At 41.6% G+C, this 122889-nt stretch overlaps 2 protein-coding genes across 2 annotated transcripts; both read left to right on the top strand.

The window, feature by feature from the left end:
* The first annotated feature begins 36279 nt into the window (after positions 1-36279).
* SERTM2 (serine rich and transmembrane domain containing 2) lies at positions 36280-36561 on the top strand. The gene has a single exon (XM_077825960.1). It carries the CDS (start codon positions 36280-36282, stop codon positions 36559-36561), a length of 282 nt encoding a protein of 93 aa, XP_077682086.1.
* A 24415-nt stretch (positions 36562-60976) lies between these two features.
* ALG13 (ALG13 UDP-N-acetylglucosaminyltransferase subunit) lies at positions 60977-116835 on the top strand. The gene is made up of 27 exons (XM_077825566.1): positions 60977-61142; positions 61473-61635; positions 63147-63285; positions 67810-67915; positions 78397-78465; positions 80582-80632; positions 81813-81859; positions 83096-83168; positions 84181-84262; positions 84516-84696; positions 85690-85765; positions 86620-86728; positions 88646-88710; positions 89458-89558; positions 90755-90882; positions 91758-91995; positions 92171-92284; positions 92489-92645; positions 95345-95480; positions 96857-96892; positions 97020-97075; positions 97963-98025; positions 98808-98979; positions 101157-101282; positions 110417-110457; positions 111612-111792; positions 115877-116835. The coding sequence occupies exons 1-27, from the start codon at positions 61062-61064 to the stop codon at positions 116149-116151; spliced, it is 3066 nt and encodes a 1021-aa protein (XP_077681692.1). The 5' UTR covers positions 60977-61061; the 3' UTR covers positions 116152-116835.
* Positions 116836-122889: the final 6054 nt, after the last annotated feature.

Raw genomic sequence — 122889 nt, 5'->3', positions numbered from 1 at the left:
GTCTGTCTTCCTATAATATAGAACTCACCCCTGCAGGAGATAAGAATGGCCATGGGCCTCTACAGATGGTCAAAAAGTTCAGATTTCGAAATTGTTTACTCTGCAGGGTATGCATTTCTCCTGAATGGCCCCCTGTTTTGATCCGCTCTATCATCCTCAGTGCATTCTGAATTTATTTCTCTGAACGTTTTCCCCATAGTAGATTTTTCATGGCCTCTTCAAATACAGAGACGGCTGAGGGCAAGAAAAAGAGGGGAAAGCCTGCTGCCTTCCTAACTACGTCTGCACGTGGGGAAAGGTGAGAGAGTTTTGTTTACTGTTGTTCGCTTTATGCACTTGGACAGGTCTCGGACCCTATGGTAATGAGGGTACAGAAGTAGGGTTGGTTGAAAATTTTTCAATGGAATGATGTTCACTCCGCAACAGTGAAATTTTCCATGAGAGCCTCCTGGCAGGCTCTTGTTACTCTGCTTTCCTGCCTCCCCTCCTCAGCTCTGCAGGACAGACAGGAAGAGAGCCTGGGCTGGGAAGGAAGCAGAGCATCCAAGCTGTCTGCCATGCAACCAGAGCTGCCAAGAGAGGCTGAGTAGCCAAGGCTCTCTGTCTCTCCCACAGCCACACTAGAAGGTGTTTGCGAATTTCAAATACAATTGACAAGAACCTTCCAGGAGGACAGCCAGGAAGCCAAAAAACTCCATTTAGGTTCTCCAGAAATGGAATTTTTCTTAAAACCCCTTTCTGGAGAAAAAAAAGAAAAGAAAAAGAAACCTTTTTGAAGTCTTGTCTCTAGTCAACATGATTCTTCCCCCCACCCCCAAAGGACACTAAATGCTGTAAGGGATGTTCATTTTCTGACCAGTTCTACATATAAGTACCTAGAAAAACAGAGCTGACAGCCCTTTGGAACAAATGAAATAAAGAGATTGGATTCCACTGAATTAATTTTGTGGTCAGATACAAAACCTCTTTTTATCCTTGGTGGACAGAGAGTAACAAACTCTCAGGAGTTTATCTTGAGTTTCATATTATGTTATAAGAAAAGGAGTACTTGTGGCACCTTAGAGACTAACAAATTTATTTATTAGTCTTTAAGGCGCCACAAGTCCTCCTTTTCTTTTTGTGGATACAGACTAACACAGCTGCTACTCTGAAACCTGATATTATGTTATGTTTTCCTTGAAGTGCCAGATCCAGGAGTCTTGTGATTACTTGAGACTCTCATCCTTCATTTTAAAAACACTACATTTCTAAATCCGCATGGAAAAAAGCTTCAAAAAATGAATCCCAAAGGCTTAAAAACCAAATTACAAGTTAAAAGAACCCCAATAAAATTAATCATTTTAAAGTCTTGTTATTTTTAAGTCAATCTCATGGTTTTTGGAGGGCTGACATACGATTTTTGAGGGCTTGGAGTTGGCAATACAGTAGTAAACTTTGCATTTATCCTTATTACTTAGCTCTTCTTAAGACAATGACAAGGAATAGACAGTTCCCAAGTGACAAAGGTTCAAGTGTAAAGCAAAGACAATCAGATAGGTGGTAGAGAATGAGTCATTACCGGACAGATTTCAGGGGGAGGGTGTTGTTTTTTTCCTTCAAGGTCTATCAAAAGCAGCATGGATGACAGTCACAGTCTGAGATTGTACTGACTTCTGTTTGGAGTGCTTCTGAGAAAAAACATGCAGACCACAGTAAGGACAGGAGAAAATTTAATTTAGTCATTGCAGCCTCTAAGCATTAGCCATAACGTGGATAATTCATTTTATTAATGTCAGACTAAATGAGGCTTCACTGTATCTAATAATTGTTTTGGTTTCATGTCGGGTGGCCTGGAGAGTGCTGGTGAAAGATTATTTCAAATTAAAATAGACAGAGAGAGCAAGCTCCTAGATTTAACAGTGTGCAGGACAATACACAATATCAGCCTTCTTTGCTGTAGTGCTCACATCACATCTCACAGTTCAACTGCAGTTTTTCTAATCAGTTAAAGGGCTTTGAAAGGACATTTATTTAAGAAAATCAGCTTTCAGGTACCCAAATTACTTCCAGATACTTTAAACATTTCATAGCCGTGTTGCTCTCACTGCTACCTTAGCAAACCTGCAGTAAAGTGCAGGGAATGCAGATCTAAATCAAACCAGCAGATGGCAAGGTAACCGAGTAGATGTTCAAGCTCATGCTCAAATAAATTGGTTAGTCTCTAAGGTGCCACAAGTACTCCTTTTCTTTTTGCGAGTAGATGTCTGCACTTGCAATTGCTGCTCCTGAGGAATGGGTGTCATGAGGAAAACAGACTCTGTGGTGTTTATTTTTAATGCTGAACTTCCTTGCATTAACAAAACAGCAAGCGGATCAGACAGGAGTGAAGCCAGAGGATTTCTGTTTAACTGCGGTTAGATCTTTAAAGAGAATCAAAGATTACTGTGTATATTCAGTTGATGATGGTGGGATTAAACAGTTCAAAATGCTGCATTTGTTTTTAAGGGACCAGCATATGCTATTCCAAATTTATAACCAAAGACATGCCTATAAGATATTTATGGCAATAACTGGTTTTGAATCTTCTCCCCCAAAAAGCCGATAAGAATTTTTGAATCAGTGGGAGTAAGAGTTAACTCTAAATTTGTATATAATAAATGCAAACCAAAAATTGGTGGTGTTAGCATTTTCTACCCCAAGATTGCAAAAAGGTTAAAAAATGAATCAAGCCTTCAGCTTGCCTTTGGTCCCTTTATGGTCTCTCCTGCTTCCCTCCCCTGTTTGGCAAGACATCCTCAATGAGAAATGTGTTGGGGCACAGGAAAATAAGTAATTACCCACTGAATCAACCATGCTGTTGGCTGATCCAGACAACAACAGGTGCCCAAGGGTTCCAGAGACCATTTCTGTCGAGAACATTCATTCTAGGAGCGGGCAAAGTTATCTATCTTAGGTACTTTTCTGGGTCCCATCACCTTAATACCTGAGACCTCACAATGTTTTAATATATCCATCCTCCTAACACGCCAGAGAGGTCAGGAAGTGCTATCATACTCATTTTACAGGTGGGGGACGAGCACAGAGATACTAAGGCCCAGATCCACAAAGGTACTAACTGAAATAAATGGAAGTTAGGAGCCTACATACTTTCGTGGATCTGGGCCTAAGTGACTTGCCCAAGGGAGTGGACCAACTGTATGCCCCTTAAATAGGGAACCCCCCACTTAACATAACTGGGCTCTCTGGAAAGAGTTGGCCTAAACACACTAGATAAGCTTGTGGTCCATCTAGGGAAGGAAAAAGTAAATATAACATCTGGCTAATTAGTAGGGGGCCAACAGGAGGCCCCTCTTGTAGAACTATATGTTAAAGCTGGCATACTTAGGCCTAGAATTGATGTGTTGTTGGAGTGTCGCTTCCTACCGTCTCTCATCTAGGCAAACATTAGGAATGGTTTTAAAGTAATTTGGGTTGGCTGAAATGCCAGCAATCTCAAGGGGCTTCTATTAGGTTTAAAAGAGGCACCTCTGGTTATTAAAATTCATCTTTGACTTTCCTAATTTCTATAAGTACTCTTTCTTTAATCCATTCCAGGACTGAATAAATCATTGATCAGTCATTCATAGAAGACATCAGTGCATACTTCTGGATGCACTAAAAAGATGAGGAGGTCAAGGAGACGCATTAGGCTGTGTGGGTGTTATTTAGCTACAGTAGGACTGCATCCATCCATTAGCATACAAACCTTCACATAAAAAGAACGGGCATTGAATTACCAAAGATCTGTGATGCACAAGGCTGAGTGTTTATATTTACAGGGCTTAGATACCACAGTGACAAGAGCCATACACAACTACAAACAGAGAAAGATGGTTATGTTATGGGCCAGATGATAGAGAGAGAAATCTGTCTAATCCATTATAATATCTCTTTCTCTATTTCCCTTCTTGTTGCATTTATATTGGTTTGCATTTTCCACTGGGCTATTTTGAATTCTGGCATCCCTGCAGCTTAGGATATGCAGATTTAGAAAGATCTAAAATGTAAATCATGTAGGGACAGATGGTGCCTTGCCTGTATAAGGGTGCACAATGGGAGAGGCAAAAAGAGCTGTTAGGTACTGCAATTCCCATACTCAAGGGCGCTTCCAGAGCCCCACCTAATCCCAACCAGCAGAGTGGACAGAGGCAGACTGAAGTCAAGGGCCTAGTGGCAAATGGGGAACAATAGAGCCATACATGGGGTTTATTGCAGAGAGCCAGAATGGCTAGAGAGGCAGGCGGGGGTGGGGTAATAATATTTACACAGCTCACAGGGGTGTTGTGAGGGTAAATTCATTAATGTTTGAGAGATGCTCAGAGGCTACAGTGATGGGTGTCATAACAAAATCGACAAGGAAATCAAACAAATAAAAGATCAGATGAACCCAAACCCGGATCCAAAGAAGCTGAATTTCCAGGGGGTTGAAATGGGAAGTGTGTGCCTGGAACATACAAAATACGGCATAAGAGGCAATGTTCAAACCAGCAATAGCAAACTACAGTCGTAGTCAGGAATAGGCAGAACTATTCTTTCGTACTGGCTATGGAACATGGAAAGCCCTTACTGTCTGATTTTTCTTCCCACCCTTCACTGTTATGTGGGAGAACAGCTGCTAGAAAACAGATCAAGGTGACTGTAGAACTTTTCTGGGATCAGTGATTCTAAGATTTTGATAGATTTTGCCATGCATTAACCTACCAACAAGATAAAGGAATGTTACCAAACCTCTGCTCTGCAACAGTCTGTTCCTTGTCTTGATCAGGAAATTTTGCAATGGATTCAAAGTGACTCAAATAAAATATGTATCCTCTGTGTGGGGGGAAAAAACCTTAAGAAAATGAGATGAGAATGAATTCATGCCTGGTGCAACTCCACTCACTGAAAACCAGGGAGTTACACCAGGGGTGAATTTAGCCCACTACTTCAACCATTGCTAGATATAGAAAACATAAAAAAAAAAATCTGAAGTTACATGTTAGCAATGGGCAGTCTGTCAGGTTAGCTGAAACAGAGTGGAGGTAACCTATCTGCAGTGAGGAGAGACATGCAGGTGGAGGGCTGAATGCAAGGGAAGAGATGTGAAAAGGGGATCCGGTGATAAAAGCTGAGCCATGGAAGGGAAAACTAAGGGTATTCACCAGAGCTGCTCCAAAAAAGTGAGGATTTGAAGTTTTGAAGAGAAACAGGAACATACATTTTCAGAAAATATAAGTGAATGTGGGGCTGGATTAGGAGCCTTGGTGACTAAAGTCCACCATTTAGCCACAGATACAGCAGGGACAGTAATACCATACGCTTTTACTGAATTCACCGCCCTCTGGTTCTCAACCAGGGGTACGTGTACCACCGGGGTATGCAGAGATCTTCCAGGGGGTACATCAACTCATCTACATCAGAGTTTCTCAACCTGGGGGTCGCAGGATGGGTTGGGAGGATGGGGGGTTTGCAAGTGCAGGGCTGGAGTTAGGAGGTGGTAAACATGGCAATTGCCCGGGGCCCTATGCTACAGGAGGCCCCATGAAGCTAATTTACATGCTTCAGCCCCTGGTGGCAGGGCTTGGGCTTCAGACTCCTGAAAGGGATACAGTAGTCGGGAAAGGCTGAGAACCACTGCTCTACCATACCAAGAGAGAAGGGGCGGAGGGCACTAAATGCTGTGGAGAAGCCATTATGGCTCAGTGTGCAAATCCTTCACTCTGCACCGATTACTGCTGCAGTAGTGTGCTGAATTTATCATGTGTGCTTCATGGCTTCGCCCATGCACTGACTCTGCAAGGTAAAAAAACACTTAGGCGATTACTGTGCAAGACATGATCCTCTGCCAGGCAAATAGGCAGCTGCTCATCTTGGTGAATGAATAGTGAGCTTTCCCCAGGCTCAGCCTGAAGGAACATTACTAAATTTGGCTCATCTCATGTCTAGATAGATACATTTTCTGTCTGTATCTCCTAGTGGGTGCTTCCTGGGCGAGTAAAAATAAACCATTTACCATGAACCTCTTAAAGGTCCAGACCCTGAGAAATGCTGACTTCAACGGGAGCTGAGGTTGCTCAGCATCTCTCAGGATCACATCAAGGCAGATAAGTTGCACCACTGGCAGTAACACCTCTAGTTTGCAGCAATCATCTATGCCAGCTGCTTCAGAGCAAGGTTCAGTCCCCCACCCATTTCCATACCTCCTAATGGATCTAATTGTGCCATGCCACGGGGGTGGCATGAGCTATCAGATTCAGGAGACTTAAGTGGGCATCTATGTTACCACTGAATAATTTGATGGCTTCAAAAAGGCTGGGGTTGTTTTCACTCTAAAATTTTAAAAGGCAGAGCTACTGTCTAGAATACGTTCCCCCCAAGGGCTCTCTGACGAAGGGCAATTCTACAGCTTAAGAAACAGTGCCTGTGAGAGTCATGCCTAGAAGAGAACCAAAGAAACGTTACTTGTGCTGCAGGGCCAGAGACACCCTTTCTATTTACTGGAACCAGAACAGAACAAGACTGTCTTGCTCTGAGGGATAAGTGATCTGTTCTTAAGGTGAAACTTGGCGGGGCGGGGGGGATTACTGCCCATTACCGAATTCAAATTTTAAAGCCTGGGTTAAATTTAGGGAAGCAATGCTACATCACTGCAGAATCAGGACAGGGGCTGAAATTTCCAGTGCTGGCTATTAGTCAACTGGCAAATAAACACAGGAAATGCCACACCAAATCAGACCAATGATCTATGTAATGCTGTTTTGTGTCCTGGACAGTAGCCAATGCAGCTGCTTCAGAGGATGGTGTAAGAAATCCTTTAGTGAACAGTTATGGAATCATCTACTCAGAGGGGGAGTTTTTTCCAAGTGGTTAGTGGTTGGCTTATGCCCTGTGAGATAAAGGTTTTTATCCATTATAATTTTTAAATAGTCTTATGTAGTGGTAAATGTTCTCTTTATCTAAAAAATTGTCTGAATTTTTTTTATACTAGTTCTCAGGCTCCTCAATATCCAGTGGCAATGAAATCCGCAAGTTAATTAAAAGGCCTTCAATTGCTCATTGAGCATCCACCATCACAAAGGAACTGATTGTATGTGAAAACTGTTGTTTAAAAATGAGTGTTAACCCTGAATGAAGCAACATGATGGAATATACACTGAAGATGCATGCACCCGATGATCCATATCCACTTGTTCAAGTTAGAAGTGCATTTGAATGTTTTGGTTTCTTTGGTATAATATCAAATTATCTTTATTTACATAAATTCCCAAAAGAACAATGACGTTGCTGCCACAACTTTAAATAATGGTCACCTTCTGCACTTGGCTACTGTTATGCAACTCTATCGTCTTCTAAAGGATTGCACTGGTGTACATGGAACATGGAAGCAGAAAGTGGCCCTAAACTTTTAACCTGAACTGTCCCCAAGACATGCATCCTACACAATAAATGGATGTAAAAAAAAAAAATCAACCTGAAAATCAAATGGCCTATTTATGGATAGAGATTATAGGGTAGGTAAAACCTGGGGAAGTTTTAGTTACAGCGATGGGAAACTGTCACTATGAAACATTAAACCACGTAGCACTCACCTGCCCTTTTTTTTTTTAAACAAACTCAAAATTCCCCCCAGGTTCAGTGAAAGGTTAACCTAAGACTCAGGAGCATTTCAAGCAAATCAGGGGTGGTTTGCACTGGGAGCCTGTCAAGCCTAACACTTTGAACCCCAGGTGAAGGGAGGTCAACCTAGGTAAGGTAAATCTGGGGATGTGGTCAAACTCAAAGCAAATCTCAGAGAGTGAAACCTAAGTGAACCAAAACCCCCAAGGAAACAGTTTGCACAAAGCTATGTGATTGCTCTTATCACTCTCATTTCAGGCGTGGTCATAACTGAACACATCCGCAGTCATTTCCCTCCTTTTACTGGGCCTTGTATACTCATGGGGGCTGCTGACATACTGTTTTGGGTTGGGGTCCGGGAATAACTAAAAGGCTAAACAAGGCATCAGGGCTCCTTTTATGTGAGCTAACAGTTTGTGCGTTCCTGTAGAGCAGACTCATTTTATATCTCTCTCTAAGTGGTCTCGGTGCCAGTAGATGGGACAGAACACCACACCAAGGAGGTGTGTGGGTTACAACTGTACTGTCAGCTAGGACTGTTAGATATTTCAGCTTCATCTCCTGTAAAGCACCCTCCCTTTGTATTGTGTTCATCACTCATTAGGCCACCCTCCTTTGCTTGCGTCACTGCTTTCTATAACTTCATTTTTTCACTCCTTACAGCACCATCATTATCCATTCCTTGTGAAGCCGTTCCATCACCCACATCAATCCTTAAACCATCAGGGTTGATGCTGTTGGAATATGCAGGGAGATAGGTATCGCATATACAGCACAGAAACAGCTGAGTGCGTGCACACATGCAGTGAATGCTTTATTATCTGCCCACAGTCCAGACTGGAGGTGGCAGCTGTTCCTAGAGTCAGATTACTAAAGAGAAGCATAACACAGTTAAGTCCTTTGTATCTGGATACCGTATTGCTAGGGATGCAAAATCTCTCTGAGGTTGCTACTCTAGCCTATGGTTTGCAAGAACAGCTACTGCCAACTGTGTGGGGAGTTAAGGCCACTGGATCTAGGTAATCCCATGGTTCCTCAGACTGTCCCCAATGGTGTTCTTTGTGCAGCTGGGGAGATACCTTAACCACAGGCTTACTGCCCCATTCTGTGGGCACTCTGTTGGCATCTTCACCCCTCCTGCTGGCACTGATTCCATGGCAGTTTGCTTTGGCATTATTGTGATAGAATCAAATCCAAAGGTCCGAACTCTAATTTTACTCAGGTAGATTCATAGATTTTAAGGCCAGGAGGAACCAATAAATCATCAAGTCTGATCTCCTGTAGAACACAGACTATAGAATTGCCCCAGTCATCCCTGCACTGAGCACAGGACTAAAGCATATCTTCCAGAAAGCAAGCTAGTCTTGATCTGTAGACATCAGGAGATGGAGAATCCACCATTCCCTTGGTAGTTGGTTCCAAGTAACACACTAGCTATGTATGTTGTGTCCCTTTCTGGTGCCTACTTCATACACAGGGACAAGAGTCTACTGCTACTCTGGAGTTACTTCTTCAGCTCAGTTGGCAGAAGCCTTTGCTTTTGGTGCTGAACATCCATCCCTGGGTGCTGTTCCTGATGGCTCCTTATGCTAAGATTGTACTCAGTTCTTTCAGGCAAACTCCCACTACAGCCAATGGGAGCTTGCCTAAGTAAGGGCTTATCTACATGGAGAACAACCAGTTCAACTAAAGGATGGAAATTAAACTGATTTAGTCAAACCGATGCAAACCTTGTTAAGAGTGGTTGATTTCAGTTTAGCCTAAATCAATTAGGATCAGGTTTAAGCAAAATCAAAATAACACATTCTTGTTCTGAAAGAGTGCTCACACAGCTTTTTGCGCTGGTGTAAATAGGTGCAAGTTTGTGTGTAGACAAGACCTAAGAAAGGAGTGAAAACGTGGAAACCCAATGTAAGGCCTCCATCGTTGTAACAGCTGAGTGCCACTTCTAATCTCTCTCTCTCATGATTTGATAGGTTTGAGAGAGAGAGCCCTGCTTGAGGAGGAATAGACTATAGTATATGACAAAGAAGATGCTGCCTCTTTGCATTTTCTTTCAGGGATACATTGGTTGCTGTGCTTTATGGAACACAGGAAATTCTCCTGTATCCTCTATGCGCAGAAGTGCCTTGTTTGTTTCCACAAGGTTACCCAAGACGGAGAGAAGGCCCCTGTGTTGCAGAGATTCTGGAATACTTTATTCCTTTCTAGTTATCCAGTTAGGAAAGGGGGATATCAACATTCTCAAAAGCAGGTGGTTCATGATCCAGTCTTTCATGAGCACAGTTTGTGCTTAATTAACAAATTAATTTTACAACAGATAGTTTGCCTGTGGAGTGATTAAATTAGCAACCATTTTCAAAACAAGAGGGGTGCAATATAGTAGAGATAAAACATTTCCAGAATGAAATGTCAGCCTTCGCTATCATTCCCATTTCCTAAAGAGATGATGAGTCAGGCTTGTTAGGCAAAGATTATGCATGGTAGTCATTTGGTCAGCAGTCATGGTTCATCTTGCCAGGCACCTAACTGGCCTGGCTTGTATGTTGCTACTTTAAAACAAATGTGTAGTTCATGCTTCTGAGAAGTGTCAGACTGAAAACACTGGACACTGAAGTCCTCTTTTATCCACAGAACAATGAGAATTATAGTGTTGTTTTTATTCTTTGTTTCACAGTAGTACATAAGGTATGTCTACACAGCATTCTGGAGTAAGCTTCCCAGCCTGGGTCAACACTCGGGCTAGCGAGGCTTGCTCCAAAATTCTGCGTAGACATACCCATAGAGGCCCTGATTGAGATGGATGCCCCCTTGTGCTAGATGATCTACAGTAGGAAAGTCCTTGCCTCAAATACCATTCTATTTAAATAAACAAGACAGATAACGAATGAGAGAAAGAAACTATTGTTCACATTTTACAGGTGGGGATTTGAGGAACAGAGAGGATAAGTGACTTGCCCAAGATCACAAAGGGAATCTGGGGCAGAGCTGAAAATTGTATCCAGATCTCCTGAGTGGAGCTGGCCAAAACAAAATTTCCAGTTCACTGAAAAATTCAACATTTCCAAATTTGGTTTCACTCCAATTCAGGACGCCCCTGGAGGGGCTGCTCCAGAGCTACAGACCCTGGAAGCCCAAGGTCCCCAACAGCCCACTAAGAAACCAGATCATTTGACAAAAGTTCATCTAACCTGAGATGTTTCCACAAAACACCTTTTTTGACAAATCAGCATTTTCCAACAAAACTTTATTTTTCAGGAAAATTCTTAACTAGCTCTACTCCTCAGTCCCAGACTGGTGTTTCATCCACAACACAACTCTTCCTCTCTCAGTGCACATGTCCCCCAGTCTGGGCATGTGATGTGTCACAAACCAGCCTTGCAAGATAGTTCAGAGTCCTTGCTTACTCTTCCTTTAGCCTCTCTGATTAGACTGCCAACACTGCTGCCAATCAGAGAGAGAGGCTCATTTTTTCTTCTTCATAATACAAATAGCTCCACACTAGGAACTGGACTGAGATCAGCAAATACTTTTTGCATAGACCACTGAAGGGCCATCAGACAGTAACAACCTGGACTGGATTTGCACCTATAAATTAGGCATAAGGGTATGTGACAGAATTGGAGGTGCTATGCAAACAAGTTATGACCGCTATAGAAGCTGCTATGAAGGAATCTAAGAATATATGGATTTAGAGGATATGTATAACTAACTGTTACTCCCACTTGGATTTGCCAGCTCCCGGAGCTCTGGACCGAGTCTCTAGGGGGCCCTATCAAGAGGACTACATTTAAGATGTCCCAAGGCCTCTGACCCTATTTCCTACCATGCTTGGAATCAGGGATGGGGACAGAAAGAATTAGAAATCTCCACTGGAGTCAACAGGGAAGCTTCTGCATGGGGTGATCTGGAGGAGCAGTCCATTGGACCAGTGACAAGGCAGGGCTGCATAACTCCCAAGGAAGGTACAGCCCGACTTTACACAAAGACAAGAGAGTTTAGTTTCAGTTGTTTGGAAGTTCGGACAGGGATAGCTTAGCTCAGGGAGTCCCAGCTAACTCCCACGCCCCTTGAAGGAAGTTCTTGTACTGCTCTGAGACTCTGGTACATGGATCAGGCAGTTCCAGCATGGCAGTGGCCAGCATCCAGAGAGAGAGAGAGAGATCCAACGCCACACTAGCTACCATGAGCCAGCTGAGACCCAAGAGGATTCCAGACCAGGAGAACCAGTGAGCCTGGCTGGAGTCAGGAGAGGACCCTGACCCACTTTGGGATCAAGAAGTAAGATAGCTTTTATTTAAGTTGGTCAATGCCACAGGACTGTAACACTTCATCTCAGGACATGCAACCTCAGCTGTACCATCCACCTTGGGAAGGTGCCAGGGTGGGAGCTGGGGTTTGTAAGTGTGAGTGTTAGGAGGTGGGGAATTGGCTTATTTATCATTGTTTATTAACTATTAATTAATCTTGACCCTTTCCTTCCCCGGATCGTATTTTCCTGTTTATAAGAAAGTCAGCCCCCTCTAGTATGCTGTTATTTTCGGTGCATCATTCCTTTGGTGGGGTTTTCTTTTATTACCTTATTGCCCCCCTGTGTACTGGACTTCATACTCATTGCCAGCTAGTAGTAGTAGGAGTAGTATTTGATTTTTCTCAAGAGACAGCATCCTCAGGTATATGGCACAGTGAGGTGTTACCTTGGATAGAGGCACATGGCACCAAGAAAAAAAACAGGACCTGACCTACATGAGGAGAGGGGCAAAGATCCTCCAAATAGTGGGCTAGAAGCAATTAAAAAGTGTCTTGAGTCCTCCAAAGGAGGGTCACTTGTCAGCAACAGCCTAGAGAGTCTAGATAGGCTCTGTAGAGCAGTCTGAAGACATTGGACATTTCCAGTTCCAGGGAATAGTAAGCCTTAGGGAAGAGCTAGATATGTGTAGAGTCGGTTTATTGTTTTTAAGATCTTTCCTCTCAAATGCTTTTATTCTAAATAAATACTTTTCATTAAGGAGGCTGTTTGGTCACTGATTACCACTATTATTGTCCTCGGGAGAAACCAATTGCAGGGTCTGGACATAAGTCAGCCCTGCTGAGGTGATCATAGTTGATACACAGGGGACTGCAACCCTGCAGCACATCTGAGAGGGAGAGAACCATGTTATTCCATCCTGAGAGAGGAGGTGATGGCCTGAGATCTACCGGGGGTCCGCTCAGAGAGACTAGGAGGGTCAGAGGTATAGTTCATCTGGTGACTGTGACAGGATCTTTTTCCAGTATCAGGGGGTAGCCGTGTTAATCTGTATCCACAAAAACAACAAGGAGTCCAGTGGCCCCTTAAAGACTAAGAGATTTATTTGGGCATAAGCTTTTGTGGGTAAAATACCACTTCTTCAGATGCATCTTTTTCCAGTTATTAGTCACAATGCTGTGACGAGGGAATGTCAAAGCTCAAATGGGTCAGAGTTTGAATAAGATCTATTTAGGTATACTGACAGCACTTATTACTATAGTATCTAAGGGCCTGATCTTACAAACACTTTCCACCAAGCCCAGGGACTATTCATGAGCAAAATCACAATGTTTGGTAATAAATGTTTGAAGGGTTGGGCTCAAGGAGACCAAACTGTCAGGTTAAACTATTCTAGGAGGAGGAGTGCTGAAGACCTTATTTTATCCAAAGCAGTTTGCTTCATCAGATCTCTAAAATAATAAACTGTGTGAAACCTGGGAGCATTCCATGGTTTTCTGGGATGGGTGGCAGTCCCAGCTAGGCAAAATAGTAGGTTGCAGCCTAGACAGTTACTTTTTGATGAACAAGTATTATATTTAACCCCCGTCTTATCTTCCCTCCCTTTGCAATACATATCCTTGTCCCAGCCTCCACTATCCTGGTATGCACAATTATCTCTTCATACTTCTCAGGAGTGTGAGCCCTGAGAATTTCATCCAGTCCTTTGGTATTTGAGCTGCCAGCTCTATAGTGCTTATTGGGACAGTCACATGCTCTTTCACTCATGCTCAAGGTTTCCTCTTGGCTCCCAGGACCAGCCTCTGTGTTTTTGTCTGCTGCACAGAGACCTAGTAACTCGCAGTTACAATTCCCTGGTCAACCAACAACTCAGCTCTTTGTATTTGAATTGTGTGTGTTACTTTTGACTTCCTGTTATATGGTGGTACTGCCAAAAAACACAGCATTCAAAAATTTAAAAGGTGCTGATCTGATTTCAGACGCAGGTATCAGCCAAATCAAATCACACTTCCACATAACTTCATATTAGGGTTGCCAATTTTCAGCACAGTAGCTTAAGTTATGCCCCTTTTTATACCCTGTTCAACCCACTGACTGTAGTGTTGTTCAAAGGTCTGAATAGGGCCATATTTGTCTTTTAGGACCACAATTTTAGAGATGCCTTGGCCTGGCCTTGCACAGCTTTGCACTTGCAAATAATTCTGGGTGCAATTTTGCAAGTATAACTGACTGCAAGCACAAATAATAGCACTATGTCGAACTATTTGATTTTGCGCATGGATAGGTATCAAGATGGTTAAATGGATAATCACATTTGCAAATTATTTACTGATGCAAAATGGAAGGTCAGTTTTCAAACTTTGGCCTTTACTGTCCTAAAACTTGAGGACGCCAGTCTGGGTAAACTGAAAAGTGCAACCTTCTGGACATTCTTCAGCCTTTATTCACGCTGCTCCTAATACACCTATGTTGCTGAACATCAGTCAATTGTTATGCAGTATTAATGAGCAATCTTCTCTTTCTCAGCAGGCTCTTCCAACGGAGGCACCAGTTTGGACTGTTTGTCTTCTGACACACCAATGTATTATGACATTGCAGCACAATACCATCAAATTGCAACACGTCAAAAAATAATAATGTTGCATTGACCATGAAAGATGCTTTAAGGCACTTCAGTGTACTGAGAGCCTAACATGTAAGACACAAGGTCATGCCATTGCTAAAGCAGGGATGATTGGCAGTGGAATTTTTCCCCACACGTTTCTGCATAGGTAGTTACTTTAATAACTTTGCTTTAGCTCTTTCAGGCAGGGTATTGTATTTCCTGGATATACAGCTTATCCTCTTTTTGTAATGAATTATAAAAAATACCTCTGACATTTTCACATTCCTTGTGTGGCTAGTGAAGTGAGTCACAGCTCAGACAGCACTGAACCTAATGTGCTGAACATACTGATTCTTGGACAAAAATGAAATAATCAAGAAAAAAAATGCTAGCAAATTATATTCTTCTATAGTTTTGAGCCATAACAATATATAACAGGACACAACCTTCCTGTACCTCTGTGCATTGTGTATTTGAGATAAGGGATGGGAAGGATATTACTAAGTGACCAAACAGTGAACTTCATGAAGAAAAAAAGTAAGTTCAATATACAAGAACCATGTGGCAAATTTTTATGTATAGAGCTTTTATTTACTAATATTAAAAAGCTGTCTTCATTCACGCAGTAGCTAAGCAAAAAGGAACTTTAGTTGGTAACATGCTATAAATAAAAACAGAGAGCCCAGTGTTCTGAGGATAAACATATTCCGTCCTTCTATAAGCTGTTTGTTCATTCACTTCATGGAATGCTGATTTCCCAGGCAGTTTGCTTCTGGGAACAAAAAGGAAATGTATTTTCTGTAGAGAAGGCGGGGTGGGGGAGTTGTGGGGGGAGACACGAAAGTTGGATATTAAAAGGCAAGCATGGTAGTTAAGCACACAGGACAGTGATAACTTATCCCTTGTTCCACCAAAAGAGAATGGTAATTAATTGGCACCACTGGCAAGCCAAGTGTCTTTTATGCTGTTGCTGATCCAAAGACTAGGGAGGAAGGACATATGACTCTCTGATATTAGACACAGGTTTGAACCAAAGCCAAGATCCAAGCACCCTTTGACTTCAGTAGAAGTGGGGTTCAGAATCTGAACACAGACGCAGATCTATCCTTTGTGAACGTCCATTATTTCTGATTCATTGGTCCCTTTAAGTCCTTGGAATCTTTGTGATCATCCAGTCTGACCTTCTGTATGACATAGGCCATAAAACTTCCCAAAAATAATTTCTAGAGCTTATTTTAGAAAAACATCCAGTCTTGATTTAAAAATTGGCAATGATGGAGAATCCAACATAACCCTTGGTTAACTGTTCCAATGGTTAATTACCTTCACTGTCAAAAAATGTACGCCTTATTTCTAGTCTGAATTTGTCTAACTTCAACTCTTAGCCATTGGATCATGTTATACCTTTCTCTGCTAGACTAAGAGCCCATTATCAAATATTTGTTCCACATATAGGTACTTCGACACTGATCAGATCACCCCTTAATCTTTGCGATACTCAAGGCGCTCAATTTATTTAGCTTGTCACTATACAGCATATTTTCTAGTCCTTTAATCATTCTCATGGCATTTCTCTGAACCCTCTCCAATTTATCAACACCCTTCTTGAATTGTGGGCACCAGAAATGCACACAGTATTCCCGCAGTGGTCACACCAATGTCAAATGAAAAGGTAAAATAACCTCCCTACTCCTAATCAACATTCCTCTGTTTATGTATCCAAGGATTGCATTAGCCCTTTTGATTGCAGGGTTGCACTGAGAGCTCATACTCAGTGGATTATCTGCTGTGACTTCCAAATGGTTTTCAGAGTCCGTGCTTCCCAGGATCGTATGCCCCATCCTTTGTTCCTAGATTATATGCTGACATTTAGCTGTATTAAAACACATTCTGTTTGCTTGCTCTCAATTTACCGAGCAATCCAGATTGCTCTTTACTGGTGACCTGTTCTCTTCACAATTTACCACTCCCCCTAGTTTGGGTGTCTTATGCAAAGTTTATCAGTGGTGATTTTCTGTTTTCTTCCAGGTCATTGATAAAGATGTTAAATAGCATAGGGTCAAGGGATCCCAAACCTGAGGGAATCCCCTAGAAACACAACTACTTGATGATGATTCCCCATTTATAGTTACATTAAGACCAATCAGTTAGCCAGCTTTTAATCTATTTAATATGTTCCATGTTAATTTTATATTGTTCTAGTTTTTTTAACCAAAATGTTGTGTCATACGCCTTACAGAAGTCTATGTACATTACCTCAACATTATTACCTTTATCAACCAAACTTGTGATCTCATAAAAAAGAGATATCAGGTTAGTTTGATAGGATTTTCTATAAACCCATGTTGATTGGCATTAATTATATTACTCTCCTTTAATTCTTTATTTAATCAAGTCCCCTAGCAGCTGCTCCATTATCTTGCCTGGGATTGATGTCCGACTGACAGGCCTATAATTGTCTGGGTCACCCCATTTACACTTTTTAAATATTGGCACATTAGCTTTCCGCCAGTCTTCTGGAACTTCTCCATGTTCCAAGACTTATTGAAATGAAATGAATCCCCCTTTCTGCAATTCTAAGTGCTCCCAGATTTGGGGGTGTTAAGTCTGGAAGTGAGGCCCAAAGCCCATCTCTAATTAACTCCTATTTGTGATGATCAATTCTTTCTATTGCACCTGAGCTGAGCGGTGATTTACATTCCCATAATGCCTTGCATTCAACAGATTAAAGTGCTTCACAGGCTCAGTTATATGGGGCAAATCCTCTCCCACCCTTTGTGGGCATGGAGAGCCCCAGCTGTAGACAAATAGGGTTCCATTACACAGGATATGGGTAGTGCACATGGCCAGCATAGTAGGGTGTAGCCCCACAGGGCTTCCTGACCCTAAATGGCAGAGGTGTAAGGGACCGGACAGTGGAGGTGGAGAAGGAGGAGCAAGAAGCAGGACTGATGAATTCATGACTAGAGAGGGTCTTTTCGCAATTGGGATGAAGCAGCCGCTTCTGGAGAGCAGGCAGAGAAAGAGAAAGAAGCAACGTCTCTTTTAGTTTCCCCTACAAAGAAGAAGGATTCTGAGGATGAAACTGGTGTTGTTTATCCATCTTGCTAAATTAACTCACCAAGTGGATTAATATAATCAAGGGTTTGCCATTAATACAATTCGTGGTGTTGGTACAAAACTGAGCTCACCCCAAGCAGGGTTCCACCCTGCATCAAAACTCCCATGCCAAAAAATAACGTTAGTCAGAAGTAGGATTTTCCCCTGGCCATATACGTCTATTCCACCTAGAAAAGGCTCATTGAGCAACAGCAAGCCCAGACTAATGGAACATAGGCTATGGTGTGACGAAGTGGGAATGTTCTTAAGGTTTTCTCTGAATATTGTGCGGGAGCCTCAGTTTCCAGCTATGCCTTTCTTAAGTATCTAGGTGTTGGGATAAGGGTGTGTGATTGTTGCAGAGCCCTAGGCAGGTGTGATGCTGTCTGCACAGAGAATGGCAAACACCCTGTCTCCTGGCAACTGATGGCCTGGGCCCCTCCCCTGCAAAGGTGACAACTGAAGGTGTTGGAGAACAAAGAGATAAGGTGGCCTCCTGCCCCGAGAAAGAAACAAAGGCCAGAGGAGGGGCTGGAGGGGGCTTCAGTTTGGAGCTGGCTGGGGAAAGAGAGGGAGGCCCAGAACCGGGGTCTGGCCTCTCTGGCCCCCAGGATGGACCTGACTGAGGGGTCCTGTTCTCTGTACCTACAAACTCTGTTTTAGACCGTGTTCCTGTTGTCTAATACACCTTCTGTTTTATTGGCTGGCTGAGAGTCATGTCTGACTGTGGAGCTGGGGTGCAGGGCCCTCTGGCTTCCCCAGGAGCCCTGCCCGTGCGGACTCACTGTGGGAAGCGCATGGTGTGAAAAGGGGATGCTGAATGCTCCAAGATCAGATCCAGGAAGGTCGAAGCTATGTAAGCTTCTTGCCCTGGAGACAGTATGCCCACAGAGAGGAGGCACGCTTCCCCAGAGTCCTGATTGGCTTTGTATGGAGTAGTTGCAGAGCATTGCCCGGTGACTCCATGACAACTGGACTAGATGGATAACAGGTCTGATCCATTCCTAAGTCAATTCCTGTCTCTGATAGTGGCCAGTATCAGATGCTGTTGAGGCCATTGCAAGAAACTCCACAGTACACAGATGTAGAATACTCTGCTCCATGAGGGTCTCATCCTAATTCCCACTAACCAGAAATTGGTTTAAGATGAAATACGGTGTTTTACATCCCTTCAAGCCTCAGCTCATCTGTGGGATGTAAGTATCATCATCCCCATTTTACATATAGGTAAACCGAGACACAAAGGGATTAAGTGATTTGCCCAAGATTATGAGACTAAGCAGTGGCAGGGCAATATTAGAACTCTTGAGTCTGTCATTGCTTTTATCCCTCCTGCTCTAATTACAACATGCTTCTTCCAGATGGGGTTAAATAGAGTTCGTCCACCCCTAGCTGAATGTGTTGGCGTCTGAAATGTGAACATATGGGTGGTGGTGAAGAGTTCTCTCCTGCTGCATGTTTTGCAAGTGAGGACAGGGGAAAGTTTTTTCTGCTTTAGAATAAAATAATCCTAAAGAAACAAATGTAACTTAAGTAGATATTTTTGTTTTAAAGTATTTTCCCCCTCAGTATATCTTCTTGTAATTACTATTTAATGATTGTAAAGGAGGAAACGGTTCCCTTTGATTATAGGCAGGAAGGGGTCCCCTCTGAATATAGGCAGCAAGGCCATCTGTTAAATCTGTCATGTTATTAACATGACGCAGTTTAAAAGAGGGATTTAACTACTTTACAACTAGCATTGCCCTTGGACCATATCTCTATTCACTATGCATTCAACTTTGACCTCCTTGCAATCACTTGTTTGGAAAATAAACTACTGAGCTACAAGATCTAGAAGTGTTTTAAGAGAGCCAAAAAACTAAACCCTAAAGGGTCCTTGCCAGGAAGAGAGTTAGTGAGCTCCTGCGTCTATTAACTTTGGGCTGGAAAAAAAAATCACCACATCTGGGAGCTGACCACACCCACACTTTAGGAAAGCTCTGATCTAGATTTAAACTCTGCAGATCAAGCCCACCTTTAATTAGCTTTACTGTTTCCATGATTTAATATTTCCTTACCATTTTACCCTGGGATCATTGAACATAAGGTACTAGGCAATGCCTTGCAATTTGGATTATGTTCTACGTACATGTCTGCATTTGAGACAACCGCTTCTCAGGGATTCGACCATGACGTATCCTATAAACTGTTCCTTGTGGACAGAAATCTGCATGGAGCCCCAGCAGATTAAATGGGGATCTGTGGAGGCTCAAGAGTCTGACTCCACAGGCCAGCAGGGACTTTGCAGAGGCAGCACAACCATTCTCAATGTGGGAAAGGCTGTATGGTGGACGGCTGAAGAGTGACTCATTGGTCTGTCTAAGGAGCAGCATTACCAGACACTAAAGAGAGCTCTAACCAGTATGCCACAGCCAGAAGATTGGCGGCCGTAATGTGGGGATACAAGGGGCTGGCTGAAGGAGTAGTTACTTAAAGCAAGGAACAAACTGGGGAATCTTGCAGACTCCACCCTGAATAGAGAGGATTTCCAGAGAAATGAGTAGACCCCAACAGCAGAAATCTACCCAGAGATTCACATTTAAATTGCTGATCCTGTTGCTGTGGCCTGAACTGAATCTCCTCTCAGATACAGCCCTGACGGGGAAGTGTAAATATTAGAAAATTCTATTAATCATCCAAACACCTCACTGCCAAACACTGCACTGTCCAGATGGATTATTTGTCTGTCACACAGGGAAACAACCTATTCTCTTCAAACCCAGTTCATTATCTTGTTGCTAAAAAAAAGGACTAGCAGTCAATAGTCAATGTACACTGTCAATCTTGTTAAGATCTTCTGGCAAGCAGAACAGTTAGACCATAAGACAAGCCTGAAAAATGATTTTTTTTAAATGAGTGCCCATTTCAAGTGACTCAAATGAAGAGGGCCATCGCCAAGCTAACACATATCAGGTGTGTTATCCTAGCAATAATCAAGCCCCAAACAGATCAGAGAAGCATCCAAAAGATGCTTTGGTCTAGGGCTCATGCTGAAGTCTAAGAACAGATGCTGTTGAGAGATTTGTCATACAGTACTTCAAAGGAAAAGGTCAAAGCTCAGAATTAAGAGTCAGGGAACCTGGAATCTATTCCTAGCTCAACCACTGACTCCCTATGTGATCCTGGAGAAGTAACCTATTTTTCAGAGGTGAAGACGTCAGTGGGAGCTCTGTGCACTCAGCACCTCTGAAAACAGGTCATTAGTCCCTCTGTTTCCTCATCTGTAAAGTGCAGGAAATAATATTAACCCACTTTACAGGATGTTGTAATGCAGGACTTTATGCATGGAGAGGCCAGAAGCGATATCTGACAGACATTAGCACTCTCGACCTGCCGCTATGCTTGGGAGAGCAAGTGCAGTGCCAGTGTGATTTGAATGCCCATGCATCGTGGGTAGCTTTTTGGTGTGCAGACATGTGGTGTGTTATGGTATCACAATGCTAAAATTCTCTAGTACAGACAGGGCCAAGTTCATTTAATTCACAAGCTGTAATGATGAATGCAGTCCATCTTCCTGCAAGAGGCTACAGTGAGGACTGTGAAACCCTGCAGATAAATCTAGGAAATCTGCCTCGCAATCCATGATCTGCTGGTTCATGTGTGGACCTGGAGAAGTTGACAGATAGCACTGATCATTTCAGCTCTCTCCCCTTGAGATCCAGAGGTAAGAGGTTAGCACCATGCTATGCAATCCCTGAATAAGGATGTTAACACCATCCCTGTAATTTAAAATATCACCTTTTCATGAGTTCATTTATCACAGTGAAACTTCCAGGATGCTCTGAATATAAAATTCTATGCATGACAATCTAATACTTAAAATATTAAAGCAAATTATAAATGGTCCCGACATTTAGCAGCATTGACTCCAACAGAATATCCAGTGTCTGTGGTAGACAGTAATCATTTATACATAAATAATTTGTGTGTGTGTGTGTGTGTGTGTTTTGGGGGACTGTGGGAGAGAGGGGGTAGGGAGCAAGTTCAGAACAAAGGCAAACATTCAAAACAGCCTGAAGCCTTTTAAAAATGTCAATTATTTGCATTCCTAACACATGAGCAAATGCAATCACAGTTTACTGGATAAAAGGAGATAGCTTTGGGAGATCACAAAAGGGGAATGGAATTCTGCCTTGGAGTAAAAAGTGGGCATAATTCCCCTGGCATATCTATTTAGTGCTTTACATCCATAACTGTCAAACTGTTTTACAAAGGTGGGTAAGTATCAATACCCCCATCCCATTTTAAATAGATGGAAACTGAGACAGAGAGGTCACCCAGTGGTCAACTGGCAGAGTCTGTAAGAGCTCAGATCAGTTCCCAGTCTAGAGCCTTATCCAGTGGTCAATGCTGCCTCTCCAATGAAATCAGTGTTCACAATGCCAGCTTCTACAGCATTGACTTTGAGGATGTAGAAAAAGCTAATGTACTCAATGCTTTTTTTGCCTCTGTTTTCACTAACAAGGTCAGCTCCCAGACTGCTGCGCTGGGCATCACAAAATGGGGAAGAGATGGCCAGCCCTCTGTGGAGATAGAGGTGGTTAGGGACTATTTAGAAAAGCTGGACGTGCACAAGTCCATGGGCCGGACGAGTTGCATCCGAGAGTGCTGAAGGAATTGGCGGCTGTGATTGCAGAGCCATTGGCCATTATCTTTGAAAACTCGTGGCGAACGGGGGAAGTCCTGGATGACTGGAAAAAGGCTAATGTAGTGCCAATCTTTAAAAAAGGGAAGAAGGAGGATCCTGGGAACTACAGGCCAGTCAGCCTCACCTCAGTCCCCGGAAAAATCATGGAGCAGGTCCTCAAAGAATCAATCCTGAAGCACTTGCATGAGAGGAAAGTGATCAGGAACAGCCAGCATGGATTCACCAAGGGAAGGTCATGCCTGACTAATCTAATCGCCTTCTATGATGAGATTACTGGTTCTGTGGATGAAGGGAAAGCAGTGGATGTATTGTTTCTTGACTTTAGCAAAACTTTTGACACGGTCTCCCACAGTATTCTTGTCAGCAAGTTAAGGAAGTACGGGCTGGATGAATGCACTATAAGGTGGGTAGAAAGCTGGCTAGATTGTCGGGCTCAACGGGTAGTGATCAATGGCTCCACGTCTAGTTGGCAGCCGGTATCAAGTGGAGTGCCCCAAGGGTCGGTCCTGGGGCCGGTTTTGTTCAATATCTTCATAAATGATCTGGAGGATGGTGTGGATTGCACTCTCAGCAAATTTGCGGATGATACTAAACTGGGAGGAGTGGTAGATATGCTGGAGGGGAGAGATAGGATACAGAAGGACCCAGACAAATTGGAGGATTGGGCCAAAAGAAATCTGATGAGGTTCAATAAGGATAAGTGCAGGGTCCTGCACTTAGGATGGAAGAATCCAATGCACCGCTACAGACTAGGGACTGAATGGCTAGGCAGCAGTTCTGCGGAAAAGGACCTAGGGGTGACAGTGGACGAGAAGCTGGATATGAGTCAGCAGTGTGCCCTTGTTGCCAAGAAGGCCAATGGCATTTTGGGATGTATAAGTAGGGGCATAGCGAGCAGATCGAGGGACGTGATCGTTCCCCTCTATTCGACATTGGTGAGGCCTCATCTGGAGTACTGTGTCCAGTTTTGGGCCCCACACTACAAGAAGGATGTGGATAAATTGGAGAGAGTCCAGCGAAGGGCAACAAAAATGATTGGGGTCTAGAACACATGACTTATGAGGAGAGGCTGAGGGAGCTGGGATTGTTTAGCCTGCAGAAGAGAAGAATGAGGGGGGATTTGATAGCTGCTTTCAACTACCTGAAAGGGGGTTCCAAAGAGGATGGCTCTAGACTGTTCTCAATGGTAGCAGATGACAGAACGAGGAGTAATGGTCTCAAGTTGCAGTGGGGGAGGTTTAGATTGGATATTAGGAAAAACTTTTTCACTAAGAGGGTGGTGAAACACTGGAATGCGTTACCTAGGGAGGTGGTAGAATCTCCTTCCTTAGAGGTTTTTAAGGTCAGGCTTGACAAAGCCCTGGCTGGGATGATTTAACTGGGAATTGGTCCTGCTTCGAGCAGGGGGTTGGACTAGATGACCTTTTGGGGTCCCTTCCAACCCTGATATTCTATGATTCTATGAACCTGAGAACCCAAACGACAAGTGAATACTCCGAAGTCCAAGAAGTATGGTCTCCAATCCTTCATTTTTTCATGGAAAGCAGGTAAGGCAGCTGCATGTCATTGTGTTCAGGAGTGCAAGATGTTTGATTAGTTTTATTTTAAAATGGACTTTCTCAGTACAGTGCTGAGAGAGTATCTCAAATAAAATAATGATGACCACACCTAGCATCTGGATGGAAATTTTGCCGAAGCACTCGCTACAAAATCTGTTGCAGCCAACTGGAGGGATGGAATGTATGTTATGTCATTTTAAATTCTCTCCCTACCTGCTCGTTACTTTAAAATAAAGAGTGTTCAGTTCTGAAATGTACCCACTACTGACCTGAACAGACACAAGCTGAGCCAAAGGCTGTTAATAGGAAACCAGGCAGCCCACACACCGCACCCCTGTGAAGTACCAGTGGGGAAATAGGAGGGTTAGGTGAATGTTTATAAGTGTTTTGAAGATGTAGAAGTGCTAGGTAGCATTAATTACATGTGGCAACAATAATAATAAAATAATAATAATAATATCAGTTCATTGGGCTAGCTGACAACAATCCGTCTGGCATAATTTTTTAAGAGTGCTCTGCTGGGAAAGATGGAGTTCTACAATGAACGCACCATAAACCTTTAACACATCCGCTTAAAACCAGTCAGCCAGACTTTCAAGAGATAGCCAACTAATTTCTACTCCTGAATCATATAATCATAGAATATCAGGGTTGGAAGGGACCTCAGGAGGTCATCTAGTCCAACCCCCTGCTCAAAGCAGGACCAATCCCCAATTAAATCATCCCAGCCAGAGTTTTGTCAAGCCTGACCTTAAAAACTTCTAAGGAAGGAGATTCTACCACCTCCCTAGGTTTACACATTCCAATGTTTCACCACCCTCCTAGCGAAACAGTTTTTCCTAATATCCAAACTAAACCTCCCCCACTGCAACTTGAGACCATTACTCCTTGTCCTGTCATCTTCTACCACTGAGAATAGTCTAGAACCATCCTCTTTGGAACCACCTCTCAGGTAGCTGAAAGCAGCTATCAAATCCTCCCTCATTCTTCTCTTCTGCAGACTAAACAATCCCAGTTCCCTCAGCCTCTCCTCATAAGTCATGTGTTCCAGACCCCTAATAATTTTTGTTGCCCTTCGCTGGACTCTCTCCAATTTGTCACATCCTGGGACCAAATCTTGTGGTCTTTACTCAGCAAAATTCCCACTGACTTGTAAGGACTGGCAGATTTGCTGCTTACGCATAGAAGGAAAGCTGTGAGGAGTGAGAGGAGCAATAGAGGTTACCAGATTACCAATACCTGGGAAAAGAAACAATGAGCTGGTACAGCCTGTGATCCTCCAAATAATGTGTGGCTGCACTGGACTAGCATCATCAATATGCCTAAACACAGAACAAGCTTCAGACATTTCTCCGACTCAGAAAAATCACAGGCCATCCAAAACACCCTCAGTTAGGACTTAATCTCAACCCCTATCCCCTAGTATTTCATATGGTTGCAACTGCAAGTATGTAAGTGCCCCAAATTCTGAAATTCTGTTGATTGCAAGAAACAATTGTTAGCAACAGAGATACACACAGTCACAATCCACCAGCCCACACTGTCCCCAGCACAGAAAACCCACAGATACTTAGTGATCACAGGAGGTCCCTTTAATTTGAGGGTTTCAATTGCTTTTTAACAAAACATCCTTGAAATACTTGTACAGCAGATGAGTATGAGAGGGAGGACCAGAAGGGCAAGTGCTCTTTCTTCATTAAGTGCAGCAGCATTGAAAGCAGTAGTTAAAGATCCAAAGTACAGCATGTTTCACCTTCTTCATGGGATATATTAGTTCAGATGGTGGAAGATCCCACACAGGAACATTCTGTACGCACCTACTAACCAGCATACTAAAACTTTGATTTAATAAAGAGCAAACAAAGATTACAAGACTGGAGTGGGACCATGGCGAATGCATGAAATGACTGGTTTGACGCAGGAAGCCGTTTAACTGCACATCAGTTTTTACAGTTAAGTATTGCCGTTGAAAGAAGTAAGAGCCTAACCAGACCCCCAAGCTTCTGCCCCAAAATTCAGAACAGCTGTTTGAAAAATGGCTGTAACTGGGCCCATCTCTAGTTGTCCAATAGGATTTGAACAGTCTTTTTTTTTTTTAAAATATACAATTTTATTATTGGTCAGCTCAACAAAAGTACAGAAGAAGGAAGCCTTACGTGCTCCGCAGAGATGAAGAGGTCATTCAGCCAGCTGAGCAATTTCCCAGCTGTGGCTAATAAATGCAGCATTGTCTAGAATTCATCTGTCTTTATGACACCCTGCCACAGAGGTAAATGACAAATATAGGATTGTCTGTCCGGCAAACACTGGTGCTGTCCTGCAAGGGGACAGATGATTTACTGCAACGTCAGCAAAGAGAAAATAAGCCAAGCGGGGAAGAGTAGATACACTGATGAGGAGAAAAGGCATTTCATTTCAGTGATGCTTACCAGCACTGTTAAAGTCAGGGTGTCTCAGCATTTCAGTTATACACTCTCATTTTCCCAGGGCTGTAAAAATTTCATTCCTGGCTAAAACTAGGCCCACACACTTTCTAAGGGTATGTCTGTTCAGGATTTTGAAAGTTTACAGATAGTTTATATATGAAGATTTTTAAAGAAAATAATACAAATCAGCTTAATAAATTACATATATTCTTACTCCCCCCAGATTCAGTTTCTTACACTCCTGACTGCAGGCTTATCAGGGAGCTCAGTGTCCATGATACTGGCTATGTGGATGCAACGCTGGACAGCCTGGATAATAATGCAATAAAGAAAATGGGAAACTAAATTAAAATAATAGTAATTTGATATGGCTTGCCTTTCAGAGGGTGTGGCCGGCAGAGAAAGTGTAGGAGAATTTTAGCTTTTCAGAGGGCTACGTTTTTCTTTGTCAGAGCTGGAGACTGAAACCCTCAGAAGAATGGGTATAACATGGGCAGCAAATACTTCCCCATACCACTCTGCCAGTGTGCCTCAGGGACCACTTGTAGGGTGTACTGCCTCTTCAGCCCTCAGCCACTCTGCTCAGATTACCAACATGGGTGCCAGTAGTGGGCACTTGCTTTTTCGAAGTGGGCAACCATCCACGAGGAACTAGTCTGAAGATGCAAAGCTAAATTTTCAAAACATTCTTAAAGGGAAATGGCTCACTGATGCCTGGGCATTGGGAATGTAAGAAAATCTCTCTCTCCCCAAATTAACATTGTTAGCACAAAACTTTCGTAGCCGTTGTTTGGAGAGTGAGGCAGATAGAGCTTCTATTTCCCCCTGCTTTATTCACTGTTTATGCCCTACCATACCTCTTCATCTTCTTGCTGAGGGGTAGCATGTGGCCCCTTCTCCTAGTCCTCCTATGATCCAAAGCAGCATAGGAGAGAAGTGCTGCTTTATCACAACCTTATCTTTTCCCACCATACTACCTCCCACCTGCATGGGCTTGTCCCAGTCTGATCCTTACCGGGATGTTGGAACAATTTGTATCGTGAGGATGCTGAGAATCAATGAACCAAACTGTAAACCCTGTATATAATGAAACCACTTCAAGCCGGGGGTGCAGCAGTCACCCCTAGTTCCAGCAACTATGATCCTTACCCCTCTGATAAGCAGAGGAAGCAGCCCCTCCCAGTACAGTCCTTCTTTCCGCAGTGTGGAGGAGTGAGATGGTTTTCCAGTGCAAGCGTTCACAACTTGTGTGTCACCATCCCCCTGGGGTCAGGAAAGTCAATGGTGGGGGAGGTTGCAAAGCACTGAAAATTTTATTTCAATCAAATCTCACTCCCCGCACACCCTTACCCTTCAAGCTCAAGTATGCTGTGTCAACCTTTTGAAACACACACACACACACACAAATTAGATAGGCTTATTGTTATCATGGATGCATTTTTACATGTACAGTAAATGAAAGGAGTTGAAAAGATTTGACTTTAAACAAGAGGTCACCAATCTGAAAAGGGTTTAGAAACACTGGCCTGCTGGCTAGAGCAGTGAATTGAGATTTCTAGTTCTTGTCCTGACTGTCACTGACTCACTGTGCAATCTTAGGTAAATCACTTAAAACTTTCGGTGCTTCCATTCCCACGTTTGTCAAGTAGTGAAAAGACTTACCTAACCTCACAGAGGGTCTGTGGAGCTTAATTTGTGTTTGTAAAATGCTTTGAGCTCCTCAGAGGAGAGGTGCTATATAAGTGCTAACTATAGCATTATACCATAGCTTTACCTCTGTTATCAGAGAAAAGAGCCAATAGAAAGTCACAAGATACCAAGCATAGAAATCACATTTCTCATTCCAATCCACAAGAAGGTGAAGCCATGCTTAGGTATGATTACAATGTTCTCATCTTGTAAATGACACTGATTCTAGAGACAGAAGGAATCATTAGATTCCTCCACAAGACAGTGGAGATTTTTTCTAGGAAAAAAAAACACCTTTGGGCATTAAATAAAAACTTGTGTACTCTCCTACGAAACACAGTTAACCAGTCTCTCCTCCAAGGTTCATATCTAGCAGCCTGGTCAAATAGCAGGACTGGTTTACAGCCCCTGGGCTCTAAAGAGTTAAAAAGGAGGCTTGCACAAACTTTGCTCACAGTGTAGCTTGCAGCCTCTTTGCTCTTGGTCTCTCCTCCCTCTCTCCTTATTGAGGAGAGGTAGCAGCAGTGCTGGAGAGCTACCTTTCCTTCTACAATCTAACAACTGCCTACAGCAGCTGAAGGAGGGAACTGTCTGGCTAAGGCTGTTTCCATTCAACCGTTCAGGCAGATGAACAGAAGACTCTCCCCACCCTCCCTTGCTGAATGAAGGAAGAATATCAGCATTTATGCGGTTAAATCAGTCTGTCGGCTGGCATCTCAAGAGCTGGAATAAGAGTCGCCCCTGCCTGTCACGCAGCAAAACATTTACTTCAAGAGCAGAGAAGGAGAAAGTGCACTCCGCATGCTTGTTCGAAAGAAGATATTCTAGCTCCAGCAGTAAGACAGCAAATATTTCTTCCGAAGACCCAGCTAGTGGGGGGAGATGTTCCTAGACAAATTCTCAGCAAGTCCAAGGTCTGAACCAGATGCTTCCCACCAATCCTGCTTGCTAGGAAAGGTAATTATGCTCTTTAAATTCTTGATTATTTTCCTACATGCTGGCATAGCTGAGGCTTAGACACATTAGTTTACGCTTTGGCGTCAAAACAAAAGTATACCATCTGCCAACGAAAGAAGAGACCCTTGCCCCCAAATTCCCACTGGGGAAAATGCAAGAAACTGATAGAAACGGCATTTCAATGCTTTTTTGTGCTTATTCAACATTTTTTTAAAGTGTAACTTATAAAGCACACTGTGCTCTGTACCAGGGTCTTTCTGCTTCTTCCAGCCAGGCAAAGGAGGACTGAACTACTAGCTTAGGAAAGCCCACGTTGGTGGTTTCAAACTGCGCCTCTTACTGTAATAATTGTCCTGTTCAATCCTGTTCTCATTTCTCTGTGATAGTTTTAGTACTGGATGGAACAGCAAAAACAGCTCACAATTGTTGTCCTCAGTTTCAAGGATCCTTTGCTACCTATTAAAACTTAAACTGATAGTGGAAAGAAAGCAAAGGAATGGAAGCATCTATCTAAGATAAGAGCATTTACTGCAGTTATCTAGCTATGCATTGGTTTTATCCTGGCCATACTTATTGTGTTGCAGGGTTTGAAAATCATTATTTCTCTTCCTTTGCTATAGAAGCAAGACATGGGGTGGGTCAGGTCTGGGTCATTAAAAACAGACTAAATCCTGAGTGTGCTGAGATCCCTCAGCAAATATTGGCTTCATTGGGAGGTGAATGACTTTAGCACCTTGGCCCTCTGTATGTCTGTTACGTATGGCGAGGGAAAGTGCTCTGACGTTAGTTTGTTTTAAGCCTCCATTTCCATTATTGATTTTTTTTATTAAACTACAGAACTTGCCTAATTTAAATAATTTCTCAAAAATAATTATAGAATTGTTATGACAGAACTATCTGTTTGGACTCAAAGGGCCTCATCCACTAACATCAGTGAGGAGCCGAGGGCGTGAGCAGCTCCCAGGATTGGACCATATCTTCCAAGTAGGCCAGATCCTGTTCTGAATTAACAAATATTGATCAACAACTTAGATCTTTTAGGGAATTTGGTTTCTACTTCTGATGCACTGCACTTTAATAAATGTCTGTTAGTCTGACGATTAATTTGGAGGCTCCCAAAGCAGGGCAGGGAGGTCTTCACCTACTCGGTTCTGAATCAGACAGTTCAGATCTTAACCTGCTTTGGAAATTGGCTTTGTGCAGCCTCTTTGCATATCAGATTTGCTTACCTGCTGTTAAACAACCCAGCTGCCACGGCTAGCTAGTGGGATGAAACGGCTACAGAAAATACATTGAAATTCTGTTCCTGAGCCTTTTCTGCTAATAACAGTCTTTGTAAAACTAAAGCAAGTATCCAAAAAGATCTGCACATTGAAATACCTGCTAGTCATTTCAAATTCTTATATTTTGCAGTGAAATGCTCTTTGGCTGATCTTGGTAACTGCTTCCTTTCTGGAAAAGATATAGGTAATTTCTCTACTTTCAACAGTCCAAATGAAGCTGAAGTCTCCAGATGTTACCTGCAATTCTATATCAATCAGACGACAAGTAATAAAAATCCATGCTAAATCTCCACTATTAATCTCTTACTTCTATTAATTCAAACTCTTGGCTTGGAATTAATTGTTGCACTTGAACTCCTAATGTGCTTAGCATTATACAGTCTAATTTTCAGAAGTATGTCAAGCCATTAGCCACTCTGGTCTTTAGGGAGAGACGCAGATTTCAGTTTTCTCTACCAGCTGAGACAGCTACAGACATGGGGTAAGGACAATGTTCTGCACTTTACTCATAGCATGTCAGACTACACATTGGTTGCACTTCGGCAGTGGTGGAGAAATCATATAGTATTAAAGTAGGTGTAATTAAACAAGCTCCCGCCATATCCTGTGTTTCCTACTAGCTACAAACAGTGAGTCTGTCCTTCACGGAGAAAGTTCATGCTTTATTCAGGCAAAGTGTGGGAATTATGGGAGTGAAATTTACTGCCCCCACCCACTCAGAGCCAAAGTCCAGGGCTGTAGCACAGCCTCATTCTTCAAGTCCTCTGCTGCAGCCTGTGTGCTGAAATAGCAGTGGCAGCCCCCACTATCACCACACCAATGCCACTTAGCGTGGTAAGATGCCAGCATCCTTGGGAACACGGATTCTTGGCCCCGCCCCTGCTCTCCATGCTGGCCTATGTGGGGACAGCACTGAGACCCTGTGACACACAGGGGAGTGTTTCCAGCATGGGGCTAACATAGTCCAGGGTGCTTCTGCTGGCAGTCTCCACCAATGTGAACTTCACCCCATACTGGATATGAATTCATTTGTACTATCACCTCCCAGAAGTCTCCTGTCTTTCTGTTTTTCATATGAAGGATAAATAGACACGCATCAGATTAAGAATGGAAAAGTACTGAGTTCTTTAATAACACGTGAGCTGTGTTACTAACCACTTTGTTTCAGAGAAAGGCACCCGTATTATGTTTTACATTTTTTATATATATATATATATATATGAGGCAGCCAAAATCATTAGAAATGTGGGCCTCACAAGCCTTTATATAGTATTTTATACATAGGCTTATGAAAACACATTTCCAAAGTCAGCAGTGATTTTGGCTGCTTCAAATTTTAGGTGTTCAATTTGAGACAACATAAAGCGATCTGATATTCAGAAAGTGCTGAGCACCTGCCCTCTGGAAGCCAGGCCCCTCTAGGGCATCATTTTGGGCTCCAAAACCAAGGTACCCAATATCACTAGCCACTTTTGAAATCTAGGCCTTGTTCTTTACATTCTGGTTTTCCAGGAGTGCTGAAGTATTTAAAGAACATGGAATGGGCCAGATTTATCTCTGGTGCAACTGCACTAATTCCAGGGGACTTGCATCAGCAAGAGCTTTGCCCCAGTCTGCCTGGACAGGTTAATAAGTAATAAGAATGGAAGAAACCTCAAGAGAGAAAAAATGCTGGGAATCCACCAAAATATCACAAGATCTCCTGCTTTCAAAAGGGATTTCAAAATTGGAGGTGTAGGGTATCATTTGCATAGGTGTAAACCTAAACAGAAGGCGTTACTCTGGATATACACTGGTGTAGCACATCTGGCCCATGGACTGCTGCTGAAGTTTAAATGTCATCCTTATGCCCTTAATTCAATTAAAATAATATGTGCCAAAGGCTACGTAAAACCAGACTCAAACGCAGGGCTCACAGGCTGCAGAAGTCTAAGGGGTTTGTTTGTTTTCAGTGGCGCTTTTTTTGCTGAAGCCGTCTGGGAAGTCTGGAGAGATCGATAGAAGATGGTTGGGGTAGAGAAAAAGGAATAATAAAGCCTGTTTGAAACTTTCAGAAATAGTATCTTTCTAAGCTGCGAAAGGACAATCCAAATACTTTGAAAAAACATACCGTTTTATTTTATCCTCTGCCCTCAGGAAGGCCTACAATTATGTGCTCATAAACCACCCTTGATTTAAAATTGCATTTATTATAACAGTGCTGTCTGTGCCAATGTAAGTGAGCATTTCTTAGCATTTCCTATAAACCTTTGATTTCTTGGAAAGTTTGTAACTTGGCCATGAGAAATTCATTTGGCATAAAAAGGGATAGTCTACAATGCAAATTAATTATTTTAGCTGCTTGGGCAAAACAAGCTTTTGCTATCCTGACAGCCCAATGGTTGCGTCATGAGAGAATTACAAGGGAGATTTTCAAGAGCACCTAGGAGACTTAGATGCTTAAGTTCATTGACTTTTAAAGGGACTTAAGTCTTTTAGGTGCTTTTTGAAAATCCCACCTTTCATTCCTAGTGCCGTTCCTTCACATGCCAGCCCCACAGAAATGCAACTTGCTGGGGATGTTGCATGCTTAGTCCCCAGGGATTTGCACTATTCTGCAGTAACCATCACGACGCTGCCCGTTGCAAATAGCCCTAGAACAATCAAACTCCCAGGTGTGCTGGAAAAATGGCTTTATTCGACTTTTCCTTCCCCCAGATCATGAGGCCCGATGGGGGCTGGTTTAGGTTAGGGGCTGGCTCAGGGCCTGACAGAACTCGTAGCAGCACACTCTAACCATGCCCCCTCCTGCCTCTACACCCCAGTGGGTGGAACACAGCCAGATAACCAACTCAGGAATTATTCTAGGGGAATCCCCAGCTGACTGTTTAAGCCAGCAGTACAGCCCATTTTGACCATTCTATCATCCAGCAGGATCTGGCCCATTTATTCCTTAAATTATCCTTTTATCTGTTTTTAAACTGTTTGAAACCAAGGGGGATCCTAGCAAACGCTGGGAGTGGTGTGGAGACACTGTGTTCAGCCCTTCAGTAACACCCAAGCCAGCTAAGTGGTAGTACTGATGGGATCCACACAGGGCCGGCTCTACCCTTTTTGCTGCCCCAAGCAGTGTGCCGAATTGCCGCCACAGCGAGTGGCTGAAGATAGAAGCTGCTGCCGAACTGCCGCCGTGGACGGCTGAACATAGAAGCTACCACCGATTTACTGCCGCGATCACACGGACTGCCGCCCCTTGTAGATTGCCGCCCCAAGTACCTGCTTGGAACGCTGGTGCCTGAAGCCGGTCCTGGACCCACAGCGAATTAGAGCTAGCCTTTTTCCCTCCAGAGAAGAATGTGGCACTGACTTGTGGGAAGAACTGGTTAAGAAAAAAAGACAGAACTGTTTTCCCTCTGAAAATGCATTTATATCAAAATTAAGATGTTTCACTTTGTTTTGTTTCAATAATGTTGAAATTAGGGCTGTCAAGCAATTAAAAAATTAATTGTGATTAATCGTGTGGTTAAAAAAATTAATCACGATTAATCGCACTGTTAAACAATAGTATACCATTTATTTAAATATATTTGGATGTTTTCTACATTTTCAAATATATTGATTTCAATTACAACACAGAATACAAAGTGTACAGTGTTCACTTTATATTTATTTTTGATTACAAGTATTTGCACTGTAAAAAAACAAATAGTATTTTTCAATTCACCTAATACAAGTACTGTAGTGCAATTTCTTTATCATGAAAGTTGAATTTACAAATGTAGAATTATGTACCAAAAATACCTACATTCAAAAATAAAACAATGTAAAATTTTAGAACCTGCAAATCCACTCAGTCCTACTTCTTGGTCAGCCAATCGCTCAGACAAACAAGTTTGTTTACATTTGCAGGAGATAATGCTGTCCTCTTCTTGTTTACAATGTCACCAGAAAGTGAGAACAGGCGTTCTCATGGCACCATTGTAGCTGGCGTCACAAGATATTTACGTGCCAGATGCTCTAAAGATTCATTTGTCCCTTCATGCTTCAACCACCATTCCAGGAAACATGAGTCCATGCTGATGATGGGTTCTGCTCGATAACAATCCAAAGCAGTGTGGACGAACATGTTCATTTTCATTATCTGAGTCAGATGCCACCAGCAGGTTGATTTTCTTTTTCGGTAGTTTGGGTTCTGTAGTTTCCATATCGGAGTGTTACTCTTCCATACCTCGTCCCGCTCAGATTTTGGAAGGCACTTCAGATTCTTAAACCTTGGGTCAAGTTCTGTAGCTATCTTCAGAAATCTCACATTGGTACCTTTTTTGCGTTTTGTAAATCTGCAGTGAAAGTGTTCTTAAAATGTACAAGATGTGCTGGGTCATCATCAGAGGCTGCTAGAACATGAAATATATGGCAGAATGAGGGTAAAACAGAGCAGGGGACATACAATTCTCCCCCAAGGAGTTCAGTCACAAATTTAATTAATGCCTTATTTTTTTAACTTGTGTCATCAGCATGGAAGCATGTCCTCTGGAACGGTGGCACTTTCACGACAAAGATTGCACTACATTACTTGTATGAGGTGAATTGAAAAATACTATTTCTTTTGTTTATCATTTTTACAGTGCAAATATTTATAATACAAAATAATATACACTTTGATTTCAATTACAACACAGAATACAATATATATATGAAAATGTAGAAAAACATCCAAAATATTTAACAAATTTCAATTGGTATTCTATTGGTTAACAGTGGGATTAAAACTGCTATTAATCATGATTAATTTTTGTAATCACAATTAATTTTTTAAGTTAATCATGTGAGTTAACATTTTAATATTTAATGTGTGCATATTAGATATTTTACATTATGTTTCAGCATTAACAAAATGTTTTTACCTTATCAGAACAAAACATGTTGAGGTTTCCTAAGAGAAATATTTTTGGACTTTCTGTTGCATGAGAAATTTTTCATTGTTACAATCTGGAATGAGATCAGTTTTTGAAATGTCAGAATTTCCCATGGGATGGGAATCCCTTTTCTGACCAGCTTTGCTTGTGGGAGGTAAGTGGGCACTTGTACACAGGACCCAGTCCACATTGGCAGAGCTTCAGCTGCTCATAGGACACTCTGTGCCAGCAGTATGCTTCTCAAGTTATAGCTGAGATGACACATGCAGAGCTTTATGTGTAGGAAGGCAGTGGGGTTCATATCTTTTCCTCCATTAGTTTTAATGGCCCACATCTGTATAATCAGTGGGTGTTTCCCTAACCCACAAACACAGAATACTAGAATAGGAAACAATAGTGAATTATGCAGAGTAACAGTACCCTTCCTCTAAAGGTATAAAGAACCTTTGTAAACACATAATGCTCTTCCGGATTACCAAATGGCTCACAGGACCATGTCCGCGAATTCAGTTCATACCCCTGGAAATGCAATGCTCTAATAGCGATCAGATCAGATACCAATTTCATATTATCCTTTATCTGTCAGGTTGGTATGGTGAGAGTACAGTACAAACTGGGTTTACTAATTCTTTTTGTTATCTCTTTCCCTTTTAGAAAGGAAGCGGTTTTGACTGACCCTAATTACAGAATCAGTTCAATGTGGAAAGTGGAAAAGACCCCATTTTTTCCAAACTCTCCTTCACCTAATCACTGACATCCATAACTTTGGAGAGTGGAGATCATCAACCATATTAGCAAGAGATAAAACAAGCTTGCCAGGTCACCCAGGAATAAACCATCTGCAACGTGATAGGTTGGCAGAAAGCCTGTATAGAGCTAAGCCCGGCAGCAACTCAGATCTGTTAGTTCCAGAAGAGGACTAAAGAGATTTGGGCAAATTAAAACTCTGACAGCATAAGAAGTTATAACAACAAAAATCGATCTCTAATGGGGCATGTGAGAAATGACTTCCAAAGGCTCCTGTAGAGCAGTTTGCTTAACCAAGTGGGGTGAAGATCTCACAACCAACACAATTGTGCTTTCACTACAGAACTCTGGTCAGCATCCACTTTCAGGTGTAAACCCCCTTTCTGGATTTTCTTCATGAAATGGGTGAAGGAAGGCAACATTTTAAGGGTGAATAGAGAAAATGGACAAAACCTGAGAGTGAGCAATGACTGAGATTTATTTTAAATACCGTGGAAATCTTACTGGCCGTGTCCACTTGCCAACCCTGGCTACAGAAGTAAACACGACAGCAGATAAATATGCCAACCTGTACATGTACGTTGGCTTGTTCCTAACGCTCCTGGCCATCCTTCTCATACTACTCTTCACCATGCTTTTACGCCTGAAGCACGTGATCTCCCCAATCACCACCTCTCCAGAAAGCACAGAGAATGCACACCAGTTTACAGATGTAGAAATGCACAGCAGGATTCCTAGCATTCAATAAGACAGAAGCAACAGGCGGAGGAAAGAGCTGCATGGCTCACAAAGCACCTTTTGTTTGGCAAAATATGCGTGTGCTTTGTGGGGAAGAGAACTCCCACCTGCCCACTCTGCTCTGCAATGTACTCCACATGTATCAAACAAACATTTTCAGCATCTAGGGCAGTATCATTTGACTCATTTGTGAACTGACAGTCATAAAATATCCAGTAGGCTTAGAACACTCCTGCCCCCTGAAGACTGCAAGCAACATGTGTTGAGAAGTTTGGTTTCTATCAGAATATGGAGCACATGTCCTAAATAAAATCTAGACCACAGAAGCCTAGTTGCTCTCAGGAGAGACTCGGCTCCTCCTGAAAAGACTTAATCCAAATGATAAAAGCTACTATAATGACAGCCAAAAAACCAAAAACATACAAGAATATTTTCTGAAAGATGTATTTGCTGAGTTATCTTCCCTTCTATTGTTAGAGGAGATTCTTCGCCTGATAAGAGACTTGAACTCAAAGTTAATTTGTGCTGCAGGCTCAAAGAACCCACAGGGCACATAAGGAAAATGAATAGTGGTGTGAAAATCCCCAGACATCCATCCCATTCAAGAAGGAAAATCTTAAATGGTGTTTTTTCCACTTGGAATAGCACATCTGCAAAATGCAATTTTGGAAATAGACAAGTGTTCCTGCTATAAGGCCAATGTGCATCATATACTGGGGCTATTACTTTCAGACATTAAGAATCAAACAAAGAGTGAATAGTGCATTCCAATTATCAGAAAGAGGCAGCTCATTCAGAATGAAAGAAAATAAGAGGTAAAGTTCTTTGCATGAATCAAGCAGCATGAGTCATATTCAGAAGACACACTGCCTCTGTGTCCCTGCCCTTCCTTTGCAGGAACTGCATTCCCTAAAACTAGGTTCATTTCTTTCAGCTTTCCTAAAGTCACTCAGTAATTAAAATCCTATTTAATGTTAGTGAATTAAGTGGACATTGCTAACAGTGATAAGGTTGTTCTGAACTTGGACCTCTCTGTCATCTCCATGTAGCTTTTCCCTCCAGAAACACGCTAAAACTCCCAATACTTTTCTCCCAAGGATACGGGGGCAGGGGAGAAGGGAAAGGGAAGAGAATGCCAAGGCCCCACACTGCAATAATAAATCAGCATGCACAGCTCTGTACTCTGGAGTTACCCTAAATGACCAATTAGTGTGCATACAAAATTAAAGGAAAATATGAGCACTGAAATAGGAGAGCAAGATTCCAAGAGATCAACTGGAACAGTAAGAAAAAAATATCTAAAATTATGAAACAATATGCTGGGAATGTCCTTTTAACGTCTCTCTATATAAACACACAATACTCTATGGAAAAAAATAAGGACTTTCTTCACGTGGATCAGAAAGATGGCAATCAAATATAGCATCTCAATTCTGTTGGGCCACTATCCCTTATAACAACACTTCTTAGATAGGGATCATTTAAACTCATGTTTACTGGGCAGGTGCTTCCCCATGGATTTTAACTAGCACATCTTACCTCCTTTGCTCCTGTCTAAATCTAGCCTTGTGATAAAACTCCCTTGTGCTTTCCACTTTATATACAATCATTTGCCAATTCTCCTCTCTCCAAGGGCCTGAAAGTGCAAACTCCCCACACACAAACAGTGCTAAAATTAGCAATGACACTGACTCTACAGACCTGTAACAACAACAAGAACTTGTTCTTCCAATGCTTCGGGAATTGTGATTTCTTTATCCTTATGGGTCAGTTGTTCGATGGGTTGTTTTTGACTAGGAGTCTGGCTTCTTTATCTCTCTATGGGGAAGAACAAGATGCTAAAACCACAGTGGTCATGAATGGTCCACAGCAAGGATTAGCATTATTGTCACTGCTGTTCTGACTGGAAGACTCTTTCTCCATGTAGAATAGCACCTTTTGTACTCAGCGTACTCCATGAGGTGCAGGCTCAATGGGGAAAACAGTTAGTGTAGTAACTATGTAAGGAAACACAACATCCAAAATACTTTCAGCAATATTTTCCACATAGCCTTGGACATTAGAATATATTTGCCTGGAAGAGAAATGTAGGCCAGGTCATAGGTTATCCTGTACTCTTGTGCCACGGGATCATCACTTGAGCACCTACTAGACAGGACCCTGGCTTAACAGTTCATCTGAGGGATGGTACAGCACTCTCCCTGTTGTTGTGCAGCTCTATCAGCACTGCTTAGGAGTCCAGATTCTACTTGTTGTAGGATTTAATCTAAATCCTCCTAAACCAGATTGCTACTAACTGAGCCATGCTGTCATGTATGTTTAACAATATAAAAAAAGGTTTACTTGATACAGTTTCATTCTTTCAGCAGCAAAAGCACAGAATACTGGCTAAAATATGTATTTACGCCATGCAATCTTAAGTCCACCGCCATCTTTTTCAGGACCCTTTTAAAAGTGTACAAGAACCGTAGGATTCTGACCATTCCTTAACCCATGTGGCAATTAACAGTCTCTGAGAAACAATAATCTTCTATCACAGCCACCCAGAGAAGGAAAAGTTTTACTCCCAAGAAACAGAGAGAGCTGCAGATATATCTATTTAATGAAGGCATTTTAGTACAAAGAATAATGACAGACAAATTGATTTTTGGCCCAATCCTAATAGCAATTAATTCAGTGGCAGGTTGGGGCCCTTAATTTTCTGTTAAAATATTTTAACTCATAAAAGTACTCTTATTCAAAAATTGATTTAATAAATATATTGTAAATGAAAGGTTGATCCATTTATATTTAATCATATATTATATTTGGGCAGATAATATATTTGTATACAATACTGCCAGGAAAGGCAGCCAGAGCTACCAACATACAGCATCACTTTTCCCTTCTAATGTTGTGTGTCTCCATTTCAGACAGCAAGTAGCTGTTCAGCTCAGTATGCCCTATGCCCGGTATGCTCCCTCGATAGGCTATTTACATAAGACCTATATATATTTTTGTTAGAAAAAACATATGCACATTGTATGCACTCCTTGTCTTTTTCAAGGCTAGCAGATTTTAAAGCCTGCATTTCTCAAAGAAACAAATAAAACACGTGTTCTCCATTTGTAGTCTTTTTGTTCCTATTTGTAATTTTCAAGAGCATGGGCCTTCCGGGGAAAGGGACTGCTGGCTGGAATTTGCCTTTGTGGGTCTATTCGAGTCATAAGGATTCAGTGGGCTTTGGTATTGGTTTGGTTATGTTGAATGACGACTGCAATTTAAGCACTGAGTTGCTGGATCTGTAATGTTGTGGTCTCATTTCACCACCTTTTCCCTCCACAAGCTTTATTTGTTTGCTTCCCACTTGTCCATCTGCTAAAAAATATTTTTATAAAACCTAAGAGAAACACTATACATCAATTCTGAAATAGCTGACTGCTTTATACTATTACCATAATGTGCACAGGGCCAGCAGCTCATAGTAGGGCTCACGTGGAGGAGTACTATACTCCTCCAGTGGTCCCACTGATTTCAACTGAATCATTAGGACTGCTGGAGAATCACAGAACTAAGGTACTACTATGCACCCATGCAGGAGAATAAGGGAACATAAGGAGCCCCCATACTCTGCATTGCCAGAGCCTTTGCAGTCAGATCACTTCCACTCTAGAGCAAAAGACCAGGCTTGACTGACTGAGTCCTGATTTGGTTCCGACCCTTCTCCTGGTAGGGTCTCTTTCTTAGGCTGGATTGTAAGGTTACAGTCCAGCCCTGTTCGAATCTGATAACCTTACTCAAACTCACAATCATCAGGAAACAGAAGCCATCACAACTGCCCTTAATAGTCCTCAAAAATTCTTCCATCATATTTAGCCAAAAGGTTGCCAAGAATCCTCTCCCCACCCCACACCCATCTACAGTCATGTTTCACCACATAATGAATGTATGTTAAAACACAGCAAAAGATTCAAATACAAACATACCTTAAGAGCTAAAAATCCTGATTCACAATCTGTCCAATCACTCTCTATTAACTTTCATGGTGCGGGTCTCTGATGGGAAAAAAATCCACAAGTGATGGTGGCTGTTTGATACTTCTAGCATGCTTGGAAAGGATTGTAAAAATGACACATAAAAAGCATTCAAGTGTATTCTTATACATATTGATAAATACACAAGAGATGCTGAGAAAGGATTTAGGACCTCTTCCTCTACAGGAATCAAGCAAAGCTAGGGGATCTCCCATATCAGTTTTCAGGTGCTATTTATCTAACTGTGGAGATCTGGATATGAATCTAATATTTTACAGCAGCATTCATTCATGACACAAACATTATACATGCACTGGTGCTGTTTTACAGTCATGTCTTCAAGGCATTGAGCATAAACTTTAGACTCTATGAGGGGCTTTGTGACCTTCATCACCCTCAGATCTGTAGAGACAATGAAGGTCCAAAAGGAAGATGAGAAGTTTATAGATACTAAAGTTCACCCTGGTGCTTTTTTTAAAAAAATTACCATTTGCCTAGGCTTCAAAATGAATATGCAAAAAGTGGAATGAAAAGTTAACTCCTAGATTACTAGGTTCTTCTCCCCTCTCCCTGGATTGCTTTATGTGCAGATTTCCCCTAGTGCTTTCGCAACAGAGGAAGATTAAGTCCATCTTCCAAGGCAGTTAACGTTCTGCATGAACAATAATGTTAAACTTGTTTTTGGCAGAGTGATTTTTATCAAAGGTGTTCTGGGATCTTCTTAGATATAGGCAGGAGGAACTCATTCAGCTGTAGATTATATTTAGCTAAGAGTGGAAGTGGGTTAGTGACAATCAGGAAGGGGTCTGTCCAATTCAGATACAATTTATAAATAATGCCTATATGGACATCAATGTGAATTTAGCTTTTATGTAAATTTATCAACTGGAGAGGGGGAAAAAAAGATTAATCACATGGACCTCAAGAATGGTCTTTGTTACTTTCTCCAATTATTTTATTGTTTGCAAACTGTAAGTGTCTTTCACTTATTTTAGAGCGGTCACTTTAAAATTATTTCTCCAATAAGGTCCAGAATGACTTTGTACTCCTAGCAGCCAACCAGTCGACACTCACTCTCATGGTTTTACAGACACAGGGATCTATTCAGATGACCCATTTAAGGGTTTGGTGCTATAGGACTTAAGGAGTATAACAACTTTTAATAGACTACAAACTTACTAACAGCCAAATTTTTAGAGTGTAAACTATTAATGGAAAATAAATAACTAGGGCATACCCTGGTTTCAATTTCTGGCCTCATTTTCTTAGTGTCTTCCCTAGCAACTGCAAGCACTAGAGAAGCAGTGAACCCAACGCAGGGAAATGTGGAGTGTCCCTCTGACTAACCTAGACAGAGGCACTGATGGCTCCTACAGGAAGCCCCATCCAGTTCTAAGCTAGAGGGAGGTGACACCTAACTTTAGGGATCAAGTAGAAGTTCAGGGATCTGGCTAGAATAAGGACTCATGAGAAATAAATTTTATATAAACTTCACGATTCCAGTCATTCTTTCAGTCAATTTTCTGCATAAGTGAGTCAAACCCACACAGGCACACAGCCTCTGCTCTCTCTCCACCCTGCACTGAGGCTCAGCATCTCGGGAGCACTACTGTGGCCACATATGGTTCAAGAAAGGTTACCTCCCTCACAGCCACATTAGGCCCTATGCATTTGATCTAAATCATTGGCCCATTCACTACAAAATATTTTAAACTTGGCATTTGTATGAAAAAATGATACCTGAAGTCCTTGAACTAACTCAAGTCCCACCTTGAGTCCCTCTTCACTGCAGAGTTAACCTGGGCTCTTCTTCAGGTGTTGCCCCTCATTCCCCCGCCGCCAACCACACATACAAAAGCCACATCCCGGATTTTGGTGATGCTTTGAACCCAAGTTGGCTTGTCTATGGCCATAGGCTAAAGCCTGAGACTGACACCACATCCGCTTGGCAGCGAGGACACAGGCTAGATTAATTGAGAGCCAAAAGTCCTCCAATGCCTTCCCATAATTCACCCTGGGTGCCCAGAGAGACAGGCAAGTTCTTCCACAATTCACTAGGAAAGAGTCATAGGGCTGCTTAGCTTACTGCAGCACTGAGAACCATGGGATATGCCCCCAGAAGTCTTAGCAAGACACAGGTGAGTGGAGCACCAGCGAGGACACAGTAACTGTAGTGCCACTTTGCAGTGTGGCTGCCTAGACCCAGGCTAGGCAAACACGGGTGCCAATCAAGCAAATTAAGACATACCTATATTTAGGACATACTATAGTTTCTCATCCCTTAGCAACTTTAATTCAAACGAATTCAAGGTGATTGCAAAACAAAACAAAAAACAAAACATTGTTCTGTCAACATACCTCCGGCTTGTCTGATGCTGAAGCACGTTTAAATGCACAAAAGGCTCCCATTTGGGTCATTGATGGACTGCTGCTGTACAGAGACTGGCACCCAGGGGAATCCTCCCCCCATTCCCATCTGGCAACAAGAGTGAAACTAATGTGAGTTTCACTGTTGCTCACAGATTTTTTTCACCCTACTATAAAAGTTCTGAGCAGCCCTAGATGCACTGAATCTGCCAGTCTGTGAATTCATGAAGACAACACTACATTGGGTTTCACTTGGCTCATGTTGGAAAGGTTATTTCCATAACTGTGCAAAAAAAAAAAATAAACTTTTTTTTTTTGCTGTTAAATACATAGACATGAAACGGAGGAAAATGAGAGTTCTAAACATGCCTTGTTTTCGTTGATGTACTATTGTAGCATGTACTGAATTTCAGAGCTCTTTGCAGTTCTACTGTAGAAGCAACACTGAAATGACAGCTGGCAGATAAGCACAGCAGAGACAGACTCTCTACACAGATTTGCAACTAGAAGAGCCATAATTGGAGAAAGAGGCTGGCCAGGATCAGAATGCCAAGACTGCTTTGCCTTTGTTTGACTTCTGCTGGTAACTGACCATCAAGTTAGAGCCTGATTCAACATTTCCCCACCTTACCACCTGCCTCTGGATCCAGAATGAAGTTATTTGCAACAAAACAATAAGACAACTGTGTGTACATAATGTACTGGCTAAGTGTGTGGTTACTATGGCTAGGCGATTGTTAAAAATAAATTTACAAGGTGGGATTTTTCCTCCCTGGTGACTTTTGTCTGGTTTAGAGTTCCTGAACCAACCCCTAAATATAAACCACTTCTGAAAATTCAGTTTTCATTGAAAATTTTGAACAAAAAAATAGATTCACTCTTGTGGTGTTTGAAAAGTCTCTTTCACTCAATTCTGAAACAAGCTACCTAAGGGAGAGTTCATGAGTTAGGCCGAGGGCATGGAGACAAATACTTGAGCTCTATTACCACTCTGGCTACTGAGGAGCCTTAATAGTTCAACATCGTTGCCCCTTTTTTCCCAGTTGGGGAAACTGAAGCACTCAGATGTGACTTGCCCAAGATCATCCACCAAGGAGCAGCCGGCATTGCGGTATGCACACATTTACAACCAAACCTTCTAGGTCAGAGTATGGATTCTACACCTGTGTAGAAGAAACACCAGGTAAAAGAGAGACTAGTAATATGTACAGTGATGGCTGCACAAAAAAAGGTGCATCTCTGTGGACATTTGTATTCAAAGATGTGCAACACCTAGCTTCCTCCTGCAGGCTATATGCTTTACTAACAGAACCATTCATAGCAAAATGCAGACTGCTGGCAAGATATGCATGGCAGGTCATAGGAATGATTCATCACAGATCACAAGATACACACGTGTAACTTAAGAAGACAAAGCTAGAGTCCAGGTGTGTTTTTCCTCTGTCACAAACAAAGAAAGCCAGAAACAAAACAGGGACCAAACCAAAGCTTTTTTAGTATGTGTATTTGTGCTGAATATAAGAAAGATATGAAACTCACATAGCATAGTAAGTGCCCTATAAAAGGGGAAAATGCAGTGGGAGTGAATTCAATTAATAAGGCTCAAAACTCAGAATTTCAATGAGAATTCATTGTATGCCTAAATGTGCTACTGTTTTTTTTTTGCCCTAGTGCTTAGCTTTGTGATTTATTTATGTCATCATAAACTGCACTGTATATCCCTCCCCAGAAATGGTCCACTAAGTAGAAGATGAGGATAAATACTTGATGAGAAATTATAATAGGTTTCCTTTTTTAACACTGGCTGGCCTAACAGACCAGTGAAATATGGAACTAATCTTGGACTAGACAGCACTATTCATGGACGGTCCTTTTTCCATCACAAAAGGAAACCACCATCATAAGTGGCAGTCACAACAAAGAGCCCAAGGACTGAATAGGCATGACACTAAGTTACCCTCTTACTGCAAGAGATGGTTTTTCCGGGTCAGGGTTTGAACATAGGAGTGGGCCAACCTTGGGGTAGCTTGCACGCTGGCTGCCTAGATCATACTTATTCTGTCTCCCCATTTAACCTCATGGACCTTAATAGATCTACTCTGGAAGGATGAAGCATGGAGTCAGCCCAGCTGGGAATGGAACGTGTGGTTCCAGAGACTGTAGGCATTTCTCACTTGTTACTTAGATTTATGTTACCTCTCTGGCAGTGGAATCTGAGAAACAAGCAATATCCAAACCAAATTACAGCAGAAGGCAAATGAGAAACTAGACCCTATTGGCAGGCAAAGTCTTCTGAATGCAGAGAGCCTGAGACATATTTTCTCCCAGGAGCAACCAATTTTTAACAAGTCCCCTTTAGCAAGCTGTCCCTTGGGCTAGGATCAACTACAGCATGTGCCTGGTTTATCCATATCCCCTTTATACAAACATATTCATGTATGTGTGTATGTAGGTAGAGAGAGACTGTCTCAAATACACCTCCCCTTGCATTTACATTGACATATCGGTGCTCTGGCAACTATAACAATCACTTACATAGAAAAATTAATACCAGGAAGATAATTAATATAATTTTGGCTTCTTTGAATGTGATTTAAAGGTGAAAGGAGGAGGAGCCAAGCTCATGTGATCAGCCAGCACTCCATGGGCCGTCATCACATGCTCACGGACCAATCTGAGAGTCACTTTCATAGGGGGACTTTTCAGTTACTGGGTTTATCTTTTTTTTTTTTTTTTTTTGGAAGAGAAGATGAATAGGCAAAAAAAAAAAGGGCAAAAAAAAATGGCTTACTTTTTGTAGCCTCATGCATAGGTGTGTACTGGTTCTTTTACATTCTCCTCCCCCACCCACTAAGAAAAGATAAACCCAGCAAACAACATCCCCATCTACTTGGAGCATTGGGAGCTACTGTCTGACTCCCAGGAGATTCCATACATTGTCACTGTGGTGATTATCATTTGTATTATCATAGTGGGCAAATGCCCCCTTCTGTGGAAATCAGGGTGGCTTGCTAATCTAAAATGAGCTGTGTGTTTATTTACACTGGCCTGTTCCTGGAGTAAGTCAGGTGGCATTTCAGATAGTAATTATCTTTTCTTTAAAAAAAAAAAATCTGTAAATAAATACAACATGCAGTACCCCTTCTGGGAAGGCTGTTTATTCTCTCTTTTTAGTAAGTCTGGAAGATCCTTCACTCAGTGTTTGTGAGTAAGCGAGGCCTTTCTCAGGAGTGAAGAGTTATAATTAGCTTTCACCAGAGAGGTGGATATGGGAATACAGATTTCAGGCAATTTTCATATTAACAGTGTCTCTTTAATAGGTGTTGCTAGTTTACAAACGCAGAAGAGAACACTGTATTGACTACACTGGTGTCTAGCAATATGTTTAAGTACAGTGATCTCATTCTTACGTGATTTTTACCCTGTTCTTAAGAATGATTAGAGTACTCCTAATCTAGAACTACCCTCTGCTGAGTTGAGTTTGGAAAGACTTGCAGCTATATTCCCTACTGGTTTATTTTCTTTTCAGTCACTGCACTCTTTTGACTAATCCACAGCAGAGGTTTGGAACTTAACTGTCATTTTCAATCTCCTCAATAGCACCAATCAAGTCTGTGCTGGATATTGGAGAGAAGAAGAGGTCTGAAGCACAGGACTGACAGTCAGAAAATCTGGGTTCTCTTCCAATTTGGTCACAGACTTACTATGTCATCTCTCTCCCCATCTGTAAAAGGGGGAGATACTACCTCCCAGCGGTGGTTTGAGGCTTGACTCTTTTTTTTTTTTATATCCTCTGTTGGAAGACATATTATAGATGTGGAGAGAAAAAAGTTAAATGTAAACAGTCTGCAATGCAGACGTGCTCCAGGGAATGGAGAAAGAAAAGAGACAAGCAAACAAAACCTCACAGACCCTGCAGAGACTGTTGATTTCAGAAGGGGAAGAACTGATTTCATTCTAAGCTTTGTTTCCCCTAGCCTGACTTCACCAAACCAGACTTAAGCATGCCTGCTTTTCAGGTCCAAGAACATAAATTCTTCCCTCCGGTGGCTCTCGATGACATCACAGTGTGCCCTCTATGAGCCCCAGAGCAAAGAATGTGGCCTGTGGAGTTGTGGCTAAGAATACTTTCAGCGTATGTCCTTGTTTGCCTTCATAGTTGTCTGTCTAAAGTTAACAGCCAGTAGATTTTTATTTTGCTGTTTGCCAGATCTGCATACTAAGTGCATTTAATGTTGCTGAAAGCTGCTAAATTGGCCGCAATGGGAACTGAAGTCCTTTCTACACAGAACAAGTTACTGCCGCACCCCAATGAGGAGACACTTCCGTGGTCAGCGCAATTCAGGGCCCAGGAACATCCTGTCTGCCTCTCAGTTGAGACTGGCAACAAATGTGCTAAGTAGTGCTGTGATGTGGTTTTATGATGTGAATATATTGACAGCAGTACAGCTATTCCCTACAGAATGGGGAATAACTATTCTAGTCTAAATCAGCTTTATACCAGCATAACTGCAGCCATATTAGGGCTTTTATCTGTGTTTTTTTACCAAAAGCTATATAAAGTTATACCTCTAGCCAAAACAGTTATGTCAGTTAAATTTTTAAATGTAAAGTTATACTAGTATAACTGCATCTACGCTAGAGCTTTCACCAACACAGCTATGTCAGGGGAAAAAAATGAAATCATATCCTAGCTGCCATAGCTATGCTGATAAAACTCCTAAGTGTAGACCAGGCCTTAAACTTAATAAAAGCCCATAGTGAGGCTGAGAGGAGGTCAAATAAGTTATTTGATATTCTCTTTTGTCTCCTATGACTGCAGTTTCTCCCTCTCATGCCTAGAGCATTTTAATGTAGTGAGTAGATGGCATATACTTTATCTGGCTAATGTATTAAGAAATGCATTATAATTGGAGTTGTTTAAGATTTTTAGGATTTCTATTCAGAATTAGTTCTTTACAGAATGACGGATTTTACCATTCATACCATAATTAGACAAAATGATGGACTAGCCCCAATGGAAAGAATACACTGTAATTGGTGTTCATTTGTGCTAGACAAACCCACAGAGACAACTCTCTGGTTCTTTTTATCATAGCTTCTTTTGAAGTGCAGTATTCAGCTTGAAATCAGTATATTATTGTTACTTAAGTATCTACAAGTCTCCTTAAGACTTGATCCCTTTAACTATGTTTTTAGGCTAATAGCCTAACAGGAAGTAAGCAAACTTGTCTTCCACCAAGAAAAATAAGATGTCCTGAAGACAATACAGTCCTGTCAATGGCTATCCTCAGAAGCACCACACTGGACTGGGACCACCATTGGTCTGTTCCAATATTCCTGTGTTCCTCTGTGTCCTAGAGCTAATGTCCCTGGGGAAATATTTGACATGCTCCAAATCCTATTTATCTGTGTGATCTAATCAAAGCAGACTACGCAGGAGAATTTGCTCCAATATACACAATATAGAATCAAGCCAGCTGAGTATGGCTGTTGGCAAAGAGCACCCCTGTTTAAGCAAATGCTATGTGTGGTCATGTTCTACTGAAAGCAGATAACATACCAATATTGAAACTTATGTACTGCATCTGGCATATCATCAAGAACTACTGTTATTGAGGAATTAACCTTCAGTACCTATAGTCCAAGCCTAAATAAAGTAGAACTTAGTTTAAGATGAAAAACTTGTCTCAGAAATCTTTGCAATCACGCTGTTAGTGTCCTAGATATCTGGGAACAAGTAACCCAGTAACATTCACCTTGACCACAAATGTATTGGTATAGAAAAAACACAACAATATTGTTTGTATATGCAGTTCTTGCAGCTAATTAGCACCTGAGGGCAGGTTGTGTATAAACAGAAAACAATAAGGGATCTGAAATATATCCCCAGCCGAACTCTGCACACTACCAGCCGCAGCACCAGGCAGGGCTTTTATATGCATCTTCATCAACCTGCCATCTTTTAAATAAAAGAAAGATTTAGATAAAGAGAATCGAACTGGAACAATTTTATGCACCGTGACAGAGCCATTCATGAGGACGTAGTGCCCTTGAGAAATAAAGAAATGTAACACCGTCTGCTCTGAGATGAGGTTAGGCAGTTTTCTTGTAATTTTACATACAAATAATTTCTTTGACATCAAAAAAGTCACCATTAAAAAAAAAATGAACTTACTAGTAACTGTGCCAACAGTGTCTTCATCAGAACTCCTCTTCAGCAGGCACTTACAGATGTATCCTCTGTATGATGCCTCTACCTTACCACATACAGCACTTATAGGGAATCAGCACCTGACCCAGGGACTAGTAATTGGACATGGATCATTTCACAGAGGCGGCTGCATCAATTTTAGATCTGGCTGATAGTGATCTAAAGTTGTTAGAATCTGATCGTTGTTCAGTGGTCTGTGTGATGCTGATCTCAGACCAGTTCCTAGTGGACAAATGTCTATTTCCCAAAGCCAAATGTAGTGCCATTGTCTCTGCAAAGTAGCCAAGGACTGATAACACCATAGGGAATGGAGAATCTGGTCACTCCTAGTGGTAGTCCCTCTGGAGTACAGCTGAGGCACACTCCGATTTCTACTCCTACTGCCCAGGCTGTGTACCTTTGCACAGATTAAACACCTAAGTCCATCCACATCTGTCAATCCGTTTGTTTTCACAGACGGACTGCAACTCACTTAACACAAAATCAAATAAACCAATACCTAAGCTTCAGTTGGTGGCAATTTCCCTTTACTTGGCACGACTGTACAATTTTTCCACAGTTGATCAGTATTTTAAATATGGTACTGTGACAAGAACAATGGTTTCCACACTGAAAGAGAGAAGTGAAGTTACTGTAGTTGGAAGTGTAGATAAATAGGCAGCCATGCTTGTTTTAGGCTGAGACAAACAGGACAACTGTGAGTTCAGCAACGTTAACTCTAGGGAAAGAGTAATGCAAAACAGTCTTGTTTTGACATTAGCACTTCTAGCAGTAATCACTCTCCCAAACATAACAAACTTCTGTTTTAGATCTAAGCTGGTTAAGCTACACCCAATATGAATTTGACCCTATATGTTTGAGTGGATTCTAGCAAGACTGATTATTAGACAGATGACTGTCTGGAATTGCAACACATTTGCTGATATCTAATTGAGAGAGAACACCGTATTTGTAAAGTACACACAGAGCTTTCCAAATTCATTACACGTATAAAAGGACTTCTCTAGATTATTTCTCCTTCCCGCTCAAAAAAACACTGCCTACAGCTCAAAACTTCATAATTCCCTACTTGTGTGAAATGTATGTTGCACTCTCCACCATCTGGTTTGCCTCCACATAACTGATATTTTTGACATTGCTGGTGATAAAAATTATTAAAATTTAATGAAATACAAGAAGTGAGTAGAAATATTTTTTAGCACAGATTCTGTTTGGGTCAGAATCTCCAAACATATTAAAAAAAGAGCGCTGGCAGAGACTGGATAATTCGAGGATCCTCAATTTGAGATGCCTGAATGAGGCTCATACAGCAATACCACAAATCACCACCTTCTATTGCTGTTAGATTGCCTTTGTGTTAGCGGTGACAGGGCAGACCCCACCTGGACAGCTAACACATCACAAAGCTGTCATTGCTATTGGCACCCTAGGTGGCAACTTCATAGGCCCAGGAATGAATGGACGGGCCCACCAACCTGTCCTCTCATCTCAGCGAGGAAAAGGCAGTGATGGGGGAGCTGGTGCCACCAATACCTGTGCTGTACTTGTTCTGTAGATAAAATAAACTTAACTTCCTCAGTGTCAGGAGACTGGGACTTTTCATAAGAATTATATTTACTAAAAGAAAACACAATATCAGGTTCAAGCCCAATTTAAAAATTAAAAGAAGAGGACAAGCAGAGTTCAAAATAATGAATGTCCACCTGAGATGTCACGTAGAAGAGGAGGTGTACATCCCTCAGGCACTTTTTTCTGTCACCAGACAAGCTCTCAGTCTGAACACAGTACAATTCTCAAAGCCTCATGCAGATCCCAGATCCCTATATCAGTCTGTAACTTTATTGAGCACCTCCTAGTGGCTGGATGTGGCATGGCAGTCCTTTTCTCATCCCCTGGTACCTCCTGCAGCAGCAGGCTGTTGAACTTGGTTGGCAGGTCGGTGGCTCAGTCCTCTAGCCTGGTCACAGTCAAAATGAACGCCTTCCATGATAGTAAAGAGTCCAACAAAAACTGTCTATCTGTCCTCACCATGGTCTTCAGCCCTGACTCTGGACCTTTTAAATTCAGCCCTTTGCTTGGGCTTCTAAAGGAGTCTTGTCCCCTGCTCAGAGATTATACCACTTCGCTGGTGGGGGAACCCAGCCCCACCCACTATTCCTGGTTCCACCACCCGCCATATATCACTCATTTCAATTAGTTGCTGCTGTTCCCTTGGACCTCTTCTCACCTGGCCCCTTTATCTTCACCCCTAACCTTAGGGTTAAAGTTCTCAGGTCCTCTCTCCCCCAGCTTAAGCAAATGCAGCCAGTCAAACTTCTGTGGCCAGAGAGAAGCCCCTTTCCTTGCCCCTCTGGTCCCAGCCCGGAACTGTCCTGCTAAGAGCATGCAACTCCTTTTATCTGAGCCTGCTAGGCTGCTGATTGGCTGCTTCCATGAGACCTCTCTAGCTGGCCTGGAGGCCCCACCTTTGCTACTCCTTTGCTGGGGCAGGATGTAGTAGGACCACAGGGCCTCCTGTAGGGAGCCACAGCAGCCAGGTACAACCCATTACACTGTCCCTCCACTGTGAAATGAATCTAATACACATTCAGATTCTCTCTACATTTTGTTTTGACAATGAGCTTGGCAATAACAAATGGATGACAGCAGTAACAGTAAGAAGGATTTTGTAAGTGTGGGGATGCTAATGAAAGGGACTGGAAAGAGTAAAAATTAGTCTGTTTGATGTCTTTTGAGCCTGGCGTAATGTCTGTCTGGATGTGCAGCACTGCCCTCTAGTGGCTACTCGTTCAGTACTTGGCTGCTTTTTCAGTTTCCTCTTCAGGCCTTTAGTGGCGCTTTTAGTTAACTAGATGCTTAAGCTATTCCCACACGGCATGTACATTGTATAGCCAACAGTGGTGATGTCTATACATCTCTATAGGTAGGGTTATACTGAAAGGAGGAACAGAATATTTTAGATGTACAGCAGGTCTTTGTGCCTGTGAAAATGCACATATACCATCTAAGGATCTGATTACACTTATACTAACACAGCTGCCTTTAGAGAATAAAGCTCAGAGATTTCAGAGAACGTGATTTACCTGGATGAAAATTAATTTAAAATAAAACAGGTATATCCAAGGGATTGTGTGAACATCTGAAATGGTATTGGACTCACATAGTGGATTGCTGCTGATGTATTTTCTGGTAGCTGGGATACAGGAATATCATTTCACAGAGAGCAAGAAACAGTGCCAAACTGTCACCAGCTGAGGTTCCCTAGAGGATATCCAAGAGACTGGTTGCCAGGAAACGCCAGCCATACTGAACCTTCACAGCCACGATAGCTCTCCTTATGATATGTTACAGACTCCCTTTCAGCCCTTTGCAAAGGCCTGTATTTTGACCACTATACAAACTATTTTGTTTCCTTTTCAATTTTCTGCATGTCTCTTACACTGACTGTAAATTAGTGTTTTCTCGTGGTTTTTTGAGGCCCATTTTCCATTTCTGTAATACAGCATTTTTATCTACATTTGAGAGGAAACTAAGCATCATGTGTATGCAGCAAACCAGATCCTCAGCTGGTATAAATCAGCATAGCTCCATCACAGTCAGCGGAGTTACGCCAATATACATTAGCTGAGGATCTGATGAAGTACAGGCTAAATACCAACTTCTGTTCCCATAAGTCAAGTCAGAATTAAGGGGAATACCCCAATCCACTGGCAGGGCACGGAGCACCAGCACAGCTGTGCCATACTATGGATTACACTTCAGCCCATGGACTCAGCCCCAGGCATTCAAGAATCATGAGACAGGCCTCAGAAAAATCACTAAACTAATTTAAAAAAAATATGATTTTTAAATCAATGTTATTGTTTTTATTTGCTTGCTGGTCTCGGAGCTTTCAGGGGCACTCAGTCACATTTTCAAGCTTTTCTCTGCAGCCATAAGGGCTAGAAACCAACTTAAAAAAAAATTAAGCTGAGATTCTCACATGAATCTAGGAGCTGGGGATATAAGATAGACACCAAATATTGCAAGACTCACAGTAAAAGTCATGAGTTGGCAACACTGTGGACTATAGTAGTGGTCACACTATCTAAATCCCCTCCTTATGTGGAGGATTAATCCAATGAATGCACTATCCCTCTGTCATTCCCCCATTCCCCCACGTACCTTATCCCATCCTCCCCCCGCCCTGCACAGCATTCGCACTCCTTTTGGGGCCCTGTATAAGAAGGAAAGGATTTGTACCTGTTTTCTGATGTAAGGCTCTCCATAGAAATGTACCCACCCATTTTCATTTATTTATAATACTTTTAATTTGTAATATGTTTACAGTGAGATAAGTATGCAGATTCCCCCCCATTTCAATTTCCTTCCTGCATACAATATTTCAGACATAGACTATTAAAAGCACTCCCAGAGTAGTCAGGGCTCCCTGGTGATAGGCCATCAATCTTGGGTGGTTTAGATTAAATAAATTGAGGACAGATTATCTTTGACAGGCTGGTGATGTAAGGTCAGGTCTTGCAAGGTGCTGAGCACACTCAACACATGTAGAAAATGAAGGTGATTAGCACCAGAAAAGAATCAGGCCCATTTTATGTAGGAAGAACTCCACTGTGTTTTCCTAACTTTGAAACATGTTTTGATAAACAGAGCTTTGATTAATAACTGCATTGGAATAAAAGTTATGCACATTTGGGACCAAAGTTAGTTCAAAACTCATAACCCATATGGGGCTTACCAAGAGGTCAACCTACTAGTTTTTTCTTTAGCAATGTGTAATATTTATTGTTACTTAACATGGCACACTCCTGAGAAGCCCTAGGGGAGTCACAATTCAAGCCAAATATAGAACACTGACAGGTATCATTCAGTAGGTTTTAGAATACAGCATAAAATGGAGGAGCATACTCTAGCTTTTTGGGACACAGACACACAAATGGCCAAAGCAATCTTTGATAATAAGGAAGGAGGCCTGTATTCATTCCCACAACACTATCAGCATGTACGCCAAACCTCAGCACTACCACCCATCTGAATAACAGACAGACTGAGACTAGTGAAAACCTCTCAATTTTTCTGAATATGCATTTTAATCTGCTGATATGAAGTTTGAGGAGGCTTCTGCTTACTAATGTATTGGAGTGGCTTCATGTCTGTACCTTTATTTTAGAAAAGGCTTTTCCCCCACCTAACTTTACATGGTATTTCACAACTATTAGAATATTATATTGAAAGCTTGTTTTTGTTTTGTTTTTTAAAAATATCACTTACGTATTCTCAAAAAGATTTAGAGACTTACTGACTCCAATGCAGAATCTGATCTCAATCACACCTGTGTAAATCCAGAATATTAACATTCAACCTAAACTCTGGCTTCCACACATCCATGCCAATATTGTATCACATCATAATATCTACTAAATTCAAACATAATATCTTTCTAAATATCCATTAATCAGTACAGTCTGCTTTATTTAACTTAAACAATTTGCAGTTTGGCTTGTGCTAAATTAAAGCAATGGGGCATTAATTATCATTGTTAATGAACTATCAACATGACAAACAGCTGTATAATTAGATTCGCTAAATCTTTTGTGCATCTTCCTAAAAAACACTAGTTGTTGTGTGTAACCTTGTCATATTAACTAACTCAGGAAATAAATATGATTAGTGCTTATTTTTGGTAGTTCTTTCTCGCATGTACTACTGTATATTGCATTAGGCTTAAGACAGTGTATTTGTGGTTCAGTTTCTGTGGCCAGTAAAGGATTATTCTGTGCTACAATGGTGGACACTTGTATTTATGTATCAGATGTAGGGTTTTTGTTTGAACCAAAAATTAAAAAACACCCACTACCCAAGAAGAGTTTTGTCCCCCCAACAATGGAGAGATGCCAAAGACTCCATGAAGTCCATTAGGGACTTCACTGATTTTATGTGGAAAGCACTCTGATACTACAACGATGGGCGGCAGTATAAAACCCTAAGGTAGATAGAATTCCTCCTGACCTGCAGGAAGTAAGAGTCATAGCTACAGGAATTTCAAGGAAGTCATCCTACAGGCAGGAAATTTCCTAACAGGAGCAATTTTAAAGGGCCAGGCAGGGTTCTCATCCTACAAAAGCTTATGCATATGACTAGCCCCACTGTACTCAGTTTTCAGTTAATATTGCTCCTCTCAGCAGTAGACTTGCCATGTAAATAGGATAAACAGAATTTTCACCATAGTTTTAAAATGATTATTTATATAGTTTTCTCCATAAACACTCTTGCTTAATACACTAAAAGACCTGAGCCCAATCCTGCTATCCTTGCTCATGTAAGTAGTCCCATTGACTTCAATGGTATTTGACACATGAATAAATGTTACAAGCTCAATCTCTATAAAAATAAGATATTGAAAACCTCACAGATCCACTTAATGTTGAGAAAACAAAAATCTTACCACATTCTCAGATGTGAGCTGTATTCTGTTCGCACTCCATGTGCTAACTCATGCTTACTACAGTGACTGACGCATCATCAGGACAGCTCATATTGGAACAGGGTGCATAGAGTGGGATGTTTGCGTCATGGGCGCTGTTCTTCAGAGCCCTACAAAACAAAATTAAGATACTCTAAAACTTTTTGAAAACATTCACGTGTTCTGCTCATATGACAATATTGCTGCTTTTCAGCAAGGTTTTAATTAGGAGACTGCTAGCACATATGGAAATCTAATGCTCTGTACAGTATTGTATAAACAGTAAAGAGATGTGGTTATCTTGAAAATCTCATTTAAATCTGATCATTTGGACATTGCTACAAGTTAACTCCTAAAAGGACTATAATTTGAAAGATGGAGGGGAAAAATATTTTTCTTCTGTTTATCAGTGTTTCCTTTGTGCTTTGACAGCACTTTGTGTATGTCCCATTGCACTTCCTCCACTAACACAATGACCTCACTCTTGCCATAGGAAAACAGTATCAGATTTGCACTGTCCCATATATAGGGCTTCTGATTTTCAATTTTTATAACCATAATTGGTTTTATAACCAATAAAACACCCCCACTTAAAAAAATAATAAACTGGAGTTTATCCAATAAACACCAGCAATGGTTACTTGTACCGAAGGCTTGTCTACACAGAGCAGTAATGCAGACTACAAGGGAGTGATTTCTAAAGCATATACTATAGTGGAAGCAGATATAATAGAAGCCCTACCCATATACCATATGTGTAAGATAGTCCTTTCAGAGCACCCCCTTGTGGTACAACATGGCCCTTCAGGTACTGGCTTTAACTGTCTCTGGGGCCCTTGTAAGAAGTCACTCACAGACCAGAATGCTGTAAACTAAATTTCTGCTTTGTAAGATTTTATTTATTAAGTCTCTAACAGCAAATCAAACTGCTCCTTCACTCCTCCAGTCCAGTCCTTGTTCCCAGGATCCCACAACCCTCCTCCTAGGATCTGCACTGTTAACTTGCAAAGGTTTTTCCCTTCTTAGGTCAGAAATGCCACAGCTCTCCTTCTGGGCTCTGTACTGATCATTCAGGCCAGCTGCAGCCTTTACTCAGTTCCATCCCAGCTAGACCCTTTCAACTGTATCCCATCTAGCCTAGACTAGAAGAGCAAAACAGGCCTCATCTCCCTTTTTAGAAGTTTCCCTTTTATTACCAGGCCTGGACTAATTTACCCATATGACCTCCCTGTCATAGAGCTACTCTAATTTCCCCAACCTGGGGAGGCAGACGAGTCACAGGTGGGAAAAGGGCCAGTCAGGCTGTCACCTTGTGACAATGTAAAGCACAGTGGCACACAAGTTTACCTGCTGTTTTGTACTGTGGGTCACTTTGTAGGAAAAAATGTGTCACGTGGACTGATCTCCCATCCCAACAGGACCTCTCTAATCCCCTGTCTCTTGGTTCTCATAGGACTGTATTCTTCAGGCCATCAGGAGACATGCTTTTCCACAGGCCTTGCAAGAGGACAGTAAAAGGGAGGAGGCAAAGCTGAAACTGAAGGCAGGAGAGTGCTCAGAGAGAAAAGCAGATGGGTAGCTCTGACCATGTCTGGTGATAATAATCACAAACCTTTCAAGAGGCCCTTCTAAACATGTGGGGGGAGAGAGACAGAAAAACCCTTTTACAATTATTCTTCCTTTTAAAATTACAATTTGCAACTTAAAGAGAATGTTTGTTTTAAAATTATTCAATTTCCCTTTGATTTGTTAATCCTCACACCTCCCCCCTGGCAAGCATACATAGGTAAATAGAAGTAATCCCATTTTACAGGTGAAGACACAGAAAGGGTAAATGGTTTGCCCAAGGTGCAATAGCCTGTTAGTGATAGAGGCAAGATTAAAACTCAGGAGCACAATGGATCCTAGCCTGGTGCTCAGTCTACTAGGCAATGCTTGCTGTCTCATTGCTGTTCATTTTTAAGCTCTTTGCAGAGTTACATGTCAAGGTAATGTGCATTCTTGGCTCTCCTGAAAGGTTCACCTTCTGTAACCTGAAGCATTTAAAATCTTTTATGTCTCCTTTGTGCACAGGATTTTTTGGAGGTCAACAAAGGGTCACCAGACACTGGTTTCCAGGAGAACATGCATAATTTCTGGGATTTATTTTTAGTTAATGCTCTCTATCTGCAAGACCATATACAGAGCCAGAGTTATTTATGCTTATAGGATTCTAAATAAAATATAAAACTAAGAATTGAAACCACATTTGTCTCTTTTCCTTCTGTCTCCCATACCATGATAGTTTTAAGTGTGTGCTGTTTTGGTACTGGTGAAAGGCTTTACTTTATTTGACCTTCAGGGTAGTGAGTGAAACCCCAGAGGAACGATAATTTCCTGTTGCAAAAAAATAATTTTTTTTCTGTTGCAAAAAAAAAAAAAAAAAGAGAAGGGGCTAGAAAGACTCAGAGGTCAACTAAAGGCACTGTTGCCAACTCTTGTGGTTTTAGTGCAAGCCTCACAACATTTGGTATTTCTCTTAAAGCCCTAACTACTGGAATAAGACATTGCAAAAGAATCTCAGTTTTCATTTTAAAAAAATTTTTTTTTCAGAGAAGAGCTTGAAAAAGTGGCCCAATAACACTTTGAAGGGTCAAAAATCATTATACAAAGAAAACAAAAATGTATTAGTTTTTTAAAAAAAAAACCTTATGATTTTTAAGACACTATCATGATTTTGGGGGGCCTGACTCATGATTTTTAACAGGGTTGGCCATATGATAAATGCCTTAGGACAAATATAAAGGGCTAAAGTTGCAGATTCACTCAAAGGGTACCAGAAGAGGACAGCTAGCAGAGACCTCTAGACAAGACCCCCTGCTCTGAGTAGGTGTCAAGGAAGACAGTGAATGCTGCTCAAGGGAAACTATAGTCCTTCTTATTTTCCTATCTGTACTTAACTTCCTTATCTCTGCTAAAACTACACTTCTAAGTACCCTGGATTTTCTTCATACACAACAAGTCTCAGAAACTGCTCCACTAACAGCCTTTTATTGTGTTGGTTTGTTCCCATGGGCTCTTACAACTGTCACTGCACCAAACTCTTTAATCCACTGACAGAGAAGGGAGGAATTCACCTGGTTTTGAGGAGCCTGAGAAAACAATGCTCACCAGAATGTATCTATTAAAATCTCATCCTTTCATACATGTACATGCAAATATAATATTACTATTATTTTAGTATACAGTTCCACCAGCAAGTTTCTGATTGGATGGTGGAGGAGAATGACATCTGAACAAACCATGTGTGTGGTTCACATTTTCCTTTAGAAACACTGTAATAGTGAAAAGAAAAGGAGTACTTGTGGCACCTTAGAGACTAACCAATTTATTTGAGAGTAAGCTTTCGTGAGCTACAGCTCACTTCATCGGATGCATCGATGAAGTGAGCTGTAGCTCACAGAAGCTTACGCTCAAATAAATTGGTTAGTCTCTAAGGTGCCACAAGTACTCCTTTTCTTTTTGTGAATACAGACTAACACAGCTGCTATTCTGAAATTGTAATAGGGAGGTAGTGTAGCTCCTCCCCAGAGAACAGGTGGTTTGCTCTGAAGAGAGACAACGGGAGACAGGTGTCAGATGGGACCTCAGGAGGAAAAAAACAGGGAAGGAAATTAAAAGAAACAAAGTAATCAAGAAGTATATAGTAGCAAGTTCCAGGTGGGAACAGGAGGAATAGAATTAAAGGGTGTCTATATTTCGAGCTAGAGGTGTGATTTCCAGCTTGAGGAGACATATTCGTGTTAGCACTGATCGAGCTAATGCACTAAAGAGTGTAGTTATGGCAGCATGAAGGCTAACCACCCAGAGTACATGCCTGTCAGAGAAACCAGGTATGTACTTATGGTGGCTAGCCCATCCTGCTGCTCATGCTCCTATGGCTACGTTCTGTTCTTAGCACACTAGTTCACTGAGAGCTAGCACAAGTACATCTCCTTAAGCTAGGAATCACACCCCCAGCGCAACATGCAGATATACTCAAATGTGAGCAGCCACACAGTGAAGTCATACATACCTGAGCTAATGTGTCCTCACTGGTGCTGCACTCACCAATGGGTCATCAGGAGTTTGGGGGACATATCCCATAGTTCTTGGTACTGCAGTAAGCTGAGTTGCTCTTTCCAGTAAATTGTGAGAGAATTTGTCTGTCCTTCTAGGCAATGGGAAGGAGGGGTGGGGGGAGAGTATTGTGGGAAGGCATTGGAGGTCTATTAGCACTTGGTGATGTAGGCTACTTCTGCATCATAAACTGGGAGGGTTACCAGCCTGAGTAAAAGTGGCACCTGAGCTCTAACACCCAGCTAAACTGGGTTTAAAGCATCACTAAACTCAGGTCAGAGGGTTCTGCATGGATGGAGCAGTGGCAGGGAGGGCTTGAGGGTGAGATTATGGGCAACAGCTGATTAAGAGCCTGAGTTAACTCTGCAGGGACAAAAAAAGTTGCAAAAATGAACTGTGTTTTAATCATGGCAAAGGAGTAGGTTTTACAGTTATTGTGCCAGATGTCACAGCGGTCGGTGCTGCAGTAACACCTACAAATAAACCATGATTATCTGAAGGCTAATTATCCAAATTTGAGTTGTCTGGACTTTGTTTCTGTCTCCCATTTCTGCACAGTGAAATGAATCAGAAACACTAATTTTGTGAAATTTTTGGATGTTTGCTAAAATCTTTGAAAAATTAAAATTAAACCATGTATAAGAGTGTAGTTGGGCTCTTAAAGCACACAGGAAGAGATAAGTCTTTGCCAGGTCTCCATTAACCACAGTTTTGTTTGGGAATGAGTGGGTATTCCCCATTTCTGGTCTTTCCAAGGTGGTTTGTTTCATTGACATTGAGGGCACTGGAGCATGGCATAGAGGAAAATCTCTGCTCTTTATCGAAGCTATGTAAGCCACAGTTGGTCAGGAATTCTTGTGATAAAAATAAGTAACAAAAATGAAAATAGCAGACTAGGTGTAAACTTAGATCGTTGCATGCTAGCTCCTTGTCCGTTCTCCAGGCCCCAGCCTAGCTCCTGTCTCTGGGGGAAAGCATCTCCCCACTGCTGGGTAAAAACAACACCAAATAGCAACTTTGTGCTTAGCAGTAAAGGAACACCTGGCTCTGAGGGCAGGCTGAGGATTGCTTTGGTTACCTTTATTTCGGGGTTCACAGGGGATGGGCAGGGGTCACTCTGGGGGCCATGTGGGTGCGTCTGTGTGTGGGTAACCTTTGTGTGATAGACCCGCCCGACCATATGTCACTGGGGTGACGCTGCCCCCTGGGCCGCTCGCCCAGCGTGGGGCTCGCCGCTCGGGACAGGCCCGGCTTCGCTGAACCGAGCGCGCCCCCTGGCGGCCGCTCGCATCCCGCCTGTCCGGGAGAGACGCCGCTTGGCCGCCCCCGGCCCGGCCCAGGCGAAGCGGCTGGCCATGAAATCGGCCTTTGTCACCGTGGGGACGACCAGCTTCGAGGAGCTGATCGCCGCGGTGACCACCCCGGAGACGCTCCAGGTGAGGCCGCGGCGCCCTTCCTACAGGCGGCGGGGCCTAGTGCAACCCAGGGCCTGCCGCGGCTCCCGGCTTCCTGCCTGCCCCGCCCCGGCCCCAGCTCGCGCCGCAGGCCCCCAGCCGCCCCGGCTGCTCCCTGCCCGCGGGGTGGGAGCGTCTGCTGGGCCGCGGGGCTGGCTCCCGCGCGGGGCGGTCGGTTCCCCTCAGCCGGCGCCGCGCCCGTCAGGAGCCGGCTCGTGCGCGCGAGGGGAGAAGCGGGGCTGGCCCCGCGGGGCGGCCCAACCCAGCCCTCTCGTCGCCGCGGTAACATGCCCCCCACCCGACCCGCTGTAGGTCTTGCGGAGCCTCGGCTACGGCAGACTCGTCCTGCAGGTTGGCAGAGGCGCGGCGGCCCCGGCCCCGTTCCGCACGGCGGCGTTTACACTGGACGTGTTCCGGTTCAAGGAGTCGCTGGCTGAGGACCTTGAGAAAGCGGATCTGGTGATCAGCCACGCAGGTAAGGCGGCGGCGTCTGGCGCAGGCAGCTGCCCCGGGGCCAGGGAGGTGAGCTCCGCGGGCGGCTGCCGAGAGCTTGCCTCCTGTGAGCCGGGGCAGGGCAGCCCCGGTGATCTGAAGCGCTGTCGTTGCTCTAGGGCGGGGGCCAGGCAAACAGGCATAGCCTGCGGGGCCACTGGCACGTTTTAGAGCTTGTAGCGTTGTCCCTGCGCTGAAGTGGGGATTTTCTGTCCTCGTTTCATGACTCCGGTGCGTGCCTGGGTTTCCCCTGTATGCTGCCTTGTTACCCAAGGGGTGGAAAAGGACTGTTTGCTCTCAGGGCAGGCTAAGGGGCATCCGTATGAATGTCACCTCGCTGTCTGAGCCTCAATGGGGTATTGGAAAAGGACTGGCAGAGGCTGACCTCATGTCAGTGGAGGATTTGAGACGATAGTGGCAAATCCAATCACCAGGATAGCGACAACTAGCAGCCAGTGACCCAGAAGGAGAGAGATTTCCGCACCTCTCAGCAACATACCAGCTCAAGGACAAAGGATGGCAAAGCTGTGAGGTGGGGGATAAGAACTGGCGGCTGAAAGGAGACCTCTCTCACCTGGGAACTGACTGGGGGCTTGTCTACGCTGGCAATTTACAGTGCTGCATCTTTCTCGCTCAGGGGTGTGAAAAAACACCCCACGGAGCACAGCAAGTTTCAGCGCTGTAAAGCGCCAGTGTAGACAGTGCACCAACACTGCGAGCCGGGCCCGTTGTGGAGGTGGGTTTTTTAGAGCACTGGGAGAGCTCTCTCCCAGTGCTGTGCCGTGACCGCACAAGCCATGTTAAAGCGCGGCCACGGCAGCACTTTAGCGTTGCCAGGTAGGGTAGCTCTAAGGAGGTCAGAGAGCGAGAGCTTGAACCCTGTGGGTCACTACAGCTGGTCTGGACTCTGGGAGTTAGCCAGAATTGTCTATCGTTTAACCTTCAGTTCCCTATGCTGCCCTAAAAACTTCCTATGCTGTGTTCCAGTTGACTAATAAACCTTAATGTTTTGACAATGCAGTTTGAGTGTGTCTGCAAATGCTTGGTGAGGTGCATTAATTCCCAAAGAGCGGACAAGTCCCTAGCAGGAATCTAGCTCATTTGGACTCACTGAACAGAGCTCACCGCGTGAAACGGGAGAGCTGGAGCCCAGAGGTCGAGTCGAAGGAGGTGGTGAGGCCACAAGGCCGACGCTGTGCAGGAAGAGTGAGACCCAAGGGGGCACCGGCCCACTGATGGTGTTCCTCCTAGAGAGTTTTCCAAAGCTGGAGGCACAGCACCAATCCTATGGCACCGTGACAGTCGCCAGTTTAAATTTTGTAACCTTTTTGTCAAAACTCCCATTCAAACCAAATGTCCGCGGAATCATTCAGTATAACAGGAGTTTGGCGTGAGTAAATACTTCAGGGTTAATTGGTTTTTACTGCAAGAGTGTAAGGTGAAACTTGGATGCACATGTGCAAATACTGTTCATAGTACTGGCTTCTTCTGTAGGTGCAGGCACTTGTTTGGAGACACTGGAGAAAGGAAAACCACTCTTGGTGGTTGTAAATGAAAAGCTGATGAACAATCATCAGCTAGAATTAGCCAGGCAACTATACAAAGATGGACACCTCTTCTACTGCACTTGTAGGTATGGAACATATTTTCATATCCTTTGTGCCTCTTTCTAGGGGTACAGCCAACTGTTCTCACTTTGTTCCCTTCGAAGAAATTGATAGCAGCCATCCTGACTGAACAAGTATTATCATTATGAGTGTTAAGGTAGTGCATAGGAGCCCTAGTCATGGCCTAGGAGCCCATTGTGCTATGCATAGTTTTTACAGTTTTATTTTACAGTATTACTTACAACACACAGATTTATGGGAGGGGAGAATCTCTTCTCTGCAACTGTACATCAAAGGCAAAAGTCAGTAACTCTTCCGCAAACAGACAGTGACTTGATCCCTCCAGAGCTAGTCTACCACTGCTACATATTTTTGCCAGGGTAGATTACTACTAGAGTTATGCTTGGTGCTACTTTCACCAAATCCTTGAAAATCTGGTTCCAAGGTTATCATTTTATAGGGCACTACTGATTCCAATTAAATGACGAACACTCTAAACAGAGCAAAAGTGAGGGCATTTGAGTTGCAGTTATTCAGACTGTTCAGGGGGAAAAAAAAACACCCATACAAATCCAAACCTCTGAAGTTGGTAGAAAGCAGCACTGGCCAATAGATCTAAGTAACATACTTTGTAAGTGTCAAGGTTCCTCCCCCACTCTGAACTCTAGGGTACAGATGTGGGGACCTGCATGAAAAACCTCCTAAGCTTATCTTTACCAGCTTAGGTCAAAACTTCCCTAATGTACAAAATATTCCACCCTTTGTCCTTGGATTGGCCGCTACCACCACCAAACTAATACTGGTTACTGGGGAAGAGCTGTTTGGACGCGTCTTTCCCCCCAAAATACTTCCCAAAACCTTGCACCCCACTTCCTAGACAAGGTTTGGTAAAAAGCCTGACCAATTTGCCTAGGTGACTACAGACCCAGACCCTTGGATCTTAAGAACAATGAATAATCCTCCCAACACTTGCACCCCCCTTTCCTGGGAAATGTTGGATAAAAAGCCTCACCAAATTGCATAGGTGACCACAGACCCAAACCCTTGGATCTGAGAACAATGAAAAAGCATTCAGTTTTCTTACAAGAAGACTTTTAATAAAAATAGAAGTAAATAGAAATAAAGAAATCCCCCCTGTAAAATCAGGATGGTAGATACCTTACAGGGTAATTAGATTAAAAAACATAGAGACCCCTCTAGGCAAAACCTTAAGTTACAAAAAAGATAGACAGAAATAGTTATTCTATTCAGCACAGTTCTTTTCTCAGCCATTTAAAGAAATCATAATCTAACCCGTACCTAGCTAGATTATTTACTAAAAGTTCTAAGACTCCATTCCTGGTCTATCCCCAGCAAAGACAGAATATAGACAGACACACAGACCCTTTGTCTCTCTCCCTCCTCCCAGCTTTTGAAAGTATCTTGTCTCCTCATTGGTCATTTTGGTCAGGTGCCAGCGAGGTTACCTTTAGCTTCTTAACCCTTTACAGGTGAGAGGAGCTTTCCCCTGGCCAGGAGGGATTTCAAAGGGGTTTACCCTTCCCTTTATATTTATGACAGTAAGGTAAATTAATAAAAGGCCCTGTCTCTTCAGAAGCTACTGTTTGAAATGATTTAGGTCTTCATGTTTAATACAACCTTAAAACAACATCAGAAATTTGGGTTGATCAACCACTATCCTACCCAGAGGCAGAGTTGTGGAATAACCATTTAGATCTGACACAAGCTCTCTTGTCTTGCACACTGATTGCTCCTGCTGTCAACTTAATTCTAACACCTGGTCAAGACTCTGTGTGGATGTCTGTAGTCAGGAGATCTTAGGAAGGTAAAAACAGGATACAGATTGGATAATGTGAAATGCATTCACAAGTGTCTTAAATGTAAGTAATCTTATTACTTATATGTGCACGGTACTATTAATGAATAAAATAAGATGAAGTTCCCTCTCAAGAATCTTAAACTTAATATAAACACAGATAATACAATGAATATTATTGTCCTTCATAAGTGAAAAATCATTCAGGAAAAATTAAGAAGGGACAGTGGGAAAGCTTTAGGGTACATGTTATGTGTTTTATGATTCATGTTTGGGAACATTGGGTTATCATGGTAATTTCTTATGTTTTGCTAAATTTAAAACTGCTGTCATGAGACACAAAAATAACCAAGTGAAAATGTTTAGTGGAAGAAGAATTTTGAGAAGGGATCTGAAGGACAGCACCTAACCCACTCTGAATCTGGCTCCACATTGAAAGGAAAAACCATTAGTCATGTTACTCCTGGGGGAATTCTGTAACAAAAAATCCAAAATTCTGGATATTTTATTTGTCAAAATAATGCAATATAATCACACCAGTTTCATTTATTTTGGTACTTTATTTATACCATAGAAAAAAAATCAAAATAATTGTTCAGCATTTTCTAAACACATGAAATTTATGTTATGAATTCTTGGTAACCAAGACCCTGCATTCCAGTTATAATCCTGGATTTAAATTTAGATTACATTACTTTTATTTTGGTGTTTGGTGTACTGTAAAGTAGACTGCCGCTTTAAATTGCTCAGAGTTTCACACATGAAAGTCATACAGTTTTGTTAGTCATTGTCCTGCATTTATTTTAAATGGATAATTAAAATAGATCCTGAGCTGTAATCTGACCCCATTGTGCCTCTCTGGCACAGAAGAAAAAGCGAGAAAGCCCATACAGACCTTCCTAGCTGAGGATTCCCTTACTGTCATTTACAATAAGGCTCCTTTTATACCACTATGGCAAGGTAAAGGAGCCTTAATTGAGGAAAATGGGAACAATTAACTAACAATGGGAACATTAGCAGCCTGCCTGTTTAGTTAAAAGAAAAGGAGGACTTGTGGTACCTTAGTCTAACAAATTTATTTGAGCATAAGCTTTCGTGAGCTACAGCTCACTTCATCAGATGCATTCAGTGGAAAATACAGTGGGGAGATTTATATACACAGAGAACATGAAACAATGGGTGTTACCATACACACTGTAACCAGAGTGATCACTTAAGGTGAGCTATTACCAGCGGGGGTGGGGGGGACACCTTTTGTAGTGATAATCAAGGTGGGCCATTTCCAGCAGTTGACAAGAACGTCTGAGGAAGGGGAAGGGGGATAAACATGGGGAAATAGTTTTACTTCGTGTAATGACCCATCCACTCCCAGTCTCTATTCAAGCCTAAGTTAATTCTATCCAGTTTGCAAATTAATTCCAATTCAGCAGTCTCTCATTGGAGTCTGTTTTTGAAGTTTTTTTGTTGAAGACTTTTAGGTCTGTAATCGAGTGACCAGAGAGATTGAAGTGTTCTCCAACTGGTTTTTGAATGTTATAATTCGTGACATCTGATTTGTGTCCATTTATTGTTTTACGTAGAGACTGTCCAGTTTGACCAATGTATATGGCAGAAGGGCATTGCTGGCACATGAGGGCATATATCACATTGGTAGATGTGCAGGTGAACGAGCCTCTGATAGTGTGGCTGATGTGATTAGGCCCTATGATGATGTCCCCTGAATAGATATGTGGACACAGTTGGCAAGGGGCTTTGTCCCCCACCCCCCACTGTTCCTCAGACGTTCTTGTCAACTGCTGGAAATGGCCCACCTTGATTATCACTACAAAAGGCTCCTTCCCTCCTCCCCACCCCCCCCCCCCGCTCTCCTGCTGGTAATAGCTCACCTTAAGTGATCACTCTAGTTACAGTGTGTATGGTAACACCCATTGTTTCATGTTCTCTATGTATATAAATCTCCCCACCGTATTTTCCACTGAATGCATCCAATGAAGTGAGCTGTAGCTCACGAAAGCTTATGCTCAAATAAATTTTTAGTCTCTAAGGTGCCACAAGTACTCCTTTTCTTTTTGCGAATACAGACTAACAAGGCTGCTACTCTGAAACCTGTTTAGTTGTTACATTTCTGCTCTGCCTCAGGCACAGAGCCAGCTTCACACAGTCCTATGCCCAGGATGCAGCAATAGCGAGGAGAGGGACAGTGAGTCTCTCTCACTCATTTGCATGCAGGCAGGCGGCCAGCCCCACCACCTTACTGTCTCTCTACAGACACGTCCAGCCTTCCTTCCCTTCCCTTCCTTCCCCCCTCCACCCCCCCGCCTCGGTGATCTGCTCTCTGCTGTCCACTGCTCCCAGCAGATGTTCTCCGGGCTGCCAAGGAAGGGAAATGTGTTCCCCACAGATTTCTTTGCTTCCCTCATTTTTCTGCGTGGGAGCCAAGAAATCTGCGGAAGGTATGAATTGTGTGCCCGCCCCCCCGACCCCACATGCAGTGTGCAAAATTCCCCCAGGAGTAGTCGTGCTGAAATAGTATCAGTTTCATGAGGCTAATTCTCTTTCTACCTGTGGTGTCTCTTTTCCCTCTAATGTGTGTTCTTGTTGCTAATCTAATGCCAAAGGGAATCATGTGCATGCATGCTTCAAGGCTAGATTAGAAAAACAGTGAAAGACAAAATACCCCCATGTGTAGTATTTAATCGTTCATGTTGCCTTTGTTTTTGCTTTGTTTTTATAGCACCCTTTTGGAGTCATTGAAGTCAATCGATTTGTCAACACTGAAACCCTTTCCTCCTGGACAGCCAGAAAAGTTTGCTGCATTCTTGGATAGAGTTATTGGATTTGAATAACTAATCCAGAAAAATGAAAATGTTAGTATGTGGTCAAATTCTTCTAATGTCACTTCCTTAATAGGAAAATCTACTTATTGGGACCAACACTTTTTGTATCAACTGAACGTAAATATGCCTGTTCAATTTCAGCTGACATTAAATATTTTCCCATTTAATGCCAATTTAAAATCTACTGGCTTCATGCTTCAGTTAACACAGTGTCAGTAGAGGTATAGGGTTATTTTTTGTTTGACAACTATATCTAAAGGACTTATCTAGAAAGAGTCAAGGAGAGCCAGAAACTAAAGACCCACAACTTGACTCTTGCAGACAAGTCCAGCTGATAAAGCAGATGGCAAATCCAGCTAACAGACAAAAAGATGTTTCCTTGCCGTTTTCAGTCTCAACTGTGAGTAAGATCTTAAAGAAAAAGAGAGAGATCCTAAACGAGTAGCACAGTGGTTCAAACTACAATCAAACATGGCAACAGGTGGAGAAAAAGAAGGGGGTAGAGGAGGCACTTCTGCACTGGTTTGTTCATATACATCATCAGAACATATCAATTACAGGTGAGTTACTGATCAGGAAAGCACAAAACATTGCAACAGAAATGGGACTTGAAAATTTTGAACCAGTCAACAGGTGGCTTTGCTGGCAGAAAGCATGAACTACCATTGCATTTAAATGGAGCCATGTTGAGAGAGATACTGGTATCTCAACTCAAGCACTGGACAACAGATGTCTTTCCCTCAATCTTGGCCAAATTCTGGCCTTTAAAAAGTCATCATTAGCAGCCAAATAGCAAAGGAAAGAGTCACTGTTCTTGTGTGTCCAAGCCAAACTGGCAAAGATAAAATGAAAATTCTTCTGATTGAAAACCGGAAAATGCCATGTTGTTTTCCTGGTGTCCCCTCCCTGTCTATGATCTATAAAACAAACAGGAATGCATGAATGATTGCCGTCAGATTCACTGAATGGCTTATGAACATTGACAAAGAGATGGGGAAAAAGAAAAGGAAAATTGCACTGATTCTCAATTGTTCAGCCCACCCTACTCCAGAATTTACAAATGTGAAACTGAATTTTCTGCTGCCCAGTACAATTTCTCTACACCAGACTATGGCTGAAGGGGTCATTCACAATTTAAAGCTCCATTATAGAAAGATCATGGTGCATAAATTCTTCATGCAAACTGATGGTGGCACAGCAAATGTGAGAAAGTTCACTAGAGATCTTGATGTTTTGGATGCTGTTTATGTTGCGCAGTACCAGGCTGGAGGTAACAACTTTGTCCGTTGTAACCAAAAAACTGGTTTTGCAGTTGCCATCAAGGAAATCACAGACTTATCTTGGAGGACTTTTCAGCTGAACTTGGAGAGACTTATGTCCTTGGCTGATTTCCATTAATACTCTAATACAGATGCTGACCTTGAATGCTTAAGTCAGATGACATAATTAAGATCTATGTAATCAGTTTTGGAGCCTACTGAAGTGAACAAAACTGGGGAGGAAGATGCAGTCCTAAAACCAACCAAAGAAGCTATTTTTAGAACAAGCTTTTGGTTGTAGTGAAGTGAATAAAACTATTACTAAATCCATTCTACAGTTTGGTAAAGCCCCAATCTCTGTCAGGTACTAACAGCATTGTCTGATCCCATCTATAAGGCCACATAGTGTTTTAACCATATTGGAAATTAATGTGAAACCAGGTCCTCCACCACAGCAGCTTCTTTCGTAATATAGCCTGGTCCACACTTGGAACAGACCTGTACTAGTTACACTTATGTTGATACATAGCTGTTATCGAAGTTCTGACTGCTTCTCCCAGATCACTGCAGTGTGGTTGAGTTTTGTTTTATGCAAACAGTCAAACATAGTGGTACACTGCTAAAAAGTTAGTCTTCAACAAAATTTGCTAGCACAATTTTCAGGAGGAAAAAAATCCCTGTCCACACTGACTCACACCCTTCTAGTTAAACCCATATCAACAACCATGTTTTAGTGTGGTTCTGATCCCTGTAAGTACGATACAAGCTAAGTCTAAATTAAAGTGCTCTTCCTCTAAATGTTCTTTAAATGTTTGTATTTGAAAGCTGACAGTGATGCAGTTCCAAATGTCACAGTACATGTGACCATAAACGATGGAAACAAATTAATTTTATTTCATGAATGCTTATTGAGCTAGGCAGCATACATACTTAATAAAAAGACAGCCCCTGCCTCCTAAAAGTTTATAATTTGTTTTGATATTTTTTCCCAAATTTAGCTGTGTGATTTTGGACATGCAACAAATATGTGAAAGGGACAGAGCGGAACAGAAACTTTGTTTGGCATCTTAAGAGCTGAAAAGAGGAAAATTGGCTCAACTTTATAATTTCCTAAAAAAAGTATGAACACACTCTCTGCAACAGATTTCAGATTTCTTTATTTCAGTTATGTGCCTTCTGCTAATATCTTTATTTCAACAGAGAGGTTTTTTTTACATGTCATAGCATCAGAAAAGCAAGGCAAGGAGTCTGTGATGTAAATTTTTGTGAATAAATACAGTAAAGTAAGGTTTGTATTAGGGCTGTCAAGCGATTAAAAAAAATTAATCACGCTGTTAAACAATAATAGAATACCATTTGTTTTAAATATTTTTGGATGTTTACTAAATTTTCATATATATTAATTTCAGTTACAACACAGAATACAAAGTGTATAGTGCTCACTTTATATTTTTTATTATAAATATTTGCACTGTAAAAAACAAAAATTGTATTTTTCAATTCACCTCATACAAGTACTGTAGTGCAATCTCTTTATCATGAAAGTTGAATTTACAAATGTAGAATTATGTACAAAAAACCTGCACTCAAACGTAGAACTTTAGAGCCTACAAGTCCACTCAGTCCTACTTCTTGGTCAGCCAATCACTCAGACAAACAAGATTGGTTACAATTTGCAGAAGATAATGCTGCCTGCTTCTTGTTTACAGTGTCATCTGAAAGTGAGAACAGGCGTTCACATGGCACTGTAGTAGCTGGAGTTGCAAGATATTTACATGCCAGATGCGCTAAAGAGTCATATATCCCTTTATGCTTCAACCACCATTCCAGAGGACATGCTTCGATGCTGATGATGGGTTCTGCTTGATAACGATCCAAAGCAGTGCGGACTGACACATGTTCATTTTCATCATCTGAGTCATGCCACCAGCAGAAGATTGATTTTCTTTTTTGGTGATTTGGGTTCTATATTTTCCGCATCAGAGTGTTGCTCTTTTAAGACTTCTAAAAGCATGCTCCACACCTCGTGCCTCTCAGATTTTGGACAGCACTCCAGATTCTAAACATTGGGTCGACAGCTGTAGCTATTTTTAGAAATCTCACATCGGTACCTTCTTTGCGTTTTGTCAGATCTGCTCTGAAAGTGTTCTTATAACGAACATGTGCTAGGTCATCATCCCTGACTGCTATAACATGAAATATATGCAGAATGCAGGTAAAACAGAGCAGGAGACATTCAATTCTCCCCCGAAAGAGTACAGTCACAAATTTAATTGATGCATTATTTTTTTAGCGAGCATCATCGGCATGGAAGCATGTCCTCTGCAAGGGTGGCTGAAACATGAAGGGGCATACGAATGTTTAGCATATCTGACATGTAAATACGTTGCAACGCCAGCTACAAAAGTGCCATGCGAACGCCTATTCTCACTTGCAGGTGACACTGTAAATAAGAAGCAGGCAGCAGTATTTCCTATCAAGGTAAACAAACTTGTTTGTCTTAGCGATTGGTGGAATAAGTAGGACTGAGTGGACTTGTAGGTTCTAAAGTTTTACACTGTTTTGTTTTTGAGTACAGTTATGTAACCAAAAAAATCTGCATTTGCAAGTTACAGTTTCACGATAGATTGCACTACAGTACTTGTATGAGGTGAACTGAAAAATACTATTTCTTTTGCTTATCATTTTTACAGTGCATATATTTGTAATCAAAAATAATAATATAAAGTGAGCACTGTGCATTTTGTATTCTGTGTTGTAATTGAAATCAATATAGAAAATGTAGAAAAGCATCCAAAATATTTAATAAATTTCAATTGGTATTTTATTGTTATAAGTATGATTAATCACGATTAATCCTTTTGAGTTAATCACGTGAGTTAACTGATTAATTGACTGCCCTAGTTTGTATGTATTATGTTTGCGGTGTGGGTATTAATAAACATTCACACAACAAACAGAACTTATTATTGGTTAAATACGCTTTTGTTTGGCAGAATTTTGGAAAATATAGACTATTCAATCGGAGGTTCTTACAACATTGTAGACCTGTCCAGGCAAGGTGAATAGGTTGTGTTTTAAATCATGTTCACAAACACATTTTTAAAAATGCAATATTATACAGGAGTTTTCACCTAGTGTAGACAAGGCAAGGTCTGCTTATATGTGTTAGGTGGTCATGGTCAATCCTAAACTCCTGTTTTTCTACTCCAGACATAGGCTAAATATTTTTTGGACTCCAGGTTTGATTTATTTATATAGCTGCAAGTCCGTGTCAGAGTTCATGCAGGTTGAAATGTAAAAGTGCCAATAATTTCACCTAACTGAGAACAGAAAGGACACCTATATCAAATAAAGAAAACATTGTTTTGGGAGGCTCAGTATATATGTATACATATGCACACATAGCACCAATGAAATGCAGCATCCTCGAAGGTGGGAGTGTGATAACCAACTAGTATACCACACAGTGCACAACAACTGTGGATGGAAATTTTAGTCCAAGCACACCAGGAAAAATCACTATTATTTCAAGTAGTGTGATTGGTTCTTTAATGTCTATGGAGAGAGAACAGCACTTTGTTTTTTTTTTTAAAAAAAGGTTTAATTTAAAATAAGCTCTATTTTAAAATAATTTTAACCAGGGCTAAACAGTTGTGTTAAACTCTTGGTCACATATCCAGACACCAAAATTGTTAGATGTGATCAAACCCAGCACTAAAAGAATCTATCACTTGTACTAAGGCAGGCTGCCTTTAGTCTAGGGACTTGGCTTCACTGCAGAGTTAACCTGCGTTATAACTTGAGTGTTGCCCCCAGATCAAATCCCATCCATACACAAAAACTATGAACTCAAGCATGGTAGTTCTTTAACTTGATTTGGCTGGCCTGTCAAGGGTTATAATCTAGAGTTCAAGTGAACACAACTCAGCGGGCAATCCAATCACTACAATCTGAATGTTATTTCATAGTTTGACTGCTCTCATCTGAGTTAGACTAATTTGATTTGTTAACTGCAGTGAAAACCTGGGTTAGAAGTTAACAGACTGTACAGTCACTGTGGCCAGCTGGTAGGGGTAGACACATGAAGTAGGCTATCTTATTTTTAGAGCTAGGTGGAAAATGGTTTTCCTATCCCATGAAAGTTTTAATGATTTTGAAATTTATCCTACCACAAATAGTGACAAATTATAAATCTCATATTTTTATGAACTGAACCTGAATTGGGTTTTTTTGGATTAGGTAAAATTAAATGTTTCCTTTTGATAATTCCAAAACGTTGTATTTTTATTTCAACCTTTTTTAACCTTTCTTTTTGGAGATTATAAATTAACAGAAATTTTCAAAACAAAAAGTTGTTTCAAACCAAAAATGAAACTTTTTGTTTTGAAAATCTTGAAACAACATTTTGACCATTTCAACACATTTTTTAAAATAAAAAATTCAAATTGGGAAATTTGTCAATACCAACCCTTTCCCACAGAGTTTCGTGAAAAATATTCAGTTGGAAAACTCCAGACTAGCTCTAGTTATTACTTAATTGTTCAAATGTCATGAAAAAGAAAAATACTGTTTGTATATCATTCTAATATCTCAGATATTATCCTCCTTGCTCTGACCTGAGCTTTAGGTTGGGATGGAGACGGAAAAGATTTCAGATTATTAACACTTTATAGAAAATGAAATTATGTGCTTTACAATGTTTTCAGTACCTATTCCCCAAAAATTGTTCAGGTCTTTGACTGCTCGGACACTGTTCATATTTCATCCTGGATCAAATAAACACCTGTAACCTTCTGATTTCCTATTATATGAATCTCTGTACGAGTCGCCATTTCTCTTTTATTAATCAGACACTCTAGCCATTTCTAAGCACTAGTATTTCCATTCCAGGACATAGCATTTTCATCATTTTTAGTTAAAGGAACAGTCTTTGATAAGTTTTTACAGTAATATTAATGTTTTTCATTTTTTTAGGTAAAAGGACTGGTTTGTTTTCTCGTTGTAGTATTCTGGTCATCTTTTTGTCCTGTTTTCTAGTAAACCATCAGAGGCCTCTACATTTAGGGGGAATCATATGACTTGTGGGCTCTGGAAGTGCATTTACTTTGCCAGTTCAAATCCAGCCCAAATCAATAGTAAACAAAAGTTTCAAAGAGGGTTATTTGAAATTATTTACTTTAATTTAAAGAAAAACAAAACCAGCAAAATAAAAGCGTGCCCATCCAGGCTCCAGGTGACCGTGACAACAATTAAAAGCACAATACAAAAATAATTACAAAGAAAATAACCAAACCAAGATTCCATCCTGCAAGCTGCTTCCAGGGGGCTAGCTCCATATGCCTCTGTGGAATAGCTGGCAAAATCAGCCCATCTAACAGTCATCAGTCAGCAAAACTATTACAGTTCCTACTCTACCCTTTCTCTTCAAATAAGAACATAAGAATAAGAATGACCATACTGTGTCAGATCGAAGGTTCATCCAGCCCAGTATCCTATCTGCCAACAGTGGCCAATGCCAGGCGTCCCAGAGGGAGTGAACCTAACAGGTAAAGATCAAGTGATCTCTCTCCTGCCATCCATCTCCATCCTCTGACAAACAGAGGCTAGGGACACCATTCCTTACCCATCCTGGCTAATGGCCATTAATGGACTTAACCTCCATGAATTTATCTAGTTCTCTTTTAAACCCTGTTATAGTCCTGGCCTTCACAACCTCCTCAGGCAAGGAGTTCCACAAGTTGACTGCACTGTGTGAAGAAGAACTGAATGAATCTCACTCTTCCTGAGATGTCTCCATTGCAAAGGGGTTTTTTAGTCCACAACAGGAAGAGGGGCCCTCATAGAACATATTAAAAATCTCATTCAAATTGGTAGTATCAACAGGGAGACCAAGGATAGAATAGGTATGCAGATTAACGTTGTTCCACCTGGTGAAGGTACATTGTTAGTGTGGTGTGAGGTTTGCACTTTCACTGCCCCTGCAGTATTTGTTCTGCAAATAAATAGAAGTCGTCAGCACTCTCACCATAGGCACTTACAGGAGCATGGAAAAAGAGAGTAAGAAAGACAAAAATGCCAGCGAGAGGGCTTTGAGAGGGTTTTTCCCCAAAGGTAGGGGAGAGGGATTGGTAATACCACCCATCAATTACACGATACTACTCTACCAGTATTTTGTCCTGTAAATGTCAAGCAGATACTTAAAAAATGGGGCAGGTTTAATTGGAAGAGTTGTGAGCCTTGACAATATTCACATAGAATATTTTGTTTCTACTACTAAATAATCACGTAATTGTGCAATTGGTATTAAATGTCACTCCTTTAAATAGTGTTTTGCCTAAAATAAGTTTTTTTTTAAAGTTCTGCATGTACATGTTTGATGTCTAATTACACCCCTTAGTAACACCTGAGAAACACAAATGACAGCTGTCTTCATAAACAGTTTATCTGCTGTCCAATAGCACAAGTTAATTTTTCTAATCCCCCAAATTTTCCTCACTGAGATTTTCACTTTCTAAGTTGGCAAAGACAACACGGCTTGGTTAATATTTACCACTTTGTGAACTAGGTATTGCAGGAGTTGGGCCTAGAGTCCCTATGAAACTACTTAGCAGTTTTGGCTGCAGTAGGGACCAAAGGAATTAACCCCTAATTTGCAACATGGTATTTATAGTCATATATAAGCACAGCAGAAAAAAAGCTCTAAATAATCAATATGAACTCAGCCTAACAAGAAATCCCTTCTCTTCCTAGGGTGGGATGAAGAACTAGAGAGCATCTGTTGTCAGTATTTTATTGATCTTTTAATCAAAGAACAATCAATTTTACAGGGGGAAAAAAACAGATACACACATGGACTCTGAACCTGCATATGAGTAATTTTACACGGGAACAGTCCCACTGAGCTCAATGATTTGCAGGATTGGGGCTTACAAATAGAAAACAAGAAAGACAAATGTTTATTACTAACTTACACTACATCTAAAGGAGTCTAGTAAAACACATAAATGTTCATGTTCTCCTCTCTGATGCCTCATTGGTTCATTAGAACTTAATTGTCACCAGCTCTGTGTATTAGGCACCTGTTTTTGAAAAAGAGTAGAAAAGCCTTTACACCTGCTAAGAAACCACCCAAATCTGAATATAAAAGGGGGGGGGGGAGAAGGACACACAAAGGGTAATATAACCAGTGAAAAGCAAACTAGAGCAACTAATAGTGGCATTCTAAGGAAATAAAGTTTTTAACTTTCTCTGTATTTTAAACTATTACATTTTGATGCATTACAACAGACAAGCTAGACCACATAAGCAAATCAGTCCAAAATTATCTTCTATGAGAGGCATATAAAATAATACTTCACTCGCTGCTAATAACAACCCTTGGAGCAGAAACAGCTATATGGAAACACATTTAAGGCGACCCAGGACCACCAGCCAGAATCAACAGCGAGTCTTTGTAGGGCTGTGGATTCTAAGCCTGCCCTGGGGGGCTAGTTCGCTTGTTAAACACTTGTGATTGCTCTCCCTCCCTTGGGATGTTGTGTCTGTCATAGCCCCACGGGGAAGAGGAGAAGGGAGCAGTCCCCAGGCCCGGACACTTCGGGACGCCTGTTCTGTAACTTTTACACTTTGCTCCTTGGGGCTTCAGGCACCGATTGATTCCCCAGGGCCGGCTCGCTTGGCTATATGAGGCACGAGACCAGGGCCGATCACCAGAAGAGGCGCGGAAGCATGGGCAGCCCGGGCTCATTGCCTGCAGCTGGGCTCCCAGCGAGCGACGCCACGCGCAGCCCCGTGCGCCCGGGAGGCGGCTGCGCTCAGCGGCGCTCCCCCTCCCTACTCAGCGCATCCCCGCCCCACCGCCGTCTCCCCTGCAGCCTCCCCAGCGAGCCCCTCCTCCCCTCCCCCCAGCCCCACGGCTCCAAAGCCCCCGGGGCCACAATGCAGCTGTCCTCCCACCAGCCTGGTGCCTGCTCCTAGTCCTCAGGCTGGACCCGGGGGCTCTTGCCTCGCAGAAGTAGGAGTTACCCCTCCCTCCTTTCCACCCCCACCCCCCCCGAACCCGCCCCCGGTCGGAAGATGCAGAAAGGCTGGAAGAAATACTTCGGCCAGAAATCCCTCAGCGAGGTCACCATGGATGAGTATCTGGCCAGCCTGGGGCTGTACCGCAAGCTCACTGCTAAAGACGCCTCTTGTCTCTTTCGGGCTATTTCCGAGCAGGTAAAAGGAGTTTCCTTCCCACCCAGGGTGGCTGCCCCTCAAGGCTTGTTCCCCTCATAGGCCAGACCTGGGTGGTCCTTTCCCCACCACCTCCTAGCTCTGCTAGCTGGAGTTCAATACAGTTCATGCCTTTGGGGAGAGAACTTCTCTTCTCCCTTCCCCCAGATTCTAGCCCCTTCTCTCCTAAAAAGAGCCAGCTGCGCTTGTAAGTGGGGTTTGACTTCTTTTCTTTTGGGGTTCTCGTTTGGACTAATATTCTACCAGTGGTTACCTAATCAACAATCATTTATTTTCCTTTAGCATCTTCAAATTCTTCCGCTTAAAAATGCGGGGGCAAATAACGTAAGGCACAGATGTGCAACCAAAAAAGATCATGCTCTATATTGAGGTTCTCTTTATGAGTAACTTATAAAGGGTTTTATTAAACGATTAATCGCTTTCTATAGACTGTTAGTCCAATGGGTCTATAGGTTGATTACAACTGTCTATCACCTAATGGTGTGCTTATAATTACCTATAGTATATGTTGTTCAGGTCTGTAACATGCTTATAATATATTCACCTTGTAATGTAAATCGGGGTTCTCAACCTTTTAATTTCAGAGGCTCCCCCCGTCCCCAACATGATATAAAAACTCCACTGCCCACCTGTGCAGGACACTTACCTGGGGCTCCCTGCTGTAGAGCCCCCGCAAAGCTAAGTTGCTCAGGCTTTGGCTTCAGCCCCAGGTGGCAGAGCTCAGGGCCCTGGGCTTCAGTCCCAGGCAGTGGGGCTTCAGCTTTCTGCCCGGGCCCCAGCGAATCTAATGCTGGCTCTGCTTGGAGGACCCCCCTGAAACCTTCTCACGGTCCCCCAGGGACCCCTGGACCCCTGTTTGAGAACCACTGGTGTAAACTATATGTAAAGGGAGCCTTAGTGCAAAGTGTAATTTAAAATTAGCTGCAAACCTTTCATTTCAGTGCCTTTTAAAACACCTTTTTTATTTTCTAGCTGTTTTCTTGTCAGATTCATCATATGGAAGTCAGGAAGGCTTGTGTTTCGTTTATGAGGGAAAACCAACATAACTTTGAGTCTGTAAGTAGACTAGTGTATTTATGATATGCAAAGTTTTGTGTGTGTGGAAATAATGGGGGTGTTTATACATAAACAGTTATGTAGATCTCTGCACTGAAAACCTACATCTCCCTGTATTCTGTTTTGTTAAGTTTTGACCAAGCACGGGTTTAAACTAGTACTAAGCGAGATGAGAAGTCGAGGGTAAAAGGATTGCTCGTTTGCCTTACTCTGTATGCTGTCCATTAGTTTCTAGTCAACCTTAGATTTTGTTTCTAAACCTTGGAAATATATTTATATGGCACAACATTTTTATTTGTAAAAGATAATATACATTTATTCTAAACATCTGATCTCTCATTTTAAGTAACTGATTATAGTACTGTATAGACATTTTAATAAGCTATCTTTGTGAAACTGAAACTTCTTGTGTGTGAGGAAACTACACTTTGAAGTAAAACATGCACCTCTAAGGACAGTGGAATACAGCATAGCTCTTTAACCATGGTGTTATATGTGCTTTAATGTCACTGTACGCTTTCAGTGGATGACTTCAACAACTGTAGAAGCCTGCTATTTTCACCCAGTGAAGACTCTGCTTTAACTGAAGTGGTAGAGGTCTGTGGTTTTCATTCAGAAGATCACAAATTAAATCCCTGCCGACAACTGTGGTGTCTTTATATACCTAGCCTCGGTTTGTTACAATACTGCTGAATATTAGGAAATGTACTTGTTGCTGCTGATGGATCAGTGGCTGTCAGCAACAGGTAAACTTACCAGTATAGACAGGTCCTGTGACTGCTTTGAAACAACCTGGTTCTGAAGAGCATTCTGAATACTCTACTGGCTATTTGAACTCTAATTCACAAATGGCTTTCCCTGCATCTTAAGGGAACAATTCTAAATGTTTTATCCACAAAATAGATATTGAAAGCAATAAACTAACTTTTTAGTATTATAATACTGTAAGTTTTCTACAGTCTTTTTCACATCAAGTGTTATTAAAGTGCTTTGTACACTGTGTACATACTCCCACTTAAATGCAGCTACCATTGCGGTGGAGGGAGACATCCAGTTGGCTCAGAACATGCTGCATAATAGTGAGATAAGACATTTTGGTGACAGGCACTTGCACAAGTTCCTACTCACAATTATTGCTGTGGTATTTTAACTTCCATACAGAGCAGCCAAGATCTTTGCCTTATCCAATAAAAGAAGGACACAGTAAACTACGTGGCATTTAAGATATTGGCCTCTGGAGGAAGGGCTGGGGTGAGCAATGCTAGTATTTGCACTTGTGTATTTTAGGGTATCTACCTTTCCCAACCTTAAGCTATCCCTTTTCAACTAGAGGAGTAGATATAATAGCTAAAATTGTTACCCTGCAATTTAAAAACAAATGTGCTTGAAAAGTCACTTCTGCAATGCACTGAATGCGAGCAGGTGGGGCAAATTGTTAAACTTTTCAGACCGAAGTATTAGACCCAGATATAACCAAATTGTACATTTAGTTTTGCATGTGCACGAGATATCTGGACCTTCCAGACCTCATGTTTGACACGAGACATTCCCATGTGCTACATTAATATGTTTGAGGAAACACTGCTATAATTCTGACTTTGTGATTTTTTTTTTCTGTTCAATCTAGTGCATATAGATAAAATAGCTTTTCAGCAAGAAGTTACCTCCTTTACTAAGCACATACATATGCAATTGTTCCTAAATGTGGGGGAGAGGGAGAAATCATTCATGATCAGGAAGGCTACTTACTTGCCTTATGAACTCAAAGGCTGTTGGCCTAAAACCACTGCTTGTATGCTGACCAATATCATCTCACTGTTTCCTTGTACTCCTCCCTCCCCCAATTGTCTCTATCCATCTGTTGTCTTATACTTAGATTGTAAGCTCCTTGGAGCAGGGATCAGCTGTTTGTATATCGCCTAGCACAATGGGGTCCTGATCCATGACTTGGTTCCTAGGCACTAGAGTAATACAAATAAGAAAAATATTTTCAGTTTTCCTCTAAATGTTTTAAATACAAAGTGCAAATTCTGACTCTAAATGTTTCCAGCAGATTTAGTAATGATATGCAGCTGATTAAATCAATTATATCTCTTTTTTTTTTTCCTTTTGAAAGTATGTGGAAGGATCATTTGAAAAATATCTGGAACGGCTGGGAGATCCAAAGGTAAGGCCAGATTCATATTCCTGAGGCTGAGCCCAAAAAGCTCATGAAGTTTGCTGGAATGTAAGTTTGAATGTTTTTTGTTCTCCCTGCTAACTTGTATCTCAGTCCTGCTCTCAGATCAACATAGGTGGACCCTTGCACCTGAACAGAGCACTGTTGATTTCAATAGGACTTTGTGTGGGTGCAGTAGGACTCTGTGGATCTGATGGCAGGATCAGGGCCTTGGTTCTTGCTTGGGGGCAAAAAAGGGGCATTGTCAAACCACAACAATGTAATTTAAGCTGAGGGAACCAAACTTTGGTCCTGTCAGCCTGGATCTTTAACAGGCTGTTACAAAACTGGGTGCATAATTCATAGCAAATGTTTGACAAATTTCTTATTTTTTTCTAGATTTGGAAAAAGAAAACCCCTACTTTCTTACTTTAACTTATTGTTTCTTTGAAGATTTTTAACTAGTGAACATGAGCAGGATACAAGAGTATCTAAAACAAATGTAGTATGTTTATCAAAGACATACTTAAAAATATATTCGAGACTGGCACAGGTCTAGCTAGTAGAGCTTAGCTACAACTTTGCCTCTGATTACTGGGCCAAAAATTGAATACTTACTTGTCCTATGTCAGTGATCTTCTCTTCAGGAATCCTCATATTTTACAAATTTCCAGATGCAGAAGGAATCAGAATTTTGCAAAAGATGGAACTTAAGTATTTGAGGAGTACATCATCACTTCACATTGATTCTCTCTTCCTCTCTCTCAGTGGGTTTTCTTCAGTGCCCACATAAATATTTTTAAGGTAGTCTGAGGGGTTTTACACTTACCACTAACTTTTAAGGATTGAGGAGTAGACCCTTTTTCTCCTTGTCCCTATGAAGCACAGTTATTGCAGAGGGCAGTATATTCAGATGTACTCCTTTATAGAGCTTGGTTTAGTCTTTCAGGGCTTTGAAGATAGGGGCTCAGAATTTTATCCAGTAGTTAGAGCTGGGTAGAAAATGCTTATTTAAAAAAAAAAAAATCACAAAAAATGTTGACTAGCTCTTTTAATGGTATAGTGAGAGCCAGTATACAGTTCCAAGTACTGCATGGCAGGCTCAGTGGTCAGCTCCACTACACATTTGACGAAGAACATTTATTTTTGTACCTTCTAACATGATCTCAAAATAATTTTATACACCTAGGAAAGTGCTGGCCAATTGGAAATAAGTGCACTCTCATTGATCTATAAGTAAGTCTCTTCCTTTTTTAAAAATTTTTATTTTAAAATAAAATTAATTTTGTAATGGGCTGTGAATGGTTAAGGGTACTAGCTGTGGGGCCCAGGATTTCTTGATTAATAGATTTTTAAGGCTAGAAGGGACCATTATGATCATCTAGTTCTGATGTCAGCTTGGCTTAGGAGTGACTGCCGTTCAATGTTTATTATGTGAATGGGTGGCTGCAGACCAATTCCAGGTAAAGAGGATCCCACATCCTGAAATGTACTGAATTGGCATCCTAATTAAGTCTCACAAGAGGACAAAGACCTGGTGGCCATGGAGATGGAGCTAAGCCTGACTACTGGAGGTTTCATTGCTGCTGCCCAGGTAGTACTGGCTCTGTGAATTATCAGAGGGCTTCAGACCCTAGTGATGTCTGTTTGGCACTTTTCATAACTATTATACTTTTTTTAAGAATTTACAGTGAAAGAGTTACTGACAGGGAAGTGTATGAAATGATGTAGAATTGTGTGCACTAATGCTAGCTATAAAAGTTAATTGCCAACACACAAATAAAACTCTGTGCTTGCTATATGAGGGGTCCTTAAAAATTCAGGAAGTGAGAAGTGCTGCTCGGTGTGTATGCCTGGAAATGCATTTAAAATAAATTATAATTTCAATTAACATTTGAATCCACTGTAGGCACTGTGTGTCTTGCTTAAAAAAAAAAAAAATACTACCACTTCTGAACAAACAGTTTAGGAGCCTAATGGCAGAGACACTAAAACACTTTGCATCCTGTTTCAGTCCAAAATGAACAATTAGATTTCTACAAGGTTCTAATGGCATCCTGTATTGAGATTCTAACCCTTTTGGGAACTACTTCGTTTAGGGTTAATTGCCTCACTATCAGAGCAATCTGTCTTGAGATCAGAATTACCTGACATAATTAGATGCATCTTTTTATTATCTGAAACCAGACATCATAGATTTTACCAAATATTTCTTCTTTCAAGTAGATGGTTCCACTTTGTGAATTTAGTTATTGCTTAAATTTTATGTTGGCATTCACCTGTTAGGAAAAATATTCTGCTCTCATTCTCTATATTAACCAACAGTGGATTCTCCAAACTATTCTCTTCAAATGTCTTCATAACAAGCACTTGCATTAAACGCATGCTCTTTCAATTCTCGATTTTTTTTTCTCTCTTCCCTCTCCGCCTATCCCCTCCCCACCCCACCCCCCCCCCCGCCGCCTTGCCTAGTCGAGACTTTATTCTGTACCGGTACCCTGGAAAGCCACCTGCCTATGCTACAAACAATGGCTTTGAGGACAAGGTAAGGAGATGTGAGCCAATTTTCTACCCTCCAACTCCTAGATAGCTCTAATTTCACTCTGTTCTAATGAGCTTTTCACTTCAATTTTGCTCTTGTATCTCCAGTGAAGTCTCTGCGCATTTTGCACACTTAAAAAACAAAACCAAAGCTAACTTCAACAAGGCTAATGCTCCACAAATGAATTTTTTCACAGTTGAAACAGTTCCTGTTGGCTGCAGGAGTTAGGATATTACAGTTGAGGAATCTTCCCATTTGATCAACTTTAGCTTTTCTGGGGTGATGTGCTTGAATATTTTTTTTTAATCTTACTAGCTAGAATGAGACGCTTGGATTGAGTTGCTAATGATCAAAGTGAAAGTGGCAAGATTAGACAAATATATGGGTGAAGAAAGGGCACTCTTCTCCCTCCCCCAAAAGAGAACAGACAAGTTTTGGGAGTCTTTTGGGGTGTATTTTTCCCCTCCTGGATAGAAATTAATTAGCTTGATTTTTGTGGGTTGTGCATTGTCATGTAAAGCAGTAGATAGTCTAAACCCACTTGAAGTTTTTACACAATTGAAGGGTGTAGGGAAAGTTCTATATTTAGCTTTTTCTTGTGAAATAGCTTTTCCTCTAGTTTGATACTAGTGGGCCAATAAGATTTTGAAGTTTGGGGATTCTAATGTAAGAGTGGCATTTAACTTCTAGACTGTTTGTTCATAAGGTAGTTGACTCATAGTAAAGTCCCTCATATTTGACCTTTAACAGTTCATGAAATGACAAAACAGTGTCCATGTGGGTAATAGGCAAACTTATTTGTACACTTGCTACAGTCTCTTTTATAGGGATCAACTCTGTTTCTAACACTCTGTTTGTTTGTATTTATACTAAGCATACCCATTGTTTGGACAGCGTGTTAAAGCACTGGCCTTAGAATAAGTAAAGGATTTGTAGTCTCAAGTGAGAACATCAAATAGAAAATGTTTGGTTTTCTTTCATTTCTTCCTCAAAGCTTTTTGTTGTTTTTTTCAAGATCTTGCTGTGTTGTTCCAGTAACGGCCATTACGACTCTGTGTATACGAAACAATTTCAGGCAGATGCTGCTGTTTGCCAGGGTAAATTAACTCTCTTACACTATTTTTAATGGGAAGAGTGTTAAGTTCTTCAAATGTTCTCTTTCTTGGGAGGAGAGGGGTACTGAAGGGAGAAGAAAGTGGAAAGCTCATTAACTATTTTTAATGTAGTTGGTGTGTTATGAAAGTCCACAATAAGCACATCCACTACTCTAAGGTCACCTATCAGACTCCAGGTGTTCTTTGTCTGGCACGAAGTCAAAACCATTGGGTTCTCTGTGCTTTGTTTGCCCAGCTGTCTTGTACGAGATCCTGTACAAAGATGTGTTTGACATGGATGAGGAGGAATTGAGAACTGCAGTTGAGATGTTTCGAAGTGGGGCCAAAAAGAACAGAAACAGTGCCTCTGTTGGAAGTGAGGATGCAAACTTTGATTGCCTTCCCGAGAAAGTGTCCAAAACTTCATCTGAAAGGAGGTACGGGATTAAAAACAAAATATCCTGTGAACGGTAACTGATAACTTAAAAAAGGTGTTGGTGGGACTAGTCTACTAGGTGTGTTCTGAGCTTCCATGTGGAACATCTGTGGCCATCCTCCAATGTCCTGGTACTGAGCCAGAGTCTGAGCATATTGTGGAAAAAGCAGCGTGCTTTTCCTGGGACTGGGAAGTGACATGTGTTTGAGCAGCAACCTCTCCCACTGGCTGTAGTCAACTAGCACTGTCAGATGGCACCTTCTTACTGAACAAATCATGAGTAATCAGAATCATTGGCTTGAATTCCTATTAGTATGGCAGCAGCAAGACTGCTATGAGAAAGTGAGCTGATTCTGTTGTAGCTTGTACATCGTTAACTATGCCTTAAGTTTAGGACCAAACCCTGCCCTCATTTGCAGTGCCACTGTGTAGCCCTTTTGTTTCTGATGGGGTAGTAACCAATGGCATTGTACAGATGAGAGGACAGCATTTGACCTTATTAATGGTGATGAAGTGCAAGCCAGAAAGGACCCAATTTAAGTTGCTGGCTCTGGCAGTTCTTAAACACTTCTAAATTAGACACACTTGTTAAGGAGTCCTTGAGATTTAAAAAAAAAAAAAAAAAGGAACTCCATAGTGCCCATGAGTGGAATAACTGAAGGAGTGTTTAAGTTTACAGAATGGAACTGGGCTGACCCTTTCTTAAACATAAAGCAATGTTGGCTGCTACTGCGTGGAAGACCTGAATTGAAGGGGCTAGGGGAGAGATCATTTTATTTACAATCAGAAGAGAGTTTACTCTGTGTGAGTGCTGCATGTGCAAAACTTCATATTTGTACTACATTATAATAGTGTTAGGTTCTGGCTTGCATCTTATCACTTGATGGCGCCATGGTTCTTCTATTAGGTCATTCAGTCAGTTTGATCTTGTTGATTTCAGGGCTGGCAAGAAATCTTGCATTGTATTTTGTAATCCTATTTTTAAATTGCTTAGAGTGGAAGACTGGGAAGGCAATGATACTGACAACCCACCTGAAGATAAACTCAAACAAGGCACTGAAGAGGCAAAGGTTTGGCAATTAAGGGAGAATCCTTTAATTCTTTCCCATTAGTATTCATGATACTGTGATTAAGGTTGAATCAGCCCTTCCTATTCTAAATGCTGCTGTTGGAGATTTACACCCTTTTTTTATTTCCTCAATCTTGCATGTGCATGTTTAGTTTTTAGCCCTGGTATTCTTTATCCCTTCTTTTAAATTAATCGTTGAGCCTTTTATCATATTAAAAAGCTTATTTCTGAGACTCTTGTTCTCTAGGTAGCTTTAAAAAAAACGCTACAGGTTTTAAAAACAAAATTTGGCAAACAATCCCTGATCTGGACTCTTACCTAGAAACCATCTAATTTATCTTATTTTATTTTAGTCACATGAACAGTGTTGTTCCATTTTACCAGGCCTGGCTCAAAACACTGCTCTAGCTAACATTCAAGGAGCCTGTGTATGTGTGTAATGTAATTAATTATACAAACACACGCACACACTCGTTGACTTTGGTTTGGAGTTGTGTGGTCAGCAGCTTCTGAAAGTCAGTGTCTAGTTAGTTTTTCCTTCCCTGTTTTTACTTAGTGACTAAAAATGTTCTATTCTGAAATCAAGCAGATCAGTATAGAGTCTGTGATGAACTTCTTCAACATGATTTTTATTTATCTACTTTGTCCTCAAGCCTCAGAATCCATAATACCTAAAGACTTGTTCATATTCGTCTTAGATTCTGTACTTGAAGCAAACTAATTACATGTCATAGCGGAAGTGAAAGAGGCAGGGAAGACAAATTGTATATGCTTATTTGAAATAATTAGAACCTCTGCAAGGGTTGTGAATATATGGCATGCTTTTAATTGTAGTCCATTTTAACTCTGTTTTAGCCTCCAGAAAATCCATCAAAGATGCCTTTTCCCTATAAAGTGCTAAAAGCCCTGGACCCTGAGATCTATCGAAATGTAGAATTTGATGTTTGGTTGGACAGCAGAAAAGGTACCTAAAAAAAACCCTTTGAATAGTCTATAAATTCCTGGCTAACTGTAAAAGTTTTATTGAGGCTCCATGAGATTATTTTATAGACCTATTTACAAGTATTTTGGACCTGCACAGGGGGCTTGAGCAATAGACACGTACCTGAAACGTGAAGGGCATTATCTAACCAGCAAACATATCTGTGGAGCATACATCCTGTTACCGGCCAGAGACGACTTCTTTTTTCATCTCTAAGCAACCAGTAGAGTACTTCCAATTTTATGTGATGTCCACCATGTTCCTGAAATCTGATCTGTTGAGAAAAATATACTGGTTCTGGACTAGGAAATGTGGGGGTTCAGGAAAGCTTAGTGCAATAGCAGAGTATTGTCTTGTAATGCTATTTTCAGATCACTTCAAATGTAAAATGGGGACTTTTATGGTAGCAGTGTCTGCACAAAGGCTCATGTGTTCCATAAATGCATTTGGGTTCAGAGTAACAGGAAAGGATGGGGGTCACTTAGCAGTTAGTGTGCACTTTGAACTGCTAAATGAGACAAGTGCTCCCTTCCTCCCCAGCTCTCCAGGGGCTTGAGCACTAGGGAAATGTTACACTCTCTCCCCACATCTCTCTTGCATGCCAAAGAATCCCAGATGTGAATGCAACAATAGGTTCACTTTACTCATCACTGAAATTTAGTCCAGTCCTTTCTGGGACTAAACAGAGCAGCCAGTTCCCAGTGTGCAACAGCACTATACAGAAATTTAGGAGTGATAAAGGAAGAATAACTTTTCAGAATTTCCCTGTCAGATTTAAGTAGATTACAATTGTCCAGATACATCCCGCTTTACAAAATGATCACAATTGGTCAGCATTTGGTGTTTTCAGATCTTCCATCAGCACAGCAGCCCCTAATGCCAGGCTGGGCTTTTGACTCTCAATACAGCTATGCTGCTCCCTCCTTTTGGGGAGGTGTAGAGTATATACACTGCACACGCCTCTAGCATGGGTATTAATAGTAGTGTAGACAGGAGAGGCACTGCTTAGGCAAGTAGAGTGAAGACATGGCTGAGCCCTGTGTGTATGTACCCTACATGGCTCTCTACTTGCACAAGCAGTGCCTCTCCTGTCTACAGTGGTGCCCTCCCCCCAACTGCTGGAGTCTTTCCCCACTGCAGGGAAAGGCTCCAGCAGTTGGTAAAGGCTCCGGGAGCCTTTCTCTGCTGCAAGGGCCTGCCAGAGCCTTTCCTCACACCAAGGAAAGGCTCTGGCAGTAGGGAGGTAGTGGAGAGAGATTCTGGAGGTTCCCTGCTGCCGAGCCTTTCCCCACTGCCTCCCCCGTGCCAGAGCCTTTCACTGATGCCTGTAGCTACACACCAGTGTGGATGCAGCCTGCTTTTCATTGTAATGTGTAGCTACCCATACCCTACGCACCACCGCAAGTGGTATGCAGTGTGGACATAACCTCAGTGCTGACTCGGAGGAAAGGGACGTTTTTTGTTTCTGGCCCAAAATTTCTATATAGTATTGCTGCACACTGGTCCCAGGAAGGACTGAATTTCAGTGATGAGCAAAGTGATCCTGTTGTGTATGTATTTTGTAAAGTGCTTTGGGATTCTTTGGCATGCAAGAAAATCTGGGAGGCACAATCTTCCTCCAGAACCCAACTGCCATCATTCACATTGGAGTTGTCACTGTGCTTTGTGGCATCCCAAGATGTGGGGAGAGTGCAACATTTCCCTAGTGCTCAAGCCTTGGAAGGGATTACTTGTCTCATTTGGTAGTTCAGAGTGCTCACATAATGATGTCCAGGAAAACACAGGAGATAATTCACTCATTTCAGCCTATAATACATACCCAGAATTGCACTCAAGGGAACTAATAGGTAAAAATGAAGAATAGTACCTACCTTAAACTTTCACTTTGATCTCTTGTAGAACTTCAAAAAACTGATTACATGGTGTTTGCTGGGAGACAGTACTATTTAGGAGACAAATGTCAGGTAGGTACTCGAAGCAGATTCAGTAATGATGAATTATTAAAGTTGCTTTAAGTAAAGTATAGTTATAAAATTATCTGAACTCATAGGGTCTTACAGAGATTTCTTCTCTCATTATAGCTATTAAATACAATGGGGTCATCTGAATGATTTTTCTTTTTATTATTATTATTATTATTATAACTTTCTGTAAATTCAAAACTAGCACAAGATAGTATATGGGAAGGGCCACTTGAAAGCGGACCATGAACTAGTGCTATGAATCCTGAAAGTCGAGGAGTTTAAGACTGAACTCTTGAAATACACAGACGCCCCACTGACTGGCACTGTACATGAACCTCAGCAGAATGGCAATGAAAGATGGACAATAAGAGGGTTTTTTTGGTTCTGTGTTTTGCAGTGCCTAGTGCAATGGGTCCTGTTTAGTTGTTGAATCGTACAAGGCAGTTTTGGTTCTGACCTGTCCTCTCCCTGCCTTTCTTCCATCCATTAAGTCCTCTCTTATTCTTTTTCTTGTTGTTTGTATCTGTTCCTGCAGTGTCTCTCCCTCTGCTGCCCACTCATCTACTGTCTCTATGTTGGGTAGGGCGGGGAGTGCTGGACTGAGGTATTCCAAGACTCTCAAGCTAACTCAGTGGGATGTGAGCAGCATGAAAACAGCTCCTATGTTACCAGCCATTGGGGGGAACCAAGCACCATTAACGTGTCACCGTTTGGGTTTACCTACTCCCCCTTTGTTTCCCTCTCCAGGTACGTCTGGAGCCTGTGGGTAAGTACTACAATGCTCATATCCAGGAGGTTGGACATGATGGCAACATGGTGACTGTGTTCATTGAAGAGCTGGCAGAGAAGTAAGCAATCTGAAGACAGTCTTAGAGCTGTGTGTCTTATTTGCTGAAATCCTTTTTCTTTGTTGAGTCTGCACATACACACCTCTCTCCCAACAGACGTTTAAATTGTGGCTGTCAGATGGTTTTGAAACTCTGGGTGCAGTTTCTTTTCAGAATATAAAATAAAAACCAGACCCAGTTCCTTACCAGTTTAACAGGTTGGCAGTAGCTACCATTCCACCGGAGCAGATGGCAGGAGTAACACCTCTTGGGTTTTCATTGAAAACATTCTGGGTATAATCTAATTACCATGTGGACAGAAAGCAGAAGAGTCTCCTGCCGGTTGGGCTGAGTTCATGGTAAACAATGAGTCTACACAACTAGCTTCTAGAACTTCTTAAGAGTGGGACTTGCATCACAGCTAAATAATGGGTTGCTTTTAGTCCTTAAAATTTGTTCTGACAACTCTCATTCAAATTCTCTCCTTGCCCCTCCCCCTTAATTTTGGGAGTTTTGTAAATGCCTTAAGATAAGTCGTACATCTAGCAAAAATGCCACTTGTTGGCACATCCCAAATTTACCTTTGATAATCTGTATTGTTATCTGTAAGATTAAAAAGCACAACTCTGGTGCTATGTGCATGTTATAAGTAACAGGTATTGCAGCGTGCCCTTGAGTGAAAGAATGTGCAAAAGTTAGACTGGATTAAAGATAAATTTAAAACAATCCTGAGAGTAGCTAGCTAGTCTCTGAAAACCAAGACAATGCTGGGATCCAAATTAAAAAAAAAAAAAAAAAAAGGCGGGGTGGGTGGGAACTGACTACTGTACACATTTTACATTAATATGAGTCTTACTAGTGCTGTTACGGGGATGATTCTGCCTCTGACACTGGATCTGTCTCTAAAGGATAGTTGCCATTGATGCAAGTTACATGCCTATAGCAGGAGAGTCTTTTGTTTTGCCCTCATCTATCTCTGAGAAATCTCAAAGTAGGATTACTATACACGTGGGTTGGAATGATAAAAAGCTGTATTTAAACTGTCCCCTGGGTTTGGCTAACACAGATGTACATACATTTCTAAACTGTGTCTTTGTTTTTATGTGCTGCTTATTTAAAGAAAAATCTGTTCAGTAAGATCTGCTTGCACTTGATGGCAGCATGGCAGTCATTTTTGTCTAATGTGGCACTGACTTACACTAGTATTTTTCATGTAGACATATTGTTCCATTGGCAAACTTAAAACCAGTGACACAAGTGACACCTGTCCCTGCGTGGAATGTGGTTCCCAGTCGAAAAGGAGGAAACTATCAGAAAATAACAGGCGGCTATGTTTCAGAAATAGGTTTGTACATGGTTTCAATAAGAATCTTATTTGATATTTTTTTTTTTAGGGGAATGAACGAGGTTTGTAGCAGCAGTCTTCAAATATTGGATCTGATTGAATTCAATTTGGTAATATAAAACATTTTAAGGGGGAATGATTGAGGGAAACCCTTCTTTGGAGAGGGGACGAATGGAGGTGAACTTCTGATGGGTATTTTGCTGGGGTACTTACAAATAGCAAATCCATTGAGAACGTGTGTTTAAAGTTTAGAATTTAAAACCTTTTAAGAGGCTGTAAAGCACTTCACAGACAATATAGAAAGGTCAGGTCCCTTTATCAAAGAGATTATCTAATTTTGTTATAAGAATGATGGTAACAGCAGAGGGAATGAAGTGAGGAAGGGGTCGTGCTACAGCAATACAGTTCCATAGTAAAGCAGTGTAGACTTGTGTGCCTCTTGATGATTCAGTGAAGGGTTTTGTAATTGACTCATTCCCTATGGGAATCACAAAGTAATGTCTTCAGGGAGGGGTTTGAATGATGAGTACGGGCTTGGCCTAGCCAAAACTGGGAGGCTATTCTGTGCATAGGAAGCTTATTAAACATTCTGCTTATCTACCTGTAAAGGATTAAATTAGTATTTTAATAAGATCACACATTTGATTGCACTTTTCTGGGTGGATGACTTTTTTGCCATACTACATATCCAAATATTAACTTACAGAATTTCTCATATGAAATTGTTAGCATTACTTTATAATCTGAATGTACCTCTGGAGTTTTTCTCCATTTAAGGCAGTCAAGTAGATCCGTACAGATGTTTAACTGATCTAACTTCTCTTTTCCACTCTTGCCCCCATTATTTTTTTTCTTGTGCTTCTTTGAAATTGCAGAAATGGATATGAAATCACGGAAGAGACTGTTTAAGAAAGTCCGTGGGAAGGAAGTTTACATGACCATGGCTTATAGTAGGGGTCAGCCAGTTCTTCCACCCCGGCTACAGCACAATGTACCTTCAGGTCGCTCTTCTCCAATTAATTGCTCTCAAAGTTGTGGGAATATGGCATCCTATGATCACTACCGTCCTCAGAATTCTCCTCAGAGGCATGGCAGGGGATATGGAATGCCCAGGTATGAAGCCTTGGAACCCTAACAAAGACCAGTATTCATTTCCCTGTTAGTTCTCCCACAGTTTTGGCCCTAGCTAATATTCATCTATTTAATAGATGACACTACAGGTGAGTTTCATCTGAGAGAATCAGTAGGCACTTCTTGGTAACTGGATTTTTTTGCCCTTTAAATTTAGGGGATCTGCCCGATTTATAAACAGGAACAACATGGTTGGCCCTCAAATAGCATTCTACCCTGGACCAGGGAAGAGATGTTATCAGAGCTATGACAATTTCTCCTATAGGTCCCGGTAAGCGAGTATAAATTTCTTTACAAAACATTGTACTACAAATAAGGGGAAAATAAGCTTTTAAAATGGCATGATACTGAACAATGGGTAAATAGCACTTCTGCAAACATTTATGTAAGGGCATTTCCAAAAGAAGTATAATTAAAACTTAATAATGGAAATCTGCTTAAACCCCCGTGTGTATGTCTTGATTTTTCTCTAAAGTTCATATAGCCGTAGTCGCCGGCAGATGCAGTGTGTCAATAAGGAATGTCAGTATGGATTTGTACCAGAGACTGGGGAGGAGCCTCAAGGTTTGGAAGAAACCATAACTTTCTATGAAATTGAAGAAGGAGATGAGGCTGCTTTTCCTGCTTTACCAGTAAGTCATGAGCTAGCAGTTCATTTAGAAATGTTTGCCAAAATGAGAAGGAAAGCCTGTACAAACATGCAATGTTGGGGTAGGTTGTTAAAACACACAGCTCATATTTCTTGCAATAGGCTTTTCAGACTTGGATGTGCAGCTTTGAAAGATGTGGAAGGGAGTTCTCCTCTTGTTTGCCATGCTCTAGTTAGAATCTCTCAGTTAAATAACTATGAAAGCTGTTGAGATATAGTAGAGATTCAACTCTTACGAATTTACTACAGCTTTTCTACAGAGTCTTGCCACTCACCTGTTGCATCAACATCTGCATTTATGTGTGATATTAAGTGACAAATGGTTGTGATGTTAGAGAACAACACACTAACCACTCAGAAGCTACTTTCTTCTGCAAAAGAAAATAGCAACAATCTCCAGACTGACTTTTTCCTGAACTCCTCTTTGCGCAGCAAGTTTCTATAAAATGAAACATATTACAGTATGTGAATCCCTTTGTAAGCATAGTTATTCCCCAAACTAAGACCAATCCAAAATGAAGTTTTCAATTCTGCAAGTAAAATGGCAGAATTGAGCCTCCGGTCTAAGTTGTGAACCCTAGCCCCTTTGGTGTCCGCTCTTTAAAAATCATTCTCTTATCAGTCTACTTGCTTTTCCAAATTCTGTTGTAGGTTTAGACTAAACCACCCTGTGTGTGCTAAAAATGGTCAGTCAATATTTAGCTGTCTGGACTGGAGTTCAGGCATAAAATTGCTTAAACGCTGACCATTGTGAATTCAGCCGTCCTGTCTTCCAGAATTTTTTTGCCACTGCCATTTTGATATAATGAATTTCAGAAAAATAGATTTGTTGTATAAATTGGTATCTTCCTTTTTTCCTTCTCTTCTGGCATTTAAACATTGATTATGTTTCAGCAGCCATACTGTAGTCCCTTCTTCTGTTCTGGGCTTAACCTATGACCTTTGCTTAGCATTCTTGGAAGAAAACATTGGTTAGCAACTTAGACGCGCTATTTTGCAACTTCCTTTTCAGACTCAGAATCAGTAGCGTTCAGCAGGAATGTGTGCACCCCATTTTCCCCCCTATCCCCCCGTATGTTTGCCTGTAGCTGCTATTGGATTATTTCTCATGTTCAGGCAGCTATTTTGTATCTTTTTTTTCTTTCTTCACTTGCAGTACTTAATGGCAGTGCTGCAGCACTTCAATGTAGACACTACCTACACCAACTGTCAGTGTAGGTAGTCTGTCTCCCCGAGAGGTGGTAGCTTAGTCAATGGAAGAATTCTTCCATTGACATAGTACTGTTTACGGTGGGGGTAAATCATCTTAACTATGCTGTTCAGAGGGTGTGGATTTTTCACACCCCAGCATGAAGCAGTTAAGCCGACTTAATTTTCTAGTGTATACCAGGCCTCATTCCCCAGCCCAAAGTTACACAGCTGTCTGCTAAGGCAGGGAGCTTAAAGATCAGAGGGACATACTCTTCTCTGGACAGAGAGGAAGAGGAAGGCCCTAACTTCAGACATTCCCACCAGACCCGTTTCTCTCACCAGAAACGCCACACTCACAACTCCCCCTCCAGAGTCCTTTTAGTCACTTAGTGTCCCTTGGATCTCTAGGCTCCAAACCTTGGCAAAATAGTGGTACACTTGGGCTGGAACCTGGAAGTGTGCTGTTGTCTTGGAATTGCTCCCCAAGTGTGTGTTTGGAAGGTTGTTTTATCTAGAGCCGTGGTGTTGCTTTTCTGCTTTTTTTTCCCAACCGCCCCCTATTGAGTTTTGACAGTACATTCATACGTGAAAGTCTAATTACCTTATATGTGGTAACTTTACCTCACTGACCATGTCACATACAGTATTCTATAAAATTATTACATTGCAGCTCCATATCTGCCACAAGAAGCTAAAGCCTAATTGCCATCGGAAGGCTTCTGACTCTCTTGTTTACTATGCAGTAGCACTGTTTGCAGATTCAGTGTAATGAAGAACTGCTTCTGCCCAAGGCAGGGTTAGTTTAGTTTGTAAATCTGGAATTCAGCAAAACTTTTTCTGTGAGCAGTGTGGCCTGGTTCCAGGCCTCTTGTTCTGAGTCCCAGTCTAGTGTCCTAACCACTGACCATCATTCCTCTCATCACTAACCAGGCGGTATGGAACAGGATGTGTCATTACATTTGTGAGCTCCGAGTCACGAAGTCAATGAAGGCAGCATTGGCTTTGGGTCCTGCTACAGTTCAGTTGGGAAAAGGGGGAGCAGGTTCTATAACCACCAGGAAGATTTCAGGGTGGAATATCTCGGATCTCGTCAATGGCAAGTGACACAAAAACTCAGTTGAAACTAGTGTATAACACTGAGTTGAGGTTCATGTGAATTTAAACTCTGCTATTCCAGCTTATGTTCATCTAATGTAGCTCTGAGATGAGTGAAACAATTTATATTATGGTCCAGCCTGGAGACCCCAATTAGGGATCAGGACCATGATACTAGGCGTAGACACACAGAGGGAAAAATTGGTCTACGTATATTAGGGGAGACACCTGGTGGATACAACATGGAGGGAGCACAAGGTACCAGTGAGATCATTGTATGTGTAATAAGTAGTGTTTTACAGCAAAATTGTTTTGCCAAATCCTGGTTTCAGGGTGGTGAGAACCCCTGGCGAGTTCACTTTGTTCTAATAAAACACATTTTATCTTGTTTCCTAGAGTCAGGGTAGTCCTGCCCCAATAGTCCCTGCCCCTGCAGGATTCTGGGTAGCTAGAAGAGGCCCAAGCCCCATTCCACCCAGCAAACAGACTCTGAATTCCTCAGAGGAGGAAGTCGATGAACCGAGTGATAATGGTAAGTTCTAAATCAAACACACACTTGTGTTCGGATTAATCCAGAATCTCCATTTTTGTGTATTCCCGTGCAATGTGTGTGCAGGCTACAAAAGCAGATCCCTTTCGCTCTGCTGCTGAGCCATATTGCCTTACAGTGTTCTTCACTAGGTACAGAGATGCCTTCCATTTTTCTCTTGGGAAGCTCAGCTTTAGGGCAGGCATCTGTTTCAAGTAGTTAGAAGCATGCACATGTGCAACACCTCAGCTTTTATTGCATGGCAAACGTGTTAATCCATTTCATTTAATAGTTTGCCAGACTAGTGCTGATATGACTCTGCGGGTTTGTAGCAAGACAACTCATTGCTTGAAACATACAACATAGATTCTATTTGGTGACAGTTACTATGGCCTTTGGTGGAATGGAATAAACTAGTATTGTCTTCTTCTGACTTTCCTCACAAAGTAATAAACTTAGTTACTAATGTTCTACAAACTAAATCAAAGTGCATCCTTTTAGTAGTAGCCTTGGGTATTAGCAACTGCCTTTTTGACAAAAAGGAGCATTGTCCAAGACACCTTAGTAATCTTTCTAAAAGTGCCAATGGCTCTTTTTTCATCTCTCACGGAAGCCAGGAAGGGCACTCAGTTTAATATCTCTTGATTAAAAATGAGCAGTATTGGAGAGTGTACCAGTATAGTTCTTTTCTCATTTCCCTATGCCTTAATCCTCTTTCAAATGCATTGCCTATTAATTACAGTGTATAAGGAGTAAAAGGTGCATTTTTCAGATAATTTCATTGTAGATCTATTTATACATAAAACACTTTATAAATAGTGACTAGAGAAGGGTAGAAATGTAGTGTTACAGATTGTGTAAAGGATTTTGCATTTAAAATTATTATAGAAATGTAACTCCTTTTGGGGGGTGGGAACAGTCCTGTACAGACTTGAAATACTTGTGGCTTTTTTCTCCATGTGTTCTTTACTTAACTATCTTAACCTTAATTCCTGTTACACAGAGAGGTGTATTAAGTCAAGTTATAAATTTAGCACAACTTTTCAAATAAATGTAAACTAGGGCCAAATTCTTAGATACATCTAGCTACACTTCGTTCTGCACATCTAGACTCAAATTCGGGTTTTTGGGGACTATAAATGATGATGTGTTTTGCCTTTGGACTACTTTGTTAATGTCACTTGAGCTGTGAAAGAACTGACCACGTAATGATAGATGTTTGTAGGAAAAGCGGAAATGGTGCAATGTTGGTGTATCCCATTCTAGTAATCCTTTTTCTTAAGACGGCTCAATTCACCTTTGTTGGTGACTGAAATGTAATTCTGATCTTTTCTGTGTTTAACTTTCTGAAATGAAGCTATCCGTTTCCTCTTTCCTAGGGGAATTTCATGAAGAATATATGTACACCCCTTCAGGTCAGTAAGAATTGGACTCTCCCATATTACTCACAGTGAATGTAAAACAATAGTTTGATCTCGCACAAGTTTTTGAAGGATTAGATTTAATGCTCCTGTTTCAATTAATTTTGCCCATGCCCTCCAGATCCAGACTGTGAAACTCCAACAGTATTTAGTTCAGCAGAGACTACAGCAAACTTGGTAAGCTTTAGTCACTGTTTGGATTAGGCTTCCTAGAAACACATAACATCCTTCAAAGAAATTGGCCCTGGAAGCAAGCTTAGTGTAGATGCTCAAGGGTGGTTTTTAGGAGGAAGGAATAATAGTTCCATTTATATTTCGCATTTCTCCCACTTCCCCTCCCACACCCCACCCCCTTTCCAGCTAGATAGTGAATGCTTGTCTCTGAAGGGATCCTACTGAAACGTGACCTCATTACAGTATCATTATAGGGTTGGTCTTTAAATCCGTGCACAGTGCTTATCAAGTATATACACATCCTGGTGGTGGCTTTTACAGTCTGAATTTTATTTGTAAGAGTTCTGCTCCATGTCTGTCCTCACACTTTTGTGGGGAGAAGGGAGGTGGAAAATCATCTATGTTCTTTGTAAAGCCATGATTCTTCCTCCTCCTACTTCTGTTTTATATGCTACTCTACAAGTCCCACACCAGTGTATGCTAGCCTTCAGAGACAGGACTGGACCAGACCTTGCCTTTAAAATCAGCCAGTTTGTTAATGGGCTTGGAGAGGCTACTGTTTAGTGAAACAAGGTGTTTTCTCTTCTCTATCCCACACCCCTGCAGCTTGCTGGTCCAGAGATCAGGTAATCAAGTGCAGAGTAGCCTTCTATACCTGCACCTGGCAGTGCAGAGTGCAATTGTGAACTGGCCTAACTCTAGTTTAATTTAGGGGGTTTTTAAGCAAAGTGCAGGATCTTTGAGTATATATTTTAGAAAATTAAAGAATAACTAGAAGACTTTTGGGTTTCTGGCATCCCCCATCCCCCTCCCTCCTTTTCCCCACAGTCTTATAGCCTTGTGGTTTCTCTACGTTTTAAACACACTGTTTTGCTTTGAAATCTCTTCAGGATGGAGGGACAGGTTCTGTCTCACCTCAAGATGGAGTTGCTTCATACAACTATTCCCAGAAGGTAATCTCAATCATGGACCATTAAGTCACATGTGACAATGGAAAGTTGAAAAATTAATGAAGAAAACCAAAAATGAACTCTTCTGCTATAAAGAGGTGGTCTGCCTACCTGTGCCTACAGGGTTGGGGCTAAATCCTACTTGTTTTATGATGTGAGTAGTCCCGTTGACTTTGATAGTCCTACTTGAGTCAGCGAGGAAGCAGGATTTGGCCTTAACTGCATTAAACTTACATATATCATTCCCCACCCCAACACATACACTCACTGTTGTTGGAATACTTTTTTAAAAAAAAAAAAATCACGCAGTACTGTAGCTTTGAACTTGATTTAAACACGAAGTGAAGTGATATTGGTGATCATGTAGCAATTGAGTAAATTCTGTGTGTGTGTGTGTGTGTGTGTGTGTGTGTGTATATATATATATATATATATATATATATATAAAAAAATTCTCAGTATAGCATACCTGTGTAATGGATGTATTGCACTTGTTCATTTAATATTGTAAGCCCTCTCATAGAGATGGTGGAGTTTTTTGCTTAGCATTTTATGATGTAGAATCCTAGGACAATATAAATATTTGGGGGAGGAGGGGTTCTTGAAAGCAGATGTTCACTATTCCATATTTTCTGTAGTATTTTTAGGCTGGAATTGGATCCCTGAGTATCTCAGCCTAAATATATATGAAAACTACCAGACCCAGGTAGTATTTCAAAAACATGTGTGGGTTTTTTAAAATCAAAGTTGACAGTGTACTAAAAACTCTCCTGGCTCTTTTGCAGGTGATGGTGAATTCTGCAGTGATCTCAACCTCCTCTTGTGTTAATAATGCTCCAACAACAGTCTTTTCCTCCAGCACAGCAGCAGCCACTCAAGCCAACGTTACCACCTCCATTCCCCCACAGACTGCAGTGCAACCCATCCTGGTGTCCCCTTCTTCTGCTGGAAGGCCAGGTAGAGTGTTGGATACAAAACTGTAAACTTCAGGTTCTACTCCTGTTTGTTCTCACTTCTCACCACCCAGAATACACACTGAGTTCTTAAAGGTATTTCCATAGAATGTGGTTCACTTCTCTATGAATCTTTATTACCCCCACTGCTGACTTTCCTCATACACTGACAAGCCAGGTTTACATCTTCTTGGAGTCCCTCTTCAGCAGAAACAAACATAGATGGCTCCCTAACTTGCATAGGAACTGCACCCATCTAGTCTGGTATCCTGTCTTGGACAGTAGCTGATTCCAGATGCTTCACGGGAAGGTGTAGGTGCAGTGGGTTAATCTGCCCGCAGCATCCGGTCCCATCCTTGTCTCTACTAGAGATTGGCTTAAGCCCTGAAACACGAAGTTTAATATTGTTGCCTCTTAGCACAAGTGTCTAGCCAATATGCAAGGCCTTGCTGGGTTACTGCTCTAAGGAGTTGAAATTGGTGACGTGGATCAGGTATTTCTTTGGTGCAATCTCTATATTTACAAAGAATGTTCGCAATGTCCTGTTTCCCTGAACACAGTAGGAACAAAGCTGACACTTCGCTCACAATTTCCAAATCTGCCTTTCCGGCCAAGCAGCTCTGTCTCTGCTCCCCACAACTGCATATCTGGATTCCTGCTCACTTCCTCATTTTTCTGCCTCTAGTACGCACAGCTGCAACCAGTTTAATACCTCAGTCACTGTACTTGAAATCAATCCCTGGGGAAATCCCTCAGCCCACATGGGTTAGCTGCTCATTGACCTCGTATCTCGTGTGGTGGCTTCATTGTCTCCAGATACCTATCTCCATAAAAGAGCTTAATTGCTTTTTCCATTTAGCCTGAATGAAGGCTGGCTGGCATACCCATCAGCATTAACATGGTCTCTGATTGCCTTGTAGACCAAACACCTGTTTGATGGCAGCAATCAGCAACTTCCAACATAACAATATCCCATCCAAAGCTTTTATTGTCATAATTCTGGATATTTTGATATCCATATAAATGTCTAATCCCTCTTTGAACCTTACTAGTTCTTTGCCTCAGTGACTTTCTGTGGCAATGAGTTCCACAGCCTACCTATACATAGTGTGACAAAATATTTCCTTTTTATCAGTTTTAAATTAGTCACCTTTACCTTTTGTCCCTCCCCCCCCTTAAGTTATAAGACAAGGACAACAGAAGTTCCTTAGCTACCTTCTCTAGACCATTATTTTATATAGAGTACGTTAATTGTATTCATTCCGTTTTTATCTTAGACAGCAGATGAAAATCAGAATCTTTCCAATGTCATCTTATGAGAGTTTTTCCATGCTCTCAATTTCTGTACTCTCTATTTTCATTCACCTTCTGTGGATTTTCTTTTGCTCTAGTCTCGTTCCTTTTCTCCTCTCCCATAACAACCATCTCAATTCACAGTTGGTTTTTTTGTGTGTGTGGTTTTTTTGTTTTGTTTACATTATGGTTAAGTTACTTTATGTGATCACTGCATGCTTGCAGTTATGATTAATGTTGCACTATGTGGGTTAGCCACTTGGTGGTGGTGGTACACACAAACTTATGCAAACAAATAAACTTTTTATTTAAAGGGGCACAGGCCACTTGGAATCTAGTCAGCTTAAAAAAGTTTATACAGTAGCTTCAGCTACTACCCCTACCCTGAACCTTGCAGTCATTTTTTTGGGTTTCATAATCAGTTCCCTAACTTTTTAAAAAACTGCTGCTTATTCCATCCCTTGTGGCTGTGGGGAAACTGACTGCCTATGCAGGGGAAGAAGTGAAGCTGACTCTACACGAAGGCTCACATCCTCTAAAGGTGTTTAGGCACCAAACTTCCATTAGGAAGCCTTGAAATGCACAAAATAAACTGTAGAGATTTCTTTTATTAAGTTGTTTGAGTTAGTCATGTCTCTCGTCTTGACTGTAATGAGAGCAGGTAATACATTTCAAACCAAAGTGAATTTAACTACGCAAACCATAAGACAAAAAGTGGGATTTTTTTTAATTTGTCCAGAAGGAATGCTAAATCCTTAAAACAGAAGCTGATAACTATACATTTAGAGAGCATGATGGCAGTTCATACTAACTGCACTGGCTAGTAGTTCGCTTGTTTTAAAACCATTGAAAATCTGACTTGAGACTTTGAAATTTTTTTTAACGTAGTAGTGATTCCGTCAATGCCGTACCCATATCATCCAGCTCCCCCTCCCCCTGTCAGCGAGGTGGGAGATAGTGGCAGCATTCCTCCGCCTTACTCCTGCGATCCCAGCGGCAGTGATCTACCTCGAGGTAAGAGGGATGTATTCTCTAACACTGTGCTCTTTCCCTTGCATCAGCTGGCGCTCTCCTGATTGTATATCCTACAGCAGTGGTCTCCAACCTGTTTATGCACAAGATCAGTTTTTGAATTTAAGTGCAACCCAGGATCTACCCCATCCCTTCCCAGAGCCCCAACCTGCTCACTCCATTCCCCCCCTCCCCCGTCACTCGCCCTCCCCTATCCTAACTCACTTTCACTGGGCTGAGGCAGGAGATTGGGGTTTGGGAGGGGGTGCAGGCTCTGGGCTGGGGCAGAGGAGTTTGGAGTGTGGGAGGGGGCTCTGGGCTGGGCCTGGGGCAGGGGTTGCGGTGCAGGAAAGGGTGAGGGGTGTAAGCTTTGGGAGGGTGTTTGGGTGCAGAGGGGGCTCCGGGCTGGGGTAGAGTATTGGGGTGCCGGAGGGGTTAAGGGGTGCTGGCTTGGAAAGGGGACTCAGGGTGGAGGAGGGGGTATGAGTTCTGGCTTCAGGAGGGGGCTGAGGGTGGGGTTTGGGCTCCCACCAGGCACTACTTGCCTTGGGCGGCGCAGTGGGGCTAAGTAAGGCATGCTCCCTGCCTGCCCTGGCCCCATGCCTCTCCCAGAAGGGGCCAACGTGCCCTAGTGAACCCTGGGGGGGTGGGGAGATGTGGTTCTGGGCACTGTCCCTCTATGTAGGCACCCCCCCCGCAGCTCCCATTGGCCACAGTTCCCCATCCACGTTCCCAGCTGCGGGGGCGGTGTTTGCAGGCAAGAGCAGTGCACGGACACCCCGTCCTCTCTCCTTCTTCCCTCCCCCCACCCCCAGGGCCGCAGGGGCATGCTGGCCGCTTCCAGGAGCAGCGTGGGGCCGGGTCAGGCAGGGAGCCTGCCTTAGTGGCAGCTCTTCTATGCCACCAGGGACATTTTAGCAGCCAGAGATCGTAATCAACGGGGAGAGTCTCCAGGATTGACCAGTTGATCGCGATCGACTGGTTGGTGACCACTGTCCTACAACAAGCTTAATACAGTATACTTGTAGTGAGGAAACATCGCTCTGTACAGATGATGCAGAGGAGAAGGGAATATTAAGGTTGGTTATGGCGTTGGGATATGCTTAATTTCACAATTTGGGAAGAAGCTTGTGCAGAGGTCTCAAGAGTGTGTTATGGAATATTCCGCAAAGTAATTAACTTGTGGAGAAATAATGGGAAGCCCAGAATTGTTTCAGCTGTGAGAGTCACTTTCTTGTTATGATTTTTTTGTTGTTTCACATAAGAAGCTAGTGAAGAATAAATTAATTGTTCTTGCCATAGTATTTGTGACAGTAAAGTACAATATAGGGGAAGTCCTGGCCTCATCAATGAGAATTTTGCCATTGTCTTTAGTGGAGCCCAGATTTCATCCTATGGCTTTATCAACGGAAGTAAAGTGTTCTCACTTCCCAGTATACAGCATGTTCATGCGCCTGTCCCTGATTATACTGATGTCTTTTAATATCTGAAACTTACTACTTCCCTTTCTGGTAGGGAAAGCCATGGTGCTGCTCCCAGATCTTTCTTTGCACTGTATTGAACAATTTAATGTGTTCAGGTCACGCAACTTCTTGTGTCTGCAGCCTCTTCCAGCTGTCCCTGAATTTCAAAGACATTTGAGTACTCTGCATCAGAAATTCTGTCACTTTTTATTCTCTACTAGAGAGACTGCCCTCTATGAAGACCTGCGAGCTGAAGGTGAACTGGCGGTAAACATGGCTTTCATATTATTTATCTCAACATATTGCTATGTAGGGAAGCAACTTAATTTTTTAGGTTGTCCCAAACTTTTGACAGTGAAATAGACCTAGGGGGAGGAGTCCGCTTTAGGCAGTTGTCGAGTGGCTCTTTCATCTTGAGAGAGCTGTTAAGATAATGTTCTCCTGGTTCTTGCATTCAGGCCCCATGCTAGTGCACTGGGAACTTCAGGCCACTTGACCATATAATATACTTTTTTTTCTGAGCTGTCCTTTGCAGGAGTTTGCCAAATGTTGAGCAGTCATGCTGCCATGTTTTGCAGCATCCATGTTCTGCAATCTGGAGTGGCTGCCTCTTGGACAAGTGCCCTCTGAGGTCCTGTTTTCCCTTCTTACAGTCTTGAATTTCAACTTCTTGTTTGCTTTGTCCTTTTTCAGCACCTTTGACTAGGGTGGTACGTTGCAGAATCAAGCCTATGTTTGTTGTGTCCTTTAACTCCCATTGAAGAGAAAAGGAATTGTGGGTTAAGGGTTTTCAGCACCTTGCAGAATCAAGTGTTAAGTGTACGGAAGAGAATCTGGAGCAGGTGTGAGCTGAAGACCTTTTCCATAGAGGGCCAGCAGTTCTGTATTTCTCTCCCAATTAAACCACTCCACAGAATTCTTTGAGCTTCTTTTAGGGAAAGGTCCAGACTTTTTTTAAATCTAGTGTCTAGTATGGATTTTAGGGGAGAGAACTAGAAATGAGTCCTATGTAGTGTTTAAAGTATTGTGGTATGTGGGCATGTTACCTTAGTTTATAATGGCTATGGAGCTTTCATTAAGGCATCCATGGGTCTGTGAACAGGGGGTGACACACACATTATATTGGCCCGGCAGTGCCTTTATAAGTTGTGTCACAACTTCTGTTTATAGGTCAAGCTTTCTAAGTTCTCCAAAGTGGACATGCTTAGTTGGATTCACTTGAATTTGGTATCCCTCTGAAGGGTGCAGGGCAGCGTTGGGGACCCAAATTTGAAGCAGGGGTTCCAGAGAGACATCTTCCCAAAACAGTCCTTTTAAAGCTTCTACATGGGGTGTTTTTTATTTATTTTTGCACAGGGCTGGAGATCAAGCTATTGATGTCACATTAGTCAAAATGGTCTCAACCTTTCAAATTTTACCCAATATAGTGTATGGCACCTGCTAAATCTTTGGATGACCCAAATTGAAAGCAGTATTTAAGCAAACATCTTTCTTTTTTTTTTCTTTACATTATGCATGAACCAATAGAGAAAAATGGCTGGAGGGTTTCCATTCTCACCACCATTTTATATGCTTTAAAGCTCAACTCTTGTAAGTATCCTAAAATTTGAATGGCTAATTGGATTGCTTTGAAATTTGGTGTGCCTGCATGGGGGTAGCATTAGTGATCCAAATTTGGGGTCATTGAACCTGGGCATTTCCAAAAGAGCAGCCTCTTTCCCTCAAAAAACGGATTTCTTCTGCTGCCTTGCACTGTTAAACTGACTGATACGACTGACTGACTGAATCAGACTTCCTGATGGCTGCTGAACTCACCCTTCAATTAACTAAGGAAAAGTTAATCACAAGCCCCCACCAAAGACAAAGGGAGTTCTGAACTGAGTGACTGGAGGTTGCTACAGTTTGTGAGTTGTGGGTGGCAACTTGAGTTTAAGGGGAACATCAAAGGATTTTGGGGAGCAGGGTGGAAATTTGACATGTGAATTCTTCCTGTGAACTGTGAAATAGCCAGTTTTGAAAGTTTCTAGGTGGGTTGTGTTTTTTGGGAGATTTTTTGTGTGTGGAGTTTGAGATCAAACTGTTGATGTGATGTGGGTCAAAATGGTCTCAATTCATCAGTTTTTACCCAGGATAGTGCATGGCAGCCACTGAGTCTTTGGGAGGCCCAAACTATGAACAGCATTTAAGAACACGTTCACTTCACCTACATAAATGTGCAGCTTGGAAGGATTATGGTGCATATGCACCAATGAGGAAATAAACTGTAAGAGGGTTTCTATGCAGCCACTTCATGCTTGCCTGGGTAGTTTGAGGGAATATGAAGATGCCACTGCCCTTGCTGAGCACCCTGTCACTGATGTTTCTAGTCAGAACCTTTCTACACTTGTGCAACATGAGTTACTAAATCTTCATTGCTTGCTTCAGGTTGTCTGTTTATATTATAATTTTGTTTTTACTTTATGAGGTTTACTATGAATTCAGCAAAATAGTTAGCTGCTGGTCTAACCAAAGTTCTTGTTACTGGGAACAAAAGAGCTAGAGACAGGACTTTGTGTGGCAGCGGTGGGGAATAGGACGAGGGAAAGGGGCTGCAGCAGGCAATGTGCCTAGGTGCTAGGCAGCTCTTTGGTTATTTGAGAACGTCTGTATTTTACTAGCCGCAAGGGCATATGGAGAGGTGGCTAATTTTATTTCTGGGGCAGATCAATGTGGTGGTTACAAAGACATGTCGTGCAGAAGTTTGGAACTGACTGCAGTAGCACTTTGACTGCTGAGGGAAAAGAAATGCATGCGCTGCCAAGAGTGCCAGCTTGTGAATCTCTTGAGGTGGGGCTTGCTGACTACAGGCTGCTTTGGCTTGGTATGCAAATTGTGGGGCATGATACACGCTCTGCCTAAATGACTACTAACTACTGCCTATAATGTATCTTTTTTTTTTCCTGTTTTAAAAAACAAAACAGGAAATTCAGTGACAAAAAACGATGTTCATAAAGAGTTAACGTTGGTGTGTCATCCCTTTGCAGAACATTAAATTGAGCAAACCTCAAATGTCTGAAAACCAGGAAATGTGCAGTTAAGGTGGCTCTTGTAACCTGAACTCTTCCCTCTTTTAGCAGTACCCCACTACGTCCTGCTAACACACACACCTTTACTCTGCCAACCCCGCAGTTGCTGACGTGTAAAACAAAGTGTGCAATTTGTACAGCTCATTCAGTCTCATCAGCAGGATTCCATCTAGCACTATTAAAGGACAAAACAGAAAAAAAAAAATTTGGTTTAGCTCTATTTTTGCTTAAAGCTTGACTGAACAGACATGCATGTGAGGAGTGTTCATCTTGGTGTGGTTTGGTAGTCACTGCAAGAGTCAGAGAGAGGTCCAAGCCAGGCCCATGTGTTTTGCTTTTCACACATCCACATCTCTTTGAACTTTCAGAATCTCTTCTGGATTCCTCTCCCTCCCTTCTTCGCCTCCCCTCCCCCCCCCGAGTTAATTTAGTAGGCTTGCATGTGCACCCTTTTCCTGCATGCTCAGTTATATTTATTGAAGTTGTCAATATCTGATTATTTTGTGAGTCCTGTGTTTGAGACCATTTCTCCCTCCCTGCAGTAGCATTCCAGACAGATCAGAGCCTCTCAGACTGCACTAATAAAATTCTTATCCAGAAAACTATTTCTTGAGGTCTTGTAAGGTGACACTAAATTCTTGGTGACTGTTACTATCTTGTATTTATATATGAATCTCACTAGCCTCACTGCTGCTCTGTTTGGCAGGTGTCACATTGTGGCTATATTTTACTGAAGATTATTCTGGTTTCTATAAACTTAAAAAAGCATTGTAAACAAAAACTGGCTCCTACCTGCATTTGCTGCTGTTCCAGTGTTCCACAGACTTCTCTATCTTCAGTATTTGTCTGTCATTTCATTCTCTAGTAACTTGTGTTCTGTTACCTTCACTATGTAACGGTTGCTCCATTCAGCTCTGAGAACTGGTGCTTACTTTGCATAGATTTGCATAATAATTGAAAAGTAAAATTAGATTGTTTAATTTACCCCAAATGTAAATGAGTCTGCTGCTAGATACTATATAGAGAGCATTTATGTTGCTCTTCCAGCATGCTTTAATGCTTCAGCAGCATTATGGTTAACCTTGTCACAGCCAAAGCAGTGTCACTAGGATGGCCCTCAGGGCATAAACTCCTTGCCTGCACGAGTGGGGAAGAATTTATGCAGATTTACTAAAATAACTGGATAGATTATGGTCTGTTTTGAAATGGCAAATAATGAGAGGTGGCCATAGTGTGGATGGAGGAACTAACCATCTTTCCATTCCATGGTTAGGTTTTAATTCTTTCTTTTTAAAAAATGAAACAGCCTCAAAAACCTGTAAATATCAATAAAATGAATCAATATCAATAAAATGAAATCCTGAAGTACAGAATTAAGTGAGGTTTTTTAGTCCCATGGTCCTGCCCAAACAGATTTCCACTGATATTTCTGAAAATGTAGGAGGTGTAGAACTTTTTCAATTCACTTTCAGAGATTGGGAACAGAAGCAGTGGTTGACATTTTCTTAAAATAATCAGTAATGTGTGAATATCTTGAGATTACCTGTTTTAGTGAGTCATGTGGAGCTTTGCCTCCCTTTCGTCTTTGCCTGTTTTCCTGGATTGTGTGTGAAGCACAAAGAAATAGCCTCCTGATTGCTGCAAATCACAATAAACCAAGTGCTATGCAAGTTGGCATGCAGAGAAGAACACTGTAGATCTGAGCTGGTAATACTCTCTCGTTCACACAAAGCATCTGTCTATTTCAGATAAGTGCTACAGCTTTTTTTCTTTGCTGTATTGCTGTAGGGAGCTGAGAAACTAGGAGGAATTTTCAGTTAACTTTAATGCAGGCCCCTAATCTGGAACTAAAGTTACCCATTTCTTTCCCTAACTCTCTGAAGTAGTCACTATGAGACCAGCCAAAGACTCTGATGTTTTATTGTTGCTTCTGCCCATTTCCAAAACTGCACTGTAGAATGAAAAACTGTGTATTCCTGCCAGAATTGCAAATGTGAATATCCCAGACATTTCACATTTTGGGGAGAAGTATGTTTCTGAGTTCAAAATTTGATTATTCTTAGTGAACAGTTTTTTAAAGGCCATCCTCGCTTTTGGGATTACTCGTTAGTGTACCATATAATTGCCCAGGACTACATTATCTCTTCCCTTGGATGGAAGCAAATTGGAAAAGGCAAGTTGGAAGGGTGCAGAAAACTGGGTGCATTCTATCCTTCCAAGGTAGGGGTGTCAGCATCTGTGTAGAGAGATAGGTGGCATGCTTTTTTTTAATTGCATAGAGCTAGAAGACTTCGGGGAATCCTAATTCCAACTCCACAAATCTTGGTACTGTGTGGAATGCCTGCCCACCATGCTCCTTGCAGGTCCCCACTTCCCTTAGCAGCACGTATATCTTGGTGGCCCTGCAAATCTTGGTGCCTCAGAGTAACAGCTGCAGAGCAGGAATTAATAATGGGTAGAGATAGCATTAAGTTTTGGGTGTTAGGGCCTAGTCATACATGCCATAACCATATGCATTTCTGTATGTGTAGAGTGGCTGCAGATGAATTGCTGCTGGCTTATGATAGGGCAACTGGCAAAGTACTCCCTCCCCCGCATGCTTTCAGACTAGCATTATGCATTCTTCTTTTCATAGTGAAAATGGAGGGACCACAGGCCCTTGGAGAAAGGTCTGTAGTGCTCTTATTTGCAGAGAAGATGCTTATCAGTCAAATCAGTTTGGGGACATAGTATTTTAGTGACCTTTTCATTGTTTGCGTACATAGAATGCAAAATTTAGTTTCATTGAGCCACATTCTGTGAAGCAATTTTCCCATAGATTTAAAACGAAGTAACATTCTATCTGTGGTGGTGGTAAATTATCCATGAATAGTTGGCAACAAACCTAACCAATCTGTAATCTAGTATTTCCCAATAATGTCAGATAATGGATACATCTTTCTATACCTTTTTACTGTAGTCGGATGTATGCTAAATTCTGGACTTCAGCTTTGGTCATTATGATTTATCCGTGTTTTTAACAGATTAAAATGCCATCTTTCTGGATATTGTGGAAGTTTACACAGCTATCATAAATCTTATAAACTAATAAAAGTAAGAAAAACACAGTATTCCACTATCTATGTGCATGGGTATGCATTCATATTCTGTGTGCATGATGTTGGAAGTCCATAATAAGGAACTTTCACCTCTGCTTCTAGAGAGATAATGTGGGTGAGGTAATGTATTTTTATTGGACCAACTTCTGTTGGTGAGAGAGAAGATTTCAAGTTTACATAGAGCTCTTCTTCTGGCCAGGTCAACACACTCACCTCCGCTGTCATTTCATAGGACTCTTGTGTCTAAAGTACTGTTTTAACAGAAGTAAAGCAGACTACAGCAGAACCCCATTTATCCAATATAATTTGGACCAAGGCCAGACTGGATAATCAAAAATCCGGATAAACCGGATAATGGGAAAGTGCAGTGTTGTATCACCATCTAGGGACCACACCAAACATTGCCCTGTTCTGCACTTGTGTGTGGTGGTGGTCCTGTTAACACTGATGGCTGGTCTACACTATGGGGTTAAGTCAACCTAGTATGCAACTTCAGCTGTGTGAATAACGTAGCTGGAGCCGACGTAGCTTAGGTCAACTTTTATTGTGGTGTCTACGCCGCACTCGGTCAATGGGAGAAACTCTCCCGTCAACTTACTTTACACTTCTCGTTCCGGTGGAGTACCAGAGTCAACAGAGTGATTTGCGGTCAATTTAGCAGGTCATCACTAGACCTGCTGAATTGACACCTTTCCCCCACCCACTCCGGTGGATCAACTGCCGCAGCATCAATCCACAGTAAGTGTAGACATACCCTGATAGCCAGATAATGGAGGGTCAGATAAATGGGATTCTATTGTACGTGTATACCTGCTCTTCTTACAATTATCTCCCTTGCCCAAAGAAACAAATTAGTTAATATGTAAAAACACTGTTAATTTTAAATTACAAATCTTTGGGAAGTTGCTTCCAACGTAAGTTTTAGGTCCACATTTTCAAAAATGACTGTTTTGGGTGCCTTAAATTTTGGTTGCCCAATTTGACAAACTTCAACAGGCTTTAATTTTCAGAAAGCGTTGGTTTGAATACAAAAATCAGGCCCTATTGAGTGAGTGTCCAAAATAGCTAGTCACTTCTGGAAATCTAGGCCATGGTAATTTATACTTTTAATATATTCATTTGTTTTAAGGTTTGTAATAATCATTGATTATAGTCATTTTGTGAAAAGCATCATTGAGCAAACGGTTTACAGCAATACATTAATTTTAGTTTTGGCTTATTAATGTTACTTGTTAATGTATTGTCAATGTTTAATCCAGTTTTTATTGTGCTAAACTGCATAGATTGTTTACACATATGTGCGAACTTCAAGAATATCACTTTTGAAAGTAATTGAGTCAGATTCTGAACTCTGTATTCTAAAAATACATTCAGAAAAAATAATGCTGTCCAATTAAGCAATTTTATTTTTATTCATTTACATAGTTTTAACAAGACCACAAACAGATGACTGTTTCTGGGTGGTTTTTGTCCACAGTCTTCAGTAATTATAGTATGTTTTCTAATTCCAGATACAAAGGTATTGCAGTATTATTTTAATTTGGGATTGCAGGTAAGTGCTTGTCAGATATGGTATAGTAAACCGCTTGTACGGTGTCACCTGTCTTGACAGATGCATTGATGTGTCTGAATAGGGCTTTTAAGTGTTCTGAATTTGCTTCCTGTGCATTTGGCTATTAGTACATGCATGGGTGCCTTGAGGAGACTAAATTTACAATGCAGGAAGTTTGAGTTGTAAATTGTGAAACTCATAAAGAACATTTACATGTAGTGAGTTTCATATCTGTGGCTTTATGAAGATGGGTGGGTAAAGCATTGTTCTTCCCATTTCTACGGGAAGAGTAGGTAAAGCATAGAGAAGTTTTAAGGTTAAGAGCCTGGTCAAGTGCCTGTTGAAATCAGTGGGAAAATTCTCCTGGGCCCCATGTGTCTTGCCCAAGGCAATTGAACAGGAACAGAATCCAGGCACCAGCTTTTGATCTCTACTACAGCAATTAAGTGCATAGTAACGCCTCACTCCCAGCTGATGCTCAAACAGCCATGTAATCTAGTTGACTTTAGAGTTATTAATAATTCAGGGATGAAACTTGAGCATTATTCTCCAGGTATGGGGCCCCAGTGCTCAGGGTTCCTATTGACTCTATGCCCTTACCACCCACCCTATGGTGGTAGGGGGTTCTTGGCACCTGTCAGGATAAGGACCTTACAGAATGCAATAAGACTTTCTACATCCTAGAAATTACTAATAGAGACTAAATTACTGGCAATACCTTCTCTCTCTTTATTAGTATGTTGTACACCAAAAAGGTGGTATGAGATTTTAGTGTCCAGCAGGAGGTACCTCCCGTACTAGAATTACATCTGCCCTCTGATTCTGATGGAATACATAATGCTGATATGCTGCAGACTAAGACTCATGCCAGCCTCTTCCACAATAGAAATTCCTCAAAATGCCTTCTCTTCCTATATGATAAAATGTGTAGGGAGGACACTTTTTTAATTCTTCGAGAGGGTATAATACAGTTGAGAAAAGTGCTGGGGAGGGGGTGGGCATGTTTTGGTGACTTTCTGGCAGTCTGCAAGATATAATCTGTATCAACATTGTTAAGTGCTACTGAGGTGGGGGGAGGAAAGTGTGTGTGTGTGTGTGTGTGTGTGTGTGCACACAGACTATAAAACTTCTCTCCTTACTTCGAATCTCCCAAGTATTACCATCAGAGCTATTGGCATTCCATGGTGTACATGCAACAGGTACCACCGCCATCACCTGTAGAAGCTTACTCAGCATACACTGAGCCTGCCTCCATGGTGGATCAGTCAGTACCTCAGCTGTACACTGACACTGGGAGGAATGATGTCCGGCAAGTTCCCCTGGAAACGGCAAATGGTTAGTATTTTAGGATGACCATTTGTGTATGTGAGTGTGAGCCATTTAAGTAGAAATGTTTCAGAGTAGCAGCCATGTTAGTCTGTATCTGCAAAAAGAAAAGGAGGACTTGTGGCACCTTAGAGACGGCTGCTACTCTGAAATTTATTTGAGCATAAGCTTTCGTGAGCTACAGCTCACTTCATCGGATGCGTTCAGTGGAAAATACAGTGGGGAGATTTATATACACACAGAACATGAAACAATAGGTGTTACCATACACACTGTAACAAGAGTGATCAGGTAAGCTATTACTAGCAGGAGAGCGGAGGCGGGGGAGGGGAGAACCTTTTGTAGTGATGATCAAGGTGGGCCATTTCCAGCAGTTGACAAGAACGTCTGAGGAACAGCGGGGGGGGGGGGGAGGGAATAAACTTGGGGAAATAGTTTTATTTTGTGTAATGACCTATTCAAATCTAAGTTAATTGTATCCAGTTTGTAAATTCCAATTCAGCAGTCTCTCGTTGGAGTCTGTTTTTTGAAGTTTTTTTTGTTGAAGAATTGCCACTTTTAAGTCTGTAATCGAGTGACCAAAGAGATTGAAGTGTTCTCTGACTGGTTTTTGAATGTTATAATTCTTGACGTCTGATTTGTGTCCATTTATTCTTTTACGTAGAGACTGTCCTGTTTGGCCAGTGTACATGGCAGAGGGGCATTGCTGGCACATGAGGGCATATATCACATTGGTAGATGTGCAGGTGAACGAGCCTCTGATAGTGTGGCTGATGTGATGAGGTCCTATGACGGAGTCCCCGAATGGATATGTGGACACAGTTGGCAACACGCTTTGTTGCAAGGATAGGTTCCTGGGTTAGTGGTTCTGTTGTGTGGTATGTGGTTGTTGGTGAGTATTTGCTTCAGGTTGTGGGGCTGTCTGTAAGCAAGGACTGGCCTGTCTCCCAAGATCTGTGAGAGTGATGGGTCATCGTTCAGGATAGGTTGTAGATCCTTGATGATGCGTTGGAGAGGTTTTATTTGGGGGCTGAAGGTGATGGCTAGTGGCATTCTGTTATTTTCTTTGTTGGGCCTGTCCTGTAGTAGGTGACTTCTGGGCACTCTTCTGGCTCTGTCAATCTGTTTCTGGGTATTGTAGTTTAAGAATGATTGATAGAGACCTTTTAGGTGTTTGTCTCTGTCTGAGGGGTTGGAGCAAATGCGGTTGTATCGTAGAGCTTGGCTGTAGACGATGGATCGTGTGGTGTGGTCAGGGTGAAAGCTGGAGGCATGCAGGTAGGAATAGCGGTCAGTAGGTTCCCGGTATAGGGTGGTGTTTATGTGACCATCGCTTATTAGCACCGTAGTGTCCAGGAAGTGGATCTCTTGTGTGGACTGGTCCAGGCTGAGATTGATGGTGGGACGAAAAAATGTTGAAATAATGGTGGAATTCCTCAAGGGCTTCTTTTCCACGGGTCCAGATGATGAAAATGTCCTCAATGTAGCGCAAGTAGAGTAGGGGCATTAGGGGACGAGAGCTGAGGAAGCGTTGTTCTAAGTCAGCCATAAAAGTGTTGGCATACTGTGGGGCCATGCGGGTACCCATAGCAGTGCCACTGATTTGAAGGTATACATTCTCCCCAAATGTGAAATAGTTATGGGTGAGGACAAAGTCACAAAGTTCAGCCACTAGGTTAGCCGTGATGTTATCGGGGATACTGTTCCTGACGGCTTGTAGTCCATCTTTGTGTGGAATGTTGGTGTAGAGGGCTTCTACATCCATAGTAGCTAGGATGGTGTTTTCAGGAAGATCACCGATGGATTGTAGTTTCCTCAGGAAGTCAGTGGTGTCTCGAAGGTAGCTGGGAGTGCTGGTAGCGTAGGACCTGAGGAGGGAGTCTACATAGCCAGACAATCCTGCTGTCAGGGTGCCAATGCCTGAGATGATGGGACATCCAGGATTTCCTGGTTTATGGATCTTGGGTAGCAGATAGAATACCCCTGGTTGAGGTTCCAGGAGTGTGTGTCTGCAGATTTCTTCTTGTGCTTTTTCAGGGAGTTTCTTGAGCAAATGCTGTAGTTTCTTTTGGTAACTCTCAGTGGGATCAGAGGGTAATGGCTTGTAGAAAGTGGTGTTGGAGAGCTGCCGAGCAGCCTCTTGTTCATATTCCGACCTACTCATGATGATGACAGCACCTCCTTTGTCAGCCTTTTTGATTATGATGTCAGAGTTGTTTCTGAGGCTGTGGATGGCATTGTGTTCTGCACGGCTGAGATTATGGGGCAAGTGATGCTGCTTTTCCACAGTTTCAGCTCGTGCATGTCAGCAGACACCCCAGCCCCATCTCCTTTCTCCCCCCCCCCCCCCCCCCCACCGCTGTTCCTCAGACATTCTTGTCAACTGCTGGAAATGGCCCACCTTGATTATCACTACAAAAGGTAAGGTTCCCGCCCCCCCCCCCCCACTGTCCTGCTGGTAATAGCTCACCTTACCTGATCACTCTCGTTACAGTGTGTATGGTAACACCCATTGTTTCATGTTCTCTGTGTATATAAATCTCCCCACTGTATTTTCCACTGAATGCATCAGATGAAGTGAGCTGTAGCCCACGAAAACTTATGCTCAGATAAATTTGTTAGTCTCTAAGGTGCCACAAGTCCTCCTTTTCTTTAAGTAGAAATGGGCATCCTACTGTTTACACTACTCCTGTGAGCTACAACAGTTGGTCACATTGGTCTACAATTTCAGTTGACAAAGCGAGGAAAAAGGACCATAGCAATCAATTATGTTGTGTCAAGGGCCTGTTTACATTTCCCATTAGATGAGATAAATGATGAATTGCATATAATGGCCTCTGGACTTGGTGACAACTTGTGTGTGTGGGGGGGGAGGGGGGGTTAAAATAGAGTTTTGTTGTAAAATGAGGATAGTGTATGCTCTGTGGGTGGGTGACGAGATATTATCTTTTATCATTTTTAAAATTATTGTTCATTACTTGCAGCCAGGGATAGATGCTAGAAAAAAATCAAAATTGCCTGTGAGCCCTGCTCCTTTATAGGTTATCTTAGGGTTAGGTGTGTGCTGTTTCTGATATATTACTTAAGTTTATGATTTAGAATTGCTGATATTCAGGGCTAGGTAACACCATCAAGAAACAAAAATATTATTTTTGGCTTGACCTTGGTAGACTAGCTGCTTTTCTAGAAAGGACTTTTTTTTCAAACTGTGTGGGAGGTTGTGTGTTTAAAAATGTTTGCACCTTGTGATGACCACTTTTTTTTTTGCTGACCCACAACAAACCAAAAGAATGCTTGTATTTAAAAAAAAAATCCTAAATTTTGAGTACTAGTAGGGAATATTGGAACCATAGTTAGTGGACTCTCCTAGGTGTCTTGGTTATCTAAACAGCCATTATCACTGGCTCTCTCTTCCACTGTGTATAAAGTTACAGCAACACTTAGCCCAACCCATCAGTTTTGTAAGAAGCATATAGGCTTATCTGGAGTTAAAGGGGAAGGAGAGGGGAGGGACTGTGTTAAAGGAGTAGATGATGTCAAAGGTCAGATGTCTGGCCTCATTAAGTGTCTGATATTGGGCTAATGGAGTAAACATGGTAGAAACTGGCATGTCTTTGTCACTGTATCTTGCCAAAACTATTAATTGATCAATGACAATTACACAGACTTGCAGTTCTGCTGCAATTATAACCTATTAAGTTTCTTTACCCCATATCCATCACCATGGTATCTGGTCAGAGGTTACAAAGAGAGGTGTTCTTTTTTGTTTTTTTAAATCCCCTACTGTCCTGCAGCCCCCGCCCCAGAGAAGTTCAGAAGGGGATCTGCCCTTCCTCTGAGCCTCAACAAAAAGAAATACAATCAGTAGGCAGTGAATACTTTCAGACATGGGACACATCTGTGAATGAGCAGGTTGCCTTCCAAACTTATTCAAGAGCTGAGATGGTCTCCTTGTCATAAATTTGGGCATAAATTATTTATCTAGATATGTTCTGTGTTGTCATAAGTGTCATAAAATTGTTTCAGTTGTAATGAAAATGAAGGGTTGCATAAAAATGGCCAAAATGTTAAAATATATCAACTCTGTTTTCAGGTACTTTCCAAAATGTAGAGCCTCCACCTCCATCCCATGGAACAGTATATTATCCAGTAGCGACAGATCCCTATGGCCAGCCACCTCTACCTGGGTTTGACTCTTGCATCTCTTTAGTACCTGCCTATCATTATGTTAGCCCTTGGCATCCCACAAATCCATCGTATGGTAATTCTTCACGGCTTCATAATACTGTAAATCCTGGACAGTTGCATCAAGTCAGTTATGTTACCTCACCTAATCCTGTATCACATTATGTACCTCAGAGTATGTAAGGCCAAGTGATGTAAACTCACTTCTTGCACTAAAGTTTTCTTGTTTTCTCTGTTAGTATTGTTTCAGTAGTGGATTGTGTAGCTGTTTTGTTTCATTTACATGTTTCTCTTTTAGTTAATGGTAAAAATGTTTAAAACTTGAGTATTGTTTTATTAGAGTATATTGGAAAGTAAAACTATTGTATAGCAAAGAACCCTAAGCTTATATTCAACTGTACATAATATATAACAATGCAATTTGTTTTTCATGCCAGTATATATAAATTATCACTTACCTTCATCAATAAGTACAATGTATGGAGGAGTTACTCTTGCACAAGAGAACGATGTATCTTACATATTATACCAGTTTGCCTGTAATGGTAACCTACTTCATTATGTAAGCAGGAGAAAGGTTGGGTCCCAGTCCATTGGAGGAAAGTAATTACTGTTGAAATAGGCTGCTTTTTCCAGTCCTGAACAAAACACATCAGCCAGGTGTATTCTCCAATAGTAACTACTTATTTGTAATAGTTGCTCTTTCTCTGTTTAATTTTGTTCAGTATAGTCTTGAAGTGTTAGAAGGTGGGAGAGTGCTCGGCGTTGGCCTGTTCTACTGTATCTAGTTGTATTTGTGAGAGAGCCTTGGTTCGTGAAAGTCACCCTGCACAAATGGTGGTAGAAGTGGTGTTTGACTTGCACTAAATAAACAAAAAAGCATCTAACCTATGGAAATGAGTCTTTTTTTCTGACCAAAAAACCCTCCTTAATGTCCCTACAAAGTAGATTGAGGCTTGTGTTAAGAAATCCACATAGGGTTTTTTATGGGACATAGGAGACAATTGGACTGAACATATTCCCCAAAATTCCGGCTTTGAGTCAGTAGTGAAATGAGGATAACAACATCAAGCAGAAACTTGTTTTACTGCCAAAAAGCCAGTGCAGTACAAAACTACTTCTGTTGCTTTTCAGATCGTAGTCCAATGAGGCGCTGCTGTACAAACTGATGCTTCTCCTTGTCATACTCATTGAGGACTGTTGTGTGCGTGTGACCCACGTGCTCTCTTACACTTAGGTCCCGGTGGTGGTGGGGTCTACCCCACACAGTGTGTGAAAGGCTTAATGTGGGCTTGAGAGGCCAGTTAACCCACCTGGTTGCACCTGGAGGGTAACCAAGGCCTAATTTAAAAATGAAGCCCAGCTGGGGAGTGCTATAAAGAGAGGCAGCCTGAAGCAGAAAGAGGTTGCAGGGAGAAAGGGAAGAACTCTACAGTCTCTCTTGGTAATGAGAAGGGAAAGACCTGCAGGAATAAGAGAGCTCCTGCAGGGTAAGGAGGAAGACCAGGGAGTGCTACCTGAAAGACACAGGATTGGAGCAAGTTCCTGTGGCTCATCCTGACAAAGGGCAGAAACTGGATCTCTCAGGAGAAACCCTAGATGATGCTGTTCATTACAAAGAGCCCAGAAAGGGGTAGTGGAAAAGGCTTGAGGGAAGGCCAATAGTAAGTAGTGGTCCAGGGAGGCAGTGGCAAGGTGTCTGACAGAGCAGACCTTGGCTGCTGTTTATAGGGTCCTTGAACTGGAACCCAGCGTAATGCGAGGACTCTTGTTTCCCGGTTAGCCCTTTGGAAGATGAAGTTAAGCTCCCTGATTCAAAGGGATAAGGGCAACTTAGTGCCCTGAGAGAAGGGTGTAAGCATTATGGGGCGAAGAGCTGGGGTCGAGGATCAGATGTAAGGACATTCTCTCCACCCAGAAGAGGTGGGGGAAAAAAAATGGGGCTTGGTGAGAGAGCCAAGTAGCAAGAAGAGGCAGGCCACTGAGGGATCCAGAGCAACGGTTGGTGGGGAGTAGCTAGAGAGGAGTCCAATGGTGAATCCACTCTTTTACTGCCCCAAATTTGTGTCATTGGGAAGGTGACTTTCCATAATTGTGTTGGTGTTTGGATTTGACATGGCCTTGATGTTAAGAGGTATTAATTTTTTTTTCCATAAAGGCAAGAAAAATATAGGATTTTTAATTAAATTTCTAATTTTTAATTAGTCCATTTTTAACTTTATTTACACTGTGTATACCTGTTCCCTGCCTGGGTGGTGCCACCAATTTTGAAATAATTTTATACCTTCTCTGTTGGTCCATTTTTCTAAAGCTTTGAGTGGGCATTGGTTATTGGTGGGCTGACACAGCTTGACATCACAACTGCAATGAACACTACCTAGAGTATATCCCCTTGGTGGGTTCTGGGAACCAGATTCTCATTTTAGTTACTCTGGATTTATAGCAGTGTAACAATGCAGAGTAACTCCACTGATGTTATACCTGTGTACCTTGCCGCATGCCTGTATCCTGCAAAGGTGACTTTATCTGGAACCTTAGCTGCTGCTTAAGCAGCAGCTTAAACAGGTGTTCTGCAATCACTGATGATAGCTCAAGTCCTGTTTCAATCTTTGCACATTAACATCCATAACATTCCACACTGTTAGAGGCACACATCTTTTCAGAAGTCTTTCAATTTTAAAATTCATGCATTATTAAAGACAATTATCATAAATACTGCAGAAAAAAATCCCGTGTAATTCTGTGTGTTTGCGACATTAGACTTCACTGTTACTAAAGATCAGGCTACCGCACTGGTTTTTCCTCCCCTCGCTGCACAAGAGCACTAAACTAAAGGTCCTACAGTAAGCAGCATTTCCAGATCAGTTACCTGTTTTGCTCCATGCCAAGCCTTCATTTTAATTTTTCTGCCTCATCAGTATCTTCCTGAATATGATGCAGTCTTTTCTCATTCTATATTACAGAATTGTGCTCCAACCAAAACCTTTGATCCAAACATTGAAGGGTGTTCGAATTAGAAATCCAAATCTATATTTTCCAAATGGCTCCTTTCTTCATAATGGAAGGAGATGATAACCTTGGATCCAGACTTTGGGTGGCTTGAAATTGGGATCCAGGCTTATTTATTTATTTTTTTATTTTGCAGCTTGGGTTCCTATCTGACTGTTTTCGGTATCTCTCTGAACCCTGACCATTAGGGTGTTTGGATTTCAGGGGTGAAATCCTGGCTGTATTGAAGTCAATTGGAGTTTTGTCACTGACTTTGTTGGTGCCAGGACTTCACCCCAACATACCAATATTTGCACCACTCATTGCATATGGTGTTACAAAATAGCTGTCATAGCTACCAGATGTTCATTGGCTCAGGTTTGTAAAACTAGGTGCTCAGTTCTTAAACCTAAGCACATGCACAAGTCTCCACAAGCCCTTGAGTTCTCCCAAAAGCAGTATACCCGAGTTGAATGTGGTTTGGTGTGTGTAGAGCCTTTGAAAAAGTTCTGCTGAACATGGTACAGATATACAGATCCATTGCTGTTCATAAATATTTATTATCAATAGGCAGCTGGAAATGTTACATCTGAAAAGGTAGAAACACCTTGAATTTCAATAGACATACATTTTTGGAAAAAAGTAAATGCTTTTTAATTTTTTTTTCAGTTTACAATTAAGCTAAAAATACACATAAAATAATTTCATTTGTTATGTACATCATTTTGCTTCATTTTTACATGTGTTTGCAAATGATAGAGTTTGCACTGCTGACAGAAAATAGGTAGGTAAAACTCTTTCTCTCCCCCCCCCCCCCCGGAGGCTGCTATTTAATGGCTAAATCCTGAGCCCTCGCTTAGATTTTAAGCAGGCAAAATTCCTACTTAAGGGCAACAAGATTTTGACCAAAAGTTTAAAAAAACAAAATCCCCCCCACCTATTGTTTTTAATCCTCTGGAGTAAAATACCATTAAAATAAATGTTTAGATTCCAAACTGTTTCTATGATTAAACTCTGAGAAGATGCAATTGAATGATAAAGACATTGCAAAAATGTTTGGCAAAATAAGCCCATTCCCCTTGTGCCTGCCAGGTAGGAAAATAGAATACTTAAAACTTCCTTTACCATCCTTTCCCCTTCAACAGATCAGTCTATAGTTCCCAAACTATATCATATAAACAAATACAGCTTAGCTTTTAAATGAAACTGCACGCTACCCCCAAGTAGCTACACTTAAAAAAAGCCAAACCTCAAAAACAAAGAATTTTTCTCTAAATGGTCAAAAAGCATCTCCTCTGAATTTTGTTGGCTAAAGATATCACAGTGTTTTGTTCGCTAATTGTGCTAGGAGGGACAGTTCTCTGCATCATCTGTGTGTGTGTGTGAGAGAGAGAGTGAGAGAGAGCAACCACATCTTGTTGCTCTGTTCATGCCACTAGTGTGAAAGTAAACAAAGTGATGGAAAAAGAAGTATTCAGAAGTGGTCTCTGAAGACCGTTGGGGGTGCTCTTTTTTCATAGCTGCTGAACTGCTCACTAGAAATTGATCTCTGGAAGTTTTTCTGGAGATCACTTTCAAGGTGCTTTCTAACAAGTGAGTTCATGTTAGTTCTTTTTCTTCTCTTTTGCTTTGCACACCTTTAAAAATCAAAGGAAGATTGATAGTCCTTTATTCTCCAGAAAAACTAAGATTCTGAAAATAAGGATCCAGCACTTCCACCACATTTCAAACACCTCTTTAGATAAAAGACATTATCTTTTAAAAACATTTCTGCATCATGATTTGACTTGGAACATTAGCCACTCCTATGGAAAAACACATTATGAATAAAAACACAAATTGATTTAACCTTGTACAAATGTTACTGGCTAAAACAGGGGAAAGAGTCTTAAACTAATTTGTACAGGATAGGGAATAATATAGCCAGATAATATAATATAAAAGGAGTAAAAATGCTTGTTTTGAATGGTTAGCACAAGCAAAAAAAAAAATCTTGTTTTAGTTCTGGGAAATGATTTATAGTAATTGGGTTTCATTTAACATGTTTAGTAAGCTACAGACTATTTTGGTAACACTTTATTTTAGAAATTCCATCATTGAGTTTGTTTATTATTCACTGTAGACTCACTGATTCTAATTAATTTCTCCATTATGCAGTTGAGAGTCACAGGTGCTTCCCTATGGGTGATTCTGCTTCAACATGCCAGTTACACTTGTGCTACCTCCCTCTGACATAAGGCTACAATATATTGGTGAGATTTGATGTCCATTGAAACCCACTCTTGTGAGGAGGGGAAGGCATAAATTATACCTTGTCTATTTCAAAATTGGCCAAAGGCATTTTTTGTTAAACAATTTCTTTTAGTAATTCCAGGGTTTTAAAAATGGTTCAGACTTGTTTTTCCATGTGCCTAACCAAACCCATCTAAAACTAGTTTTTAAATGTAACATGCTAGTGGACTGGTGGAAATATTAATGTATTCATGTGGAAATCAGCCATGGAGACTGCTTAATATCTAAAATTTACACTTGTGGCAATGCTAATGAGATAGGGATTAGCTACCATTTTGATACTGAACCAAATTCACCAACATTCAACCTTTTCCAGCTAACATTATATATAAAAATTTTTCCTTCTAGATTCTATTCTTGGAAATGCTGAAAAAGCATGAAAAGCAAAAAGCATTGCAATCCATCCCGAAGTAGGAAGTACTAGTAACCTCATGAAAATAGCTGGTTCTTGCACAATTTTCCAGTTCAGTCTGAAGCCCCACAAAGAAGTCAATGCTTATCCAAACTGCTGGGCACTTATCCAACTAAATCCAAATTCTAAGTCTTTTGCCATTTGCCCATTGGTATAATGCACTGCTCACTTCCCCATAAGACTTTACAGCACAATCCCAGTGTGAAATGGGCCAAATCTTAGTCCCTCTGCTCATTCAGTGTAATGAAATGCTAAACTGTATTGTACTGTTCAGCCACTAGCTGACACGGTGTGTAAAATACCTTATTTAAAGCCAACCTTAGCCATACTTGGCAGACCATTAAAGGATCTTTAATGAACACATCTAATGTATATATAACCAAGCTCTGTAGCTAGTCCATATCTGGTACAGGAATATGACATGGTGGCAGAAGTAAACTAACAACAGAAAGAGAAGGAACAAAGGTTGCAGGATCTTATGAGCATGCCACTCTTCAGGGCCACAGAGAACTTCAGCTTTGTCCATTGTGAAGGTTTGTTAGTCTGAAAACAATGTTTTGCAAGATTTTGCATTGCTACCAAGCTCCACAAAGAAGCTGGAGATGTACAGGTATCTTCTTTAATTTATGCTACACGGAGTATATCTTTAAATCTTTTGACTTTACTGAAGACAGTCACAGAGATGACTATGAAAGGGTTCTGGTGCTGTGTTTGATGTGTACTTTATACCCCAGAGAAATGTGGTTCATGAAAGAGAGTATTTTCAACAGAGAATTCAAGAACCAGGGGGCAAGGTTGAATGTTTTATAAGAACATTACATACATTGGCTGAAAACTGTGATTCTGGGAATGCAAAATATGAAAATATCAGAGACAAGCTTGTTATTGGGTTAACATAAAAAAATCTTTCCCAACAGATACAATTAAAGAGAGACTGAACCCTAGCCACGGCTATGCAGATAGCAAAGCAGTCAGAATTAGTCAAACAACAGAACAAAAGGCAGGAGCAACTTGAGAAACCTGAAACTAGTTTAGAAACTGTAAACAGATACTGGAGTGTTAAGTTATAATCATAAAACCCCTGAGGCAAGGAGAGAGAACACCCAAGCCAAGAGGGACAAAATACAACGTACATGCACAAGATGTGGAACAAGTAATATCTCAAGAGATGACAGATGTCCAGGCAGAGGCACACAATGTAATAAATGCACGAAATATGGACATTTTGC

This window comes from Eretmochelys imbricata, chromosome 9 (assembly GCF_965152235.1).
Source record: "Eretmochelys imbricata isolate rEreImb1 chromosome 9, rEreImb1.hap1, whole genome shotgun sequence".
Taxonomy (NCBI): domain Eukaryota; kingdom Metazoa; phylum Chordata; order Testudines; family Cheloniidae; genus Eretmochelys; species Eretmochelys imbricata.
This window is presented reverse-complemented; position numbering and strand designations above follow the sequence as displayed.

Excerpts from the sequence above, each read along its gene's own strand:
- SERTM2 (XM_077825960.1), top strand. The coding sequence starts at position 36,280 with ATGACTGAGATTTATTTTAAATACCGTGGAAATCTTACTGGCCGTGTC.
- ALG13 (XM_077825566.1), top strand. The coding sequence starts at position 61,062 with ATGAAATCGGCCTTTGTCACCGTGGGGACGACCAGCTTCGAGGAGCTG. Across the intron at positions 89,559-90,754 it reads ATTGAAGAGCTGGCAGAGAA|ACATATTGTTCCATTGGCAA; the intron begins GTAAGCAATCTG and ends TTTTTCATGTAG. Across the intron at positions 111,793-115,876 it reads TCCCCTGGAAACGGCAAATG|GTACTTTCCAAAATGTAGAG; the intron begins GTTAGTATTTTA and ends CTCTGTTTTCAG.